Source organism: Pan troglodytes, chromosome 9, assembly GCF_028858775.2.
Source record: "Pan troglodytes isolate AG18354 chromosome 9, NHGRI_mPanTro3-v2.0_pri, whole genome shotgun sequence".
NCBI lineage: Eukaryota > Metazoa > Chordata > Mammalia > Primates > Hominidae > Pan > Pan troglodytes.
In genome coordinates, this window is record NC_072407.2 from 22,729,870 (window position 1) to 22,871,778 (window position 141,909).

General features: G+C 47.7%; 3 protein-coding genes and 1 long non-coding RNA gene across 9 annotated transcripts; 1 reads left to right on the forward strand and 3 right to left on the reverse strand.

Annotated features, from left to right (window-relative positions):
- The first annotated feature begins 8,378 nt into the window (after positions 1 to 8,378).
- On the forward strand, positions 8,379 to 15,502 carry TMEM86A (transmembrane protein 86A). Its single transcript, XM_521860.7, has 3 exons — positions 8,379 to 8,569; positions 10,692 to 10,956; positions 11,332 to 15,502. The coding sequence occupies exons 1-3, from the start codon at positions 8,549 to 8,551 to the stop codon at positions 11,766 to 11,768; spliced, it is 723 nt and encodes a 240-aa protein (XP_521860.3). The 5' UTR covers positions 8,379 to 8,548; the 3' UTR covers positions 11,769 to 15,502.
- On the reverse strand, positions 14,071 to 36,367 carry IGSF22 (immunoglobulin superfamily member 22). 4 transcript variants are annotated; one of them, XM_054662150.2, is made up of 23 exons: positions 35,815 to 36,367; positions 33,874 to 34,015; positions 31,655 to 31,786; positions 31,280 to 31,416; positions 29,930 to 30,029; positions 29,808 to 29,847; positions 29,460 to 29,637; positions 28,357 to 28,470; positions 27,673 to 27,835; positions 26,471 to 26,743; positions 25,174 to 25,458; positions 24,263 to 24,387; positions 24,040 to 24,181; positions 23,615 to 23,911; positions 21,837 to 22,139; positions 20,411 to 20,584; positions 20,083 to 20,211; positions 19,143 to 19,439; positions 17,963 to 18,051; positions 17,560 to 17,752; positions 16,670 to 16,969; positions 15,573 to 15,902; positions 14,071 to 14,298 (listed from the first exon to the last, which is right to left on the reverse strand). In XM_054662150.2, the coding sequence occupies exons 2-23, from the start codon at positions 33,980 to 33,982 to the stop codon at positions 14,228 to 14,230; spliced, it is 3,981 nt and encodes a 1,326-aa protein (XP_054518125.1). In that variant the 5' UTR covers positions 33,983 to 34,015; positions 35,815 to 36,367; the 3' UTR covers positions 14,071 to 14,227. The 4 variants fall into 4 exon arrangements, 3 of the variants coding, with proteins under 3 accessions (XP_054518125.1, XP_054518124.1, XP_054518126.1); XR_010147505.1 differs by lacking the exons at positions 33,874 to 34,015; positions 35,815 to 36,367 and having other exon boundaries at positions 17,406 to 17,752; positions 31,655 to 32,037; XM_054662149.2 differs by lacking the exons at positions 33,874 to 34,015; positions 35,815 to 36,367 and having other exon boundaries at positions 31,655 to 32,037.
- A 1,305-nt stretch (positions 36,368 to 37,672) lies between these two features.
- Positions 37,673 to 100,733, reverse strand: PTPN5 (protein tyrosine phosphatase non-receptor type 5). Of its 3 annotated transcripts, none has more exons than XM_003312950.6 (15): positions 100,464 to 100,733; positions 80,776 to 80,863; positions 75,273 to 75,349; positions 53,823 to 54,016; positions 53,139 to 53,246; positions 52,809 to 52,892; positions 52,003 to 52,244; positions 50,353 to 50,542; positions 47,611 to 47,695; positions 43,292 to 43,371; positions 42,971 to 43,108; positions 42,329 to 42,439; positions 39,400 to 39,560; positions 39,195 to 39,308; positions 37,673 to 38,768 (listed from the first exon to the last, which is right to left on the reverse strand). In XM_003312950.6, exons 2-15 carry the CDS (start codon positions 80,793 to 80,795, stop codon positions 38,675 to 38,677), a joined length of 1,698 nt encoding a protein of 565 aa, XP_003312998.1. In that variant the 5' UTR covers positions 80,796 to 80,863; positions 100,464 to 100,733; the 3' UTR covers positions 37,673 to 38,674. The 3 variants fall into 3 exon arrangements, with proteins under 3 accessions (XP_003312998.1, XP_003312997.1, XP_003312999.1); XM_003312949.6 differs by having other exon boundaries at positions 80,776 to 80,908; XM_003312951.7 differs by lacking the exon at positions 80,776 to 80,863.
- LOC134807334 (uncharacterized) lies at positions 54,238 to 56,864 on the reverse strand. The gene is made up of 3 exons (XR_010147506.1): positions 56,781 to 56,864; positions 56,550 to 56,601; positions 54,238 to 54,312 (listed from the first exon to the last, which is right to left on the reverse strand). It is a non-coding gene; the product is annotated as an uncharacterized LOC134807334 (long non-coding RNA).
- Positions 100,734 to 141,909: the final 41,176 nt, after the last annotated feature.

The following is a 141,909-nucleotide window of genomic DNA, read 5'->3' on the forward strand; positions in this document are numbered from 1 at the left end:
AGTTCTGGGATTACAGGCATGAGCCACTAGACCTGGCCAGTACACCTGTTATTAAATTCTCATCTCATCAGTTGTTTTTGAGTGTTTTCTGCAATTTAGACTGACCCTGCTTATTCCTGTGAACCAACCAGTGATCTCTGACTGCAGCTCAGAAGAAACAAGAGGGGTCTGGGTGCAGTGGCTCACGCCTGTAATCCCAGCACTTTGGGAGGCCGAGGCGGGCGGACCACGAGTTTAGGAGTTCGAGACTAGCCTGGCCAACATAGTGAAACCCTGTCTCTACGAAAAACACAAAAATTAGCCAGGTGTGGTGGCCCGCACCTGTAGTCCCAGCTACTCAGGAGGCTGAGGCAGGAGAATCACTTGAACCTGGGAGGCGGAGGTTGCAGTGAGCCGAGATTGTGCCATTGTACTCCAGCCTGGGTGACAGAGTGAGAGTCCATCTCAAAAAAAAAAAAAAAAGAAAGAAAGAAATAAGAGGGATGGGTAATGTCAATCTCTGGATCTAATTCTGGCACGAATCTAATTCTGATTAGAATTAGCTAGCAACTCCATATCAGCTTGGTTCCAACAGTTGCCCAGTTCATGGAAAGCCTTCTTATTTAGTTTACTTGGGATAGTTTTACTTATTTTGCTTTACTATTGTGGAATATATTGCTGTTGTACTCCTTGTGTAGGAATGCAGGATAAGCTTAGTCAACATTTTCTTAAATTGAATACGTATTAATCTTCCAGATTTCACCTTTTGTCAGAACTCAGAGTTATGAATGGCCCTCAGCATACCAATGCTTTCTGACTGAGCTCCTCTCTACCCTGGATACAAAAGATCCTAATAGTAAGGCAGGAATATCGTCACCCTTATTCAGCCTGAAGAAGCTGCAAAAGGTGGATTTTTGTCCCTCTACAACCCTTAGAATTAAGGGTCCCCTTGTAAAGGGGAGGGGAGAAATATGTCAGGTATTAGAACCAGAGTGACTCAGGCTGGGCACAGTGGCTCACGCTTGTAATCACAGCACTTTGGGAGGCTGAGGCAGGTGGATCACTTGAGGTCAGGAGTTTGAAACTAGCCTGGCCAACATGGTGAAACCCCATCTCTACTAAAAATACAAAAATTAGCTGGGCGTTGTGGTAGGTGCTTGTAATCCCAGCTACTCAGGAGGCTGAGGCAGGAGAATCACTTGAGCCCAGGAGGCAGAGGTTGTAGTGAGCCAAGATTGTGCCACTGCACTCCAGCCTGGGCGACAAGAGCGAGACTCTGTCTCAAAAAAATACAAAAACAAAAACAAAAAAAACGACACCAGAGTGACTCCATCTTGATTATGGACTGGGTAAAATAAGGCTGAGACCTACTGGGCTGCATTCCCAGGAGGTCAGACATTCTTAGTCACAGGATGGGATAGGATGTTGACAGGACTGGTATCACAAAATACAGGTCACAAAGATGCTGCTGATAAAACACGATGCAGTAAAGAAGAAAGCCAAAACCCACTGAAACCAAGAGGGCGACAAAAGTGATCTCTGGTTGTCCTCAATGCTCATTATATGCTAATTATAATACATTAGCATGCTAAAAGACATTCCCACCAGGGCCATGACAGTTTACAAATAAATGCCATAGCAATGTCAGGAAGTTACTCTATATGGTCTAAAAGGGGGAGGAACCCTTAGTTCTGGGAAGTGCCTGCCACTTTCCCAGAAAACCCATGAATAATTCCTCCCTTGTTTAACACGTAATCAATAAATAACTATGAGTATACTCAGTTGAGCGGCCCCTGTCACTGCTCTGCCTATGGGGTAGCCATTCTTTTATTCCTTTACTTTCTTTTTCTTTTTCTTTTTTTTTTTTGAGACGGAGTCTCGCTGTCACCCAAGCTGGAGTGCAGTGGCGGGATCTCTGCTCATTGCAACCTCTGCCCCCCTGGTTCAAGCGATTCTCCTGCCTCAGCCTCCCGAGTAGCTGGGACTACAGGCGTGTGCCATCACGGCCGGCTAATTTTTGTATTTTTAGAAGAGACGGGGTTTCACCATGTTAGCCAGAATGGTCTTGATCTCCTGACCTCGTGATCCGCCCGCCTTGGCCTCCCAAAGTGCTAGGATTACAGGTGTGAGCCACCGTGCCCGGGTTTTTTATTTTTATTTTTATTTTTATTTATTTATTTATTTATTTTTTTGAGATGAAGTCTCACTTTGTTGCCCTGGCTGGAGTGCAGTAGTCTGATCTTAGCTCACTGCAATCTCTGCCTCCAAGGTTCAAGTGATTCTCCTGCCTCAGCCTCCCAAGTAGCTGGGACTATAGGCATGCACCACCAAGCCCGGCTAATTTTTTGTATTTTTAGTAGAGACGTGGTTTCACCATGTTGGCCAGGCTAGTATCCAACTCCCGACCTCAAGGGATCTGCCTGCCTTGGCCTCCCAAAGTGCTGGGATTACAGGCATGTAATCCCATGCTTGGTCTATTCCTTTACTTTCTTAATAAACTTGCTTTCACTTTATTCTATGGACTCGCCCAGAATTCTTTCTTCCATGAGGTCCATGAACCCTTTTTGGGGGTCTGGATCAGGATCCCTTTCCAGTAACAAATACGCAAAGGAAAGGAAAGAAGAGTAAGTATCTTGTGGGTAAGGGGCTATGCTGGATATGGTAGATGCATCAGCAAACTTCCTTTCACGCCACCCCTGCTAGGTTTGCTATTTTATAGAAAAGGAAATTGAAACTCAGAGGGTTAAACAATTTGCCAAAGCCACACGGTAGATGAAGAGCCTTAAACCCATGTTTGCCTGGCCCCAAGCCCAGAGGCTAACCGGATAGCCCGGAATGTCCTTAGGGACACTGCTCCACATATTATCTCAGGACAGCATCAATATTTAACCCTCACCAAGGGTCTGGAAGAGAAGTTCTGCTAAAATCTTTGTCCTTTTCTTAAGTGCCTCTAGGAGTGGACTCTGTGTCACTGACCACGTTGGCTACTCCAGGGTTCGCCTCCCTGACCCAAGCGGGCTCCAGCATGACAGAGGCCTTCTAGAATGGATTCTAGGCTGCTGATAACTGTAAGCAGAAAGGGCAGGAGGGACCTGGAGGAATGCCTGGGCTGGCGTTGGGTATGTGGAGCCTCCCACAGACCGTGGGCCACGGGGCACACAGTCAGTAATGGTGATGGGTCATGGTCATTTATCTTCAAAGCTTCTGGCCCACCACAATGGGGAAGCAGAACCAGCACCTGCCACCTGTTCCAGAGGCAGGGAACGAAACCACAAAACCCACAGACCATCTGTGAACATACACTTCTCTGGGTGTGTCTGTCTCTTTCCCTGTGAGTATACTTGGAACTAGGTATATCTGGGTGTGCCAGATACATTCTCAACATATCTATTTATCTGTGTGTTTGTCTTCTTCCTTCTTTTCCTTTTTTCCACCATTCTCTTAAATGTTTGTCCCCAAAGTGCTTGTTCTAGTCCTCTTCTCTACTCCCTCAAGGCTCCTCTCTGGTTCATCACATCCATAGACTTTCAGTATGGTTGAGACTTCCAAATCTTCCCTGTGAGCCTGAGCCCTAGTTTTGTATCCAGTTCCACCCAAACATTCTCCACTAGGCTGAAACACATTCAGCTCACTCCTTACAACTCAACAACTGACGCCCTCACACTGTTATCAGAACATCTGACCTTGTCACACCCTCCTTAACATCTCTGATTTCTTCGACATATCTGCAGGTGGGGTGGGGGTGGAATCGGGTATGTGTGGTGACCCTGAGAGTTGGTTAAAAGTGCTCTGGAGGCCGGGTGCAGTGGCTCACACCTGTAATCCCAGCACTTTGGGAGGCCGAAGCGGGCGGATCATGAGATCAGGAGATCGAGACCATCCTGGCTAACATGGTGAAACCCCGTCTCTACTAAAAATACAAAAAGTTAGCTGGATGTGGTGGTGGGCGCCTGTAGTCCCAGCTACTCGGGAGGCTGAGGCAGCAGAATGGCGTGAACTGGAGAGGCGGGGCTTGCAGTGAGCCGAGATTGCGTCACTGCACTCTAGCTTGGGCGACAGAGTGAGACTCTGTCTCAAAAAAAAAAAAAAGAAAAAGAAAAAGAAAAAAAAAAGTGCTCTGGAGGCCTGAAACAGAAAAGAAATTAGCTGAGATCCAGCATCAGGTTGGGAATAAGATAATCAGTTTAGGGCTGGATTATGATTTCAAGCAGGACAAACTAAGTGAGGAAAAATATCCTGTGGCAAAACAACAGGGGTCAGAGATGAAGGAGGCCACTGGGTGAGAAGAAGCCCCATGGGGGAAGCGAGGCAAGCTCAGAATGATGATGGGTCATCATTTCTGTGCATTGCCCATGTCGCTGGTGGGTGACAGTGGGCACAATTAGAGATGCTAAGGAACGGAGGACAATTGGTTTAGTGTCATCTACTATGTCAAGTCTAAACTTCTTAGTAGACCCTTCATTTTTATTTTTATTTATCTATTTATTTTGAGACAGAGTTTTGCTCTTGTTGCCCAGGCTGGAGTGCAGTGGCACAATCTCGGTTCACTGCAACCTCTGCCTCTTGGGTTCAAGCGATTCTCCAAGTAGCTGGGATTGAAGGTGCCCACCACCACACCCAGCTAATTTTTTTTATTTTTAGTAGAGACGGGGTTTCATCATGTTGGCCAGGCTGGTCTCGAACTCCTGACCTCAGGTGATCTGCCCACCTTGGCCTCCGAAAGTGCTGGGATTACAGGCATGAGCCACCGCGCCTGGCTGAGTAGAATCTTCAAGATCTGAGTTGGCTCATGCTTCTTCAGTTTCACCTTCTCACTCCCCAGCTCGAATCAGTACTACAGATATTTCCCTGAATTCAGTGTGTCTCTTGTGCTCTTATGTACACACGCAATTCCCTCTGCCTAGAATGGCATATCCATTGGTGTCTGCTCAATAAAGACTAACTCGTTCTTCTAGATTTAACTCTAGCTCCTGCAATTGCTCCAGGTGCAATTTATAATTCTGATGTCTTTTTTAATGCCACCTGTGACACCTTCATACTTCATTAGGTCAGCTGCCACATTGAATAATTGTTTACTTGCCTGTCTGAAATGAACTGTGAGCTCCATAAGGATAGAGAATATATTTTACTCAATATTTTACACCCCAGAACCTAATACAGTGGTTAGCACATATTAGGTGCACTGTAAACATTTGTTGGATGAATGAGTGAGTGCATGGGCTCACAAGCACAGGGAAAATTACAAAGCTGTGTGAAAAGGGCCATGCCAATAGGTTGGAAAGGAAGAAATGCCCATTTTCAGGAAGCCTTATCCCACTTTCTGCCTCCTGCAATATGCAATTCAAAATAAAAACACTAGTAAACAGTAAACACTGGTAAATAGTAAATGAAAATTTACTTTTGAAACAACAAATCTCAACCATATGAATGAAGTCAGAATAAGCTCTTTCTCTTTGGGAAGAGGGTGGTGCCCTTGCTTTGTGGGTGCCTATATCAGGCAGGGAGCTGGCACACTCAATAATTTAACTGAAGAGAATTTAATGACTATTTGCAGAGATGAAACTAGCCATGGGTGAGGAGGCACCTAAAGACTAGCAATAGCACTGGGCACAGTAGCTCATGCCTGTAATCCCAGCATTTTGGGAGGCCGAGGCGGGTGGATCACCTGAGGTCAGGAGTTCGAGAGCAGCCTGACCAACATGGTGAAACCCCATCTCTACTAAAAATACAAAATTAGCCGGGCATGGTGGCATGTACCTGTAATCCCAGCTACCAGGGAAGCTGAGGCAGGAGAATCGCTTGAACCCAGGAGGCAGACGTTGCAGTGAGCATAGATCACACCACTGCATGGCAGCCTGGGGGACAGAGCAAGACCCTGTCTCAAAAAAAAAAAAAAAAAAAAAGACTAGCAACAGCAGGAAACTGTTGCCACCCCTGGCCTGAAGGTATGGGGAGGGAGCCTGGGGCTGTAGCCATGGAGAAGCAGGCCACAGCCAGAATCTCAGCCTGGTCCATAAGGCCTCATCCATGCTCTCATCTCCTGCCTCTGAATTTCATTGGCTGAACTCAGCCAGAAGCCAGGGCCCTGGTGATCCCTGCAGATACAGTCCATAGAGCTCAGGCTCCCAGGACAGGGTAGAGAAGAGCCAAGAATGAATCTAGGTGGTGGGAAGGCAAATGGAGAAAAACCGGCATTGAGGGGGGATGCCTCTGCTTTGTAGGCGACTTGTGTATATGATTAGTTTGCCTACTGGGTAATCAAGCACTGAGTGGAACGCTGTAGATGGGAGTTCTAAGTCTCATGTTTTGTATTGTTAGGTATTTGTATGTGCAAGCTTCTTAGAACTGGTGCCACTAATTAGTAGGTCTTGGGTGGGGCAAGGGCATCTATGTTTTTAAAAGCTTTCCAAGTAATTTTGATAGGTACCACTTGTTGAGAACCACGGATATAGTCCACCTTCTCATTTTTATAGAGAGGCAAACTAAGGTCTAGAGAAATGAAAAATGCCCTGACTTGGCAAATTTCTGTTTGAGAACTATCCCTCAGGTGATGTTAGAGGGTTTGGCTGGAAAACTGGAATATTTGCACCTTCTACTAGCCCATTTCCTCCATTTTATTCATGAGAAAACTGAAGCTCCAAAGATGGAATGATGTGCTCAATTATACACCACAGTAGTGAGTCACGGAGAAGGAAGCACTAGGACTAAGAATGGCATTTCTAACTCTCAAGCCAGTGTTCTCTCTAGGCAGCACATTTGGTAGAAATGTGTGTGTGTGTGTGTGTGTGTGAGTGACAAAGCCCTGGGGCAGCAGTTATAGTCCTTCATTCTGGTAAGGTGCTCTCCCCAAAGCCCCTAACTGGAAAGAAAGAGGAGTAGGCAGAGGTCATTGACCCTTAGAACTCTATGCTGGAGGGGACTGGAGGGGATGGGGGGAAGATTTGGGTGACCCCTGTCCCAAGCCTTGACTCTCACTCTTGTTGTACTGGACTCTGAATCTCTGGTTGCCAATTCTGTCACCAGAAGAGGACTATCACCCCTCTGAATGGGTGTTGGGACTTTAGGGAAAACTGGGTAGTATCCAGAAGGAAAAGGAAGAGACCCATTGTGGGAGGGGCTTACAGGAGACTTCAGCCTGTGGGTCTCTGCCCAAACAGCACAAGGCTCAGGACCAGCACAAGGGCCTGTGTCACCATGCCAGGATGTTTGAAACTCCTTTTTGGCTGCTAATTAGGGCTGGTCACCCCTTTCCCATCAATTCCCAAAGCCTGACACACAGCTACTGCCCTTCTACAGTAGCTTACAGACTACTCGCCCATCCTTTGAGATACAGCTGAAATCTCCATCTCTAGGATTGCTAGACTTAAATTTCCTAAAACCAGCAGCCCTTCCTCTTCCCCATCCTATACATGTCAGAGTTGGGTGGAATCTTAGAACTCACCCGCTCATCTTCTAAGTGAGGAAATCAAGACCAGAGAGGGGAAGTGATTCACCCAATCTAACAGCATGGAAGTGGCAAAACTGGGACTAGATTTCAGTCCATCTGGCCACCTACCTCTCCATGTAATTCCAATGATTCTGAACATGCACGGCTCTGAATGAGCTTGTGTTCCTTTAGTCTACGTAAAATCAACATTAAATCCACTTGGGACGTATTTTTGGCAAAGTTAGCTCACGCTTCTTTGGGTCTGCCTGTCTGTCATTCTTGGGGTGCTCTTGTATGTGTGGCAGTGGTCTCTGAGTTGTAAGAGGTGTGTGCCTACGGCCAATTATCTGTGTTTGTTTCTATATTAGGGTCATGGGTCTACGAGCTGCTATAGAGTCCCTGTATATGTCTCTTTTCTTACATGGAGAATATATGTCAATTTGTGGTTGTTGGTTTTGGATCTGTGTACTTGTTGAGTGCTTAAGGGTAATTATGATTCTGTATGTGTGATGTATATGCTACGATTATGGGTCCATGGCTGCTGCATACCTATATACGTGCCGCTTTTCAAGTCGAAGGTTTTGTGTTTGCTGATGATTTGGATGTATGTTTGTACACAGTGAAGGTTGTGGGTCCAATTGCAATCGTATCGGCGTGGACTGCATGTTTAAAGGCTTAAGGGAATCTGTCTTTGCCTTTTGCTCCCGGGTTATGAGAAAATGTATGTGGCTGTGCGTCCAGGACAGCAATGTGTTTGTCTCTCAGCCAAGCTCAGTCCCCACCCAGGCACCGGGGTCACGGTCACGTTCACGTTCCGTGGACGCCTTGGCACGGCCTCCCAAGGGGGCGGGGCCTGGGGGGGTCCCCGCCTTCTGACCCCTGGGAGATGCCTCCTTTCTCCGAGCAGCAGCCGGGGGCCTGGCCGGCGCCGCCAGCCGGGCCCCGCCCCCCCGGTTCCCGCCCGCTTATTGGCCCTGGCAGCGGTGACGTCACGGGGCTAGCTGACAGAACCCGGGCGCCGGGCGCTCGGGAGGTATTGTCCGTCCCTCCGGGCTTTGTAGAATCGTCGCCGGCTTACCTGGCCGTGGGCGCGTCCTGGCCGCTGCAGCCCGGAGCAGGGTGCCAGCCGCCGCCGCCGCCGCCATGGTGTCCCCGGTCACTGTGGTGAGTGAGCGAGCGAGCGAGCCAGTGCCCGGCGCGGCTGGAGCCCACCGGCCTGGCCACCGGACTTCGGCAGGCCGAGCTGCCGAAGGGGCCGAGGCGGGGCGGGGGTCCCGTGGCGGCCGGAGTCCCGCGGCGGGAGGCGGGCGCTGTCACCGCCCCCCGCTCCTCAGACTCGCGGCGCCCCTCCTCGCGCGCCCCCAGCCCGCCCGCGGAGGGAGGAAAACACTGGCCACGTGACTCGGAAGCGTGACTTTGTTGATCTCCATGTATTTGGCGCGGGTCGGCGGGGTCGCGGCCCGGGAGAGGGAGGGGACCGCTGCCGGCCGCAGAGTTCCGCGTAGGCGGACCACAGGGAGGCGTGGGGGCGGGGGATGCTGGGAGGATAACAGGGACCTCCTGGGAATGCCGTCCCAAGTTTGTTTCCTAACCTTCCTCATTTTGTAAACAAGTTGGCGGACGCCCCTGTGTCTAAGAAGCGCTGATAACGCGCTGGCGGAAAAGGGGGCATTCTCTATGACATCCCCTGCTTTTCAGAGTTTCTCAACTCGAACCTTTTGTTTCGTCTCCCCATCCTCCTTGTTCTACTACTGGGTTCCCTATAACTGTCAGGGTCTCTCCAGCTACTGCCAGTATCTCCTTCTAGAATATATGGGGCTGAGAGAGGCCATGGAGCGGAGGTTAATGCTCCCAGGGGCTGGCAGGTGGTTGCTGGGCATTGTGGGCCTGGGCATCCCCTCCAGCCGCCTCCTCTGACCATGCCCCTACCCTGACCAGCCTTAATTTCCATGGGAAGTGGAAGTCATCTCTTCTCACTGCTCTTACCTCTGGCAGAACAAGGAAAGGCTTGGACCCTGGAACCACCCATCTGCCTCTTCCCAATCCTCCTCATCACAGTCTGATCAGTCCTTAGGTACCTGGTCGTCTGGACTCTGAGTGTTTCCCAAGTCCTGTGCTGGGCAGCTCACCTAGCCAGAGACACAATCGCTTTGGGCAGAGTGTGGGTGTACAGGGAACTCCAGCTGCTCCATATCACCCTCAATGGATCTGTTAGCAGCCCAAGGAAAGGAGTTTCAAGGATCACAGATTCAGAACATCGCTGCAGCCCCCTCCCCCAGCTTGGACTCTGCCTGCAGTGGCCTTGGGTACAACCTTTCTTTAGCTGCCCTCTGCTAATCCGGCTGAGACCAAGTCAGCTGCTCTAACTTCCCCCTCTCAGTTCCCCATCTCCCAGCCTGTCTGCTGGCTCCAGATCAGAAGCTGGGAATAGAACCTCTCCCCCCTTTCCTGCCTCTTTCTGGTGTGGCTTGAGTTGCTCTTGTTCTCTGGGAAATGAGGCTGACTGACACACACCCTCCCTTCCCGCAATCCTTGAAATCTTTGGTGTTTGAAGGACAATTTTCTTGCTCCCAACTCATGGGTCCATTTATCTAGCCAGCATCCCTAGCCTAGCCCTCCTTGCCCTTGATGCCACCTTCAGGCTGGGGCAGGTGGAGTGGAGGCTGAGGAACAGACTGGTTGAGGAGGAGAGAGGCTGTGGTGGCTGAGGTGATTGGCATTGCCTGCTTTCCCACATTCCTGGCACACACCTGGTGTTGCCAGGGCCCTAAGGCTGCACCCTGGCCCCGTGCTGAGGATCACGAGTTGGCCAGTCAGGGTGTCTCTGTGGTTTCCCACTGACTTCACTCCATTCCAGAGTGAACAGCTGGGGGCTGTTGCTGGCAGAGAGGAGGGGCTAAAGGGGCCCTGAGGAGGGAGAAGGAGGGGGCAGGAAGGGAGAAGCACACTAGGCTGCAGAAGGGATGTTATTCCAAAGTCTGTTTGTTGCCCAGTGAGTGACTATTCCGGCCCAGCCCCAGGGCCCAGAGTGGAGGCAGATAGCAAGGACAGTGGAGCCCTTCCCCCTTCTAATATACTGAGCCTCAGGGCAGTAATGGGTTTGGCCACAACCTGCTGGCTGGTAGAGGCAGGCCAGGCTGGGTTTCTCTGTGTCAGTCTTCTCAGGTTGGGGGTGGAAGTGAGGTGGGGGTATGGATGGGAGTGTCTCTGGGGTGGATGCCTAGGCTGAGGGTGCTGGCTTTCAACCCCCAAGTTCTGAGTGCTGCCCTTGTCCTGTGTCCTCCAGGTGAAGAGTGAAGGACCCAAACTGGTGCCGTTCTTCAAGGCCACCTGCGTGTATTTTGTGCTCTGGCTGCCCTCATCTAGCCCATCGTGGGTCAGCACCCTCATCAAGTGCCTGCCCATCTTCTGCCTCTGGCTCTTCCTTCTGGCCCATGGCCTGGGATTCCTGCTGGCCCACCCCAGCGCCACCCGCATCTTTGTGGGGCTTGTCTTCTCTGCTGTAGGTGACGCCTTCCTCATCTGGCAGGACCAAGGATACTTCGTGCATGGTCAGTGGCCATAGTAGTTGCCTGGGAGGAGTCCTGAGGCTGGGGGATAGAGGGTCCTGGGCTGTGGGCAAAGATTTGGAAGAGGGAGTTCTTGAACCAGAGTGTGGGGAGCCTGAGGGTTTCTGAGGCCAGGGACTGTGAGGGTCCTTGTTAGGGGATGACCTCGCAGGGGAACTAGTGATCAGTTCCAGAGTCCTTCAGGGGACTGGGGTGGTGGTCTTTAACTTTAGATCTTCCTATCCCTGTTATCCCAAAGCAAAGCTGCTGGGTTATCCCAAACACTCCACTCCATCGCCACCTCCATCCCTGCCCCCACCCTGTTACTCATTCTTCATCAAGCTTGCCCTCAGCTGCCTTTGCCCCTCTTACCCCCAGGTCTGCTGATGTTTGCTGTGACCCACATGTTCTACGCCTCGGCCTTTGGCATGCGGCCACTGGCTCTTCGGACAGGTCTGGTGATGGCAGCGCTGTCGGGCCTGTGCTATGCCCTCCTCTACCCATGCCTCTCAGGTGCCTTCACCTACCTGGTGGGGGTCTATGTGGCCCTTATCGGCTTCATGGGCTGGCGAGCTATGGCAGGGCTGCGGCTGGCCGGGGCAGACTGGCGCTGGACAGAGCTGGCAGCTGGCAGTGGTGCACTCTTCTTTATCATCTCAGACCTGACCATCGCCCTCAACAAATTCTGTTTTCCTGTGCCCTACTCTCGGGCGCTTATCATGTCCACCTACTATGCGGCCCAGATGCTCGTCGCCTTGTCAGCTGTCGAAAGCCGGGAGCCTGTGGAACACTACAGACTGACCAAGGCCAACTGAGGTGCCAGGGTCTGGTCACCCCTCTCTCCTCCTGGGGCTGGGGCCCAGATCCTGGGAACCTGCAGGAGCTGGATCAGGATGGCTGCAGTGCCAGCCTGGGGCAGCAGGTACTGCCTGAGGAATTTGCAAGTTCGTGTGGGGAGTCTGGAAAAGGATCTCCCTAGCAGAACTCGTGGTTCAGGACAATGCTGAGAGCTAAAAGAGCCAGCCTAATATCAGACTGGAGCCAGAAGTAGACATCTCCCCACCTCTACCCTATCAGGACTTTCAAAACCCCCCTGGAAGGTGATGGTGCTCAGCTTCTTGACACCCCCCCACCCACTTCCCCTACCAGGTGGAAGAGTCTGACTCCATGTGTTATGCCTAGGACCAATGGCAGTGCTGGGTTCACCCACTCCTCCCCTTTTTCATCTGCACAAAGTTGAGGGAAACAGGAGAATCTGTGCTGAGAAGACTCAGACCCAGGAGCCCCTTTCACAGGCCCCTAGTTGGGAAGACTGGATGAGAGTGGAGCCTCCGTTTCTTTTCCCTCTTCTATCCTTGTTACTTGAACAATCTCAGTCTCTAAGTGGTGGGTGGGGATGTGAAGAGGTGTGGGTCCAGGTTAGACAGGAGAGAGAACTTCTTTGGTCTCGGAGTTTGGGGTCTCAAGAATTCAAGTAGCCCCATCTCTCTCTCAGGCAAGCCCAAAGCTCAGGTCCCATACGCTACCCTTAGATCCTATCCCCAGGGCTAGGGTGAACCATGCCAAAGGAAGGGGCCAGCTTCTCTGTGTGTGTGTGTAGCCTGTCTCCTAGTCTGCCTATGTCTTTCTCTGCTATATGTTTCTGTCCTGCTGTCTGTCAAAAGTCTCACAGAGAGAGGGCCTCAGGGAGCTGCTGAGGGGTGCTGAGCCTGGCTCAGGGAGCTGGGACCCCTCCCCTCCAACACACATACTCACAGTGCTTTCCTCCTTGTCCCTCCTACACTAGGAGCAAGAGGAGGGGGCTCCAATGACACTCCAGGGTTTTAAGACCCAAGGCACATTCAATGCAAGGGGAGCAAGGATGGGACAACTCCATCTTCTGCTGCCCATGTGAAAAATAATAAAAATCAAGAGCCATTGGCTGCCCTGCTTGTGGGCCTGTGTGGCACATGCCTATCTTGGAGAGGGCATGGGGGCATGGTGCCAGAGGCTCTGGCTGTCCTCACAGCCTAGTCACAGTCCTGGGCAGTGCATCTTGGTGCCAGGCTGGCTACCTGGCTCTGGTGACACTGTGCTGGTTGGAGTGTGTCTCGCTTCCCTGGTGTGGGTGAGGATGTGGTTTAGGAGGATGGGGGATGAGTGGTATTTGCCACTGTCCAAATTTGTCCTTGATGTACTCCCCTGTGCACAGGTGCCCAGCACCCTTGGTGACCTTTAGTTACCCAGTGTCATCTATTGCTGCCCACCTCCTCCCCTCCCCACTTGAGACCTGCTGCTTCCTTCAAAATGATCCAGATTCCCTTCAAGCATCTCCCTCATCTTGGACTCTGGGCTTAGTTGAACAGCTGGGAGCAATGGGATTAGATTGGCTGATTCATTCATTAGTTGTAAAGCCCTGGCAGAATAATACATCACTCTGCTCCAGGAGCATTTGTAACTTAACAGACAATGCCCTAACCCAGAAGTAGAAAGGGAAGCCTTGGGTGGTGGTGGATATGCCATCAGTAGAGGTGTTGCTCATTTGTGGGGATGTGATTTAGGAGACTCAAGTCTCATGGGTGGTTGGATGAATCAGTGATTTCCAAATTAGTTTTTACAGAAATTCCTGGTAAGGGGGTAGCGAAGGAATAATGAGAGAAGGCAGGCTCAAAGATCTCCTATGCTTATTTCAAGTCCAGTAGCTTCTTAGGTTGTGTTTTTTTTTTGTTTTGTTTTGTTTTGGAAGGATTCCACTGAAAAACGTAAGTTTGAAACTTAGTGAGCTGGATGATCAATCCCTTCTAGCTCTGAACCCTGGACACTAAAGAGGGAAGATCTTGATCCTTTCAAACTTCAGAACTCTGAACACAGACCTACCTAGTGTGAAGAAATGGGAGGGAGCAGGATGGAGAGAAGGATGAAGTCAGCAGGACTTGCCCCCAAGCTCTGAGGGGAGGGGGAAAGTGCCATGTAGATGTGGAGGAGGGGAAGGGAAGACCAGGCCCAGTCACAAGAAGGCTGGTCACTGCCTTGTGCGTGGGTTTGGACTAGGCTTTCAGGGGTCCAGGTCTGGGATTCCCTATCATGCAATCACATCCATCCCCTTGGTCCCTGCTGTATATCACCCTCAGGAACGGGAAAGGATGAGTTTAGTTTATTGCCCCATCCCTTCACTGAATGTTTACATTAACAAACACCAGAGAGCAAACTGGGCTTCCTACACTGGGCCATGCAGAGGACAGGCCAAGAAACTTCACATCATAACAGCCTCCTGATGCCTGGGCTTGGCTGGAGCTCACATAAGGTGCTTTGATTTCTTCTGCAGACTCTCAGTGATGGATGCCACAATTGACTTATCATCTTTGTCTGAAAGAGCAAAGGAAGTATTCGTTATATTAATGATGCTGGCGACCAGGGAAATTCCAAACTGCTGGACTTCCTATGCAGGAAACCAGGAGCTGGACCCTGGGACCCTTAATCTTGGGTTGGCAGAGTGTGAAGGGGCAAGAGCTGCCATTTATCTAGCACTTAATATTTGCCAGACATTGTGCCAGGCAGTTCTGTACTGTCTCATTTAAGCCTCATAGTCCTATAAAGAAGATGAGAAAACAGGCTCAATGAGGTAGCTTGCTAAGGTCACATGGCTGGTCAGTGGCAGAGCCAGGGCCCTGGGCCCATTTGCTGTGCTTACAACCAGATTTGAGTTATCAGGGATCTCTTTAGCTGTGGAATGAAAGCTGGATAGCACCCACAGTGCCTTCCCTGGCCTAGTTCTTTTACACAGCTCAGCAGCCTCTCTGGAGATATTGTCTCAGTGCCAGACACTTAGCTAAGCACTCGAGAGACAGAGCAACAGGACAAGGTCCTTTCCCCAAAGAAAGGTATCTATAACTGGATAAAAAAGGTCTGTAACCATGGAGACCACAGCAATGGAGTGTCATCGAAGGTTCAGGAGTAGCAGAAGGTGAGATGAGAGGTGGGGGAGGGGGAAACCTTCTTCGTTTGGGATTTTACCATGAGAGGAAAGCTGGGGAAATTTAAGCAACAGAAAGCAAGGCAGGCCAGCTTTGCATTTAGAGTTCACGCTGCTAGCTGTGTGGCTATGAAGACAGTAGACTGGGAAGGAATAAAATGCTTCCCCCTATGTGTGCACACATGAGTAGAAACATGGCACGCATGTACAAAAGGCAGGGTTCCCTTCGCTCCTCCCCTTGTTTGTGCCCCCCACCTGTCCTTATCCTAGACCAGTTTTAATTTTTATTGCACATCAGAATCACCCGCAAAATTTTGTAAACATATAGGTTATTTCCAGAACCGTGCCAGAGAGATCGTGATTGGTGAGTCTGGTTGAGTCCTGATCACTAGTATCTTTTTTCTGAAGGCAGGTCTAGGCTCACCAAGAGTTGCAAACCACATCTTATCTAGGGATTGAGAACTCTCATGTCTGCAGGGGCCAGGCATATAACAAATGACATCAAAAGGATGGGAGAGTGGTAAGAACTGTGGCCAATTAATGTTTGCACCACCTGTTGGCAGTCAGATTAAAAAACGGTGCCAGCCAAATAGTTGACCAATGGCCCACAAGACCAGCCTTTTGCGCCTCTCCCCCTCCTCGAGGCCGGACCCCGCGGCGCCCTCACCATAGACGGTGAGCGTGCAGCCGCTGCGGTCCTTGCCCAGCTCGTTCTCCACCAGCACGCTGTAATCGCCGCTGTCCTTGAGCGTGCAGGTGGGGATGACGAGGGTGCACACGCCGCTGGTGGAGTTGTACCAGAACTTGGAGTTGGCCGTGATGTTGACGTCGCCCTTGTAGAGGGTCACTGTGGGCCGCGGGTTCCCAAGGAAGGCGCAGGTCATGGTGCAGTCCTGGCCGCGGAGCACCGTGTGTGGCTTGAGGGGCGTCACGAAGCGCGGCGCGTGGCGCCAGTCCTTCTTCTCGTAGGGCTTGAGCTTGGCGCTCAGGTCCTGGACTGCGCGGGCGGGGCGGGGCAGGCCGTGAGCGCGCCCCAAGGCCCCCACCCACCACCCACGTCTTACAGTTCAGCTTACACGGAACCCCGAGGACCTAGGCCAGATTCCCAGCGCCACCAACTCTGGGGGCCCAATGTTACACTGGTTCTTAAGGGCTCCCCACCCGCCCCCAGGCCTCCCCCGACCCCCCAGCCCCGTCCCCAGCCACTCCAGGGTTCTGCCACCCAAACCACGCTTTCCCACACCCCTGGGGCCGAGATGTCATTCCAGCGCCAGCTTCCTGGAACCGGTTATTCCCAGTCTTTAACTCCGCCTCCAAGCTTCCCCTACGTCATATCAGCGACCACAGTCTCCCCTCTTATCCCTTTAGCTCCTCAGTTCGAGTTTCCCGACGCGGCCCCCACCCTTAACCCCTAGCCTCCAGGGATCCCAGACATCCTCCCGGCTCCCTAGAGCCCTCCCCTGTTCTCAGCCCCGTTAGACCCTCCCCTCAGAGCAGAACGCGTTTGCGCTCTATGTCCCTCCGCAGCCCCTCCACCGTCCTCTCTGCCCCCAAAGGTACCTCCCCACCTCCACTTTAGTCTCACCCCTAAGTACCCCGAAGAAAGCCAATATTTCCTTCTCTCCGCAGCATCCCAGATATTAACTGTTCTATCTCAATGGTTTTCAGATTTTATCTTGCCTCTTGGGTACCCTTTGGGACCCTTATGTCATCCCCACCATCAGGGCACCCAGACTTAACCCTAACTGCAAGTCCCAGACTCACTCTGGTCCTTATTGATGAGCCAGGTGTCCTTGGAGTCAAGTGGCTCACTGTCACCGATTTCATTCCGAGCCACCACTCTGAAGTAGTACTTCCTGCCTGGGAGCAGCCCCGTCACTGTGTACTTGTTGCTGAAGACACGCTCGGCTGCTGTGTACCAGGTGGCTGTGCTTGCATCCCGCTTCATGATGACATAGTGAGCCTCATTGTCCTCCTGCACATCTGGGCTGTGGTTCCAGGTCAGAGTCACTGTGTTGGGGACTTCCTCAAACAACCGTAGGTTTGTGGGGGGCCGAGGGAAATCTGGAAGAGTTGGAAGATCTGTCAGCGACCTTGGGGCACCTGAAGTATTGTGTCCCTACCCCAGCCATCTGCCAAGTCCGATGGAAGATAAGATGGGACAAGTCTCAGGCAGCTGGTGTCTTGGAGTCGGAAAACTATTTCTGAAGTCTGCTCTGCCATTTACTAGCCTCGTGACCTGGGGTAAGTTACTTATCTGAGACTTCTTTCCTCAATTGCAAAATAGAGCTGACAATGACTATTTCGTAGAAATAGTGGGTAAAGAGACTGGCATGTAGTTACTGTTCAGTAAAAATGAATCCATTCCTTCCTTGGGGGTTTAGAGCTTTATTTTAAAGCTCCCAGCTCTCTTTAAGCAGTCACCCCAATTTTTAATGGATTCATCTCCATTTGTCCCTCCTGCCCCTCCACCCATTTCTACTCTCTCTGCCGACCATACTCTGTATGATAAAGTCTTGCTCTGTGGTGTCAAAGAAATCTTCATGGCCCTAAGGCATGACTTTCCTGTGGTAGGAACTCAAGCGGCACTGGGGAGCTGTACTTTGGAGAGTGTACAGGGATGGGTCTTGGAGGCCTCTGCCTTCTCTCCATACCTGCCACGCGCACATGGATGTCATAGTGTGCTTCTCCAAACTCATTCTGAAGCAAGATTCGGTACACCCCTGAGTCAGAGCGCTTGGTGCTATTAATGAGGAACTGGGAGTGGTTTTTGCTCTTCGTAATTGTCTCTCGGCCCTTGGTGGGAACGCCATCTTTCTGCCAGATCACGTCAGGTGGTGGTGAGCCCTGAGTAGTGACAGGAGATGGCACAACTGGTCACGCAGATGATATTTGGGGGCAGGCCTTCCTCCATTGTCGAGGAGTTTCCTGTCAGGCTGTCGCACTAGGGGTCTGGTAAGGGGCAGAGTCAGAGTCAGAGTCAGAGACTGTGATGGCTACAATAGCCATCTTGGTTATGTGGACAGTGTATGGAGGTCAGGGTCAGGGACAACTCACAGAGAAGGCTGCATGGATGCAGAGGGCTGTCCCAGCGCGAACCACCATGTGACTCTTCAGCCGGGCACTGAGGTCAAACTTGGGTGCAGCTGAGATGGAGGAGACAGAGGTGGAGGCATGGATCTGTCTTTCAAGAAGACTCTGCTTTAAGCCTCCTCATCAAAGCCTTCCCAACCTCTCCTCTTTTATGCCCCCACTACAGGCCATACAGACATCTAGCTGCCCTGCAACACTGTGAAGCATTTATTTGTTTTCTCATCTGTCTCCTTCTACTAGTACGCAAGACCCTGGAAGGCAAGTCCTTGTGTCTTGTTTCTATATCCCTAACACCTCCTTTTGAAATTGCCATTGCAACAATTATAACAGCGAGAAAATTATGACAGTGAACAAGATCTGATCTAACCAACCCCCATCTTGCCTTTAACCTCCAAACTGCCCTTAATCATTCCTGGTTTCAGATCAAGCTAATGTTGGGAGAGACATTTAGTTTATAGCTTAGATGGTAACAGTCTTCCCCCAAACTAAATCACCTTTGCGAAGCTAATGAAAGGCCACCAGGTTAGGAGGATGTGAGAAGCCTGAATTCTGCTAAGGTGTAGACATAAAAGATTACCAGCCATTATTCCATAGATCACAAGATTTGCAACTCCCCAGCTGCTCCTGCAAATAACATCACTATTGTAGAGCCTAAGATTGGTGGTTGAGATGTCTTTTCAGGTTTTTGCATTTCTGATGACTGATGGTTCCACCTGGACCTGCTCTCCCTCCACCCCACAAGTCCTGTGGCCCCACTCAGAAGCAGGCTCCCTGGACTTTGAATTTTCGGGGAATTGATTTGGGTAATAACTCTGTCTCCCATACAGCATGGCTGGCCTTGTGTCCATTAAACTCTTTGTTGCAATGCTGTGGTCTCAGTGAACTGGTTTTGCGTGTACAATGCGCAAGAAAAACCCATTGGGTGGTTACACCTTGACACACAGTAGATGCTATTTGGCACACAATGATTGATTTAGTGGGGGTGCCCCTGAAGTTACCCCTAACTTTGTCCAGGCACAACAACTATGGATGACTTTTTCATGATCATAGCATCATCCAATTTTCCTGTGGGATGAGGCCCCAGAGGAGAAGGTTTGGAGGTACAATGTTGGGCATGAATCCCCAGCCCTCTCTGTGTCCTCACCTGGTGGTGGCATGGCACGGACCCCCTCGTCTAGCTCCACAGGCTCCCCAACCCCAGCCTCATTCACAGCCCGGATTCGGAAGAAGTATTTCTGCCTCTCGGTGAGTCCTCCCACTGTGTAGCAGGTGCCTGAGATGGGGATCTTTGTGCACTTGGACCACTCCTTTGTGTCTTCAGCCCTCATCTCAAGGATGTAGCCAGACGGCGGGTCTCCCTCTGCAGGCTCCCGCCAGGCCAGGGAAATGCTGGAGTTGGAGGAATCAGATACATGCAGGTCCTGGACCAGGCCTGGGGGTTCTGGGGTAGAACAGACATGTAGTCAGCCCCTCCAACTCATCTCCACTCAATGCCTTGCCCACTTCCCACACTCAATACTCCTGAACCCCATCCTTCACTACTTCTAGCTCCAGATCCCTCAGTTAACACCCTCAGTACCTAGCCTTATACACTCAACCTCCAAATTCAAATTCAGTTATCTTACTGTTTTAACACTTTCATCCTTAAACTCAATACCCCTTAAATTCAACATACCCTACATATTCAAAGCTTCTGTATTCAAAACCCCAGCCTTTAACCCAACCATCTCCACCACATCCACTTCCAGGCAGTACCTTCACCTTGCTTCCTAAATGCAACACCCTCCAACCATCTACCTCACACCCTTACTCAACCCTCAGCATGCCTCTCCTACCTCACCTAACTAGAAATACACGAAATTTAAAAAACGTTTTTGCACCCCAGCTCCTCACTGTCCCTGACTCTCAATCTTTATTTGCTGGCTTTCTCTTGTGTGTGAATCTTGTCCCTCTATGAGGCTGGCAGTTTCCAGAGTGTAGAGACTGTGATACCTCGTGTCATACTTTCCCAGGGAAGAAATTCTTTGTCTACTTTGAATGGGCTAATTCCATTATGTGTCAGGACCTGGCAGCCGCATACTCACTAACAGGATCCTTGGCCACTACTGAGCTGGATGGCACACTGGGCTGTCCAGGGCCTGCCTTATTTACAGCTATAACTCGGAATTCATATTCTGTGTCCTCCAGGAGACCATCCACAGTGCACTTGGTGCCTGAAATGGGAAGATGAGGGGTCGTGAGGCCAGAGGCATCCATGGGGTGAGAACAAGAGTGAGAGACATAGAAGAGGAGGTCATGGGATGTTGTTAAAACTTCCAGAAGAGTTGGAGGAGGGACTGTGTCAGTAGTTAATGGGTCCACTCAGCAAGACCTCCTTTGGTCACTCCTGGGCCTCTGTTCCAAGGACCTCACCCTGGATGGGGTCCTTGTTGACTGGCACCCACAGGTTGCTGCCTTTCTTCCTTCGTTCTACAATGTAGCCGAGCACTGGGGCTCCCCCATCCTGGGTAGGGGCATTCCACGTGATGGTCACGGCTTCTTTAGTCACATCAGTCACTTGAGGCTGGGAGGCAAAACCAGGAGGCTCTGTGGGGGACAGAGAGAGTGCAAAGGTTAGGAGGGGGAGCATGTAGATAGTTGCCCACCTCATGCTGACTTCTGCCTCGCCTGCTTAAATAAACTCAAACCAGTGCTTCTTTTTTCTTTTTCCTTTTTTAGAGACAAGGTCTCACTCTGTTGCCCAGGATGATCTTGAATTCTTGGGCTCAAGTGATCCTCCTGTCTCGGCCTTCCGAAGTGCTGAGATTACAGGCATGAGCCACAGTGCCTGGCACAAATGATTCTTAACTTTGCTTGCACATTAACATCAAGTGGGAAGTAAAAACAAAAATGAAAACAAAACAAAAAAAACCACTGACAACAACTAGTGTCTGGGTCCTGCCTACCCATATTCTATGCCTGGTGTGAATGGCAAGTATTATTAGCATTATTAAAGAAACCAAGTGATTCTAATGTGTAGCCGACATTGAGAATCAGTGACTTAAACTTTCCCACAGTGTGACCCCCAATCCCATCATTCTCAATCTACTGTCCTGACATGGAGATTTGGAGATCAGTTGGGAGAGGTATAGCAAGTAATTCATTTGCAGTAATAATAATATTATTATTTTTGAGATGAAGTCTCACTCTATTGCCCAGGCTGGAGTGCAGTGGCATGATCTCGGCTCATTGCAACCTCTGCCTCCCAGGTTCAAGCAATTCTCTTGCCTCAACCTCCCGAGTAGCCAGGATGACAGGAGCCCGCCACCACACCCAGCTAATTTTTGTATTTTTAGTAGAGATAGGGTTTCACCATGTTGGCCAGGCTAGTCTTGAACTCCTGACCTCAGGTGATCCTCCCACCTCGGCCTCCCAAAGTGCTAGGATTACAGGTGTGCGCCACTGTGCCCAGCCTGCAATTATAATTAAAATGCCAATGTTGTCAAGGATTTTCTGTGGGGAAAAAAGAGTGGTTTCAAGGTTATCCCTAAAGCAACATCATGCTCACTTGGATTCTGGGATGACTTCTGGGATGGAGAAAGAAGTGGAGTCAGTTCCCCAAAGTTGTGCACGTCCTGGGTATACCCATGGGAGTGTGTTGTGCATGTGATATGACTGGACAACGTTGACAATTCCTGCCCAAAATGATGTTCTGTTTTTACTCTGGAATCGGTCTGTCTCATGAGACAGCTAGAGAGATGTTCCTGTGGAATTCCCCACAGATCAGTGTTCCTTCCTGGCTTAAGGTCCCCATGCTGACCCCTGGGTTCCCCACTGAGCACCAGGCTATCTCACCGACCTATGGGATTTCCTGCAAACACTTCTTCCGTCTCCAGTGGGTCACTCACACCTTCTGAATTGACTGCCAGGATACGGAACTGGTAGGCTTTTCCCTCTTCCACCTTGTTGGTGGAGAAGTTGGTGACTTTGCCGTCCACCTCGCCTATCTTAATCCAGGACTTCTTGCCAACTGCCCTCCGTTCCACTATGAACTGTGTCACAGGTCGTCCACCATTGTCCTTTGGAGCCTTCCACTTCATGTGCACACAACTACCTGAGAGCTCCAGGAACTCCACCCGGCCCTGTGGAGGCTTCGGACGGTCTGGGGACAGAGAACAGCTTCAGAATGGGGCTTTGGAACAAAGGATCAGAAGGGCCTCCTCCCACTCACCAAAGGTCTGCCCAGACTAGGGTATAGCTGGATTTTGAGCTTTTTGGATCCTTTGCCCCTCCCTGTGTCCACCATCCCTCCTTCTAAGACTTGCCCAAAGAGTTTGATCCTTGCCCCCGTGAGTTTCCCATCTGCCTAGCAATGGCTAGACTAGAGACCTTAGGGGCCCCTGCCCTTAGCTGATCTCCCTGTCCCCTTCCAAACAAGTTCTCCCCCTCTTCTGAGCTTTGAGAACACCAGTACTTGCTGGTACCACTGTTTACCTTACGTTATAATTACAGTCTGTCTACCAGTTTCACCCCTTTTGGATTGAGGAACTGCTGGGGATACTTCATCTCTGTGTACACAGCAGTGAGAACACAGAGAAGGTGCTCAGTCTTGCTGCTGAATTGAATTGAAACTCAAACTTTCCCATCCCAGAGCTTGATGGAAATGCAGGTAGAGGAGGTGGTGATGGCGTGTATGTGGCGTGTTGAATATAAGTACATTCAGGCCAGCTCCTCTTCTCTTTTCTTATATCCTCATGTTCAGACAAATCCCAAATCCCATTCCCAATCCCCATTCCATCTTTCCCACCTTATTTTATCTCCAGCTCTATCTGACCTCCCACCTCACCCTGTTTCACTTTCAAACTCACTAACTACTCTTTCCAAACAACCTCACCTCCATCCCTAAATCCCACCTCTTTTTTGTTGTTGTTTCTTTCTTTCTTTTTTTTTTTTTGGTGACAGAGTCTTGCTCTGTTGCCCAGGCTGGAGTGCAGTGGCCTGATCCTGGCTCACTGCAACCTCTGCCTCCCAGGTTCAAGCAATTCTTGTGCCTTAGCCTCCCGAGTAGCTGGAATTACAGGTATGTGCCACTACGCTCGGCTAATTTTTGTATTTTTAGTAGAGACCGGGTTTCGCCATGTTGGCCAGGCTGGTTTCGAACTCCTGACCTTAAGTGATCCACCCGCCTTGGACCCCCAAAGTGCTGGGATTATAGGTGTGAGCTATAGGTGAGCTATAGCCACCGTGTCTGGCAAATTCCACCTCTCTTTCACCTCATTTCCGTCTTACCTCCTATCAAGTTTTCCTCTTCAAGTCAATAACAATACTTAAGTAACATCTGAAAGTATATTATGTCCTGTGTTCTTAGCTGTGCACTTTAAATTAACTAGAAATGGGTACTAGAAAAAAAAATCACCCTGTTCCAGGTAAGAAGCTGAGACTTAGGGAGGTTCACTCGGCCAAGAGCTGGCTGGGAAGTTAGGAAGCGGGCTTCTGGCTGCAAAGCCAGCCTTCTAGGCCCATTCCCAGCCCAAACTTCAACTCTAACTCTGGCCTCCTCCTCAGCCTGCCTTCTGCCCTGAGTCTGGGCAGCAGGTGCCCTCAGCTCAGCCCAGCCCGGACTGGCCCTGCCCTTACCCAGCACACTAAGGTGCAGAGTGGCCGTGGCTGAGCCGTGGTCATTCTTGAGCTTGAGCAGGATGAGGCCGCTGTCTTCACGCACACAGTTGGAGATGGTGAGCAGTGCCTGGTCTTCCCCGCGCTCCATGGACACGCGTTCCTCCTCCGTCACTTCCATGCCATCCTTGTACCATGTCACTTTGGGCAGTGGTTTTCCCCGGAAGGGGACCTTGATGTGGGCCGTGTGGCCTACCTTCACGGTGATGGGGTGCGCAGCCAGTGCCTCCAGTACTGACGGGTCGATGGTAGGAGGATCTGTGGGGTGGGGCGGCAGGGAAGGCTTGAGCATTGGCATGGAGGAGCCCATGGGGCGGGGGACAAGCCATGAGCTTGTAGGTGGGCCAGGCATGGTTGAGCTTTGCCTACCTTGGACAGATCCATACCTGCGATGAATACAGAGGCTTCACTTTCCGCGCCCTTGGCCCGGAATGTGTACTTGCCCTCGTGCTCAGGGCCCATACTGGGAAAGATGAGCTTGTGCACTGCACCCTGCTTCACAATCTGCACGCCTGGCAAGTCCGTGATCTGGGGGTCAGGGGTGGGCGTGAGTGTGAGCATAGGCCAGGTCTACCTCCTTCACCCCCTTCCCTGGCCTCTGCTTCAGACCTCCTTGCCATCCTTCAGCCACACACCCTCCACCTTCTCGTCATTCAGCACTACACACAACTCAGCTGGGCTCCCAGTGGCCGCGTGCACGTCGGACATCCCGCTCTTCACTGTGGCCAGACGCTCTGGGGAGAAAGGTGGGCAAGGGACTGGCTCAGGATGTTGGGGTGGGAGGGACTTCTGGGAAAAGGGCTGGTGGCGATGGTCATGGAACTGGTCAGGGGTGCTGCGTCAATCAAAATAATTTATGATGAGCAGGCGGCTTGCCAATGTGGTCAATAGGTGATTGGGGGGTGGTCAGTGGGGGGAACTGGAGCAACACATGGGAGGGGGATGGGGAAAGGTCAGTGGCTTGGGAAATGGTGACCAGGAGAACTGGGAGATGGCTAGTGGGGAATTGATTAGTGGAGCGTGGTCAGCAGGGACTTAGGATGCTGGGTTGGAGAGGGAAATAGATGGTGAAGATGCAGGTGGTTACTGGAGTTGGGATGTTTAGTTGTGGTTACGCTAGACTGTGGGATACATAGGGTCATTGGGGGTTGAGGGTAGCCAGGGTCTGTGGAAAGTGGTTTATGGTTAGGTAGTAGGAGATGGTCGGGATCAAGACGTCTGGGATATCAGGGTTGCTGGGGATGGTTAGAGTCTGAAAGTGAAGGATGAAGTCAGGAAATTTGGGATAGAGTCTGGAAGATGGGGGGTGATCAGTGTCTAGGAGGTATAAATGTTTAGGGCATGAGAGGTCAGAGATGGTCAGAATTTAGGAGGTGAGGGTGATCAGAGTGGGGAGACACAAGTTGGTCATGGTCTACGGGAGGGTTGGAGTTAGTGGGAGGGGGGCAATTGATGTCCGCTGTAAGGGAATGCCAGGGTCAGGGGGATTGGTCAGTGGGGATTGATAGGGTGGGTGTTACCCTCCACAGTGACGATGGCAGTACTGTAGTATTCAGTAGGGTCTCCATCCTGCATGGCCACCACAGTGTACTCGCCACCATCACTGAGCTGTGCATCCTCAATGATCAGCTCTGCTCGCTTGCCCTCATGGTTCATGCTGTACTTAGTGCCATGCATCAGCAGCTGCCCATCCTTCTTCCAGCGCAGTGTGACATCCTTGGATGTCAGCTCACACTCCAGGCATGCGCGACTCCTCTCTTTCACACGTACATTTTTGAGGTTGCTCACAAACTTGATGGGGATGCCTGTGGACAGACAGACACTTGGGCCTGCTCCCAAACCACGACATCTTTTTTCTGCAGCTATAGAGCCAAAAGCCCTGTCCCTCTTTCTGTCCCCAGAAAACACAAGAACTTGTGATGCTGAATGTGTTTGTGTGCAATATGTGACTCACAGAAATACCTGACAGGGAGAGTCTCAGCTCTGGCCCTGACTTGCTAGTTGACTGTATACAACTCATTTACCTCTCTGAGTCTCAGTTTCCTCGTATGTAAAATGGGGTGAGAACTTTTACAGTGCTCAATATCTCTAATGCCCCCTTGGAGCTCCAACCATACCTGCATTGTCTTTCTAACGTCTGGACATTTATACATGCCATTACCTCTGCTGGGGATGTTCTCTACTCTCCCTCATTCTTTGAAAGCGGTATTACCTCTGCTGGGGATGTTCTCTACTCTCCCTCATTCTTTGAAAGCGGAACTCCTTTTAGTTCTTGGTAAAGCTCGGACATCATTTCATTATATCATTTCTGATGTTGCCAGGTGATGCCTTTTCTTTGGTCTTCTACAGCCCTTGTGTCTCCCTCCATCACAGCAATGATGATTCCATGTGATATAGATTCCAGGTGCGGTTCAGATGTGTGACATGCTCATTGGTGTACCTACATTATGTGCGAACTCCCAAAGTAGTTGTGATAGCAGAATGTAAGTAGTCAAGAGTGACACAGATGTGCTGTAATATATGACATTAGAGACATAGACTAATACTTTCTTGGTCCACGATCTCACAGCTGATAATAAGACCCCAGTATGTCTTGACTCTTGGAATAATAACTGCTATTCTAATTTCATTTTCATACCTGCCTCCCCTACTAGACTACGGGTTAACAGAGAGGAGATCCCCCTGTCTTTCCAGTACCTATCACAGGGCTTTGCAAAGAGGAGATGGATGGATAGATGGATATATAAATGATGACTACCTGCATGGAGGTTGCTGTGCCATAAAGCCCACCCCTTAGGCTCTTGCCCAACCACTCACGGTCAATAGTGAGCTGGGCCTTTTGCACCAGGTTCCCCGCCTCAGCAGAGAACTCGCCGCTGTCACTGAGTCTGGCATCCTTAATCTTAAGCGTGTGCGTCAGACCATCTTCGGACACCGTGATTTCATACTTGTCATCCCTCTTCAACTCCTTCCCATTGAACTTCCACACAAAGTTGGGCTCTTTCTTGGAGAGGCGGATCTCAAACACAGCTGTCTGGCGCTCTGTCACCTTCACAGGCTTCATCTCTCCGAGGAACTTCAGTGGCTCATCTGCAGCAAACAGTAGGAGTGGTAGTCATTGGGCTGGTCCCTTCTGAGGGGTGGAATGGTGAAGAGGGCACTCACATGTCACTGGCCTCCTGTAGCCCATGGCTGGGGGAAAGCACCCTGCCTTTGGTTTTGTTTTCGAGCCCTTCTCTCCTGGAGTCCCCTCCTATGATGTTCATGTGGTCTTCTCCCCAGTAATGGTAACAGCAATTTTAAAAGCACTTATGTGGTTTTAGATATGTTCCAGGCACCATCCTAGCCATACTAATTCATCCAATTATCACATAGGTAGATTCTATTATTCCCCATTTTGTAGATGGGGAAACTGAATCAAAGAGAAGTTAAATAACTTGACCTAAATCACATAGCTCATAAGTGGCAGAAAGTGGGATTTGAACTCTAGTAGTTTAGCTCCAGAGTCTGTGTTCTTTTTTTTAACTTATTTTTTGAGACAGGGTCTTGCTTCATCACCCAGGCTAAAGTGCAGTGCAGGATCATGGCTCACTGCAGCCTCAGCGTGCCGGGTAGCTAGGACTACAGGTGTGTGCCACCATACCTGGCCAATTATTTATTTATTTTTGTAGAGATGGGGTTTCACTATATTGCCCAGGTTGGTCTTGAACTTTTGGTGTCAAACGGTTCTCCTGCCTCAGCCTCCCAAAGTGCTGGGATTACAGGTATGAGCCACCACGCCTGGCCTAGAGTCTATGTTCTTAATCACTATGCTACACAGCCCCAAGGCACTTATTATCTCATAGTCCTCTCCCTTACATCTGATGCTTCCTCCCTCCATTGACTCCCATCCCCACACAATCCTTTCTTGCATAGTCCCATAGTCCTCTCTTCAATATCCCCATGGATCCCAACCCTGGCCATTCCTCTCTTCCAACCCGACATGTCCTCCTTGTGCCCTTGCATGCCCCCACTCATACCCAGCACTGTGAGCTCTGCACTCATCCGCTTATCGCCCACGGACAGGCTGTAGATGCCAGCATCGTTCATGTTCACGTTGCTAATAACCAGCATGTACTTGGTGCCCATCTGCTTCACGTCGTACTTGCCCAGGGAGTACTGGATCCTCAGTGGCTCAGTACCCTGCCTCATGGAACAGGTAGGAAAGCTGATGAAGGGCTTTAGGAGGAAGCTTCCAGAGGTCTCCATTCCCCAGCGCCAGCCTAAGCTGGAAGGTGCATGTCCAACCCTCTAAAGACAGAGGTCCCTATGATCTCTATAGCCTCATCATCTGGTTTGGTGGGATCCAAGATCCCTGCCTCCCCACAGGCCTCCTCACAGGCCCGAGCTGTTAATATGCATGAGTTCATTAGATGCTTTCCCTTAGAGGCACAGATCTTCAGTGACCTTCAAGACTGTCTAATCTAGCCTTTCAATTTAAAGATGGGTAGACTGAGGCATAGAGAGAGGAATGTGACTGTCTTACGTCACACAACAAAGGGGTGAAACAGTTAAGAGTAGAGCCCAATTCCAGCCTCTTTCAACCATACCAGGAGGCGTCCTCTTGATGGGATGGAAGAGAGGCTATGGCTTATATATAGTGAGAGAAGCGGGTAGAGAGGAAGAGATATTGCCAAGGTGGACCCTGGCTAGGCATCCCCCACCTTGATCCATATCATCTTGACATTGGGGTCTTTCAGTTCCATTATGCAGTCAAAGACCACTGTGGTGTCAACCTTGGTCTCTTTGTCTTCCAGGGGCTTCAGAATCCGGATGGCCTGAGAGATTATGATAATAAAATGACAAGTGTCAGTGGTACCCAAAGCCTGCCCAGACTGTGTCCTCAATCCTGGAGAAACTCTTAAGCATGTGGGGAGAAATGACTAGGCTCATTAGATAACAACGTGCAGTGCTCCAGTGATCAATTGAAAGATTTAGGAGGAGAGGAACATTACGGGGGATGAGTAAAAAACCATCATTCATGGAATAGTCACTATGTACCTGGGCCCATTATATAGATTCCCTAATTCCAGTGTAGAGGCTTAATGAGTTGGTTGAGTGAACCAATGAATGACAGCAACAACACAAAAACAAATGAAAGAAGGAAGTATAATTTTCATTTTGTAGATGAGGAAGCTGAAGCTCAGAGAGATGCCCAAGTTCACACAGCTAATAAGGCAGTACAACTGGGATTTGTTTGTTTGTTTGTTTGTTTTGAGACGGAGTCTTGCTCTGTCACCCAGGCTGGAGTGCAGTGGCGTGATCTTGGCTCACCGCAACCTCCACCTCCTGGGTTCAAGCAATTCTCCTGTTTCAGCCTCCCAGGTAGCTGGGATTACAGGTGTGTGCCACCACACCCAGCGTTTTTTTGTTTGTTTGTTTTGTTTTTTGTATTTTTAGTAGAGACAGGGTTTCATCATGTTGGCCAGGCTGGTCTCAAACTCCTGACCTCAGGTGATCCACCCACCTTGGCCTCCCAGAGTGCTGGGATTACAGGCGTGAGCCACTGCACCCAGCCTAGAACTGGGATTTGAATCTAGGTCTATCTGACTCCAAAGTCCATGCAAGTATGTTTGGGAGTGGTGAAGACAGAAGTAGAAGGAAGGTGACCTGTGCTCCCTTGCTGCTTTCACAGTAGAGAGTATGCCTCTGAGTATGTGTGTGCAGAATTGGGGAGACCTTCTTGCTGAGAAATACACAGGCACTAGCACTTTGGGTGAAGCCCTGCCCCTAGCCTGCAGGCCCCTGCTCCCTGCAGGGTACTTACCTCCACCTCTACTTTCTTCTTCATCTCTTTGAGCTTCCTGAGCAGCCCCCGAAAGTCGGTGAAACCATACTCCATGCAGACCTTCTCAAAGTCTTTCTTGGGCACTTTGGACAAAATCTCCAGCATCTCTTTCTCATTTGCCACCTTCTTCTGCTTCTTCTTGGGAGCAGGGGGTGCCCTAGGAGAAGGAGGAAGGGACTAAGCTTGTACACAATGCCTCTCCAACCTTGAGAAACCCCTCCCTACTCCATGGATTCTTGGAACTCAGGGCCTTGTTGAGAGGCCTTTGAGAGGCTTTGGCCTGGATGAGGAGACAATATCTTGGGCAGAAGGACCTGCCAGCCTCACCTCTTCTTCAGCATCTTTTTGAAGTCCATTTTCTCTTGACCTGAGGATAGACAGAGGGACAGGTTCAGACAGGGGGAGTCTGGTCCCTAAGAAGAAAGGCCAAGAGGAAGAGGCCAACTCACCTTCTGTTACCAGCAGAGATACGGTATAGATGGCATCTGCATGGTCATTGCTTGCAATACACTTATAGTTGTCAGAGTCATCCGAAGTCAGTGGCTCCAGCTGGATCAAAGTCCGGCCATTAGTGGGGGAAGGAAAAGGAACCACAGGGAGACTTTCTGTGAGATAAGGTAGGAGGCCTTTTTTTTTTTTAGGGGACAATAGGAACTGACTGTTGGGTATATGTGTGGAGGATTGAGCAGCCTGTATGATTTGGAGGTACCAGCTAGCAGTCAGTGTGAGTATGCATGTTTGTAGCCTGATTCCATAGCAATAAAACTGTCTGCTTCTCCATCAGACTTTTCCCCTTGGCTGTGAGCTCCCAGAAGGCAGGGCTTCCCCTGCCTTGTAACTCTATCTGCAGTTTCTGGCATCATCTGGCTGAGACTTCATTTAATACAATTTACTCCTCTGTACCAGGCACTGGGCTGAGCCCCAGAAGGAACAGTGGTGAGTAAGGCTGACTTGATGCCCGTCTGCATGGTGCTTGCAGAAGCCTGCTAGGCTCTCAGAAGCCAAGGCTCTCAGAAAGTGTCTGCTGAATGAATGAGCTTGTGTAAGAGGTGGCCATCAGGGGGACCTGGGGCAGCTCGTGTGTGCTGTGGGGGGCTTAGGGTCCAGTGATGATGGGTCTTTGGGAGCAGACTACTTCTGTCTGTGGGGAAAAAAGGAGGCTCTTTGCCTTTCACAACGGGAAATCGGGTCAGGACCCGAGTGATTATAGGATCATAAGTAATTATAGGCCTAGATCTCCCAGTGATCCATCCCTCCCTTTCCTCGAAGGGCCTGGAGCCAGGGGTTGCAGCTGGGTAGGCCCAGCTCTCAGAAAGTGATCCAGAAGCTGGTTAGACCTAAGGATGGTCGGTCCTTGGGGAGGGTTCAGCTGAAGAGCCCGGAGCCCCTGACCCTCACCCCTACTCTACGGCGAGTCCCTCCGGCACCTCCCCACCCACAATGGTCCCGCCCTCCGTGGCTACGCCCACCGTCTTGGTCCCGCGTTCCTTTTGGCTCACTCGCCTTGTGGACACGCCCCTTCGCTTCCATTGCGTCCCGCCCCGCCACGTTCTGGCTCTGCCCCTGCTCTGCTCTGCCCCGGGGGTACTTTGGGTCCTCTGCTCATTCCGGCAATATCCCGGTTCCTGACTCGGCCTCTCTTATCCTGCCGCGCCTCTCGGGCAATGACAGCTGCTTTTCCCACTGCCCAGTTCTCGGGCCGCCGTTAAGGCTCTCATCGGTGAGAAGACTGGCGGCCCGCCCTGGGGGTCCCTGCCTCTGGCCTTCTCGGTAACTGGACTCGGGCTTGGCCCCCGCACCTTCAGCACGTGTTCCTTGTTAATGCTGTCGTAGAATATCTTGGCGGACTCCTTGATGGGGATGCCGCTCTCCCTCTTCCAGGAGATGTGGGGTTTGGGGTTCCCCTGCACCCGGGCTCGGAACACGGCTTTGTCCCCTGCGATGAGCACAGGACGCGTTTTCGCCTCTTAGCCACCAGGCTAGAGCCTCTGCCACCCTCTGCCGGCTCTCTGCCTCCTCCCAGACACCTGGGCCTGGCCCCGGGCAGGGGAGGAACCCTCGGCCAGGCTCTGCCAGGGTTTAGCATTGGAGGTCGTTGGGGTAGGACGGAGGGTGGGGGCACTCGATTAGAAAGCGAAGCATTGGGGCCCGGTGAGCCACAGGCAGCAACACACCCTCGGGCGCGGTGACCGGTTGAGGCTTCTCCACGAACTCAGGGACGCTGTCGCCCGCAGGGATGTTTGAGCTCCGGGTCACTAAGCTGAAGAACTCCACTATGCTCGAGGACTTCCTCCTCACGACCTCCTCTGTGGGGGCAGGCGAGAGGTCAGAATGGGCTCCAGGTAGAAGCCCAGCTCGCGATGGGAGGACAGAGCTTTCTTGAGAGGACGCTGGAGCATGGGAACAAAGGGCATTTAGGGAAGTGGGAGCAGGACCAGCTACATGGGGAGAAAGCAGGGTGAGTCGATGGGCCATTGTGTTATGGCAAGTTTCAACCACTAGGGGAGGCGAACTCCTTTCCCACGCCTCAGTGGTCCATTACCTTTATGGGGCCACAGCCCTGAGTCCTAATTTTTTTTTTTTTTAAAGGAGGCTTCTCTTTTGGAATTTTCTTGGTCTCTTAGGCTTCTCTCCTGGAAGTCCTGGTCCCCCAGTAGCATTAAGAGGGGCTAGGCCTGCTTCTGCCTGGGAGGTCTGTAGCTTGGCTGAGCTCTGCTCTAGATTTTCTCCCTGCCATTCTGTGGGTTCAGCATTCATTGCCTTGGGAGTAGTGATTCTTGAGTGAGGGACAGGACACAACACAGTCCCACTCCAGTGGAGCTATATATGGGAATATCCTTATCTGAAAGCACATCTTCAATGTGGAAATATAATTTTATATTTGGAAAACAAAAAAAACTTTTTGCAGTATAAAACTACAGACAATCTTCTTGGCTGGTGAGTTATCAATTCACAACAATTGCTCTGAATCATGGAACACCTTCCTTGAGTCAGGAACTGTGCTAGGCACATATCAGAGATGATTTTATTCCATCTTCACAGCATCCCACTGAAGTAGGTGCCTTTATTATCCCACTAATCTGACAGAGGGGGAAAAGTGTGTTAAGAAGCTCTCATGGCCTGCTTTTAAATACTAACAAGAGGTCTCAAACAGGCAGAGTGCAGTGGACACCTGGCCTGCAGATGTCTTTTATGTGACCTCCACAATGTTTAAACAAAAAAGTAGCCCTATATCTGAAATAGAAAGATTTCACATAAAAATTCAGATTTCTGGATTCTCAACACTGAACCTGTATTCCCATATGGCAACAGTCAGTGGGAGGTGAATAGTGGCTGCCCCTTTAGATGGGATATACAGTCTCTAGTTTACCCCAGTCTTTTCCCCACATTTATGTTCCCTGCCTGGGCCCTGTTGGTCAGTGGTCTACAGCTTTGGCTGCACATATATAATCCATGGAGAACTTTATAAGAAATACCTGATTGAATGGTCTGGGGTGAGACTCAGGTACTGCCATATTTTTGCCCTCCTCACACCCCCTGCACTAAGGTGACTCTGATGTGCGGCCACAGCAGAGAATCACTGCTGTAAATCACTTGAGTTTGGAACTTCTGGTCTAGACCATAGGCCTTGAGTCCCAGCTGTTCCACTTGCTCTGCCTCACTGGCCAGGAGGTGTTGGTTGGTATAGAGTGTTTATCTGGCCTTGACCTCTGTGCACGGAGGACTTTGAGGGACTCTATCCCTTTGAGGCTTTGAGGGAGGGGCAATGACTGTGAGAAGGGGTATCCAATGTCTTGGCCCCCGGCCATCTTTTAATCTCTTTCCACTAGAGATGTGACTAAAACACTCTGTTCAGCTCTGAGACCATTTCTCAGCTTTCCCTTGGATCTGCCCTCTTCCAAGTCTGGCCCCAGAGGGCTAAAAGCCTGGAAGGTAAGGTCACCTTCTTGTTTATATGTTCACCTTCTTTCTCCACTGGTAGCCCCAAGTCTCCTATTTCTTAAGTGGAGCAGGGTCAGCATTACTGATATGTAGATAAGGTGGCTACCTTCCTAATTTCCCCTATGCCTGAAATTCTACCTTTGGAGATAGAATCTGTTCACCTATGGCTCTGATCTCCTTCAGCAATTAAGAGTTTATCAATCATTCACACACATACACATGATTGATCTTTTCTAAGCTGTTTTCCTGGAGATCTGATCTGTGTTGAACATCCAGCTGGCGGAAGCTTTAACAAAGCCAAGATTAGAAGCACACGTTGGGTGGGGGTTGCTGTTGGTATTGTGGGCTCCAGAGGGGCCCATTAGTGGCAAAACTGGGGCCACCCAAGGGATGGGTGTGGAGGAAGAATAGCTGCCCTTCCCGATCCCTTCCCTGCCCCCATTCCACTTGCCTCCCACGATCTTGGTTGTCTGGGAGAAGGTCTGCACGTGGGTGGTGGAGCTGGAGAACTCCATGGACACGTGCTCCTGCAGCATCTGCCGGCTGTGAATGGTTGTCATGGTGACAGCAGGCGTGGGCACTCACCTGTGAGACTGGGGAAGAGGATGAGGCCATGAAGGACAAGACAGGGAGTAGGAGGGAGATTCAGAGATGTTATGTGTGTGTTCAGACATAAGAGGAGATGGAAGCACACAGGAGAGGGCCAGGAGAGCAGTCGAGCTCTCTTTTCTTCATTTCCTAGCTTCCTTTTCCTGGTTAGTTACCAGACCCAACAGGCCTGTCCTCTCACTGAGTAACTCCAAACTATTCCAAGGTCTCAGAGGGAGAGGTTATAGGGCTTAGACTTACCCAGCCAACCAAGTAAGGCCTGGAGGGAGTTGAGGATACCTATTGATAGCTACATGGCACTAAGGAGGCAGTGCTGGATGTTTCATCAGGATGGAATGCAGTCAGACCTAAGAAAGAACTTCCTGACTAAGCCATACTGGAGTGGGCTTTAGAAGGAAGCTGTGTCTCTTATTCCTGGGCCCTGGGGACCCCGGCACTGGTGGAATGCTAAAACAGATGACAAAACATCACTACAATTCTGCTTGTGTTTGCGACATGGTAAAGGCAAAGGTTTAGTTTTTCTTACATTTTTCTTTGAACTGGTAATTCAATCACATAAAGAATAAAACAATATAAAAATCCATATGGACAGGCTCCCTCCCACTCCTGCGTCTATCTTACAACCTTCCCCATTGCAACAGGTAGCCAGTCTCTAGGCTCCTTCTAGACCTCCATCATGCAAATAGGAAAACTCATATGTTCTTACCATCTTCCTTTTTTTTTTTTAATTAAAAAAGCACATAAGGTAGCCCATTATACACACTATTCTGACCCTTTCTTTTTTCATTTAATGTGTCTTGGAGATTTTTTCCATACCAGATGATAGCGTTTCCTCATTCCTGTTCAGAGCACCATGTTTTCTCAATGTTTTATTTAACCAGCATTGCGGGTTTTTTTGTGTGATCTCGGCTCATTGCAACCTCCTCCTCTCGAATTCAAGCGATTCTCCTGCCTCAGCCTCCCCAGCAGCTGGGTTTACAGGCACGTGCCACCATGCCCAGCTAATTTTTGTGTTTTCAGTAGAGACAGGGTTTCATCTTGTTGGCCAGGCTGGTCTCAAACTCCTAGCCTCAATTGATCCGCCTGCCTTGGCCTCCCAAAGTGCTGGGATTATAGGTGAGCCACTGCATGTGGCCAGCATTGCAGTTTTTTTGTTTTTGTTTTTTTTGAGACAGAGTCTTGCTCTGTTGCCCAGGCTGGAGTGCAGTGGCACGATCTTGGCCCACGACAACCTCTGCCTCCCAGGTTCAAGCAATTCTCCTGCCTCAGGCTCCCGAGTAGCTGGGACTACAGGCACCCGCCACCACACCCGGCTAATTTTTTGTATTTTTAGTACAGATGGGGTTTCACTATGTTGGCCAGGCTAGTCTCCAATACCTGACCTCGTGATCCGCCCACCTCAGCCTCCCAAAGTGCTAGGATTACAGGCGTGAGCCACCGCGCCTGGCCCAGCATTGCAGTTTTTAAAGTCCTATTTCGTATATGAGGAAACTGATGTCTGAAGGAAATGACCTGTCCAAGGTCACTCAGACTAGACTCCTAGCTTTTGACTCCAGTCCAGTGGCGTCCCAGAGGGCTCCAAAGCCTTCTTTAACCCAGGTAGTTAGGGGTTAAACTCTATTCCCTCTCTCCACCCCCTAATATATCTCTGCCTGGGCTGCTTCTACCTTTGGGTTCTGAGACTACTCCCCTGTTCCTATTCCTGCCCTCTACCCTATAGTCCCCTCTGGGCTCAGAAGGTGGTCAGCTTTGTCCCCTTCCTGAGGGAGGAGGGGAGCCTTACCTTCAGCACTGACCAGTCCCTCCCAACACTCGAATGCTGTGTCCACGGCTTTGGAGGCTCAGCTAGTGCCTGGACTGTAGGGTGGCCCGTCTCCTTCTTCCTTTGCCCCAACAGCGAGGCTACCAGTGTCATCTGTTCCTTAAATGTCTGGCCCCCTGGGGGCGATTCCTTAGTCAGGCTCTGCAGCTGTCTCAGCTTGATGGCACACTGCTTGGTTGTGGGGGGAGGGGGAGGGCGGTGGAGAAGGGAGGCGGGAAGCAAAGCTGGATCCAGGCTGGGGGAAACACTGAAGGCCAGGCGGGAAGGAGGCTGAGGGTGGCAGTCCAGGGGTACTTTTTCTGTTCCCTTGTGGGACAGGTTTTGGCTCTCACTGCTGCTGGGTGGGACCTCTCTGAGCTGAGGGGCTCAGGGTAGTGTGTGTGCACGGGCACACACTCAGGTACATGTGCATGCATAGTCCAGCAGGGCTCAGGGAGCAAAGCAACAGGTCTGTATTTTCCAGGGACTGGGACACGGTGAACTGGGGAGGGCCTCTGGGATCTGCTGCGTTGCTACACAAATCCAGGGGTTCCCATTCATGTTGCACTCCTATGTGTGGTTCATACACAGCCTGAGTATCTTTACAAGGCCACCCTGGGGAAGAACAGGGAAATGTTAGCTCTCCTTCCTCTTCCCACTTCAACAGCCCAATCTCCCTAATCTGGGTAGAAGAGTAGGAGGGCCCATCCTCCGGGGGTTGTGGGGAGGTCTCTGCTTGAGGGTGACTGGAGAGTATGGCCACCTCTTCTCAAGGACTTCCATCTGGGCTGCTTCAGCCACCTGTTGTTTTCTTTTCTTTTCTTTTTTTTGAGATGGAGTCTCTGTCACCCAGACTGGATGCAGTGGCACGATCTTGGCTCACTGCAACCTCTGCCTCCCAGGTTCAAGCGATTCTCCTGCCTCAGCCTCCTGAGTATCTGGGATTACAGGCGTGCACCGCTAAGCCCGGCTAATTTTTGTATTTTTAGTAGAGATGGGGTTTCACCATGTTGGTCAGGCTGGTCTCGAACTCCTGACCTCATGATCTGCCACCCCTCGGCCTCCCAATGTGCTGGGATTACAGGCGTGAGCCACCGTGTCCAGCCCACCCTGTTGTTTTCTCATCATCTGTAGCACACCCCGCATGCCTGGACCCTGGATCCCACCCAAGGTTCTGGCATCTTGTAAGGACTTCTTGGTCAGCACCCTTGCCCTGGACCCCTCCTTCTGCCCTGGGGTGACCCCCACCTGCCAGCAGTGGCATCATGGCTACTTTTGCTCCATCCCAGGGGGGCAGGGGACAAGAATAGAGCAGGAGTGTCCAGGATGGCTCAGGATCTCAGCCCACATGCAGATTCCCTGGGCCCCTTGGGAGGAGCTACTCTGAGCCCAGGCCTTACAAGGGAAATTACTGGGCTGCAGCTGCTGTTGGGATCTGTGGAGCTAACATGGGATAAGGGTTTGGCCAACAGGGAGGGGCCGGGGTGTGACCTGAATGTCTCCTTGCCCTAGCCTTGGCTTCTCTGGCACATCTGTTGGAAATGGTGACCTGCCAGCCACTGTGCCTTCCTTGGAAGCCTTCCACACCTGTCCTTGAGGCTCCCCATGGCCCAGAGCATGTGTCAGGGCCAGGGCTGAGGCTGTGTGAGAATCCTGCAGAATGTTCCCAGTTTGGCTTTACAAATTTGGACTCGCTCCATACTCCCAGTCTCCACAAGGGGCTCCAGTGAGCAGAAGGGCCAAGCTCACTGTGCTCATGCTGGGGAGGGGCACAAAGACCCAAGTACAGGAAGGAAGGCAGTGGAGGGGAGAGGCGAATCACACAGACCCAGGAGGTTAGTTTTGCTCAAAATGCTCCGTTTATTGCTCTATTCAATGACCACGAGCGAATTATAAAAAGACACCAAATGTCTCTGTCTGCCGTGGGATAAATATTTAAAGTCAGCAATAAAAACACGTGGCTCCAAGATAATACATGTTGCCAAAGAGTCATGCATGCCCTCCTGATGGGCTCTCAACACACGCATGGACATGGGAACACACGCAGAGCAACACGCAGTGAGACTTCTGGGAAGGCTTTCCCACAGTGACACAGAAAAATGTCTCACACAGATCTGGGCTGAGTCCCCACCCAAACCTTGAGCTCCCCTCCCCTCCCCAACAGGGCCTAGATCCTCTGGGTTCTCCATGCCCCATCTGCCCCCTACCTTGCCAGTGCCTCACAGGCTGGGCACCCTCCTGAGAGCATCTGACACCCAGAGGCCACCCTGGCTGTGATGCCCACTCCAACCTAGAGAACTCTCCCTCAGCTGAAAGCTCTCTGGTGACCTTCTGGAGCTCCCCATGCCTAACTCCTGGTCATCTGCCTTTTGGGAGAAGTGCGGGTGAGGCCGAGGCAGGCAAGTCCGGTTGCTTAGGGGCTGGAGCTCATTACCCCTTCCTGGCCGAGGAGACACAGTGTCCGGTACAGAGAGCAGAGATGGATGGACAGACAGAACACATTGCAGCAAGACACAAAGTGTAGCACGGAAACATTCTGGATCAGGTATTGATGGAACCATCGTTAAAAACTGGGGCCCGGGGTCTGCGTGGTGTGGGTCAGGCCCTGGGGCCCCAGGCCTGGCCTGGCATGTCCCTTCCCGACCCTGCCCCCCACTCCCCAATATGTACAGTAGGAAGAGCAATGCTGGAGGGTAGGGGTCAGGCCAGGCTGACAGAGGACAGAGGGAGCTGACTGAAGGGGAGGAAGCGGGGAGCAGGCCCAGGACCCGAGGCAGGGCCCTGGGTGAGGGCCGAGACTCAGGCTGGGCAGTGCCCAGAGAACCTTGTAGGAGAAGCGCAGTCATTCTGGGGACTGGTGGGACAGCTGCTTTTCGTAGAGGCTCATGACGTGGTGCACAAACTGGTACTGCTCGCATGTCTGGATCATGCCGCCCCTGCCCGGCAGAGATGCACAGTGGGGGCAGGGTCGTGGAGGGATGGGCTGTGGGAGGGTGCCTCAAAAGCCATGGAGTAGCAATCACTTGCCAGGCCTTGTCCCTGCGCATCTTGGAGAGACCAACCCTTGCCAACCATTACCCTCTGCCCCTTCCTATCAGGGACACAGATGACATGTCCTACCACTTTCAGCCTCTGTCCTTTTATCCACCAGCTCTGCTTTTCTTCCCTCTTCATCTGGCCCCCCACTGTCTGGATCCTGCCCCTCTACCCAGCTGTCCTCGCTACTCCTTGTCTGCCCATCAGTCCATGCCAGTGTTTTCCATCTGCCCCTCACCCCCCGCCCATGCATATGTGGGTCTCTCCCTCTACCCCCTCGGGGCTCTAGCTCCCTTGTGTGTCCCCACTCCCGCCCGTGGGCTGACCTGTCCTGACGGAGCTGGCACGTGGTCTTCAGGATGTCCACCACACCCTCCTGCCGCAGCTGCTGGCAGCAGATGCTGGTGGCAATGAAGCAGCCGGTCCTCCCAATCCCTGCACTGAGGGCCGAGGGGACCGGTGGGGTGAGGGGCAGGGCAGCCCAGCGGGTGGGGGGCTGCCCCGCTCCAGTGGCTGGCTGGGAGGACCCACCTGCAGTGGACGATGATGGGGGCACAGTGGGGCCCCTCCTGCTGGGCTGCCTCCTCCACCTCCCGCACCAGGTGCAGGAGTGGGGGGGCCCGGTCTGGGGTCTTCTGGTCGGGCCAGGATGTGAACCAGTAATGCTTCAGGCCTCGCTCCTCAGTCCCACTCTGTCGAGGAGACAGAGGCCCACCCCAGGTATGTGTGAACTCTTTCAGCTCACAAACCAGCCCAGAGATAGAGATGGGATGGAAGGAGGAAGAACACAGGAAGCACACAGAGTGGGACCCCTCCACCCTTCCATCTAGGCCACACTGCCCAGTGGCACCAGACACAGACCCAAAGCCAGATTGGTTTTGGGGGTTGGTCAGCAGCGTTGGCATGGATCTTGCCTTTGGTCCTGCCCCAACAACTTCAGGATCATCCAAGAGGGGCCAAGAGCCCCTTCTCCAATTTATTACTATCTCCAGGGTTCCTTATCTTAACAAATGGTCCCCCAGTCATCCCTTTGTCACCTAACCCAGCCCCGGGACTCTTCTTCGCCTCTTGCTGTGCCTCGCCTGCGCCTGCGTGACTCGCCTCTATCTTAGTGCTGCAATTAGTGCTGCAAGTTTTACCACCTCTTCACACTCCCCGCTTCACTGCCACCTTGACTTTTATCACTGCTCGAGTGTGGGAGATTTCTGCCTCATCCCCAACTGTCTCAGATCCACAGAGTCAAAATAGTCTGTGTACAACACACATCTGGACATGCTGCTCTCCTGCTGAAAACCTGTGGCTTTGGACTGAATGTGTGTGTCCCCTTAAGTTCACATGTTGAAACCAAATCCCAACATGGTGGTATTTGAAGGGAGGGCCTTTGCGAGGTGATGAAGTCATGAGAACGGAGCCCTCACGAATGGGATCAGTGGTCTTACAAAAGGAGCTTTCACTCCTTCTGCCACGTGAGGACATGACCCTGGAAGTGGGTCCTCACCAGGGTCACGGTGCCTTGATCTTGGACTTCCCAGTCTCCAGAACTGTGAAAAATAAACCTGTTGCTTACAAGCTACCTGGTCTATGGTATTTTGTTATAGCAGCCTGAGCAGACCACAACATCCTTCAATGTCTCTCACTGCTCTCAGAATAAGACCCACTCTCCTCAGTCCTTCACCTGGCTAGGAAGACAACTGCTACAGGGCCTGCCCTTCCAGACACACCTCCTGCCCCTGCGTACTTGTATTCAATGCTCCCACACTCCAAAAGGTTTGTAGGTAAAATCTCAGCAGCACACGCAAACACATGTGCACACACACATGCACACAAGTGTTCCATCTTCCATGTCCTTACTTTTATTTTTTTCTCACTGGGAATGTTCTCTCCTAACTTGTTTGCCCCTGGTCAACTCTTACTTATCCTTCAAGACCCCATTCAGCACCACCACGTACAGGAAGCCCTCCCTGAGCACGTTAGATGGCAGAGTGTCCTTCTTTTATACATATATATATATATATACACACACCCCTATATATATATTTATATTTTATATATATTTTATATATTATATATTTATATTATATATTTTATATATAGGTATAATAGGATATGTATATCATATATACATACATGATATACATATCCTATATTCATCCAATATAACATCATATGATATACATATCCTATATTCTATATACCTATCTCTAGCTCAGTACTTACCATCTTATACAATGCTTCTCAAGGAAAGAGTCCAAGCTTTGGGAAGCTCTGTGTTCACAGTATCCAACCCAGAACCAAGCTCAGGCCAGGTGCTTGTAATGTCTTATGGACAAAAGTAAATTCCCTCAAACTCCAAGATGCCCTGGTTCTTCCCTCATCATCTCCATGGCATTGAGAAGGTGAGCAGCCCTGCCTCATCTCAGCCTGTCTTTCTGGGGAATTTCTACTCAGGAAGCCATTTTCTCAAGTCCTGAGTTACCTGGCTGTGCCAGTGACCACTACTTCTGCTCTTCACTTCCTGGCCCTTCATGCCCTCCAACAAGACCTGGATCTTAGAGCTGCTTGTGGGGGCACTGCTCTTGGGGGCTGAGATGCTCTCGACACCCTACCTAGCCCCTGTTCAGTGGGAGAGGGAACAGCTCAGAGGGCCAAGTCTCCGGTCTTGTGCTCAGTAACCCCTGTGGCTGTCAGCATCAATGAACTTCCTTGGCTGCTCCTGGATAGGGCATCAGCTTCCTGATGCCTGGTTCACCTCTTCCAGCCTTTGGGGTTATTACAGCCTTCCCTAAACATGGGTCTTATTTCTCACAAACAGAATCCACTAATCCCGATTTCAAAGGAACAGTCTCCTCTATTATGCTGATCCTGGAGGAAGCACAACTTCAGGGTGGGAGGATACCTTCTCCCACTCTTCTGGGCTGTTTTGTATTGCTCATATTTTGTGTGTCTTCCTTTTTCTTGCTGTTTTCTGTAACCACAGCCCCCTGTACAACCCCAACGCAGCAAAGAGTGCCTGCCCTCTTGTGGACAGATTGGGCACTACAGGCCAGAAGCCCAGGATCCCAGGTGAAGAGATCTCAAAGGAGGATCCTCTAGGGAGGATCTCAAAGTCATGATGAACCCTCAATTATAAGCACAGTGCTGGAGGCTGCTGAAGTCCCCTCATCCAGACAGTCCTGGCCTTGGGTACATTTGAAGCATAGCTAGAATGCATTATGAATGACAGAGTAGAGAGACAGAGAGAGCCCAACAGCATGAAATGTAACTGAGGACTGGGAAATGATTCTACCTCTGGCCCCCAAGTCCATTCACCTCTCACTCATCCGTAATTATCAGAAAATCTGGGAGTGACACTGGCTTTTATGTCAGTTACAGTGGACTTGGGGGACCTGTTCTCTGTGGAGTCCCCAGTTAAGCCCCTACATTCATCCTCAGCTTCACCCAGCCCTGCCCCAGGCCTCACCTTGAGGGAGATGAGTCGCAGCCGGTAATCCTCCGTGTGAATGACTTTCTGCACAGTGATCTCAACACCGTCGTACGCCACCTGCTCCTCCGGCCAATACTCGGTGCATTTCTGCAGGGGCCCAGATCAGGGTGCCATACAATCCTGTTCCCTTCCCACAACTCTCTACACTCTCTTCAGGGCCAGCGGAGAGATACACAAGGGCAACAGGGTTGCTGCTACAGAGTGTTGGGTTCAAATCTCAGCTGCAAACTCTATAAGCTACTTCCGTTTCCTGAGTCTCAGTTTCTTCCTCTGGAAAACAGAAGTGCTACCCATCTGAAGGACTTTTATGGAGATTCGGTTAAATGGGCCCTTATGGGTACAGGAGTAGCCAACATCTGTCCTGGCAGGCTGGGAGGCAGCAGAGTGTGTGTTTAAGGTCACGGGCACTGGAAGTGGAGAGGCCACCTCCAGGCATGCCTCTATCTGTGAAGCCCGGGGCAAATGACTTAACCTTACCGAGCCTCACATCTCCTCATCTTGGCAGCGGAGTGAACACCGCCGACCTCTTGAGATTGTCATAAAGATTAATTTGAGAACAAGATACTTAGTGTAGGGCGCAATGTAGCAGACACTTAGAATGGGGACGGGGGTCCCTACCTCGTTCATCTCCTCGATGTTGGTGATCATGACAATGATGGGCGTGTGCTCCTGCCACACCATGCGCCAGAAGTCGGCGACCGTGCTGACGATGGGTCCCTGGGTGGCGATGTACACCTTCTCCTCCCCACCATAGCCCTGCGGCCAGCCAAGTCCAGGCTGTCAGGGTCAGAGGCAGTGCTCCCAGGACCCCATCCCCACACTCAGGCTCTTCACAGGAGCTGGCAGGAGCCAGACTGGTGTAGGCACAAGGCTGGAGGATGGATCCCATCGACTCAGGCCTCCCCTTGAGCAAGAGGCCGTCAGGGTGGGAATACGTACCCGGATGTAGTTGGCATTGATGTAGGAACTCAGAGGGTCGTCAGGGTCTGGTGAGGTCAGACACACTCTGCTGTGAGGGTCTGGGGTGGTGGGAGACAAGTAAGGCTGGAAACTGGGCCCTCTGGTGCAGGGCCCACTTGCTCTGGCCTATTCCAGCATACCCACATTTCTTCTGCGACATTAGCAGTTCTTCCTTCCCTTGCCCAGCAGCAAAACATTGACCCATTCATGGTTCATTTTGTAGGTGAGGACTCAGGATGAGGAGGAGGGTGGAGAGAGAGGGGGGTCCCCGGGTCTCTACCTCTGTCTCTATCCTTAGCCTGTGCCTCTTAAGTTGCCCTATACTCACTGCATCTTAGCTTCTGGAGAGGAGACAGCTAAGTCAAGAATGGAATTACCTAGGGAAATTCCTGTACAGATCTTGTTCAGCAAGAGACAGCTAGCTTGAGTACACACTGTCATTGACTTGCTGTGTAGGCTTGTAAAACACATGGCCTTTCTAAGCCTCAGTTTTCCTATCTGTCAAATGGAGGCAAAGATGCCTACTTGCTTGGGCTGTTGGGAAGATGAATGAGAAAAGAGATGTGAAAGTTCTGTATAAACTGTAAAGTGCTTTATAAATATAAAGGGCTGTTAAGATTCGGGAGTAGAAAGTTAAGGGAGGCTATTAACATGAAAACAATAGTCTCCTCTATCTGGATTAAGACTGTAGGGTCTTAGCCTCATGTCCACATATGCAAAAAGGTTTTTTTTCCTTTCAATTTATTCACATGTCAAATCCCATAGTAAAAGGGTCTCTGTCACTCAGCTGGAGTGCAGTGGCACGATTATGGCTCGCTGCCGCCTCAAACTCCTGGGCCCAAGTGATCCTCCTGCTTCAACCTCCTGAGTAAGCAGGACTACAGCCATGCGCCACTGCACCTGGCTAAATTTATTTTTTTATTTTTATTTATTTATTTTGGTAGAGATGAGGTCTTGCTATGTTGACTAGGCCGGTCTCCAATTCCTGGCTCAAGTGATCCTCCTACCTCGGCCTCTCAATGTGCTGGGGTTATAGGCATGAGCCACTGTGCCCAGCCCCCACTCTGCTCTTCTTCCTGGAGTAGATTTTGTTTTGTTCCAGCTACAGCCTCCCTGCATTGACTATTCTGTCAGCCTGCAGAGGCCAAGACTGAGGTTGTATGGGGTAAGGGGGAAGCTGGCTGGGGCCCCAGATTCCTGGGTTCTGGTTTAGTTTTGTCATCAGTCCACTTGTCCAGGACTCAGTTTCTTTCCTATAATAGGGAGGACTGGACTCAAGGCACTCCCAGTGTGCACACTAGGAGGCTCTCACAGGCAGTATAGGGGAGTCATTAAGAGTCTACACCGCTGAGCCAGAGAGGCTAGGTTCAAATCCTGATTCTGACTTACTAGCAGTGTCAACATGGACAATTTACTTTATCTCCCCGTGCCTTATCTGTAAACTGGGGATGGTCATTCCACAATGACCTTGCTTATCTTGTAAAGGAGTTAACTTTAACAACTAGAGTCCTTATGCCAGTAACTAGGACCAACACAAAGTATCAGTTGCTGTTATTCCTGACATTATTACAAGTTCCACAAGTTAAAGGATAAAAAGAAGGATCCTAAACCCAGTAGGAGAAATTGGGGAGGTAAAGGGCACAAGCTTCGCTTCTTTAGCCCAACCCCAATGTCTAAGGTTTTGGCAGGTGATTTGGGGCAGTTCTTGTGAAGAGGGGGTGTAGAGGGTGGCAGGGATGGAGAGGAGAGAGGGTAAACGGGAGGGGGGCTTTTGGGGGACCTGCAGCAGAGAGGGGCAAGAAGCTCTGTATGGGCCATCTCCCTTCTCCTTGTCTGCAGGCAATGCTGTTGTCAGATTCACGTGCACAGTGCAGGGTAGGGAGTGGTGAGTGGTGAGGCTGGAGAGGAACCAGGCGACAAAGGGTCTTATAAACCAGGCTTAGAAAGCTGGATTTAGGCCGGGTGTGGTGGCTCAAGCCTGTAAGCCCAGCACTTTGGGAGGCTGAGGTGGGTGGATCACTTGAGGTCAGGAGTTGGAGACCAGCCTGGCCAAACACAGTCAAACCCTGTTTCTACTAAAAATACAAAAATTAGCCAGAAATTGCTTGAACCCAGGAGGCAGAGGTTGCAGTGAGCCGAGACTGTGCCACTGCACTCCAGCCTGGGCAGCAGAGTGAGACTCTGTCTCCAAAAAAAAAAAAAAGCTGGACTTAAACCTGAGTATTACAAGGGTGACAACAATGATGGCATTTAAGGAAGAGAATGACACAATTAGATTTGTTTTGCCTCATTTTGGTGACAATGGTAGAAGATGGAGAGGAGAGTATGGAAGCCAGAAGACCAGTTAGAGGTTTACTGCAATGATCCAAGTAAGAAGTGTCAAGGATCACAGGGCTGTCCAGCCTGGCACGGCTCCAGGGGGCACTTATGTCAATGTAGTCTATGTAAATTGTGTCCCCTGGAATTGGACAACATGAAAGCCCTAACCTCAAAAACATCATTTGGCAGTGAGGCTGGAGAAGAGGATGTAGATTTGAGAGATATTATTCATTCATTCATTCAAATAGGTGCAGACCCTGGCATGGTGGCTCATGCCTATAATCCCAGCACTTTGGGAGGCTGAAGCAGGCGAGGACAGCTTGAGGCCAGAAGTTTGAGACCAGCCTGGTCAACAGAGCAAGACCTCCATCTCTACAAAAATTAAAACAGTCCAAATAGGTGCAGAATGTCTACCATGTGCCAGGCAGCACTGCTTTGATGCTTGGGACACGGCGGAGAAGGGGACAGAAATTGCTCCCAGCATCTTGTTCTCAATGCTGCCTGTGGGTTACTGTTCACTCTGACTGTAACTGTGCATGGACCTCTCTCCCTCACTAGGCTGGAAGCTCCTTGTGCACAGAGTCTGTGTCCTATTTATGTCTAAATCCTCAGCCCCTGGGGCAGGAGCCGAGGAAATGTGTGCCCAGTGAATGAGAGAACAAACCTCAGCGCGTCCTGGATCTCAGAGGCAGCCTCTGCTCAGCCTCACCTGCCCTCTGCACCCCCCAACCCAGTCTCTGAGGGCACAGGCTCCATTCTTGCTGGACACAGACAAGATTCTTTATTGGGCTCGGGGGCCTGGAGGCTCAGGGCATGGTTGGAGGCAGCTCAAGCCTCTTGGAATGCAGCGGGGACTGCATCTGCATGGAATCCTAGTCTGCTCCCACCTTCCCCCAGTGGCCATTCTGAGCAGCCAGCAAAGTCCAAGGTTCTAGGATACTCGAGTCCCTCCCTCCAGGTAGGGCTGGGATCGGGGAGGGCAAGACGAGGGAAGAGGTGAGCATCCCTGAATAATGCATCCTGGCCTTAAATGGCTCTTTGTTTAACCGGAACTACCTAGAGACTGTGTAACCATAGCAACTACAAGTCGATATTTTAAAAGTTAAAAATAAGTCATGACATCTTACATGTTGTTGGAGATGCTGATGGCAAAACTGCTTTTTAAAAGCCTCGCTACTCCACAAACTGAATGGAGTAGGTTTACGGGGATTCACTTTCAACAAGTCAACGCCCAAGCTAGCCCTGGGGCCTGGGGTCAGAACTTGGCGAGGGTGGCAGGCTCATCGAGGCTTGATAAAAGTTATCTGAAAATGATACCCCAGGGCTGAAAGAGGAGCATCAGGTCACCCGGTCTAACTGCCCCCAAAGGAGGAAAACCCCTTTCAGACCTTCTAGGGGACTGCTCGTGCCGCCTCACTTGAATATACTGAGTAATGGGGAGCTCACTCCCTGACAGAGACAACTCATTTGCCTGTGGGAGTGGATGTCCCTGTTAGAGGGCTTACAATTCGACCACACTCCACACAGTGTAGACAGAGAGCCTGACTCTGGGATCACAGAGGCCCAGGTCTGAAATTCAGCTCTGCACTTCCTAGCTGTGGGACTGCAGGTGAGCCACTTAACCTCTCTAAGCCTTAACTTCCTTTCCTTAAAATCTGCCCACTCTGAAAAGAGTTTCGGTTACCACAGTGTGGCTAGGAACTGCTGTCATTACCACCCTTTCTCTTTGGGTTTCTAGAGGGCCCAGCACAACATGTGGCCAGGCAGGGCAAAGGACCAAGAGTGCTGTGCGAGGAAATGTACTCGCCTCTGGCCTCACCAGGGCAGCGCTTCCCTTCAGCCAGCAACCCCCAGCCCTCTGTCCCACCTCCTCCAGTCCTGTCACCCCTGGAGGCCCAGCTGAGGGTCCTCCTCAGGGTGAGGGGATCCCCAGGTGAAGCTGAGCCTGCCCCCATCCCTCTGGGGCAGTGAGTACTCACTGGGAAGTATGGTTTTGTACCGGTTCTTCCGCACCAGCCCAGGGATGTCATACTCTTTCGGATCCACAAAGTTCATGGGGATTTCCTGTGGAAGGAGGACACGGGGTGTGAGCAGCTATGGGCCCTCACGGATGTTTGAATCCAGGGGCTGCTGTGCCCCCAACTCCTAGCCCAGGGGCTGGCTTGAGTGCACGCATTCATTCAACAAACATTTACTATTAAGAGAGTTAGTGCTCACGACGCATTCAGAACAGTGCCTGGCACATGCTGAGTGTGTAAAAAATATGATAATGACTATTGTTTATGGAGAGCCAGCCTGCCATATATAGACAGTCAATAAACAGCTGATGAATGAAGAAAAAGACAAAAAGTGACCTGGCCAATGGCTGCCTTCTTCCACGCTCCCTGGGCAGCATTCCTCCCTGGGCAGCATTCCTCCCTGGGCATCCCTATCTCGGGACCTGGGTTCGTGCTGCTTGCTCTGTGGTAACACACACCCCATCCTCATCTCATGTCCCGCCTCCTCTGAGAAGCCTTCCCTGATTCTCCAGAAGGAGAGAAGCCTCTTTCTGAGATCCCAGGAGTATCTGCATCTCCCAACCACTGTCTGTGTCCAGAGCTCTGAGTCTGAACTTCTCTCCTGGCATGTGAGGGCTTCTTGAATCTGGCCTCTCTTTACTTCCAGTTAGGCCTGTTTCTCCCCTGTTGTTAATCTGCTGTTCTCAGTCCTGCCTCTGAGTCTGAGCTTGTGACGTTCTGCCTCCTGAGGGCACTGGTCTCCCCTACCCCCATCTCTCCAAGTTGTTCCCACCCTTTAAAGTTCACCTCTGCCCGGGCGCGGTGGCTCACGCCTGTAATCTCAGCACTTTGGGAGGCCGAGGCAGGCGGATCACAAAGTCAGGAGTTTGAGACCACCCTGGCCAACATGTTGAAACCCCATCTCTAATAAGAATACAAAAATTAGCTGGACCTGGTGGCGGGCCCCTGCAATCCCAGCCACTAGGGAGGCTGAGGCAGGAGAATCGCTTGGAACTGGAAGGCGGAGGCTGCAGTGAGACAAGATCGCACCACTGCACTCCAGCCTGGGCAACAAGAGTGAAACCCTGTCTCAAAAAAAAAAAAAAAAAAAAAAAGTTCACCTATGAGTCTGTCTCCTCCTGACATCTTCCGGGATGACTCTCCATGCCTCTTGCCTCTGCATTTCCTTCCAGTCTGTCCACCAGCTTAGCCCCTGACTGCACCTAACTTCACACTGTTCATTGTTTTTGGACACACTAAGTATGGGCTTTGTAAAATGAGGATCATCACACTTTCCAGGATTGTGAAAATCAAAATAAAAATACAACACGTGCAAAACTGCCCCCAGAGTGGGTGCTCAGGCCACGCTCCTTCCTCAACAAAGACCCACTGGACAGGAAATGAGGTAGAGGATGTGATTCTTTCTTGAAGGGGAGATGATGGCAGTGGGAGCTCAGAGAAGGAGCTGAGGCTGGGGTGGTTGAGGAAGGCTTTCTAGAGGCATCTGGAGTGAGTGATGATGTGAGCAAAGGCACGGCAGGAGAAAGGCACGGGCGAGACTGGCCCAGTTTGAAGTGGACAGTCCCTGCAGGGGTGGGGCATGGGGCATAAGGCTGGAAAAGGAGGCTGGGGCCACACGAGGTAAGGGGTGCTGATGGTGTATGCAGGTGGTACCAAGTTCTGGAGAACTTGGAGCAGCAGATCAGATGATGATGGAGGTCTTCTCACGGGGGAGAGCTACCCGGTCCAGACAGGCCCAGGGCGGAGGCCAAAGGAAGGGAGCTATGAGGGAGGAGGCACCTGCTTCTGTACCCCTCTGGCTTCTACCAGGAGGAACTCACCCCAGATACTCTTGGCCTCTTGCCTTTTCCTGCTCACAGAAGTGAGGAGTTACCTGTTTGGTGAATTTGGTTGAGGAATGGAGCTTTGGAGCCTCAGCCCCTTCCTTCCTCCTCCTCTCAGGGCCCTCCTGCCAGGAAAGAATTATAGGGGTGCCCCCATACGGCAAGGTCCGAGATGTGCCGGCACCCCTGTGGAGGGTGGAAAGTGCATGTAATTCTGGGTCTCAGTATCGGGAGGCTCACTCTTGCTGTACCCTGCTAAGCCGCATTTCCAACCTGTATTTTATTGACAACAAAGGTGATATTGTAATCTCCTATGCCTTAGCTCTTAACTGGCTGAGCACTCAGGCAGGTAAACAGGGGTGCCATTTATTGAGCCCCTCAAAGTCCAATAGGAGGCAGCTGGAGGCTGCTGCAGAAGCCAGGGTGGAGGTGATTAGGACCTAAGCTAGGGCCCCAGGGGTGGTAACGAGGGGAGGCCACTAGAGAGATTTCAAAGGCAGAAGAACAATGCTCGGCAGGAGGAAAGTGGGAAAACAGAAGAGTTAGAAGTGAAGGTTCTCTGTGGCTTTCAGAGCACAGCACTGGGCAATAAAGACTTAGCACTGTCACTGTACCTCCATCACCTGGCTGGGTGCTCTGCACATGTTATAAGTCTCTTTAATCTTTGCAACAATTCTATTATTTTCATCCCCATTTTCCAGATGAGGAAACTGAAGCTCAGAGGGAAAGCAGCTTGCCCAAGATGGTGGGAGAGCTGATAATAAAGTGATACTAATCTACTGCAGATGCTGAGTTCCAGGCACCACGCTCCACCACCTGGGCAGGTGGATGATTGACATGGGTCTGCACACAGTGGGGCGACCGGCTCAAGGGAACTCACAAAGAATTCCGCCTGCAGCAGGAAAGGGTCCAGGGCCTTTTCATGAAGCTCTTCTGCTTGGAGGACACGGGAGGCGCTGAGCAGGTACTCGCGGGCGGACTCCTCACGTGGGGACATGAGATAGCCAAAGCCCTCCTCGTTGCAGCCCGGAGTGCACATGTCCAGGGTCAGGGAGACATTGGAACCCCTCCTGGAAGGACCAGGAAAGGGAGTGTGAGCCTCAGGGGCAGAGGGACGGGCATGAGCTGGGGTCTCCAGGGGTGGGGAAATGAGGGAGGGAGAGATCAGCTGGAAACAGGGTGGGGTTGAGGAAGAGGAGTGGGAGTGTGACAAGACCCCCTGACAAAGAAGCGTGAATCTCAGCCCTGAGGCATTGGCCTGACTCCCTATCTCCTGCCTCCTGCAGTGGAGATGTTAACTTAGTGGGGATTTGGGGCTCCAGTTCTAAAAGTTCCATCCAAAGCTACCCCAACATGGCCTTACCCTGGACTCTCCTCCATCACCGTTGGAGGAAGTTCTACCCTGTGGTCCCCAGGAAGCTCAGAGAGGGGACACCTGCCTGAAGCACAGAAGCAGGGCTTGGGCCCGAGAGGATGGCTCCAGACCCTCCCCACTGCAGTCCCGGGCCCAACAGCCCTGGGATGAGGCTGCTGGTGAGTCAAGGACATATTGTCCAGGAGAGGCCAGGACCCCCGCTGTCAGGAAGGAGGGAGTCCCAGGAGCAGCACGGTGGCCGCAAGGATGTCTACAATGGGCAAACTCTACTATACTCAGAGTCTCAGACACAGGACAGGATGGGGCTTCATTACATAGAAAGAGAAACTGAGTCCCCATGAAGGGCCAAGAGTCGTCCAGGCTCTCCCAGTAAGGGGGTGGCAGAGCTGAAACAAAAAGCTAGGTTTCCTGACTCCACACCCAGTGTTCTTTCGGTGACATCACATGGGTAACTCAAATTTGGTGTGATCTGGCTCCACCTAGACTCTGAAACGAGGGTGTCTACACTTCTCAAAGTGTGCTCTGTGGAACACTATGAGCTACCCTATAAAAACAGGTTCTAATTGGGTACCCAGGTACATAAAGATGGCAACAACAGAAACTGGGGACTACTAGAGGAGGGAGGGAGGCGGGCAAGGGTTGAAAAACTAACTGCTGGGCACTACGCTCAGTACCTGGGTGATGGGATCATTTGTACCCCAAACCTCGGCGTTATGCAATATGCTCAGGTAACAACACTGCACATGCACCCCCTCAATCCAAAATAAAAGTAAAACAAAAAAATAGAGTTCCGTGGTCAAGTGACTGGGAAATGCCACATACTGCCCCCTTGCTGATTTACAATGAACATAAGCATGTTAAAGGCCCTGACAAGTCCTGCAGCAAAGAAAACCACCCAAACTTACTTGAGCATGGGAGAGTGTGCGTGAACATGTGTACACCTATGTGTGCGTGTGCAGTAACAGTATTTCTCAGCATTCATCTTGGGGCACTTTGATCTCTATGAATGACCTGGATAGCACATGTCTACACTGGCTAAGCTATGAGGCCAGCTCTGCCCTGGGCACCGGGAGTCAGAGTCAGGCATCCACTCTTCTGATCAGGAGCTAAGAGCTCAAGGGCCCATGGAGCCCACCCCTCCTCCACCCCTCCCACCTCTCCTGCAGACCCATGGACTTGACGGTGAGCGAGGTGGGGTCAGCCTCAGGCTTGATGTCCATCACACAATCAAACACAGGAGTCTCGGGCACCGGGTCGAGGTCCAGGAAGTCATCCTCGATCTTCTCCTCCATCCACTCTGAGTAGGTGAAGGAGGGCTGGCGGCTCACTGACTGGCGTCTGTCCTCAGGGGGCAGTGGGGTGGGTGGCTCTAGGGGTGTCCTCAGGAGGTGCCACACCTGGTTGGGGTGTACCGCGTCACGGATCTGGGACCATGCTGGCTGCCCCCCGTGTTCCCGGAGTGCCCATGGGATTGACGCCCCCCCACTCCCTCAATGTGTCTAGAGCAGCCCTGCTCTCCTGGGAGTTGTCCACAAGGCGCTGCCCCTGGCCTCGACGGGAGGCTCCATGCCCACTCTCCTTCCCTGCCCTCGATGGGAGGCTCCATGCCCACTCTCCTTCCCTGCCCTCGATGGGAGGCTCCATGCCTACTCTCCTTTCCTGCCCCTCCCTCTCCCAGCTCTCTGTTTCTTGTGGCTTCAGGCCTTCTCAGTGGGGCTTGGGAGTTCCTACACCAGTCTTCTCCCTGTCTCATCCCCTTTCCTTAGCCCAGATCACTGCAAACCAATTTTCGGAAAGAAGGAGGCTCTTGCCCCAGGCTGGCACACTTGTGCAAAGAGATAGGTATCCCTCCTTGCCCCACCCAGAATGTCCAGCCTGTAAGTCAGATGGGAGCTGGTAGAAATCCAGGCCTCAAGGTCAGAGGAGGACAGCCTTGAGGTTGGGGTCAGGAGGCACCTTACCAGGGTGGTAACGAGGACCAGGCCCACGGACAGAAAGACCAGCAGCAGACTGGGGACTCCCCACGTCCCAGAGTCAAGCCAGGCCTGGGGAACATCAGATAAACAGGTCAGGGTGGTGGTGGGGGCAGAGTTCTCAGCTCTTGCAATGATGACAAAACCAAGATTCTGAAAATCACGTCCCAGGTCTGGGGTGGGGAGCAGGCAGAAGAACTTCAGGGGCTTGGAAGTATCTTCTGAACTCAGAGAAGCCCAATCTGGAGGTTGGGGAGGGTGGGACTAGAGGCCCCCAACAGATCCCTGCTACCCTAGGACTCCCCAAAGCTTACTCACCGTGGGTTCCAGCTGTTTCAGGAGCGTCAGCAAAGAGGAGACGAGGTTTGTGGTGTTCTGTGACCAGATGTGGCCATAACCGCTGAACCAGAGCACCCCACAGGCAAGCTGGGGCACAGGGGAGCAGGCTGAGTATGGAGCCGGCCCCCTTCCCCCGTGTTCCCCCAGCAGAGCTCACCTGCAGCCTCAACCTGGCCCTGCATGGAGGCTCCTGAACCTCTAAGGTCCAGACCGGGCAGCTGAGAGCAGGGCCCCGGTACTGCGTGCCTGGGGAGGCCTCAGGACTCTCCTTGGAGAAAAGCTGACTGAAGGGAACCAAGAGAAAGCCCTTTCCAGAGAGGACCTCACAAATATGTACATCAAAAGGGTAGTCTCCCAGAAAGGCCTCCACAGACAGGAGTTCTCAGGAGAACCCTGTACGGCTGGGAGCTCAGGGGTCGGGGAGGCCCTGTGTTCTGGATTCTTAGGTTAGGGAGGCAGGGTGTGAGGTCTCAGATGCTGGTGCGGTAGCTCAGAATTCCAGCCTTCCCCTTATCCCAGCCTTGAGGGCTTGGAGCTCCTGAGGAACACCAGGGAGGCCCCTTATCCTCCTGCCTTCCAGGTGGCCATCCTGGGGAGGAAGTGGGAGGCTGGCCCTCCACCCACCCTCTCTCCAGACCCTTGTGAGGCCTGTGCCATCCTTACCAGGAACTGTGAGGCAGCGAACAGGCACAGGCTGCTCCTGACAGTGAGGGAGTGGCTCCCAGCGCCTCGAGGTGGTGGCTTCTGAGCTGGATCTGAGGGCGGCGAGGGAGGAGGGGGTGGCGGCATCTCTCTCTGTGAGTCCTGGAGCCCTTCAGCCTCGTCCAGTGCCTCCATCACTATCGGCTGGGGGAGACCTGTGGAAGATGGGCCATGCGGGCCGATGACTCCGGCCCTGTCCACAGGCAGGGCTCTGCCACCCCTTTTGGGGTGGCTGTGGCTGCCTCTCAATCTGGGATCAGTCAGCGTGGCTCCACTTCCAGCAGTCACCCTCGATTAGCAAAGCAATATTCACCTACCTTCGTCAGAAAGAGCTAAGTGTGGGTGGACAAATTATTTCTCTTTTATTTCTCCAGTAACAGAGTTAAAATGGCAGGAGGTTTTCCAGGGAGTTAATATAGTTGTATTTACGCAGCTTCATTCTTTTCCATTTCTTAAGGAAACAAAAAACAACCACCTCAAACTCAATTAAAAAAGAAGCAGCAGCAGAAAAAAAAAAAAAAAAAAAGACATGGCATAACCAGGCCATGACCCTGAGCAACCCACCCACGCCTGCCCTGTGGATTTTTGTCTCATGTGGGCCATGCCCTAACTGGGGCTGGAGGCTAGACTCTTGACAAGACCACATCCATGTGCCCCCACCCCATCTCAAGACTCCCTGCACAATGAGAGGGGCTGGGGGCAGTTAGGGCGAAGTGCCGGAAAATCTTGGTGTAGCAGAATTGATACCAGATGTCTGGGGCCGGTTCTGGGTCTGTCCCTAGTGACTCCGGAGAGTCACTCCCTCTCTGGATCTTAAGTTTCCCCACCTGGAAGATGGGGTTTGGGTTCAACCCTAGTTTTTCTAACTGTGCTTTACAGAGCCCTAGTGTTTTCTCAGGTGCACAGGGGCTGAGGCCCTATGTCTGCCCCTCAAGGGCAGAAGCTCTGCCTGTCCCTGTACCATATACTGGATTTCTGCTAAGATTATTTCAAGGCAGAGTTCTGCTACTAAAGAGTCTGAACACCAATGGCTTAGATCTGAGCCCCTGGCTATAGCATGGGGATTCTAGCTGCAGCCACCTCAGTGAGTCCCAGATATTGGAGGTCTGCACCCAAACTCACAGGATTTAGTTTACTGTCAAGAAAAGAGGGACCAAAACATCGATGTATACAGTGTGACGGCTGGGAAGGGGCTGTCTACATATCATGCTGTATATGGGACAGTGGACTTGGGTGACAACAGAACCATGTGGGCCCAGCATAGCCGTTTGTCCATGAGCTGCTCGCTCACTTGACAAACATTTACTGAGCATCTCCCATGGCCTGGATCAAGACTGTGGTGCAGAGAACCCCATCCTGGAGCTGTGTTTGTAGCACAGGCTCCTGCTTCCCAGCCGGGCCCATTTCAGCTTCACTCCTTGCAGTTCCTCAGGTAAGCCCGCCCCCTATGCTTTGACATGCTATTCTCTCTGCCTGGAACATCCCTCCAACACTCTGCTCCCCTCCCCTGCCTCCCACACACTTTGCCGAGGTAACACCTATTCATCTTGTAGACCTCAATCAGATGTCCCCTGAAGTAGGTCCTGCTCTATCACATACGAGCACCCCATGCCTCTCCTTCATATCATCATCATCATCAGCACCAGCAGCAATGTGCCTGGAATGTGCAGGGGCCCTTCTCTGTGTGCCTTACATGGGTTAATTTTTTAATTCTTCACAGCACCCCTATGGAGTTGCTACTACTATTATCCCCATTTTACAGAAAAGGAAGATGAGGTGCAGAGAGGTTAACAGAGCTGCCCAAGGTTGCTTAGCTGGTAAGGGTGGAGGTGGCTTCAATCCAGGGCAGTCAGATAGGCTTCAGGCTACATTACACTTGCCATGGGTTGTAAAATAATTTTTGAATATCGTCTCCTCTACCCACCAAGAAGTTCAATGAAGGCAGAGTGGTATCAGCTCTGTTCATCCTCATGTCTACAGCATGTAGCCTAAGTCCTGGTGTGTAAGGCTACAATAAATGTTTACTAAATGAGTGAATGCTGATGGGCAAAGGACACTCTTTTACTCAGTTTTTTTTGCCTGATAAATGGAGATAATAATACATACTTTGAAAAGCTGTTATAAATATAAATATATATATACATATATATATATATATATATTTTTTTTTTTTTTTTGAGATGGAGTCTTGTTCTGTCACCCAGGCTGGAGTGCAGTGGTGCGATCTTGGCTCACTGCAACCTCCGCCTCCTGGGTTCAAACAATTCTCCTGCCTCAGCCTCCTGAGTAGCTGGTATTGCAGGTGTGTGCCACCATGCCCGGCTAATTTTTGTATTTTTAGTAGAGACAGGGTTTCACCATGTTGGCCAGGCTGGTCTTGAACACCTGACCTCAAGTGATCTACCCACCTTGGCCTCCCAAAGTGCTGGGATTACAGGCGTGAGCCACTGCGCCTGGCAGCTGTTATAAATATTTTAGATACTACAGACGAAACACCTAGCATAGTGTTCAGCATTTAGTAAGTACCCAATAAATGGCAGATTATAATGCTAACACATAATTCTTGCCTTCGAAAGGCTCCAGTCTCGTGGCTAAAACAGACCAGTAAAGACATGTTTACAATACAGTGCATTAAGCAATACATCTAAGTGCCAATGGAGTCTAAGAGGGTCACGAGAGGGTATCTACCTTTGTCCATGGAGGTTATAGTTCTTGACCACCTGAGCAGTCAGTTCAGATCCTGGGAGCAAGGTGAAAAAGGAAAAGCTGCTGCTAAAAGAAGGATCACGTGTCAAGGCAAGAGTTGCTACTATTGATAAGCAGGGGGTTGATTTCTCAAGGGGCAAGGTCTCTGCCCACACACAGTTGACAGGTGATGCCAAATATGGAACGGTGGGAAGGGACAGACCCAGGGGTTACCTGGCTTCTGTGCCTTGGTTCTGCAGAGCACATACTTGGACCTTGGGCAATCCCTTCTTCTCCCTGGGTCTCAGTTTCCTTATCTGTAAAAAGAAGGGCTTGAACTAGAATTCAGCGCTTCTTAGATGTTTCTGCAAACCTCAGAGGAGAGGGAACATGGGACTATGGGGAATAACATGATCTTGGACTTGGCTGCATTTTTTTTTTTTTTGAGACAGAGTCTTGCTCTGTCACCCAGGCTGGAGTGCAGTGGCGTGATCTCGGCTAACTGCAACTTCCACCTCCTGGGTTCAAGCGATTCTCCTGCATCAATCTCCTGTGTTGCTGGGACTACAGGCACAAGCCACTGCGCCTGGCTAATTTTTGTATTTTTAGTAGAGATGGGGTTTCACCATGTTGGCCAGGCTGGTCTTGAACTCCTGACCTCAGGTGATCTGCCTGCCTTGGCCTCCCAAAGTGCTGGAATTACAGGCGTGAGCCACCGCGCCTGGCCTGTATTAAGATACATGGGTATTCTGCATTCTACACTACGATATATTTGTACTCGTTTTGATATGAAAATAATGTGTTTTATTTCCCTCTCCTAAAGCTCTGAATCACAAATTTTGCTTCAGGAAGATGTGTGACATTTATCCTATGGCTTTGCCCTCAGGGATACATGCACCCCAGTCTGAGAAGCATGAAATTTGCCTGCAATAAAACATTATGCAGCCATTATAAATGACTCTGCTGATGAATATTTGATAACATGGGAAAAAATTTTGATGGTATGGACTAAGAAAGGCAAGGTTACAAAACAGTATAATCTCACTGACCTTAAAAATTAAGAAAGTATAAATATGTCTATAAAAAGACAGCAAATACCTGATGTGAGATTAGAGGTTAACATGCAATAGAGATCATAGAGCACAGAGCAGTGAACTCTTGGCACATAGTAAGTGCTTAATAAATGTTGTACACAGTAAATGGGAAGACTAAAGCCAGGTAGTAACACCAGTTCTTTGGGGTGGGGTGAGATTAGAGGTGATTTCATTTACATATCCTAAATTTCCTCCAATAGATAAATATATATGTATGTGTATACATACACAGACACATGCACACATGTATTTCTAGTAAGAAAAATATTTTTTTCAAAAAGATCAAAGTTCTGAGTTGATATCAAGAAGCCTAGTCAGGATTCTCAGGTTTCAGGCCTCGACTCCCACCTGTCACATCTAAATGCATACACTGGGATGTAAGAGATTGACAGAGTATGCGAGGCTCTGTGAGACCCACCCAGCAGCAGAACAGCCACTCCAGAGGCAGGTCCCTCGGATAATGTGTGATCATTACTTTTGCATATGAAAGATAGGTTAACTGTCTTGCACATTGTGGAGGTGGTAGGAAAAACTGCAGGCTCATAGGGCCCTAGATGTGTAGCTCAGAGAGGGGGAGGCTTACAATTTTTTTAAGACTACTGGTCACCTGGCAGCCCTGGGGACCAGATGCATCCAACTGATGGGTATTTACTGGGCAACTGGTAGATGTACATCTTTCAGAGCAGGATTTATTTAGATATTTTTCTGGGTAGAAATCTGACTTTTTTTTAATCCAGCAAGATATGTTTCAAACACACTCTATATTCTGCACATAATTTTTGGGGAGATGCATGGACCTCAGGTTAAGAACCCCTGATCTCGGGGGTGGGCAGTGGATGTCTGTGATGGAAATTGGTGTTAGTTTCAAAGATGGAGAACTGGGCTAGGAGCCTGCCACTCTGGTCTTAGTCTCTGCTGATTTGTGCCTGAGTCCAACACACATTTATTAAGCGCCGATTATACGTCAAGCACTGGGAATACAAAGATTCAATGTCATGCAATTCAGAAAAGTATTTACTGGGGGCCTACTTTGTCAAGCACTGGGCTAGGCTCTGGGGATACAGCAGTGAAGGAAACAGCCTCCACTTGCACGGACCACTGTGGTCCTAGGCCCGTTTGTTCTTTTGGGCTCTGTCCTGCTCCTAGAAATGACGTCAGCTCTTATCCTTTCCCTGCCCTCTCCTTTACTCACTATCTTGTTCTGGGAATAATACCACCTCACTGGGCTGGCTCTCTGCAGTTCCCAAAGTGCCTCTGCACACGCAATTGCATTTGCTTCTTTCGACAGCCCTATGAGGTAGACGCGATCATCGTCAGCCCTGTTTTGTCAGTGAGAGGCGGCTGCTTGTGTCAAGGGCTGGCTTTTCAATAGTTCACAGCGAGGTAGCTGCTTTGCCACGCATGAAACCCTGACTCAGAGGCAGCTTGCTGACAAGTGATTTAACATTGGGCTCCTCATGGACTCACCTCTTGCACAGGATGATGGGATTTTCCAGGCAAGAAAAATCAAGGCTTAGAGAGGTTAAGTGTCTTGGCCAAGTAAGTGCAGACCTGAGATTCAAACCCAGGGCTTTCCAGCATCAAGTGATGTTTCCATTTTGCCATGCCGCTTCTCAGTAAAGGGTCACTGCAGCAAGGCAGGGAGGTCCTATGTCTGGGGTCGGGGGAGGGTGGGGGGCAGAACCTTGAACCTTAATCAGCTGCATGGGGGCCACGGTGCAGATTTTGTGCCTGGTCCCCAGCTGATGAAGCCTCAAAGTATACATGTAATATGGAGGGAAGGAAGCAAGCCCTGGAAGGCAAAGCTCAGTATCCCAGGCCAAAGCTGTAGGATCCTGGGTAAGGCATGCAGGCAAATGGCCTTCAGATTTCACCTGGGGTACAGGGAAACGCTATGATCCCTCTCCTGTCACCCAGCTCCCAAATCCCACCATTGAACTCTGCAGCTACTCTGTGCCCTGGAGCTGGTGCCGCCTGAGCTCCAGAACTGTGGCTGCTCCTGTCAGTGACTCATTCTTTGAGCTCCCAGGCTGCCAGCCCACCGGAACTGGAGTGGAAGGCTGGCTCAGTCTGTTCCTGTTTACATGAGAAAGCAAGCTCTGTCCCAGTTAGCTTTTCTTCCCTTCCCAATGTGGCCAGCGGTCGCAGGGAGCCCTACCCAAAAGAACATGACACTCAGACCTGCCTGGACTTCATGAATTACCGGCTGTCAGAGCCTGATGGGCCCTGGGGGATATCTGGTTCAGCCCATTAATTTCTCAGATGGAGAAACAGGCCCAGAGAGCGGAAGTGGCTTGCCCCAGGTCCACAGCCAGCCAAGGGCAGAGCCTGAACGTTGAAGACTTACTGTGTGCTGGGTGCGGTTCCAAGTGCTTTACATGTATTAACACATTTAATCCTCACAACAATCCCAGAAGGTAGGCGCTGCTCTTACCTCCATTTTACACATGAGGAAACTGAGGCACAGAGACGTTAAGTCTTGGCTGAGGTCTGCTAATAAATGGGTAGAAGCTAAGACTAGAACCCAGGCAGACTGCTTCCAGAGCCCATGCTATTAGCCACACACGAGATGAGACTAACTCCCTGCTCCTAGGACGAGGCATTCTGCCTGCCACACCATGTCATTGTTAACAAGTCTCCAGCAGTCCCACCCCTCAACCATCCGGGTGATGATGCTGGCTGGGCTCCATGGCCTGTCAACTGTGTCCAAAATGCCACCAGTAGACACTGACTTCTTGTTCATACGATTGTTGCTCCTATCTCATTGTGGGGATGGAGGGCGATATAGGAGCGGTAGGGGTGATCTTGGGCAATTTCCCAACAGCTCTCTCCTGTGAAGACATGAATCCACAGGGAGGATTTGCCCTCCCTTATCCTGCTATCCTGCCAGCTTGGAGCCAGGTACATTGTCAGTCTTATGCTGTTCAATAGTCACAACCGTGCTGCAGGTTGACATGATTGCCCATGTCTTACATGGGGAGCCACTGAGGCACAGAGAGGTTAAGTGACTGGCCTGGGATCACAGAGCCAGGCAGTGACAAAACTGGACTTGAACCCAGGTTGGTGGGTCTCCACAGTCTATGATTTTTCTCTAACTCCACAGAAAAGTCTGGAAACCCACAAGGGGGATGGGTGGAGCAGGTTTGCCTACCTGGCCTATTTTGAAGTTTTGCTTGGGTAGGTCCAGAATCAAAGGAGGTACTGCTAGAGGAACTGAGAAGGGCGGAGTGGTGGAAGAGTCTAGAAGGAATACGCCCAATCAGCTACTGCTGCCACTGCAATATCACACCCTCAGCACTCCCGTGGGCTCTGAGAGGAACAGCCTGGCCTTGCTGGGCACTGCTGTGATCTCTGTACTCACTGGGAGAGGCTGGAGGTGGCTCCCTATTTTCTGCTACCTTTTGTGGGTGTATAGCAGGCAAAGTAGGTGTTAGAGGATATATGGTGCTGAAGAGCAGAGTCCCTGAAACACGGCAAACACTAACCAAGCACTTGCTCTATGCCTGGCTCTTCACTAAGATTATCTCCTGCCTTAAAGATGTTCTATGTTTCAACCTCAACACTGACCAATAGGACTCCTAGTGAGAGAAGCCCTGGAGGAAAAAATTTCCAGCTTCTCCCAGCAAAGGCAAAAGCAAACAGGTGGTGGATTTGGAGTTCTGGGAATTTGTACTGGCTCTCTGCAACCCCTCCACCCTGTTAGTCCTGCTCATCAGTGAGCAACACGACCAAGAGATCCACAGGAGGAGGTAGGAAGATGATAAGGGTTTGGGCCAGCAGCAAGTCCATCTCGGATGGTAAGCTGGCTGAAGGCAGGGCCCAAGTCTTGTTAATCTCCACATTCTCCAGGCAGGCAGGATGGGTGTGGGAAAAGGAATCAAATTTTGACATAAGAAGATTCTGGACTAAAACATGGGTGCTCACCACTTATCAGCTACATGACTTAGGCCAGTTTAACTTCTCTGTAACTTAACTCCTGTGGTGGTCTTAAAATACGTCTGTAATTCTTCACCATTTCTCCCATCAATAGGTGGCATCTATGTCCCCTCTCTGGCTGATTGCCCTGATGGAGTGAAGGTGGCAGAAGTGATGTTATACGACTGTAAGGCTAGGTTATAAGAGTCCATGTAGTCACTGGGCATGGTGGCTCACCTGTAATCCCAGGACTTTGGGAGGCCGAGGCAGGTGGATCACATGAGGACAGGAGTTCGAGACCAGCCTGGCCAATATGGTAAAACCCCGTCTCTACTAAAAACACAAAAATTAGTCAGGCGTGGTGGTGTGCGTCTGTAGTCCCAGCTACTCAGGAGGCTGAGGCAAGAGAATTGCTTGAACCTGGGAGGCAGAGTTTGTAGTGAGCCAGAGAGCGCGCCACTGCACTCCAGCCTGGGTGACAAGCGCGAAACTCCATCTTAAAAGAGCAAATAAACTTGCCTCATAGGACTTAGAGGATGCTGTGAATTAAAACATGCAAAATGCTTAGCCTGCTGCCTGGCACATGGTGAGTACTCAATAAATGGGAGCCAGAATCTAGAGATGATGGGGAAAGGGGAGAGTGAGGGAGAGGCAGCAGTAAGGATTTCCCTTTCATCTGCCAGATGAGCCCCCCAGGAGGACAATGGGTGCCCCACCTGGACATGGGCAGGGGCTTTGAGGCTGCTGGCTGGCAACTGGGGTCGGTGGATGGAGTGGGCATGGACTGGGGGTGGAGGAGTTTTGTCTCTGCCAGATAATTAAGTCCAGAATGCTAACAAGCTTTCAAAACAAAACACAACTCAAGCACTCTTTGGATGGGATATAATAAAATGGTTCTATCTGAAATTGCAAACAGCTTTGTTGCTGCAAACAAAGGCTCAGTTCTTTGTGCCTCTTTGGCGTGGAGGCCCAGAAGTACGAGGGTGAAAAGGGTCAATGAAACTCTGAGGGTGTTGCTTCCCCCAGCAGCTGCCCATGCTGAGAACTAAAAGAGCTGACAGCAGAGGCCCTGCGGCAGGGAGGTACCAGAGGTCCCCACTGCCTGAGACTTAAGCACAAATGCTTGGGGAGGAAGGGACAGACTTGAGAGAGCATCTTGCTCCATCCTCTCATTTCGAAGATGAGAAAACTGACGAGATCCAGAGAATAAGAGGCAAAACCAGGACTGCCATGCTCATCTTTAAGCCTCTAGTTCAGCTCTCTCATTAAGCTAGCATATGAAGTTCAACAGGGATTGCCTGTGGCTATCTGGAAAGTCTAAGGCTTGAGGCCCCATGGCAGTGGAAGGCTGGGTTCTGGCTTGGGGTTCTTTGAAACATCCTGTTAAATGCCCTCAGAGGTCTAGGAAAATCCAAGTGACAGGAAGTGAACTCTTCAGCCCAAGGTACCCCCAGGACAGCAGGGCAAATCCCAAGCCTCCAGAGGCTGCCAACCATCAGATGGTCTTTGCAGCCTGGGAGGCTCACACCACGTTCTCAAGGTGTCAGGGGGCCTGGACTCTCTGGCTGTGTGATCTGCGGCATCCATCTCACTACCTCAGGGGGCCTTCCAAGTGTCCCGTAAATTCAAAGAGTGGGACTAGGGGTCTTTTAGGGTCCTTCTATCTCTAAAGATCCACTGTTACTTAAAAATAAATCTGAACCTCTGCTTTAGTTTAATTCAATGGCTTCCCTTTGTTCTTAGGATAAAAACCAAAATCTTTGCCCTTGCCATGGCTAACAACAAAGGACCACCATGCTCTGGCCCCTGCTTACCTCCCCAGACTCTACCCACACCTTCTCCTAGTTTTCTCTGCTCTGGCTTCTTCCAGTCTCTGTTGGAACCAGTATGGGAAGCAGAAAAGTCTGGAAACTGGTGGTTCTGCCCTAGGATGTTAATGTCAAGGAAATCCTCACACAGTCCCCAAGGGAGCATGTAAGCCAGTGTTCTCTCCTGTGCTACGTGTGGTGGGGGTAGGGGAGTAGAGACATCTGCAAGCCCATGGCTGGGGAGCTGGTGGGCCAAGTGTTCAGGGACATCTTGGGGAGTGCTGTGCAGCCCTTAGGAGCAAAGGATCAGAGTACCATGGCACCGTGGGGGAACTCAGAAACACAGTGTTGAGTAAAAAGAACAAGATTTAACACAGTACAATATGCACAATTAAAAATATAGACACAAAAAACATCACCCATTCTGCAAGGGCGCATGGCAACAAAAAACACACATTAAACACATTACCTGTTGAGAGAGGGGGCACAGCAGTGGGACATAAAAGGAAGTAAATAGGTGAATAAAACTAAAGAGAGAGCCAGTATGGCCCACTGGAGATAACAGGACCATGCACTGAGGAGTATGATGGACGATGCTCTAGAAATTCTCGAAAACCACCTTTTCCTCTCCAAGTAAACCCAAAACAAAACCACCGAGTTGGAAGTTGAGCCAAGGTCCAATGGGGGAAACAATGAACGGAAATTGAGGGCCCTTCACCCTGTTTGCATCCTGGAACTGGGAGAGCTGGAGAGAGAGAAACCCTGGCTGTTTGGGAATCAACAACTCCGAAGGGAGAAAGACTCATGGACTGAGCTGCAGCACAGCCGACTGTCAAGGAGACCCCTGAATCTCCTTTCCTCCGAGCTGGTTCACCAACATGACCTCTGAGTCATTTTCTTGGCTTTCTACAGGCAGAGGGGAATTCCATGCCTTGGTGGCTGTCTCCAAGAATAACCAGCCCCATTAAGATCCCTAGGGTTGGGTCAGCCCCATGTTTCCACCTGCCAAGTTGAACCAATCAACCCAAAGGGTGGTGACTCAACTTAGAGGGCCCACTCTCTCACCAGCTATCACTCTTGCTTGGCAAGGATTAATTAGTATTTTGGAGTGGCCAATCACTTTTTCTTAATGATTTTAGAAAATATGAAGACCTCCCCCTACAATAAAAGCATAAAGCAAAACCAAGTCATCCATACTCTTGCCTCACTGAGAAAGGCGTTGTTTTCCTTTTGATGTATTTTTCTCTCATTGTAGGTGCACTTTTACCTCGTGCATCGTTTTGTACGTAGGCATATCCTGAGACTATGCCTCTTTGGATTACAAGGATTCAACTTTTAAGCAATATGGCAGACAGCCTCCAAGGTGGCCCTCAGTGAACCCTGCCTCCTGGTCTTCCCATCCTTGTGCAGTCCCTCCTACGTGGTACCAGGGTTAGTCTTCATGACCAATAGCACACAGCAGAAGTGAAGGCATGTCACTCTAGGATTAGGTCCTAAGAGACTGTGACTTCCATCTTGGACATGCTCTTGCTCCCTCGTGTGCTCTCTCTTGGATCACTCACTCTGTGGGGAACCAGCTGCCCTGCAGTGTGGCCACTGAGGCAGCTCGTGGAGTGGCTTGTGTGGCGAGGTACTGAGACCTCTGGCCCAGAGGCTGCAAGGAACTGGAGCCTGCCAATCACCTGTGAGTGAGCTTAGAAGTCGATTCTTCAGCCACAGTCGAGTTTGGGGATTATTGCAGCCCTGGTCAACAACTTGAGATGTTGTGAGAGATCAGGCCACATTGACTTAGGCCATGCGGCTAAGTCATTCCTGGCTTCCTGACTTAGAAACTGTGGGGGATAAGGAATGTTGTTTTAAATTACAAAGTTTTGGGGGTAATTTGTTATGTAGCAAAATATAACTAATGCAAGCGGTTTTATCCCTTCCTCAGGTAATATGGATTTTCATAGCAGGCTGTATTCCCAATGAGGAGAGACAGGCCTAAGAGGATGCGGGTTGCCCTGCTGCTGGATACCAGGACCTACTGGGAGGCTACTCAAGACTGGCAGAGGGTGGCACTGGGCTGGGTAGAGGACTAATGCACAATTCTAGATGGTCTTGCTTGTGATTGATAAGCGGTTTGCCTCAAGCTAGGTGATGTTCAACAGGGATATGGGAAAAAAGATGATCTTTTTCGGGCCTGACGCGGTGGCTCACTCCCGTAATCCCAGCACTTTGGGAGGCCGAGGCGGGCAGATCACAAGGTCAAGAGTTCGAGACCAGCCTGGCCAACATGGTGAAACCCTGTCTCTACTAAAAATACAAAAACTAGCCAGGCATGGTAGCATGTGCCTGTAATCCCAGTTACTTGGGAGGCTGAGGCAGGAGAACTGCTTGAACCCGGGAGGTGGAGGTTGCAGTGAGCCGAGATCGTGCCACTGCACTCCAGCCTGGGCGACAGAGTGAGACTCTAAAAAAAAAAAAGATGATCTTTTTCAATATCTAATAGTCATGTCAGGCACAGCCCAAACAGGGCTGAGATGGGGTAGGCTAGTGACTGGTCCTCAGAAGAAGGATGCTGTATGCAAAACCTTGTCTTGTTTAGGAAAATGGTGTGCAATGGGAAATTCTGGGCAGGCTTCTCATCTGTATTTTAAAAGGCAACATTACCCCAGCTGACATCTGGCTTATGTCTGGTTCAGACAGCCTAGTTCCCTCTTTGCTGATAACTCTTCTTGGTCCCTTACATCCTTCACTTTTTTTTTTTTTTTTTTTTTAAGACAGATTCTCACTCCGTCACCCAGGCTGGAGTGCAGTGGCATGATCTCTGCTCACTGCAACCTCTGCTTCCCGGGTTCAAGTGATTCTTGTGCCTTAGCCTCCTGAGTAGCTGGGATTACAGGCACAAGCCATCATGCCTGGCTAGTTTTTGTATTTTTAGAGACAGGTTTTACCATGTTGGCCAGGCTGGTCTTGAACTCCTGACCTCATGTGACCCACCCGTCTCAGCCTCCCAAAATGCTGGGATTATAGGCTGAGCCACTGCACCCAGCCCATCCTTCAGGTTTTAACCACTTGGAATTAAAAAGAAACAGCACCAAGGTCCTAATAAACATCCCCACCTGTCCCACACATCATTTTCATACGTGTGTGTGTGAAATTCCAAAGTTTAGAGATGTAAAGTGATTCATGCAAGATCCAAGCTCAAAAAGGGCGGAGTCCAAATTCATTCACATCCAGGGCTTCTGAATCCGACAATAAGAAACCATAAAAAAATGAGCTGTGTATAAGACTGTATGGTTTACAAATCCCCATTCACATCCATTGTCTCACTGAATTCTTATAACTACCATGAAAAAAATTGCTTTTCTCATTTCACAGTGGAAATGCCTCATGGGAGGGATGGAGCAGTACAGGGCTTGTCCAAGCCCATCAGTGAAAGGCAATGCCCAATACAAGGGCAGACACACTCAGCACTGTCTTTACACCCAAGAAAATGTCCCTCGTCCTGATCTCACACTTTGAAGGGCCCTGCTCCAATCCTCCATCAGGTATGCTCCTCCTCACAGGTAAGGAGTCCAGGGAACCAAAGGGACATTCTCCCTGTAAGGCCACATATTCAAAACCCCAGATTCCCTGGTCAAATGCTCCTCAGCCTGTTTCCTGGACCTGGTGGCCCTCTTTTTTGACTGCTTCATGAGAGTACACTGTGCTGTGTGTATTCCTAGAACTGGCTAAGGTGACTGTTTGCAGAAGGTGTGTTTGGAGCTCAGATGTGTGGACTGGGGTACCCATCTACCCAAGTGCTCATGAGTGTCCTTGTGGTGCTGGACAGAGCAGGGGTGGACTGGAGACTGGCTTTCCCTAGACCCCATATTTTGGTGCAGAACTCAGAATTCTCTATTTGAACCTGGCTTTTAAACTCCCTACAAATGAATATTCGTCAGGGTGGAAGGACAACATATTTCTTTTCAAAGCTTATCAACTTGCTTTCGAACAGTTAGCTATCTAGACATAACATATACAGCCTTACAAATGTTAGGGGTGGGACTGCACACAGCTGTGCTCTTTGAAGTGGCAGGGAGGAGAGCCAAAGAAAAGGGAAGAGCAAAAGAGCCGAAGATTTAAACAACAAAGGGTCAGTAGCTCAAATAGTGGAAGGCTGGGGAAAAGAATGAGACATGGGATGAAGGCCAAGGGGAGGAAGCTTTAGGAGAGGATGAAGCTAGTGTTAGGAGGAATGTGAAAGCTTATAAAGAGGATGTGCTGGTGGATGAAGGACGGCCACAGATTCTCTGCACTCCTCCTATCGAGGTGGCATTTACTTCCCATCCCTTGGATCTAGGCTGACCCTGTGACTGGCTTTGACCAACAAAATGTAGTGGAGTGACACCGTGTAACTTCTGGAGCTGGGCCCTAAGAGATCTGAAGCTTCTTTTTTGCCCCTCTTGGAGTGCTCCTTCTTGGTAATCACATAAGAAGTCCAACTACCATGAGACCATCATGCTGTGAGGAAGCCCAAGGTAGGAGCACTGAGGTGCCAGACGTGTAATAAAAGCTTTCTTGGACATTCTATCCCAGCACAGAATGAGGTGTGTACAGCTGAATGAGTGACCTCAGCTGATGCCACATGGTATGGAAGAACCACCCAGCTAAACCCTGCATGACCCTCCAAGTCATGAGCAAATAAAATGGTTGTTGTTTGAAGCCACCAAGTGTTGAGATTGTCAGGCAGCAACAGACAACCAAAACAGATGCTGAGATCTGAAATGAAGAAATGAGCTTCAATGGAAGGATGAGTTTTTTTTTTTTTTTTTTTTTTCAGATATAAAGAATTCCTGAGAGCTGGGGTGATTTGTCCCTGAGCCAGACCAAAGAGAAAGGTAATGGCATCTGTCACTGCATATGTTAGGAGTACGATGGATGCCCATTTGTCTAAAAGGGCATTGGCATCAACCTTTGAAGATGCAGGAGACTGGACCAGATGCATTCCTTCTTTCAGTTGCAAAGACTCTCTTTAAGTGTCATCACACATCCAGGCAACTCCCTAGAATATGAGAACTGTTTCTATCCTGGTGAAGGAAAACGGAGGATCATTCTCCCCACCAACCCTGGCCCCTTAACCATGCAAGCAGAAAACACTCCTGCCTGTGGCTGTGCTGGTTCAGTGAGGTCTCAGACCTGTGGTGGGGAGTCAAGAAAGGAACACCAGATACACTACCCCACGCCGCTGCTGTAGAACTGGCCTGGACCTGACGCCCGAGCCCCGGGCACAGGAACACAAAGAAAAAAAAACACAAAGGAAAAAAAGGTTTTTTTTCTGTTCACATTCCATATCCTGGAACAACCATCACCGTCACTATTAGCTATCATTTATAGAGCACTGTGTAATAAGCACTTTACGTCCATGAACTCATTTAATCCTCACAAAATCTCTGTGAAGATGTCATCATATTACTACCCTTATTCTAGAGTGAGGAATTTGGAACTCACAGCAGTTACATAATTTACCTCAGGTCATGCTGTTGGGATTTGAACCCAGCTGCCTGGCCATAGCACCCCAAGGCCTAGCTAGATGGGCTCCATCCTGGTGTCTGAGAATAGTTAGCCTCTACTATTGCTGACCAGTGGGCACCTGGGATGGTACTTCTTTTCTCAACACAATGGCATCGTTACAGAATACTGCCCAGTTAGTGTTCTTAGCACATCCAAATGGTGTTTCGTTTATACTTTAATTATCCATTCTGAAGACTCAAGTAAAAAACTCATTGTACCATCAATGACAATAAATATCTCTAAATGCATTTGAAGTCTTGAATGAAAACAGAACCATCAATTCAACAAAGAAATAAAAATCAACAGAACCTCTACCACTGAGTGTTGACAGCTACTGGTGACATCTCAGCAGTACTACTACAACCAGGTCCATCTTCTGGAGGTTTGTCCATTTGGGCTTCTGCACCTGCACACAGACCAGCTTAAACCAGTACTAAGCACCACTCTGGGGAGCTTTGTGAAAACAGGGGCTAGCGGATCAGGGATGAGGCCCATTATGAGGTAAACCTGCTCCTTAAAATGCTTGACACAGCAGGTTCCTGAAGACATGAATCGAGACCCTATTCATGTTCTAGGTCATTTCTTAGAGGAAGCCTTCCCTGACCCACCAAGATAGGGTTGCAAAATGGCTGTACCCTTCCATGGCACCCTAAACTCTTTAGGAGCAGGGACCATGTCTGTCTTGCCTGTCACTGTATCACCAGTGCCTGGCAAGCATGGAGCATGGAGTAGGTGCTCAATAAAATGGAGTGGATAAAAGAATCAGGCTGCCTTTTCAACTGCCCTTGTTGGCTGCTGGTCCAAGACCTCATCTGTGGCATGGTAGGAAGGCTATGAAAGCTATGACTTGTTCCTTCCTGCTGGTCAGAGATAGGTGCTGCAGGACTAGGGTGACAAAGCTTTCCTTGATTCAGGCCTCCAGCTGCTTTACTTTAAAAAGTGGCACTCGGGATGGGCAGTGGCATCTTGCTGAGACCTAGACCTTGTCCTTGGCCCGAAGGAAGGGTCCACTTAATACCCACAATGATACAGAGCAGAGTGCCTAGGACTGGGTTGGGGACGGGTTGCAAGACATCAGGATCTAAGGTGGAGAGTAGGTCTCAGAATCACCAGCCCAAGAGGCCAGTTGTTCCTACCAAAAGTGCAATGGCCTACTCAGGCCTTCAGCTTACTCATGACCTTGCATAAAGCCAGCTAATCATGACACACTGAAATCTCAGGTTGGTAGGGATTGTCATGGCTCCAGCCAGCTGCCCGCAGGAAGGCTCCAGGAGTACTTTGTTCCCAAGGGCAGCGTTGTCCTTAGACCTGGGCCCTGTGCCCCGTCTCTTCTGTCCATGGCACTCCCCATGAGCAGAGAAGTCCATAGGGCTCAGGAGATATACTCAACTAGAGTCTGTTAGCAGCTGGTGTCCATGTTCCCCTTTCCAGGATACACTCTAACTACTAGGACTTCAGGATTTCCTGCCCAAATGGCTTGAAGCCTGCATGGGTCTCTTGCTCAGGTACATCCCTGTGAGGGTAGACACTGTCTCCTGCTTACACATCTTCAGATTTGAGGGGTGGCCAAGGAGTAGCTATTAGGGTGGAGTGTGGACCAAGCTTGAACATACAGACTGGCCTGCCCACATGCATGCATGCAAGCGATGGCCCTTGCAGTGCAGGACTGAGCAGGGGTGGTATACTGCGAGGGTCTTTATTGGCAGTCTGACCTTGGTCCCTGCAGGCCTGCCCATGAGTCTGCATGATGATGCTGTTGAGAGCAACACCTGGTGATGTTGCTCTATTCCATGTGCTGGCCCCCACTGGCACCTACTGTTGCTTTATCTACCTCCTCCTTCTACCTTGTACCTCCGCAGCAGCTGCTGGGAGCTAGGACTATGCTGGGCTAGGCCTGTACTGGTGCTGGTTGGGGGAAGGAGTGGAGTCCCCAGCATTAGCAGTGCCGCCTGGTGTCTTGCAAATGTGAACACCTACACATAGAAGAAGAGAGATTGTGCGTTTGAATGTACCAAAGTGTTTGGGTGACTGTGAGCAAATGAAGTGAGCAAGAAAGGAAGAGTGAAAGAGAAGAGGAGGGTGACCACATGAAAAAGGGTGTGTGCATGAGGGAGAAGAAAAACACACGTGTGCACATGTGCACAGGGGTGGGGAAGGCAGTGGGGTAGACACTCAGTGCCCCCACAGTACCGGGGAGCTGGGCATGACTGAGAGCCTGAGAAGAGGACAGAGAATGGAGAGGGAGAAAAGGAGTCTGCCTAGTCATTTTCGAGAGTGTGCGTGAAGAAGGGGTACAGTAGCGGGAGAAAGAGAAAGACACCTAAGGAGGGAACGAGAGAGCAAGCACATCTCCAGGAAGCATGCAGAGTGGAAGCCCCGGGATGGAGGGATGGAGCTGAGAGAGGTGAGTGTGCAAGAGGAAGGCATGCAGGTGTGTGAGCCTGGAGGTGTGCGTCCGCCCCTGCAGGGCTGTGTGAGACAGAGGCAGGCCACGTGCCCGGGTGACTGTGCGTGGGAACATGCATGTGCATCGGGGAGCATGTGGCTGTGACACGTGAGCACAAACACGAGTGTGCGACAGCACATGTGGGGGGTGTCCCAGGGGCTGTGAGGCAGCATGCCTGGCCCTGGGGCATTGTTGGGGGGGGGCTGCCAGGGGGTGTTGGTGATGCTGAGGACGTTTCCACCGAGAAAGCTCTGATGGGACTGTATGACCTGCCCTGTGTTGGCTCAGATCTGGGTGATCGTGGTGGCTCGGAGTGTTGGCCATGTTGCCCCCATCCGAAGGTGGGTGTGGGAACGAATGAGCCACCAGGCATGGCTGGCCCTCACTCTGCCTCGCCTCTGGGTAAGACAGAGAGTGGAAAGAGTACTTGAGGGCTGGATTTTTATACCATCATTATGCAATTGCCTGCAGTGCTCATGGGCTCCTTCTAAAGGCCTAACACTCCAACTCTCTTGGCCTACAAACCCCCATTTCCTTTTATGTCCAAGTTGCAGTACAGGTCAGTGTCCTTGACAAACATTTGTGGAAGTCTACTCTACACCAGGCTCTGGTGTAGAGTAGATTTCCACAAATTCAATGTGAATTTACCCTATTCACAATGCCAAACCATTCCCCAGTTCTTTCCCATCCCCCTCTTCAGGGCTTTAATTGTCTTCATAGCACTTACTACTATTAACCATACTATGTGGCATGACTTACTTATTTTATTTGTTGTCTGTTTTTCCTTAATAGCAAATGTCTGTACAGCATTTGCTATATGCCAGGCGCTGTTCTAAGCTTTCTGTTAATTCACTGAATCCTCTAACAACTCTGCACAGCAGTGAATATTGTTCTTGCTATATTGTGAATGGGAGGTCCAGAAAGATTCAGTAGCTTGTCCATGATCATCTACTGGTAAGTGGTGGGGCCAAGCTGAGGTCCAGAGTCCCTGTTCTTGACTAGCACATAATACTGTCCTGGGAGGGTGGGAACTGTTTTCAGTTTGGATTTCTGTTCAATCTCTAGTGCTTACCACAGTGCCCAGCACATGTAGGTGCTCAATCGGTAGTGACAGAATGAAGAAATGAGTGAATACATGCTGGACATGGAGGATGCAGAGATGAAATAGAGAGGTCCTTGTCTTCAGAGAGCTCATGACCCCATGGAGGAGGCAAATAATTACTGCAATCCCCTATCAGGATAGCATCGTGGGAGTCTAGAGGGTCACACAACTTGCTCGGCCTCTGCAAGCAGGACTTCCCAGAGGAAGGACACAGATAGGGACAGGCACAGTGACGTTGTCTACCTCCTCCAAACTCCTATCTGGAACAAACACACCTAAACTCTTTCTGCCTCAGTCCACAGGGTGCCAGAAGATGACACTGGCTCCATGGGGACAACAGAGGCAGAACAAGGTAGCGGTGACGACACGGGCTACTGAGAGAGACTGCCTGGAGTGAATCCTCCCTCTACCAGCTAAGTGACCTTGGACAGACTGCCTAAGCTCCCTGGGCCTTGGTCCTCTCATCTGTAAGAAGGGGTAGCAAATGACACTGATTTCCTAGGATATTACACGACCAAAACTCTTCTATTCTACACTGGTTGCTGGCTTTTGGGGAGAAATGGGAGAGAACATTGGGATTTAACCTATTATGCTTATTACTGCAGCCTCTCTGCTGTGGCTTCATCCCATTTTGCAGAAGCAGCTCAGAGCTGAAATTGTCCATGAACTTTCCTTAGGGAAGGGACTATGTCTGTTTTATTTACCGCTATATATCTAGCACCTAGTACCTGAGACCTAGTAGGTGCTCAATAAGTACTTGAGTGAATGACTGAGTGGTTACATTTATTTATTTCCCCAGGACCCTTGTGAGGATAAATATTCATATTGCTATTGTTTCTATTCACAGATGAGGGACTGGAGCTCCAGCAAGGTTAAGTGACTTGTGCATAAACACACAGCCTGAAGCAGAACAGGCGGACTCAAACGCCAAATCCCATGCTCTTTCTTCCTCCACACCGTGCTACTCTCTGGACTCCTATTCATCCTGTCCTATTTTCTGCAGATTTCTTCTAGTCAGTGGGGCCATCCCTGATTGTAGAGTCATCTCCGAATTCTATGACTCATATCTGAATCACAGAACTGTTTAATAGTTGAAGGGGACTTCTGATGTCATCTGGACCTCCCACCCATTGTGGAAATTTCCTCTCCATTGTCTATCTATCTAGTACTTGAATGCCTCCTGTGACGGAACACTCATTTCTTCCTCTGGAATTATCGAGTTCTATGACTGGACCACTTTTAGAGTCAGAGAGTTCTGCGTCTATGGGCCAAAGGCCTGTTTTTAATTTCAATGCCTTGGGCTTACGTCATCCTAAGATACACAGAATAGATCTGCTGCCCCTTCCGCAAGACAGCCATTCAGATATTCAGGAAGTTCTCACATCTTTTCAGAGAATTCTCTTCTAGACAGATGGTCCCATCTTAGACCATCTCAACAGGCTGTCCCAAGTGTTTTGAGCAATGGCACCCCCTACTGGTTAAGGTATGAACTGCACCAAAGGGCTTCCTCAGGAGCTGGGCCACTGAGTGTGGTGTGAATAAAATACCACTTTTTTTGAAGAGTCATCGCTTTAGACTCATACCTGGTTGTTTCCAATGTCTATCTTAAAGAGTATCACGTGAAGACTCCATTCTAAGGTTCCTTGCCAATCATGAGGTATCTGACAAGCTACAGGTTTGGAATTTCAACGTTAGAGTTCAAAAGACTTGTCTTTTTTTGTTTGTTTTGTTTTGTTTTGTTTTTTTGGAGACGGAGTCTTACTCTGTCGCCCAGGCTGGAGTGCAGTGGCGTGATCTCGGCTCACTGCAAGCTCTGCCTTCTGGGTTCACGCCATCCTCCTGCCTCAGCCTCCCAAGTAGCTGGGACTACAGGCGCCCGCCACCACGCCTGGCTAATTTTTTGTATTTTTAGTAGAGACGGAGTTTCACCATGTTAGCCAGGATGGTCTCGATCTCCTGACCTCGTGATCTGCCCGCCTTGGCCTCCCAAAGTGCTGGGATTACAGGCATGAGCCACCGCGCCTGGCCCAAAAGACTTGTCTTCTAACAAAATGTTCAGAAGGAGAGATATGAAAATATATGCTATGTTACAGGATTATGGCGATTTTTCTTTTTTTATTTGTATTTATTTTCTAATATTTTGACAGTTAACCTTTTGTTATAAGAAGGAAAAGAACAATAAAAACTTATAAAAAAATGTAAAACTCTCCCCCCACCCCTTCTTTTTCTTCCTTCTGAGGCTGTTTATCATGGCGTGGGTCATGGGGCTACAACTGGGACAAGCTGCCACCCTGTGGGCAAGAGTGCCTTGGTAATATCTCCATGGTGGCTGCAATGGCTTGGCTCCCTGCAACTGTGGTCAACTGGACTCAAGCAGCACAGTTTCACCCTCAAGCCGGGCTTCTCAACAGGGAGGTCAGGTAGCTCTCCACATCCCCCACCCCATCCTTGGCTCATGCTGCCTTCAGGTTTTGTTTCCTACCTTTACCTCTTGAAGTCAGCCCAGCACTGAACGGTCAGTGGTCATTCCCTAGGAGCCCTGTACTCCTCAGCTCTTCGTCCTTCTTTTCACTTCCTAGCACACCCTCAATTGCCTGCTCTTCCCTCCATGTGAGCCTAGAGCAGCTCCAAGTGATAACAGGTCAGAAGGCATCAGGGATCAGAAAAACAAGTCCCCATATAAACGAAGAGCTATGGAGAAGCTGCATGGATATTCTTGTGCAAGTTCACAGCTAGCTAGGCTTTACTCCAGCCCCAGCTTCAGCCGGAGCATTCTCTCTCCATTCTGAGGTCTGGGAGGAGCTGGGTGCTGAGAAGACTCACCCGGTAGCCTCTCACTGCAGCACATGTCCAGGGCCCCTCCCTCGGAGTCATCAGCAGCGTGGTTCTCTCTCTCACTCCTGCAGCAGGATGGAAAAGGTAAGAAGATGCTGTTGAGCCAGGATCAAGACAAAAACCCTGAGCAAAGATAAGAAGGCTCCCTCTCCTGTATTCTGTATCCCTTTGAATAACCCCACCCCATCAAAGGGACCTGAGGAAAATACCAGCCTATTGAGGGGTCAAGCTGCAGAGGCAGGAGCAGAATTTTGCAGGTGTCTTCCTTGTGGAATCAGTGGCAGCAGTATCATCACAACCATCATCATCATCATCACCATCATCATCATCACCATCATCATCATCTCTACCACAGTAGGAGGATTTACTATATGCAAGCACTTTGCAAACTTTATCACATTAAATCCTCACCATGACCTCATGAATGAGGGAGCATTAAACAGGCTCAGAGAGGTTAAGTAACTTGCCCAAGGTCACACAGCTCAAGAGAATAGAGATGAGTTTGAAATTATGACCTAGGACTCCAGGCTCATGCTCTCGCTGTTGTGCCATTCTGTCTCCTAGTTCCAGTGGTTTTGAACCATGGGTGGACAACAAGAGGGCTCTGAGTAACCCACAATCCTGTGTCCAGCTCTCCAAGATATGCAAGTCCCCTCTGCCCCAGGCAGTGAAAAGTGGTATGCAGAACTCTTCTCCAGAATAGCTAGAAAAAGTAGTTACATACATGTTTTGTATAGTCTAAATGTTTCCTTCCTGAAATCAGAGAACCCTCTTTCCAGCCTATTAGGGCACCTTATAGGAGAGTATGGGGGTCTAGTTTTTCTCCTTTACCTGGTAAGCTGGAAAAATGTTGCTGGAGATCAGCTAGACCCCATGAAGCATCTTGAGAGTAGACATATCTTGAGGGCAACCACTTGACTCACAGGGGGTCCCCTACCCTGGGAATGGCCTGAAATGCAGCGTGGGCTCCAGTGGCCTTGTCTGCCTTTTATGTCTCCGACCCTTGGCAGTAGCTGATGACTGATCCAAGGCTGGACACACAAACCAGGCTGGGTCAATCAGATCCTCTCCCTTGCACACTGAAAATCCACTCAGGCTGGCCTCCAAAACATTCTCCACATGGCTCCAGTGCTTATGGCTAGAAAATCTGTGCAGTTTACAAACTGCACAACTGGATGTGGAAGTCCCCTCTGCCCCAGGCAACGGAAAGTGGCATGGTGAACGCTTCTCCAGAAGAGAGGAGCTAGAATCAATTCCTCAAAACTCAACGTTTATCACATAACCTTTCTTGAAAAAATATTTTCATGGCATCCTTATTGTACTTAGAACAAAGAAAAATCCTTTGGCATTAGTTCATAGATGTTGGGTGGTCTGGTCCCTGTGGATCCCTCCAGCCTTACCCCAAGTCCCTCTCCCTCTTGACCTCTGCACTCCAGCCACACTGGGAAGGCTCTTTCCTCACAGCACCTTCCACATGCTTTTCTCTCACATGGTATGCACTTGACACAGTTAGAAATGTCACTGTAATATATGGCATTATTCAACATCTGTCTCCATCATTAGACTGTGGCTTTCATGAAGGCAGGGTCCGCTATTTCTGTTTTATTTACCATTGTATCTTCAAAGCCTCGCACACTGCCTGGTTCGTAGTAGGATGTTCAATAAATAAACACTTATGGAATAAGTAAATGTTGACCTGACGTTCTTGAGAAAACATTAGGAACCTCAAACACAGCCATCATCTGAGCTGCTTTGTGGACGGGTCTTTGCTAAGTAGCTGGGAGCTCTCCTCCACAGCTGTTGTCCACAGAAGTCAGAGAATCACAGATCTGGAAGGCCTCTCATTTTCCAGAGGAGAAACCGAGGCAGAGGATGGGGTCTGACTTGCCCCACATTTTATATTGAGTTGTTGGTGGCCACAGGGATTGTGTTTGAGAGCACCCACCCCCAACCTTCCAATCCTAAACTTGTTCTTTCCTTACCCTAACGAGCACCCAGCTGGATGGCAGCCCATGAGGGCTGACCCCTGGCTGGGTACAGAAAGGCACAGTATCCAGATACCTCTGGAAGGGGACCCATGTGTGACTCACACCTGCTTTCACACCTTAAGCCTCTCAGGCCCCAAGCTGTGTTCAGAATAGCTCAGTGCTTCATGTGTGCAGTGGACTCTATAAATAAGCTTCCTAGAAAATGACTAATTTCATAACCAGAAAAGCAGAACGAGTAGCACCTCTTGACTGCAAAGGAAAATGGAGCAAGAGCCTCTGCTGCTCTTCCCTGTAGTCGAAGGACTCCAGGCAACCCCAGCCACAGCCTGCGTGTCTAGACTGTCCAGAGGAGGGTTTAATTAGCTTTCCAAAGAAAATACATGGCCCATTCAGGCTGGACGGGGAACCCAGTCTCTGGGTGCTGCCTTCCTCCCTCCCCACCAAGAGCAGAAATAGCTGCTTTTATTGGATTGCTAAGGCTCCTGCTCTCTCCTTCCCCACTTCTATCAGCCAGGCAACAGGAACAGAACACTGGCCTGTGACAACAGCAGCCACTTGCTGGGCTGCCCCCACCACTGCTTCCCTTATAATCAGAGACCACCAGGGATGAAGGGACTTGGAAATCACCCAGCCTGCCCCCACTTCACTGATGGAGGATGTCCCGGAGTGAAAGTAGCTTCCCACAGCCATCGTCGCATTCAACAGGCGTGTGCTGAGCACCTCCTGTGAGCCAGGCCTGGAGCTGCCCTAGGAGTACAGTGATGAATAATCCAGGCCCCTCCTTGCAGGCTCCCAGTCTTCTCAGGGAGACAGACATGCAGACACGACTGTACCCTGATGCCTGCTTTAATTGATGTATGCATGTGACCACCCTGGGGAAGGCTCTGCTCATTTGTGGGAGGGGCAAGGGGAAGAGGAAGTCTTCTCCAAGGGGGAGACAGGAGCTGGTTTTAATTTTTTTAAAATTAATTAATTAATTAATTTTTGAGACGGAGTCTCACTCTGTTGCCCAGGCTGGAGTGCAGTGGCACTATCTCAGCTCACTGCAACCTCCACCTCCCCGGTTCAAGTGATTCTCCTGCCTCGGCCTCCCAGTAGCTGGGATTACAGGCGCCTGCCACTATGCCCAGCTAATTTTTGTATTTTTAGTAGAGACGAGGTTTCATCGTATTAGTCAGGCTGGTCTCAAACTCCTGACTTCAGGTGATCCTGCTTGCCTCGGCCTCCCAAAGTACTGGGATTACAGGCATGAGCCACTGCGCCTGGCCAGGGACTGGTTTTTAAAATATGTTTTTAGGTGAATGAGGGGTTGGGAAAAGGATTTCTTGGGTAGAGCAAATAGAAAGAGCAAGGCATGGAGGCCCAAGATGTGTGGAACATCTGGTGCCATCAGAAGTAGGCTGGTCAGTGGGATGGAGCAGCAGATGGGGGCTAGGCCTCAGCAGAGGCACGTGGGCAAGAAGCAGCCTAGAAGACAGGAATCCTGCCTCCTGGGGTGGCGGGGGAAGCCCTCTTCCACTTGATCATGTGGCTTCCCTGTGGCTTCCCTGCACTGAGAGTGATGCTGGCTCTCTCACACCTGGTCTGGCTGGGTAGGTCTGTAACGGGAAGTGGGGGAGCAGCAGCTTACGTTTAAGGAATGGACTTTAGACCCAGCTGGTAGCGTCCGATCTGGTCTGAAACTACTCTTTTTACTGTGCTAAAATTCCCATAGCATAAAATTCAACATTTTGACCATTTTAAAGGGTACAATTCAGTGGCATTTAATACATTCCTAATGTTGTGCAACCATCATAATGATCTGCTTCCAGAATATTTTTGTCACCCCAGAAGGAAATCCTGTACTCATTAAGGAGTCACTCCCTGTCCTCCTCCCCACAGCCCCTGGCAACGGCTTATTTGCTTTCTGTCTCTATGGGTTTGCCTATTCTGGATATTTCACATAAATGGAATCATAAAATATGTAGCCTTTTGTGCTTTTGTGTTTGGCTTCTTGCACTTAGCAAGTCCATAGCATACATCAGTACTTCATTCCTTTTCATGGATTCCTTTTCATGGCTGAATAATATTCTACTGTAGGACAGACGATGTTTTATTTATCTATTCATCAGTTGAACATTTGGGTTGTTTCCACCTTTTAGCTATTTGTGAGTAGTGCTCCTGTGAACCAAACTGCTCTGTTTCCACTCTCCTCCCATCACGCTTGTGGTTTTGGGCAATCCTTTCTGCGCTCTGGGTCTGAGGCCTCACTTATGAAAATATGGTGGTCAGACTCTAAGCCTGTTGTAACTTGAAGGTCATCACCTTCCTCTGCTCGTTCGTATGTGTGAAGGTAATGCGTTGTGCAGCTACGCCACCAGTGCTGGATGCTGGAGATCCGGCCTAGACCACCCACCCCATTTTCTAGAAGTTCACGGCCAGTGCAGAAGATACAGAACAGCTGCTGCCGTGGGCTGGGTGAAGTGTTCTAACAAAGGCACTGCCCCTCTGCCTGGGGGGTAGAGTGGGGGATGGGGGGTGCTATTAGGAGACATCCTGGAGTCTCCTAACATGAAGTCCCAGCTTTGCCCAGGACTTATGCAGAGAAAGAGCTGGCTGGTTTGCTGAGCCAATCAGGGAGCCTGAGCCTGCTTCCAAGGTCGGTGAGGAGCAAGGGGGAACTGGGATGCTGAAGCCAGGATTCCTGGGTGTGAGGCTGAGCCAAGCCCAGGCAGACATGCCCTCTATCCTGGGCTTTGTGCTCCTGGTACCCCGTAAATACCCCTCACTGTCAACGTGGAGCTCCTACCACCCTCTTAAAGCTCCAACCCCACCTGACATCTCTATTCGCTGAATCAAACCTGTCCATTCCTCCCTTCGAGCCTTGTTTGTGCTGTTCCCTCAGCCTGGAAGATCCTTTTCCCCTTCTGTCAAATCCTACTCATTCTCCAAGGTGCGACTCAGGCGGTGCGTCTTCCACGGAGCACTCCCTGATCTCTCAGGAAGAACTGTGTCCTCCCACTTCTGGGCTCCCCCACACACCTGGTTCATATGTCCCTTTGTCTCTTACTTTGTTCTGCTGCTATAGTTAGCTGTGTATGCACCTGCCTCTCCCACCAACTTCCGACTTTGAAGCATCTTCACCCCCTCAACCACCTCTGCATCCCAGGTGTTTAGCACAGGGCCTGAGCCTGTTGATGTACACCTTAAAGGCCAAATGCAGGGTAGTGGCAGGGTCTCAGGGTTGGTAGCTTTAGGGGCTCTAGGAAGGCAGACTCCAGCTAGGAGCCTCCCAATTAAAGAAGATGGCCAAACCATAGCCAGGAAGCGGCCCATAATGCCATCCAGATTTTCATCAGCATGTTCAGCAGGCAGGGGCAGAGGGCATGCTGGTTTCATGGAAAAGGAATGATGAGGCTGAACACCTCATGAGAATGAGTCATGTGCCCCAGAGCATCCAGATGGAGAAGGCTTGGCCTCCTCAGTGGGCGGGTTGCAGGGGGACGGCGTAAACGCTCACTCACCTGGCTCCCTCATAATTCATTCCCAAGGTGTCTGGATGGGGAAGGGTGCCATCTTCCAGGGCAGGAAGCTTTCTCAGCAAAAAGCAAGCTGGTGATATAAATGAAGGAGAGAGGGCAGCTTCAGATCATCCAGCTGGGAAAACGGGGCAAAGAGAGATTAAGTGACTAGTCTCAGGTCACACGGTGTGCCAACAATTTGTTTTCAGGTAGTTAAAATCCTGATTTCCTTCTGGGAGTCACCTTTCTCCTCCCCTGGTGCCCTGCTTGCCTCTTGCTACACAGACAGCCCAGAATCAGAACTCAGTATTTATATCATACCCCAAAGCCTTCTAATAAATATCTTTTCTGCCTAAGTTACTCAGAGTCCTCTTCTGTTGCTGGCAACCACAGAACCCAGACTGATGCGTGCAGCAAACTCGTGGAATGAATAGGCTCTGAGCCCAGGACTCCCAATGCTTAGTTCACTGCTATTTCCGTCCTGCCAAGCTGCCTACCCTCCTTGCCCAGCTGTCCACTGTCCAGCCATCTGTCCTCACGTCTGAGCAGACTGCAAACTTGAGTGTTCTGGATCCCAAACACAGGGTCTGAGTGTTCTCTGCTTGGGATGTGCCCAGACAAATGACTTCCCTTCCATCCCTGCTCTTCTCTGAGTGGGAGAAGTGGGTGCGGGCATGGCAGGGACCCCAGGGAAGGGAAGATGAAAAGTGCAGGGTAGGCCCAGCCTGCTGAGGGGCTCGGGCAACAGTTGTCCATTTTTCATTTGAGTCTGATTCAGGGATTGGACCATTCATTTGTTCAACCCGTTTACTAAACACCTGCTATATTCAGGCTACGTGTGGGACCCTGGGAATACAATGAACGACAAGCATCTCATGGGGGATGTAGGTAAGAAGAAAAGGCAATGGTGACACAGGTGACCTGTGTGCGGGGAGACGAGCAGGGTGCCCTGGGAGTGCCAGCCAGACCCCTAAGGAGGCAGAGGACTCAGGAGACGTTTGGTACCCAGGAAGGGCCATCTCTGGTGAGATGTGAAAGAGGAGTGGGGGTGAGAGGCCGTGGGATGAGACAGGAGGGGGTGGGGTGCTCCCGGTAGAAGGAGGGCATGTGGACGGGCCTGGAATTGACACAAAGAAGGACACATTCAAGGACTAGAAAGAAATGTAGTTTACAAGGGGAGTGTGGAAAGGGGGTGTGGTGTGGGATGGGACAATCCACTGAACCGCTCACTGGAATTTTTTCCTTTTCCCTCCCCTTCTTTCCAGAGAGGTAAGACAGATCTATACTCCCTTGGGAGAGGCGGCTTGGCTGCAGGACCAAAGGCCAAGTTCCTGGAGGAGCTATCCTTCCAGTCTTTGTTTTGTAAAAGCTGGAGCACCTGGGGGCGGGTGTCTCTTGGTCAGGGAGGTGGGGGTGTGAGGAAGGGGAGGGGGTCTCCGGGCCTGGGAAGGTGACAGAGCCCATCAGTTCCATGACTGGTGCCTGGTGTGTGGGTGGGTGGCACTGAGTGCATAGAGAAGGCTGGATCTCAGCCTCCAGGGCTTCCGCTGCACCCCACACGGCGTCCTCCCGACAGAAGGCACAGAGTCTGCAGACCCAGAGGGGCTCTTCAGTGGGGCTGGGGTATCTCAGCTATAATCAGTGTGGTTTCCTTGAAACATCCCTGGCATGGGGGTCACAGCAGTGGGTCAGAGTCACTCCAGTGATGGCTGGGATTGAATTTCCTACCAGATAGGGATGCTGGGGAGCTCTGAGTCTGGGCTAATTTCATTTAAGGAGCATAATGAGACATTTCTTCCATACCTGATATTAAGGATTAAAAAAATCAACCAGTTCTAAGAATAGATTCTTGGCTTGGGAGGCAGGAGACCAGCTAAAATGTGGGTGTGTCAATCAGGTAAGAGATGGGGCATCCTAGCCTGGGACTGCAGCTGGGGACTGCCCCCTTGCTGGGCCACCTGCTCCAGTCACTCTGATTTCAGACCGTAACTGCCTCCTCATCACCCCCGTGACCATGAAGGACATCCTTCCCTTCACCCCTTTGCTTAGGCTGTCTCTCTTGCCTGGAAGGCCATCACCTCTTTGCACCTCTCCTTAAAATCAAACTCAGACTTTAAGCTCCAGCTTAATCTTGAATTGCTCTAGGAAGCCTTCCCTGGGGATAGGTCTTCACTCTGCTCTAGTCAAACTGTGTGGCTCTAGGAAAGTGTCTTTATCACTCTGAGCCTTAAATTTTTCTCATATGTCTAACACGGACGACAATACCTTCCACACAGGATGGCGGTGAAGATCACCAGTGAATGAGAAAGGTGAATGTTGACTATCATGGTGACTGGTGAACAGCAGGTGCTCAGGATCTGTGCAAACAACCAACAAAGGCACAGCAGAGAAATGAGGGTGGTGGTGGTGGGGAAGCAGGTGTAGACAATGTATAAACTCCCAGGAAAGGGCAAAGGGCTCTGACCAATGCCAACTTGTCTGGGGCAGCCTTTGAACAAGAGAGGCATCCCAGGACCATGTGCCCTCCCTCGCTGACAACAGAAAGGCGTTGCTGGGCCTGCAGGGGTCTGTGGTCTGGTCCAAAGGTCCAGTATGAACTGAATTTACCAGCTTCCCCCTGTACTCTGAGGAGGAGGGGGCTGGAGGGGGGTTGAGGAGCCCTCGTCCTGCCAAATTCCTAGATTGGGTAGGATGGGAGCAGGAAAAACACACATAGATTCTTTGCTGGCTTTGGCCAACCTGCTGGGACCAAAGTAGCAGGGGCTAGCTGCATAGGCAGCATTGAGAGAGACCAGGGGCTCATGATTGAAGCCAACACATTCTGTCCTAAATACATCTTTGGGGTGGAGGGTCAGAAATTCACAGTGATTCAGCTCAGACTCTGTGGACCCTCCCAGCCTCTTCTCAGGGCCACTTTGGCTTTCTTTTAAAATCTACACTTTTAAAATTTCATGGTCAGGTTGGTGAGGATGGAAGGGAACAGGAGGAGGTGATCTGAGAGAGAAAGGAAGCAGGAAAAAGGGCAGAAGCAATCTTAGGGCCACCTGTTCAGTAACATCTTAGCTCCCGACCAAAGAGGATAACAATGACAGTATCTTCACAACAGAAAGGGCAGCTGTCACTACTGCACCTGGACCACACAGGCCAGGAACTGCTCCAGGGCCTTGCATGTGTTAGCAAATTCAGTCCTCACAGCGGCCCCTGGAGGAACGTACTAACGTTCCCTGCATTTTCTAAAGGAGGAAATGGAAATTCAGAGAAGTAAAGTGACCTGCCTAAGGCCACACAGCTAGTTATCACAGAACTTCCCCCATTGCCCACATTCCTAACCTCTCTTTCACTTTTTAGCTTTTGGTAAGAAAAAATATTCTGCAAATACAATAGGAAGAGACCGCATATCATGGCAGTTGCTTTCTATATGTTCTTTTAAAAAATCCTCACCATAAATCTATGTGAGTAGCATGTGATGATCACCATTTTTACAGATGAGAAAACTAAGGCTCAGGGGGTGAAGTGACCCAAGCGAACGAGTGAAGGAGCAAGAGGGAGATCCCTGTGCCTGTGTCCCTGGCTCACTGCTGTTCTCCCCAGAAGAACGACTGGAAGTCCTGCGCGGGACCACGACCTCGGGTTTCTCCACTTGAAGCAACAGCCCAGGAAGCAGGCCTTGGGAGGCTAGCTTGCATGGGGAGTTTGGGAGGCTGGCTTGGGTGGGGAGCCTGTGATGGTGGCAGCTGTGTTCCATCAGTGCCATGACGAATACACTCACTGGCCCAGGGCCCAGAAGCCATGGGCTCTAGTCCCAGGCTACTGTGTGACCTTGGGCTAGTCATTTCCCTTATCTGAATCTCAGTAGCTCCAAATGAAAACCAAAGGGCCTGAATGAGATGACCTCTAAGGGCCTTTCCTTAGAGGTCAGGCTTCAATTCCAGGCCTGTCAGGTTTAACGAGGCAGAGGGTGGAACGGCAGTGAACCAGCAGAGGGCGCTCACAGCATCAGGGAAACAGGCCTTGGTCCATGGAGCCCAACCTGCAAGCATGTCCGGCCTGAGCCAATTATTTAGAGAGTCCAGGTTCAGCTGTGATTTGATGCTGTGGATGGTCCTACCTGATTATAAATGGTGTGGCGGTCAGGGACCCAAAAGATAGAAAGGCAGGATTTTGGAGTTCAAAGGCTATCCGGTCTGATCCTCTGTTCTCCAAGACTCTGAAAACATTGCATTCTGCTTCCTCTCCCTGCACCTGCCCCCAGGTATGCAGTTTAATTTACCGGGAGAAAACAGGCAATCACAAATGCAAAGGTGTGATCACACTTCTTGTGGGCGTCTTCTGGTATTTCCGTTCAGTTACATGCTTGCTCCTACCTATAATGCTTTAGGATGCACTTTTTCCTCCACTGGAAAGCCCCCTTTTCCCTTCTCTGCTTGGAAAATTCTTATTTGCCTTTTAAGACTCTGTTCAAATGTCACCTCCTCAATAGAACCCTCCCCAACTCCCTTAGGAAGAACTGGGTACTCCGTCTTCTGTTCTTACCCCTCCATACGGTCATTATCTGTTGATGCCAGTCTCCCAGCCTCACACAGAGCTCCCTGGACATAAACCTGTGGTCTGTGATTACCGCAGCTTCCTTTTATTGCAGGCTTATTGTGTGCTGGATGTCGTGCCAAGCACTGCACATGTATGACATCATTCACCTCTCACTAGAACCATATGAGGTAAAAAGTCATCCTCCACCTACACGTGGAGATTGGGACTTAGAGACACTAAGTCACCTGCTCAAGGTCATATAGTTGGTATGTTGCAGAACCAGGCTTCAAACTCAGTTTATCTCAACCCCAGGCTTTATTTAAATCACTACGTTTACAGTATCTGATATGGACTTTTCTGCTTCCCATGTCCAATACTGTATCTGGCACCAGGCAAATGTTAAAAAAAATGAAAAGTGGGGTAATGTTTGAGCATTTACAAATGGCTCATTAAAAACACCATAAAGGGCCAGGCACGGTGGCTCATGCCTGTAATCCCAGAACTTTGGGAGGCCGAGGTGGGCAGATCACCTGATGTAAGAAGTTTGAGACCAGCCTGACTAACATGGTGAAACCGTCTCTACTAAAAATACAAAATTAGCCGGGCGTGGTGGCGGGCACCTGTAATCCCAGCTACTTGGGAGGCTGAGGCAGGAGAATCACTTGAACCAGAGAGGCAGAAGTTGCAGTGAGCCAAGATTGTGCCACAGCACTCCAGCCTGGGCGACAGAATGAGACTCCATCTCAAAACAAACAAACAAACAACATCATAAAAGTAGTAAACACATAGGCTTTGGCTCTGGACTCCCCAAGTATGAATCAAGGCTCCCCCACTGGCTGCCTGATCTTGGGCAAGACTTTGACTTCTCAGTGCCTCAGTTTCTTCATCTGTGAAGCAAGGATAAATGTGTCTACACTTCAGAGGGTTATAATGGAGATTAAATGAATGTTGATCTTCACACAAAGTTTTTACATGAGATGCATGGAAAATGTGTAGATCAGGGCCAGGAAGCTCCTAAAAATGTTAATTGTCATCATCTTGTGTTTCAGGCTTTGCCTGTTTCCCAGTTAATATAACTTTTCTCCTCCCACGGATAAGGTCCATGAAGGCTCTGGGATGAATCTTGCGGAGTGCTGGTAAACCGGTTCTTAACTTTCTCTTTACTGGACCTGAACTGCTGTATCACTGGGAGCAAGATGAAGTAAACGAGAATATTATGCAGGAATTAAAAAAAGAATAATGTAGGCCAGGCATGGTGGCTCACACCTGTAATTCCAGCATTTTAGGAGGCCGAGGCAAGAGGATCGCTTGGGGCCATGAGCTCGAGACCAGCCTGGGCAACACAGTGAGATCCCATCTCACCAAAAAATAATATGTGAGCGGGGCATGGTGGTACACACCTGTAGTCCCAGCTACTCAGCACGCTGAGGCAGGAGGATCGCTTGAGCCCAAGACTTCAAGGTTGCAGTGAGCTATGATCGCACCACTGCATTTCAGCCCAGCTGACAGGGCAAGACCCTGTCAGAAAAAGGAAGGAAGGAAGGAAGGAAGGAAGGAAGGAAGGAAGGAAGGAAGGAAGGAAGGAAGGAAGGAAAGAAGGAAAGAAGGAAGGAAGGGCAGGCCCTGATTTGTGCCCTCTGCCAATTTTCATGGTGTAAATGCTCCCACCATGGCTAATTTGAAGCTATGATTGTGAAGAGTCATGCTGCCAGTCTTAGCAGAGGTCCAGAGTTTTGCTCAATCTGTGCCTCAGTTTCTTCATCTTTAAAATAGAGCAGCAGTAGGACCTAACTCAAAATACTGTTGTGAGGAGTAAACCTGAAGCTCTTAGATGAGCACATGGCACGTTGTATGCTCTGTGTTAGCCAATATTACTGTTAAGAGTTTCAACTCAGTCTCACTGTTGCTTATCTGGCTTGGACACTGACCCAACCCCAGCAACTGGCCTTCTGCTCTGATGGGCAGAGTCTCTGCCTTCTAGGATTAGGCCTTGTCCACTCTTGCAGCTCTCCCTTCTCCCTCTGTGACACAGTTTGGATATTGGTCCCCACCCAAATCTCATGTTGAATTGTAATCCCCAGTGTCGGAGGTGGGGCCTGGTGGGTCACGGAGGCGGATCCTGCATGGTTTGTGCCATCCTGACGAGAGTTCTCACAAGATCTGGTCTTTTAAAAGCATGTGGCACCTCCCTCAACTCACTCTCTTGTTCCTGCTTTCGCTGTGTGATGTGCCTGTACCCTCTTTGCCTTCTATCTGATTGTCAGCTTCCTGAGGCCTTCCTAGAAGCCAAGCAGACACCAGTGCCCTGCTTCCTGTACAGGCTGGCCATGTGCCAATTAAACCTCTTTTCTTTATAAATTACTCAGTCTCTTGCATTGCTATAATGAAATTGCTGTATTTCTTTATAGCAATGCAAGGACAGTCTGCTACACCCCGGAACTAGAATTCTGGCCTAGCCTGTGTTGGTTACACACCCACCCTGATCACACATTATTTCATGCCTCTGGTTTCATCCCTAGACTTCCCTCATGCTGCCCTGGGCCTGGGCTGCCCGTGCAGCTGTCCCTTGCTCCGGATGGTCCATGATGATCCCTTCTGGCATCTGCTCTGCTCCTCATTGCTTACAAGGCTCCTTCTCATGGGGCTGGAATGTACTTACAGAGGGGAAAGCTGAAGTTCAGAGCTCAGTTTGCTCCCACCTGCAACTAGAGGGGCCCCTAGCTCCTGCCACACCCTGCTGTGAGCTCCAGCTTCTCATCAGGGCCCCCACCCCCAGCCCGATTTAACCCTTCTGTGCTCAGGCCTGGCTCACGTCATGGCAACCTGGGAAGATCTCGGCATCTTCAGGTTTGGTGGAAGAGTCTAACTGAGTCAGAAGCAGGGCCTGGAGGGGAAGACACAGCGAGGCTGGGTTTGGAAACATTAGCTGGATTTGAGGCTCTTTTGCAAGGAAAAAAAAAAATAGAGTGTAAACTAGGAAAAAATCCCAGGTGGGACCAAGAGTCAAGGTTGAAAGGAGCCTGACCTCTTGAATTCAAATTTAATAAATAGCAGCTGCAGACCTACCATATGCCACATGCTTCTCAGTACCTTATTTCATTAGCTCTTTGAGACAACCCCATGAAAACATCATTATCTCACTCTGCAGGAGCTGTAGGCACTTAAGAGAGGTTAGGGACTGACATGAGAGCAGGTACGTGGTCTCCCTGGTCCTGGGCCAAGGATGGCTGATTCTCTCCTCTCCCTGTGCCAGGGGACAGCTGGAAACCTGGGCCCAGGGCAGGCTGTCAACAGAGGTCCTCAGTCACGGGCTGAATTCCTCAAAGCATGACAGACTGACCATTCTGAGATCACATATTGTAAGGCAACCCTGGTCCTCCGGGAAAAGGACGAATTCAGAGGCAGAGAGACCTGGCTAAAATGCTGTGCTCTGCCACTTTCTCCACAAGGGGCCTTGGGTCGGTGTCCTAACCTCTCTGAGTCTCAATTTCCTCCCACTTAACATGGCAGCGATGAGAGCTGCAGGGTTGTGATGAAGCCTGGGAAGCGAGGGCTGTACATAGGGAGAGCTTGGCAGTCCTGGGCAGGCCTCCTTCTCCATATTCCTGCTGACCTGGCTCGAAGCTTCACTTCCTGTCTCCCTCCAAGTCAACCTCACACAGGAGACACTCCTGCTCTTTGTACCAGGCAGTGCCATCAGCTACAAAGGTCTGCTTCCTATTTCCTCAGGCTCTGTCAGGTGTTCTGGAGCTAATGAGAACAATGCAGGTGACAGCAGCTGGAGGATGAGAGGGGTCTTCCCAGCAGAACCTCCTCTGCCCTCTGGAGAGCTCCAGGCTGTTTCCAGGTCCCCAAGTCACACCCAGAGCCCTAGGAAAGGGCGGGTAAAAGAACTGGAAACTCCACTTCACAGGATTTCCCAAATCCTCCTCTGCCATGACATCCGCCTGCCCCAGCCATGCTCCCTCCTGCTTTTCTGCCTTAGTCTCTCAGCTCCTAGAGCGGCCCCTAGCTCCTGCCACACCCTGCTGTGGGCTCCAGCTTCTCATCAGGGCCCCTGCCCCCAGCCTATTTAACCCTTCTGCACTCAGGCCTGGCCAGGAAAGGCCTTCCTGCTCCTCCTCTTTGTGCTGTGGTTTCCTGCCCTTCCAAGGCCCACCTCAGCCCAGGTCTCCTCCAGGAAACCTCCTTAGTGAGTCTAGGGTGTGTTGACCTCTCCTCTGGCTCAATCCTTCCCCCAGCATTTTTTGTGACTTGGAAACTGGTAATGAGCCACACCCTGTCCCGGGCTGCTCCCTGGCTCTCTTGTCCATAACTTTGGCTTCTGTAAACTTCCCAGGCTGACAAGTGGCAAGGGATAAAACCCCCTCTTTATCCCCCACGACAGAAAGCCCAGTGCAGAGGAGAAAAAAACATGGAAGGCCGGTCCAGCTCTTTCCTTTACACTCAGATTTGGAAGGAAGATGGGAAGGAAAGACCAAGTGGGAGAAAAAGAAGAAAGACATGAGTGGAAAGGAGTGAAGGAAGAGGGAAGGGCTGCTGCATGACACTCAGTACCAGGGTCATGAGAGGACAGATCAGGCCCACGATCCAGGTGGCCTTGAATCATGCTTTAGGGCTCTCACACTCTGATTATGCAACTCCTAGGCTTGACACAGAGACCTCTTTGAAAACCTTTGGAACTCACCTCCTCCAGGCAGCCTTCCGAGATTGACTCTGATCTTTGCCGCACCGCCCCCCCCCCCCACCCCGCCCCGGCCCCCTTGACTCCCTGAGCTGCGCTACTTTGCACTCATCCATGCCACTTCCCATGATGCTAGGTCCTCTGGGGAAGGGATGGAGGTCTCTGCCTCACTGGCAGGAAGTCAGTTTACATTTATCATCTGTAGCCAGAGATCAGACTGTCTTTTTTTGACCACTTTTTTTTTTTTTTTTTTTTTTTTTTTGAGATGGAGTCTTCCTCTGTCACCCAGGCTGGAGTGCAGTGGCGCGATCTAGGCTCACTGCAGCCTCCGCCTCCCGGGTTTAATCAATTCTCCTGCCTCAGCCTCCCAAGTAGTTGGGACTACAGGAGCCTGCCACCACACCTGGCTAGTTTTTGTATTTTTAGTAGAGATGGGGTTTCACCATATTGGCTAGGGTGGTGTCAAACTCCTGACCTCAAGTGATCCACCCGCCTCGGCCTGGTGCTGGGACTACAGGCATGAGCCACCATGCCCAGCTCCAACTTTATTAGCTCCAGGGGGTGGTTCAGAATACATTTTGTATTTTAAACCCAGTTTGTCTCTAAGATAATCTTACTATAATCTTATATCAATTTCTTTAATATCAGGCTCTGTACTGAGCCTTGGGGGACACACAGATAACTAAGAGCCAGTCCCTGCCCTCCACCCAGCATTCGGCCTAATGAGTTGAGTGAGAAATGCATTAAAGGCCCACTGAGGCTGTCTTACGGGAGCACTCAGGAGGGCACAAAAACAGAGTCTGGGAAGCTGCACAGAAGAGACCCGAAGGACAAGCAGGAGTTCACCAGATACAGGGAGGACATTCCAGGCAGGGAACACTGCAGGGCAAAGGCCCGGAGAGGTGAAAGCACAAGGTATGCCAGGCAGACGAGGCACCTCAGTGTAGCCACAGAGTAGACGTAAGAGGGACTCTTGTCACACAGCAGAGGGCTTCATGAATCAGCCTAAGACACACTAACTTTGACTCACAGGCCATTTTTTCTCAGGGGGACAGAGGCAGGTATTGCCATGCTAGTTGGCATTTAGAAATCTGTGTGTATATTGGGGGTTAGTGGGGAAAACGTGACCACATGGATGGATCTCAAAAACTATGTCTTTTTTCTTTTTGGAGATGGAGTCTCGTTCTGTCACCCAGGCTTGAGTGCAGTGGCATGATCTTGGCTCACTGCAACCTCCACCTCCCAGGTTCCAGGGATTCTCCTGCCTCAGCCTCCCGAGTAGCTGGGACTACAGGTGTGCGCCACCATGCCCAGCTAATTTTTGTATTTTTAGTAGAGACGGGATTTCACCATGTTGGCTAGGCTGGTCTCGAACTCCTGACCTCAGATGATCCACCCATCTTGGCCTCCCAAAGTGCTGGGGTTACAGGTATGAGCCACTGCGTCTGGCTTCTTAAAAACTATTTCATGACACAAAAGAGCACGTACTATATGATTCCACTTATATGACGATTAGGAACAGACAAAATCCATCTACAATGATAGAAATTGGAATAATCGTTATCTCTGAACTTTTGGGGGTGATGGAAATCTTCTGAGTCTTGCTCTTGGTGATGGTTACATGAGCTCATGCAGTTGTCAAAATGCACTGAACAGAACACTTAAGATCTATACATTGGACTGCTTGTAAAGTAAACCTGAAGAACATGTGTGAGCATTTTTGGTTGTTATAATGACTGAAGGGTGCTACAGGCAAATATATAGGAGATGGGGCCAGGGATGCTTTTACATCAAAGAACTCTCCCACCCAAAGGCCAGTAGGTCGCTGTTGAGAAAATACGGCTGCAAGCCATGGGGAGCCACAGAAGGATGGAAACACCAGAGACTTGGCCACATCTGTATTTTGGTAAGACAGGGCTCTGTGGTGGTGGGAGTATCTTGGGACAGTGATGTGGCACAGAAGGTGGACATATGATCTTCACTGCCACTCCTAGGCCTCGTATTTGCCTATCTCTTAGCCCACTGGCCTGACGCTGCCCCGAAGGGGCCCCAGGAGGTCCCTCTGAGGTACCTCAGATGCTGACCAGCTAGGGAAGTAGCAGAGGCAGCAGATGGCAGTGGGAAATGGCAATGCCTCACCCCCAGCCTCCCGGCCTCATGATAAGCAGCAAGGATGATAAAAGTGATCATCTTCCTCTGAAGTGGAGTCTCAGTGAGGGGGTCTCCCTGAGTGTCTAGAGTCCCTGGAAGCAGGGCTGAACGCTACTGCTGCTACTATAGAAAAGCACTGTTTTACATCATGGGCTGAAGAAGAACACAGCTGACTTGCATGAAAATACTCACCTGACCCCTGCCTTCGGAAAGCCTTCTCTGACCTCTGTCCTGGGCAGGTGTCTCTCCTGTGTTCCCACAGCCCTACAGAGCACAGTTACTGCCTAAGTTTAAATTCTGGCTCTGACTCTTACTGTGCGTACCTGAAATAGGGTTACTCAAGCTCTCTGTTTCCTCACCTGCAAATTGAGGATAACAGAAACCGTCTTCACTGAACTGTCACCAAGATTGAGATAATGTAGTAAGCACTCAGTAAGAGTGAGTGCTTATGATGAGCCTAGAATGCATCAGTACAGACCACTGTTGCCAGGTGACTCCTCTGGCACCTCCACTAGACATTAAGCTCCTTGCGGGCAGGGTCCTTGTGGTCGTGTTGATTGCTGAGGGCCTTGTGTCCACCACAGTGCCTGGTACAGTAAATACTTGCATGCTTGAATCAATTCCGCCCACTAAGATCTCTCCTGAGAGCTTTCTTTTTCCACCCACAATGCCTCTAAATCACAACAATTCTTCAGAAACGGAGTCAGACTCATTTGTATTCTGTTCCCTCTTCTCTCTTCTCTGTTACCTCCATGGCCATGCAGAACCCAAACAACATTTAGTTTTTAAATTAACAGCTTCTTCCTGGACACTCTATTCCTAAGACTTCACTCAGTGGTCTTCATACTGGGCACACAAAAATCCTTTTTAAAAAATGCACCCTGCACCTCTCAGAAAGTTAAACACAGAATGATCATACGATCCAGCAATTCCACTGTGAGGTATATACCCCAAAGAATTGAACGCAGGGGCTCAAACAGATCCTGGCACACCAATGTTCACAGCCGTATTATTCACAATAGCCAAAAGGTGGAAACAGATGAATGGCTAAACAATGTGGTATATCCATACAATGGAATATATTCAGCTTTGAAAATAAATGAGATTCTGATATATGATACCACAGAGACGACCCTGGAAAACATTAGGCTAAGTGAAAGAAGCCAGACAAAAAAAGACAAACATGATGCCACTTACACGAAGTACCTAGAATAGGTGAATTTATGGAGACAGAAAGTAGAATGGAGGTCACCAGGGGCTGGGGGAGATGGGAATGAGGAATTAGTATTTAATGAGTACAGCGATTCAGTCTGGGAACATAAAAAGATTCTGGAGATGGACAGTGGTGATGGTTGTATAACACTGTAAATATACTTAACGCCACAAAATTATACAGTTAAAATTGGTTAAAATGGTAAATTTCGTGTTATGTGTATTTTACCACAATTTAATAAAAGCCTCCCACACCAAACAAACAAAACACTGGAAGGACAGACTTCCCTCTGAAATCTGACAGAGCTGCATGTCCCTCTGCCACCCCTAGGGCTCTGTGACCTTGACCCCCTGGCCCATGATCTATCTTCCTCTCCATCCTCTCCTTGGTTCCAACTCTTGGGTTCCCTGTTCTTTTTCTTTTTTTTTTTTTGAGACAGGGTCTCGCTCTGTCACCCAGGCTGGAGTGCAGCGGTGCTATCTTGGCTCACTGCAACCTCTGCCTCCTGGGTTCAAGCAATTCTCATGCCTCAGCCTCCTGAGTAGGAGGGGCTGCAGGTGTGCGCCACCATGCCTGGCTAATTTTTATATTTTTACTAGGGACAGAGTTTCACCGTGTGGGCCAGGCTGGTCTCAAACTCCTGACCTCAAATGATCCCCTGCCTCAGCCTCCCAAAGTGCTGGGATTATAGGCATGAGCCACTGCACCAAGTTCCCTGTTCTTTTTCTACTCCAGACACCAGGGCCACGACATGTTCTTTTCCTTGCACCCCTCTTTAACCACCTTGATCCCATCATATCTCTTGAGGGTGCTTCAGATGGATGCTTTGAGACTCTGAGATGGAAAAGCTGTGTGCCTGGAGATGCTCATGATTGACTATGTGCAACAATAAAGACATAGTTAAATAAAGCAGGGGTCAGCCAACCAAGTATAAACAGAGAAGTCATGACAAAATGTTAAGTGAAAAATGCAGGCTATAAACCTATATGTGGACTAATTTCAACTATTACAAAATACAGATTTACAGAAAACATAGAATAGGGCATATAAAATGATGGTTCATCTTACGTTTGTTCTCTAGCATGGAGTATGGTTATTCTCACAACTGTAATTTATAGTTTATGCCAGACAACACCTTTAGGCAGATGATGAAATACACACATTGTTAGTTTTGCAAGAATCTTCAGAATTGATTCCAGATGCCCATATGCTGCCACCATTGAGGCCCACAAATCCCTCCCGAAAGGCTTGCAGAGGAATGGGAGGTGAGGGGGTGTTTCATGTCGACTCTTCAGAAAGACACTTCAGGACTTGGTGTGTCTCTCTAATGACTCCAACCAACTACCTCACCACAAAAAAGGAGGGCAATTTAGGGTCTTTATTTTGCTACTGGACTAACTAGGAAATTTGGCTGTGAACAGTTTATCCCTTACATTAGCCCAAAGTTAGGAATTCCCATGATGCTTGTTCCCTTACAAATGTGCAAACAGTGCATCTCCCGCATCTGGTGTGAGGGGATCCCCTCCCCATCCAACATGCTACACCCCAGGTATAGAAACTTGAGTCACGCTTGCTTCAACGGGGACAAAGGAAGGAGGGTGGCTTCTGTTCCATGTGCTGCAGCACAGTGGGAAAAGCTTTTCTCAGTCTAAGAGTTTGCAAATTTCTGAGTTTTGCCAGACACCGGCGGCCACGATGCTCGTTCCACATCTCACCAGATGCAGAAAAGATGGAGATGATGTTAAAGAACGGGGGGAATCTATTTTTTTTTTTTTTCTTTGAGACGGAGTCTCGCTCTTTCGCCCAGGCTGGACTGCAGTGGCTCTATCTCGGCTCACTGCAAGCTCCGCCTCCTGGGCTCATGCCATTCTCCTGTCTCAGCCTCCCGAGTAGCTGGGACTACAGGCGCCTGCCACGGTGCCTGGCTAATTTTTTGTATTTTTAGTAGACACGGGATTTCACCATGTTAGCCAGGATAGTCTCGATCTCCTGACCTCATGATCCGCCCACCTCGGCCTCTCAAAGTGCTGGGATTACAGGCGTGAGCCACCGCACCCAGCCTAGAATGGGGGGAATCTTATTTTCCACAATCCCCTAAGATAAGGAAGAGCCTTTTGGTGATAACACTGCTTAAAAGAGAAAAGAGTTTCTAGTTTTTTGTTTTTTTTTTTTTTCCCCTCGAGATGACCTGAGTTTCTACCTTCTACATATGACAGGTGACAGACCTGTGGCTGCAGATGGAATCTGGACCGGGGGTCCAGAGATCCTGTGATTCTAAGACTGAGCCTGCATGTCACCTAGCCCCTCACATGGTCCAGCCAGTTTTCCCATCTCCACCTGTAGATCCATTTCAACAATTGATTAGGTGCCTGAAGCATTTATATGTCAATAAATAATTTCTCCCTCCCCACTGCCTTCTCTTTTTGGGAATCTGTCAGTTTACTGGAGATGATAGCATCTTGTCCTGCAAATATGGGTCTTTCTGTTAGAGATGAGTTTCCTTAAAACCTCTATGAAGGAAATGGTTGAGAGTGCAAGAGAAAATTTGAAATGAAGCCAGAAGGATGTATATTTGTGCTGGGAGGAGGATGAAGAAAGACCAAAAATGTTATTTTCATTGTTTTACAGTCATTTCAGGTACGTTTTACTATTTCGTCTTAGTCAACAGCAGTGTTTATAATATCAAGCCATATTGAATAAAATATGCAGACTTCACTTAAATTTTCATACTTGAGTGACAACACAGCATTCAAGTTATCTGAGCTTTATTATTTTGATCATAGTACAGCTTACTATACCCTTACTATGGTATAATATCTTTATTTATTGGTTCATATAAGTCTAAGATATGCAGTCTCACACATAAATGGTCATTTCCAACATTCATTCATTCATTCATTCATTCACTCATTCAACAATGATTTACTGTGAAGGGCCAGGCTTGGTTTGCTAGGCACAAAGAATATAAGGTGAATAGGATATGTGTTCTCTTAGATTCATTAACATCATGCAGCTTCTCATTCTTCAGGTCTATAGGCCCTTACATGATTGGCTCTGCGCACTCTCTCACCTTTTTCCTTATCACTTTCCCCCTTTGTCTGTCTCTTACAGCTACACTTCAGGTTCCTTGAAGACACCAAGCTATTGTTACCCCAGGGCCTCTGCACCTGTGGTCTCCTCTTTTTAGAATGCTGTTCCCCAGGTCTCCTCTTCATTCAGGTCTTTGTTCAAATATCACCTCCTCAAAGACAATTCTATTTAAAGGCAGGTCTCTTTCTCCATTCTTCCTCCCAGTCATCCCTCTTCCTACTTTATTTTTCTCCAAAGCACTGCTCACCACCTGAACAATTTTATCTTTGCTTATATTTTATTTTCTGTCTCCCCTGGTAGAGCTTGGGGAGGAAGTTCGTCTTTTTAGCAACGTATCCCTAGGGGCTAGAACAACCTGGCATGTAACAGATGTTTATATGTATTCAGAGAATAAATGAATGAATGAACTGGTTCTTGATAGTTTAGGGTGCTTGATGAACCAGCTTTTCAGGAAGGCTCATTATGGTCCCTGGTAGATTCCTAGCCCCTACTCCTAAGCCTCCCACTTCTCCTCCTATTGGGCTGTGTCTGTGAATGACATCCTTGGCCATTCAGTCTCAAAGCCTTGCCATCACTTATTCTTCCCTCCTGCTAGTGCCTACATCCAATCAGTTACCAATTTTAGTGACACTGTGGCCTCTTGCATCAACTCCTTTTTCTAACCATTCTTACAACCACCCCCAGTCCATACTCTCTTTATCTCTCACCTAAACCATTGTCATCATTTCCTACCTGGGCTTCCGGCCAGCAGGCTCTCCACATCCAATCTGTTCTCCAAGGGGTAGCCAGAGTGAGTTTCATCATGTTACGGTTTGATTATGTTTCTCCCCCACTCAAAAACTAAAGACTCCCAACTCCTTAGCTTGGCAGTCAATGTCCCCCTAATAACCTCCATCCCCTTACCCAACCTTCCTTCTCAAGTCCCTTCTTTTATTCTTTTTGCTCCAGTTGGAATGAACTGCTTTCCAGTTTCTGTATATATCCTAGAAGTCCCCATTGCCTGTCCATCCTCTGCTCATGCTATTTCCACTCCTTGAAATAGTTTTCTTCCTTTCTTCTAATGTACAAATCATTCACCCAGTTTAAATGCTACTTGGCTTCTCCAAGAAGCCGTTACTGACCTGTGAGGAGAATAAAAGTCCTCTTTCAACTGTTTTTAAGGGGTTATCCACCTCTCTTTTAGGGCAAGTCTAGGGAAAGGACAGGCAATACGACACAGAACAAAGAGTTCAGAATCTGGAGTCAGATCATCTGAGCTGGAGGCCTAGCTCTCTGGATCTGAGACTTTTGAGGTATGCACCCTTAGATAAGTGAAAATCCAAGCCTTAATTTCCCTATCTGTAAAATGAGGATGATAACACTATTGTTGTCGCAGATGTGTTATGAGGAGTAAGTGACAGAGTATAGGAAGAGCTTTTGACACTACATACAAATTAATTATGAAATTCTATCATGCTGACGTACAAAACGTTGAATAAACAAAAGTGTTGATCCTTCCAGGGAGTTTTCACGGATGTTTTATGCTGGCTGAGCCTGAAGTCCAGGAATAGGTCAGGGGGAAAGGAATTTTTTGAGGGAGGAGGACTTTGAGGCCTTAAGAATCCCATGTCCTTGGATGATCTGAAGAAAGGAAGAAGTATAGGGTATATCCACAAAGCTGGGGTCCTAGTGGAATTACTAGCTACCAATTCCTGAGCATTTTCTATGTGTTAGGGACTGTACTAAGTACTCTACATACATCATTCTTGAGTCAGAAATTATTCCTTCATAAAGCAAAAGAAGCCCATAGCAGTTACATAAATACGTGCTCCCACCCCACCGCCAAATAGTTCATAACATCATCAATCCAATGATGTTATTTTTTTTGGATGGAGAAATTGAGACCCAAAAGGGTTATATACTGACACTGTACAGCCAGTGAGGAAGAGACTGGGCCTGGAATCCAGATCCCTTCACTCTCAAGGCAGAAATCCCTACATGTCAAAAACCCAGGGGCCACCATTCATTATGAAGTCTGTGTAAACTTCACAGCCAATGCCATCTACATGGACTACATTGTCAGTGGCAGCCCCTGAAGTTCTGCCACTTGGCCACCCTGGCTCAGCTCCATGATGAGCTGCTCACCCCCCTCAAAAAGGAAGTTCTCGATGGAACTGGAGACTACGATTCTAAGTGAAGTAACTCAGGAATGGAAAACCAAACATTGTATGTTCTCACTCATAAGTGAGAGCTAAGCTATGAGGATGCAAAGGCATAAGAATGACACAATGGACTTTGGGGACTTGGGGGAAAGGTGGGAGGTGGATGAGGGATAAAAGACTACACATTGGGTTCAGTGTATACTCTGGGTGATGGGTGCACCAAATTCTCACAAATCACCGTTAAAGAACTTACTCAAGAAACCAAATACCACCTGTTCCCCAAAAATCTATGGAAATAAAATAAAAAAAGGAAGTTCTTGAGACCAGAACCTCAGGTCCCTGGAGACTGAACACTGCCCTCCTTGCCAACTATTCCATCCAGTCTCCTCCAAGGTGACTGACTCCATCCCTTCACCATCCGTCTATGCTTGTACTCCTTCAACACATCTCTCGGGGCACCCTCTCTGCACCAGGCATCAGGCTCAGCTCTGGGGACACCTGGCTGCCCTTGAGGGAGCCGTGTGCTGAGAAACCACCCGAACCTGGTGTGATTGTAACTCAAGCTTCCCCAGCAGCTTTGTCAGCAGCACCAAGAGGCTGCCCTTAACAAGCCCCAAGGAGAAACAGGTGGGGACCTCGGCAAAGGGATGACTACAGGGGCCTGGTTGGAGTAGAAGATCTGGCCCTCAAGGGGGAGGGAAGGGTGACTGGGAGGGCATGCAGTCAGGACACAGTGGAGAAGAGGACGAATCCTGGGATGCCACATCACCTGGTCCAACTGAGGACACTCAGGCTCAGTGTGTCCTGGGTGGATCAGGACTAACGCCTGGGAATCTGATCTCAGGTCCTGGGCTTCTTCATTCTCCCAAACGAATCCCATACCCGGAGTGTTTGAGTGTTATGAGAGCTCTCCTTTGAGGTTGAAGGAAGCAAATTAAAGCCCCCTCTCCCCCTTTTTTGGTACCATAGGTAGGGAAGGTAGAAAATGAATGGCACCTGCCCCTCCAAGTGGGGCAGGGCTGGAATTACACACTTTCGTGGTACACTCAGGTGAATTTTGGGGTTCTGGGGCTTCAATGTGGGTGGGATCTAGTTGTGTAGGAGGGGAGCATGAGTATGAAAACCAGGAACCCTAGATTCTAATGAAAGCTTTACCACTAACTCTCTGGTGACCTTGGTCCGCCACCTTACTGGGCCTCAGTTTCCCCATCTGTAAAATGAGAAGGTTGAATAAGTTCCCAGGATTCGTCTGGCCCTGATCTTCTAAGCCCTGTGATCCTTGATAAGGTAAGCCTCCCAAGGCTCTGACCCCGGCAATCTCCGGTTTTGCAGGAGCCTGGGCCTCATCCAGAAACAAGCAGCATGCTGGGGGAGGGGAGCGCGCTAAGCTTTTATTCTAGGGGAGGGTGGGACGAGGGAGGCTAAAGCTAAAGGGTCGGTGGAGGCGAAGCGATGGGAAGGCTGGGAGCCGCGCTTTAGAGGCCAGAAGGCTAGCGGCGATTTCCAATCTCCCTCAGGGGCTTCAGGCTCTGGAGAGGCGATGCAGCCCAGAGCCGCGCACCAGCCTCCGCCGGCCGCAGAGGCTCAGACCCCAAACCACTATCCCGATTCCTCCCCGGAACCGCGCACGGGCTTCGTGGGGAGTGGCTGCCGCTCCCTCCCGGCTACCAAGCGCCAAGCCCCAAGCCCCCTCCTCTGCGTGGGGGACCCCTCCCCCAGCATGCGGGCGCCCAGAGCCCCACGGGGGCGTGGCGGGGGCGGGCGCCGGCTCCTCGGCCGGGAGGGCTGGAGAAGGTGTCAGTTGCGGGGCCGCCCGAAGGAGGGACCCGCGCCCTCCACCTTCCGGCTCCGCACACAAAGGCGCAGACCGAGGCGCCGCACTTACCGGCCAGAGCGGGCTCCGGGCGCCGGCGAGCAGGCAAGCAGGCTGGCGGGAGGATGCGCGCGCGAGTGTGCGTGTGTCTGCGTGTGTCCCTGCTTGTGTCTGTGCCAGTGTGTGTGCGACGGGGGCCGCGCCGAGCTCTGTGCGTCTGCGTGTGCGGGGGCGTCCGTCCTTCGGTCCGTCCTTCGGTCCGTCCGCCTGGCGCTCCGTCCCGCGCTCCGTGCGCGCTCCCTCGCCCGACCGCCTCACCAAATGCGCTTCAGCTGCAGAGTCGCTGGCGCAGCCGCCGGGTGGGTTTGACACCCCCCAGCCCCGGCTCCGCCCCGCCCCCGGGCGGGCTTGCGCCGCTCGCCGGGAATTGCGCAGGGCTGGCGGGGCGGGGGACCGGGAGAGCGGCCTGCTCCCGGGGCACGAAGGGGGCCGGATCAGAGACCCTTAACCCCTGACCTCATCTCAGGTGCCTCCCTCTCCCGAGCAACTCTGCGCGGAGTCTCCGCAGTCGTCGCCCCCATGCCAAGGTTGCTTGGACAGGGAGGGCGGAGGAGTGGGAGCAGCGCATCCATTTCATTCATGATTTTTTCTCCTCTTGGGAGCCCCGGGTCGGGCCGCGCGGCTACGGCAACCGCCAGAGGGACCCCGGCAGGGCCGTGCGCGCTGAACCTGGGACGGGACAGACAGGCAGACAGAAGGAGTAGGGGCCAGCGAGACAAAGGGGGTAGAGTTGGGGGAGGGAGTCGGCTCATTGGGGGCATGCCGTGGCGCTCCCCGCATGTTGCCAACACCTGTGCAAGTGGAGCGGCCCCATACTAGGGCGCATGCAATACCGGCTGCCGAGGACCCGTTCTAGGACGCTGAGGAGGCGTCCTTTTCCCAGTTCTCCCTGTTCAGCCTCTGGGGAGCTAGAGCGAGTGGACAGCCCCTCCCTCCACTGAGTCTTGCCCTCCTGACGTGCGGCGCGGGGCACGCACCTGTTTTGGTTTTCTCGTGGGCACCAGGGGCCCGGACGAGCAGGGAGCTGCCCATGTGCCCCACAATCCTGCCACAATCTTCCGTATTCTCCAGGCTGCTAGTGCGCTGGCCAGAGGTTTCCGGCATTCCATCCCCATGGGGGCTTGAGGCTGTGGGCTGCACACAGGGCAGGGATCCTAAACTCCATTTTTTACACGGGGAATCAGAGGCGAGCCACCACATAGCTACCACCCTGGTTCCAGCCACCATCTCCCGCCCCCCCCCCCCCCCCCGCCGGGATTTCCATTATAGCCTCTTTACTGGTCTCCCAGCTTCCACCCTTGGCCCCCTACAGCTGATTCTCTACACAGCAGACAGGGCGATCCTTTAAAATTTAAGTCAGAGCACGTCGTTCCTTTACTGGAAATCCCACACTAGCACTCCATTTCATCCAAGGGAAAGTTAAAGGCCCCTCATGACCTGCAAAGGCCTTCAGGAGCTGGCTCCTTTTTAGCTCTTTAACCTCTCTTTCTACCACCCTCCCCCTTCTCCCACGCTCCAGTCACATTGGCCTTTTTAATGCATCATCGGTGTGGCAGCCCTGTGGCCTCAGGACCTTTGCACTGCTGGTCTGTCTGCCTGGAAACTCTTCCCTCTGATAGTCACACGGCTACTCCTTTACCTCTTCAAAGTGTCACTCCCCCCACCCCCCCGCCCCCGAGACGGAGTCTTGCTCTGGCGCCCAGGCTGGAGTGCAGTGGCTCCATCTCAGCTCACTGCAACCCCTGCCTCTTGGGTTCAAGCGATTCTCCTGTCTCAGCCTTCCGAGTAGCTGGGACTACAGGCGCCCGCCACCATGCCCAGCTAATTTTTGTATTTTTAGTTGAGACGGGGTTTCGCCATGTTGGCCGGGCTGGTCTCGAACTCCTGACCTCATGATCCGCCCGTCTTGGCCTCCCAAAGTGCTGGGATTACAGGCGTGAGCCACCCTGCCCGGGCTCAACGTGTCGCTTCTAAGATAATTGCTGTAACTATCCTGTTTAAAGTTGCTGGCCCTCCCTCCTCATTTTCTCCATGCAGCTATGACTTTTATTTCTGTTCCCTGCCCCTGAGGCTCACTGGCTCCATTGCCAGCTCCCATCTCAATCCCCTCCCATCCCAATCCTTCAGCCTCACCTCACTAATCTGTTTTTTAAACAAACCCTGTGTTTTCCTGTCTCTAGGCCTTTGTTCACGTTGTCCCTGTTCAGTCTGGAATGCCATCCCTCCCATGTCTTGACTAATTTTTAAGGTCCAGCTTAAATACCACCTCCTTCTCCCCACATTTCCAGGGACACTCAGCCCTCATTACTTTCTGTCTGCTGTGATAGTGGTTCCTTATCTTTTTCCCCAGGTGCATTATGAACTCCTGGAAAGTAGGGCGGGGTGTCTTCCCTTTCCCCAGTTCCCAGCACAGAAGGGCCCATCAGCACATGTTTGTGGATCAAAGGCACTGATTGGGAGGCCCTAGGCTGGGCCTCAGTTGGTCTTTTTTTTTCCCCCCCCTAGGAAAAGACCTAGAGACCTAGACCCAATTAGGTCCCTGTGTTGCCCTCAAGGAGTTTCCTGTGGGGTGGGGGAGGATTATATATTGGGTAAAAAGGCCATACTGCTTGGGTTGTGTGGAAGTGTGAGCAGACATTTCAGCCTGTACGCCAGGACCTGCTCCCTACCCCCCGAGAGCATCATCACCATGGTTCAGCATGAGGCTGATTTCTCCAGGCTGCATCAGTTGAACAATAGCAGCTACTATACATGGGCACTTTAGTATGTGCCAGGTAGTGTTTTGTGTTTTCTCAAGGCACTGCTCTATTGAATCTTCATGACATCTGTGGGAGGTAGGCCTTTTGACATCCCCAATTTCAGCAGAGGAAGCAGAAGGAATAAGTGAGTTACTTAAGGTCACTTAAGAGGTGTGTGTTTCAAATTCAGATCTAGCCAGTTCCATAGCACGTGGTCACAGAAGCAGGGATGCCTTAACATGAAAGCCCTTTGGGCTGATGGAAGGAAGGGGAGAAAGTAGGGCTTAGAGAGCTTCAGTGGCATCAGCCTGGCCCAGATTCTTGATGTCCCCAGCTCTGGGGTCACAGAGTCATGGTACTCCAGGTGCGCTGGGGCCTCACAGGTTCCTGTCAGTGCTGCCTCTGATGTCCTGTGGTGGAGGCTAATGGCTGCCCTTGTAAAGGCAACTTCGGAAAGCTAGAGGTGCCTCGCAAACATTCCTAGCTGTGCGCTCTGGGTTCAAAGCCCAGCCCCAGCTGTCACATGTGGATAATAATGCCCATCTTAAAGGGCTATGGGAAGGAAGAAGTATGACAATACCTCTAGAAAGTAGTAAGGCAACAACAACAACAAAGATCTTTCTCCTTTTGTTTCTTGTATTGAGTTTCTGTCAGATAGGGATATACCTAAACTAGTCTCCTCACCCTGTTTCCACCCTATACACCCTCTTATTGAAGAGTGTTACCCCAGGGTGCGGTTCAGGAAGGAAATCTAGCATTTACTGAGGGCTTTAAAAATAAGCTATCCACGTTGCTTCCCTGCATTCTCTCGTTTGATCTGCCAAAACACCTTAGGAGGGACTGCTATTACCAAGGAGGAATACGAGGCACAGAAAGGTTCCAGGGGCTTTCCCAAGGCCACAGAGCTCACTAAACGAGAATCTAGCTTATGTCTGACTCTGTTCACTTAACCAGCACCCTGCCAACACACGGAAAGTGACCGCTTTGATTTCCTTTCTCTTCTCTGATGAGGAAGAGTCCTGTGAGGCCCATGGCAATGAAATAGTTGTGAGGTTGTGACGACTTAGGAGTCCTCTTGAGCTGTTTTGTGTAACTCATTTACCCTTTCATGATGGAGGGAAGAAGAGGGATTTAAGAAAGAGGAGATGGGGAGAAAAAGATGGTCTGAGAAACCAGAGAATGTTTTACTGGTGGGTCTTGGTGGACTGTTAGAGATTAGAGTCCATCTTTCTTGCTTTTGGCCCACTTGCATTTCACTGTCTTGGTAATGAAATGCTTTGCTTCAGTGAAAATGTCCCCCTATCCAGATTTTTATTTATGTATTTATTTACTTACTTATAACTTACCCCAATCCACAAAGGATTTGAAGTAGCTTACCAAAGGAGCAGGATCCATAAAACAATGTTAAAATATCAATGAGGTTAAAGAATCAGGACCAAAGAAAATGTAAATAAACGTTGAGTGACATGACCAAAGCTCAATAATCGCAGCTGTTTTTTATTGAGTTTATTCTTGTGTGCAAAGGAATTTGCGTACATTATTTCATTTAATCCTTAAAAGAGCCATGTGAGGTAAGTACTATTATTATCTTCATTTTGAAGCATAGGGAGGCATTTCTCTCAGGCTGGGAGAAATGAAATATGATGCCCTAAGTCATGTAGCTGGTAAGTGGTAGAGGCAGTATTTGAATCCAGGTTGACAGTGGAACCGATACCCTTAACCACTGCCCTATCCTGCCTCTCGAGGACAAAAGATTACAAATGTACAGACCACAGGGGCCTCTAGAGTACTGTGCTTGAACCTCAAATTTGGTTCTGATCATCTTGGGATGCCAAAAAGAAACAATCTGTCACATAGAACTAATGCCTTTATATCCTTCAAGTTTTTGCTCCAGTGTCATTTTCTCAGTGAGGCCTCCCCTGACCTCTCTACCTAATACGTCAGAGCCTGCCTTCTCCTGCTCCCTTCAGGAGTCCCAATCTCTCCTTTTCTTTTATAATGACACATTTTACCTTCTAATGTACTGGATAATTTCTTTATAAACTATGTTATAATATCTATCTCATATTTTATATATTTCTTATGACATATTCTATATTAATAAATTTATTTACGAGCTATAGATTAGGTAGTTTATCTATTTTGTATGTTCACCCTTTAATATCTGTTAAATATCTGTTTTTTTCCCACTGGAATACAAGGCCCACAGGGCATCTTCATCTGTTAGGCTCATTGATATATCTTAAGTGTCCAGGACAATGCCTGGTACATAGTAGGTACTCAATAAATTTTTGTTGAATGCTGAAATAATTATCTCAGAGGGGAAGAAACAGACTAGTATATCTGAAGTAGCAAAGTATGTCACTTTTTTTTGTGCAAGCTTATACTACTTTCTTTCCATTCCCTCCTTTCTTTTCTTATTTTTTTTTTTTTTTTTTTTTTTTGTTTTTTGAGACAGAGTCTCACCCTGTCACCCAGGCTGGAGTGCAATGGTGTGATCTCAGCTTACTGCAACCTCCGCCTCCTGGGCTCAAACAATTCTCCTGCCCCAGCCTCCTGAGTAGCTGGGATTACAGGTGCACGCCACCACACCCAGCTAATTTTTTTGTATTTTTAGTAGAGATGGGGTGTCACCATGCTGGCCAGGCTGGTCTTGAACTCCTGACTTTGTGATCTGCCTGCCTTGGCCTCCCAAAGTGCTGGGATTACAGGCATGAGCCACTGCACCTGGCCCTTTTCTCCTTTTTCCCTATTCACTTCCATAAAAAATGTGAGGTAGTTCTAGCACTTAGCTCTAAGAGCAAGTCTTCAGGAGGTTTTCCTGATGTTAGACCTTTAGGATTTATGCAGCCAGGGACCTTAGTCTCATCATTAGAGTAAATGAGCAAATGGGAATTCATGAACCTAATTGTGGTGGAATCTCTCAGTAAAAGCTGGATATTATCCCCTTACCTAAATCAGCAAAGGTAATCCTTTTAGGGGTATAGGAATAGTGCCCAAGTGCCGTACCTCAAGGATTTGGGATTTCGAGCAGATGCTATTATGATGGAGATGGGAAAATAAAGAACAGAGCTTTTTTTGTGAAATGATTGATTTAAAGAGAGACGACATCCTGGTGCTCCTAAGAGCTCATCTCCAGGGTTTATTTCCTGGCTGCAAGCCTGAAGAGTAAAAAGCCAAGGACATCAGCGAGGTTTCTCAGAGAACCTTAGCTGAGACCATTTGCTGGTGTTTGTGTGTGTGTGTGTGTGTGTTGGTTGCGGTGTGGTGTGATCTTCCTGTAGGGGCTGGCCACAGAGCTGGGACAAACCACTGGGGGCTACAGATACCAGTCTGTCAGTTCAAGGTGAAGGGCAAGGTCACCTGGCTGCTGATCCCAGGAAGAAACATCAGAAACACTTGGTCAGGAGGAGTGAGCATCACAGCTTTGTTTCCCCCATGGTCATGGTTCTGAACCCTTGCAGAGCAAATTATTTAACAAATATTTTATTGAGGGCCTACTCTGAGCCAGCTACTGCTTCAAAAACTGGATATGTAGTAGAGAAAAAGACAATCAGCTTCCCTGCTATCATGGAACTCGCATTCTGGTGGGGACACGCTGACAATAAGCCAGGTTAAAATAACAGATAAAAGGATAATTTCAGACAATCAAAAGCACAATGAAGAAAAAGAAAAGAAGGTGAGTGATGGAGAGTGAAGGTGGAGAGCTGCCATTTTCAACTGGGTGTTTGGAGAAGGTTTTTTGGAGGAGATACCATTTGAACAGAGACTTGAGTTGCAAGAAGGAATGAGCCACTCAGAGTAGGGCAAGGATTTCCTGGGCAGAACATTCCCTTCTAGGCACAGCAGGAGAACAGAGTGAAAGATGGGGTAGGAGAGGAGCCCGGAGCATCCCAGCTGTATCTCAGAATCATCTCAGTGAACTATTAAGAAGTATGGATTCTGGGCCATGTGCGGTGGCTCAGGCCTGTAATCCCAGCACTTTGGGAGGCCAAAGCAGGTGGATCACTTGAGGTCAGGAGTTCGAGACCAGCCTGGCTAACATGGTAAAACCCCATCTCTACTAAAAATACAAAAAAATTAGCCGGGCGTGGTGGCAGGTGCCTGTAATCCCAGCTACTCGGGAGGCTGAGGCACGAGAATCGCTTGAGCCCAGGAGGTGGAGGTTGCAGTGAGCCGAGATTGTGCCACTGCACTCCAGCCTGGGCGACAGAGCAAGACTCAGTCTCAAAAAAGAAAAAAAAAGTGTGGATTCTGAAGCTCCTACCCCTGGAAAATTTAATTCAGTGGGATTGAGGTGAGGCTCAATGTTAAATGAAAATAAGTTCTCCAGATGATTCTGTTGACTGGCGATTGGCCAGGGTTGGAAACAACTAGCCTGGCCAAGGACCCCAACTTTTGGAGGAGGATACTGAGGCACAGGGGGAGGAAATCTCTTGTCTGGGGTCGCACAGTGAGTTAATGGCTGAAAAGTCTCCTGAATCTGGACCAGACATGGTCGGGGTCTCTGGCAACAGGCCACAGAAATGATCATTGGCTGATTTAGGTGAAGGGGAGTTTACTGGAAGGCTGTAAGGAGGCTCATGAATGGAAATGGAGGCTGAAGAACCAGGCTTGGAAAGGTGGATGTCGGGAAGCTCCAGAAGTTTGCAGGGTTAGGAACATCTCCACAGTCACATCCAGACGTCACCACAAGGATGTATGAGTAACTAACTTTTCTTCTTCCTTCCTACCACTCAGAATTTTGGCTGAGTTCCAATTATGGCCTCACCCCACTGGCTAGAGGAGGGCACATCGTAGTTGATGTCATATCAAAACTTCATCCAAGTCTTCATCCAAAAGGAAATCAGGAGGCTGTTACCAAAAAAGCAGCCCCAAAGGAGCAAATGTGCACTACACCTGGCACCTCAGAGGGTTGAAAGGATCAGTCATCACTGTCATCATCATTACAAATAAACACACACTTATTTGTTTAGTAACTACTTACTATATGCCAGGTACTGTTCAAAGCATGTACATATATTGACTCATTTAATTCTTCCTTTATGACAATGAGGCAGATACTGAGGTAGGTACTGAGTCAAGAAACTGAAGCACAGAGAGGGTATGTAGCAACTAATGTTTAATTCTGCTTCTACAGGTTCTAAAGCTCATAACACCTCTTGTCTAAGTTGCTCCTTACAACGGCCTGTAAGGATACGCATTATACTTTAAGAGGTATAATGAGCTTTATCTACCTGTAAATATTACAGGTAGAGAAAGTAAGCATGCACATTCCAGGGTCACATACCTAGTAAATGGTAGAGTGCTTAGAATCGTAGATTCACTCACTTATTCATTCATTCATTTGTCAAATGGCATGTGGCTTTCAGGGGCCAGATACTGTGCTAGGTTTTGGGAACTCGCTGGTGAATAAGCTATATTTCTTCTCTCCAGAAGTTCACCAACTCCAGGGGGGTGGCAAGAGAAAAGGCTAGAGTGTGAGCAAAGGCCAGAAAAAACCAAGGGTTCATACTAAGGAGTCTGGATTTCATCTTGAGGGCAACCACAGAAAGATAGTAAGCTGGAAACTTGTGTTTTGTAAAGGCAGCTCTTTGCCCAGACCAATGTCCAGAAAAGAGAGTTTTCCTAGGTTTTCTGTGAGTATTTTAATAGTTTCAGGTCTTACATTTAAGTCTTTAATTCTTTTTTTTAAGAGACAGGGTCTCACTCTGTCACTCAGGCTGGAGTGCAATGGCAATCATAGCTCACTGCAGTCTCAGACTCCTGAGCTCAAGCAATCCTCCTGTCTCAGCCTCCCAAATATCTAGGATGCAGGTGTGCACCACCATACCCAGCTCATTTTGATTTGATTTGATTTTTTGTAGAGATGGGGTCTTGCTATGTTGTTCAGGCTGGTCTTGAACTCCTGGCCTCAAGCGATCCTGTTGCCTTAGCCTCCCAAAGCACTGGGATTACAGGTTTTAATCCATTTTGAGTTAATGTTTAAATATGGTGAGAGATAGGGGTCCACTTTAATTATTTTGCAGCCAAATGGATAGAACTGGATGGGGGCCATTATCTTAAGTGAAACAATTCAGAAACAGAAAGACAAATACCACATGTTCTCATTTATAAGTGGGAGCTAAATAATGTGTACTCATGGATGTAGAGTGTGGAGTGATAGACATTGGAGACTTGGAAGGGTGAAGGGGGTGGGAGAAGGTGGAGGATGTGAAATTACTTAATGAGCAGAATGTACATTATTTGAGCGATGGATACTCTAGAAGCCCAGACTTCACTGCCACTATGCCATAGAGCCATGTAACAAAATTGCCCTTGCACCCCTTACATTTATACAAATAAAAAAAGGAGACCTCCACATGAAGATAAATTTTTATCACAATTTTTAAAAGGCAACTTTGACTGCAACGTGAAGAATGGACTGGAGGGGGCTAAGAATGAAGAGAGGGAGACAGTCAGGTGCTGATGTAGTGATTCCAGTGAAGACATGGTTGCCTGGATTAGGAGGATGGTGCTGCAGATGAAAGGAAGTGAACAGAGTAGAGAGGAAAGAAATGGAATTGACAGGATTTACTGATTGGGTGAGGGTAGAAGGGGAGGGAGAAGTTAAGGACGAAAGCGAGATTTTTGAGTTTGGCAACTGGGTGAGGGGTAGTGCCATCCACCGTGAGGAAGGCTAGCAGAGGAGCCATTTGGGAAGAGGATAAGATAAGCTCAGTTTTGGAAATGTGGAGTTTGAAGTTCCAGTGGGATAGGGACATGGAGAGATATGGGAGTTTGCTGGACCTTTGTCTCCAGATCCCATTATTTTCCCACAATGCCTGGCTAATTTAGAGTCTCCATCTGCAGAGGCTGTCAGAAACCCAGAGACTGTCAGATCAAACCGTTGAGATTGCCTGCTTCATCTCTCTCACAGTTCAGGTGAGAAAACAGACGCCTGAGAGAAGTGGCTTCTGGAGGTCACAAGCCAAGTGGGTGACTGAGCTGAAACCCAAGCCCGGGTCTTCCCAGAGGGCTTCTCCCCTGTCACCCCACAGTACCCTGAGCCAGAGGGTGCAGACTACAAACCTGAGGCTGAATCCAGACTCTAGTAGGGCCCTGTTTGGCCTGCAATGAATTCAGATTGGTGGCCACCATAGAAAAAATTGGAGCATTTCAAATATAAATCCATATTTTAAAAAACAACAGAAAGTCTGGGAACTTCAGGCTCACGTCTCTACATGACAGTGACCACATGGAGCTGGATAGCAGTTGCTCCTCTGAGGCAGAGCAAGTCCAGGTTGCCACAGTGCCCATTCTTGCCACCATCACTGAGGGCATGTGCTATTTGCCATTTATCAAATGTTTGCTCTGTTGTTTTTCTTAAAGGGGAAAGTCACACATTTCCTGTAATATATCTAAAGTATCTCTTATCTGACCCCAGCTTGCTTAATTTCCTTGGCCCCTGCAAGCATTTGAGTTATGATCTTGCCCCTTCTGCTCTGAACCATGCATTCTTCATTTGCAAAGTGAGTAATTTTAATGTGATGATTCCAAGGCCCTCTCTAGTTCTGGCTTCCAGGGCTCTCCAAGTCTGCACTTCAGAAATGAGTTGTGCTATTGACAATGCTTAATTGTTCTGTAGATGGTTTTTGAGGGATTGCTCACCCTTGACTCTTTTGTCCTTGATTTATAATTTATCTCAGTCCTTGGAAAAAATGTCTTTTGTTTTGGGAGTTTATCCTTCATCTTTGAACAAAATGAATACTTCAAACAATGCAGCATAGCTGCAGTTGCTAGGAAGACAGAGCAGCAACAGAAGCTGCCTGGATACAAGGCCATCAGAAAACTCTCATTTTTTCCCTCCCTCCCTCCCTCGCTTCCTTCCTTCCTTCTTCCCCTCTTCCCACCCTCTTTCCCCTCTTTTCAGTGAAGATATCACACTAAGTAAATAACCGCTTCTACAAAGACCAGTCTTAGTCATCAATAGAGTTTAGGTTGTCCTGAATCCAAAGGGTTATTTCTACAGACAACTTCCAACAAGCCAAACAATTAAATAGTCAGTGAAATAATCTCCTGGGTTTTATCCCAGGCTTTGCGACTAGATAGTCATTTGACTTTGGGCAAGTAATTATTAAGTTTTCTCTGGGCCTCAGTTTCCCCACGTGTAAAATAGAAGAGTGGAGGAATGGCTGACGCCCTTGCAGCTTCTTCTAGCCCGGACAGTTTACAAGGAGACTGCCAGAGATTTAGACAGCGAGGTGGCGCCTACAGGTAACTTCTCTATGACTCTAAATCCAGGTGAGCGAGGCCCTGGGACCCCTTCACCTAGAAGCCATAATACTCAGCTCCACGTCTGTGGCCTCTGGCTCTCTGCTGGCTCCCTAGTAAGTGGTAAAGGAGTGCTTTCTCTCCACCTTTCTCACTAGATGGGATGTTCTCCAAGAATCAACTTTGCTCTGTAATATTTCTTTTGATGTCATAACTTTGTTGTAGGAAGGGCCAGTGACAGGACCTAAATGTCTCTGATTGTTTATTCTTCAAGTCCTGCATCTCAGATTCTGCAGGTCCCCGGCAGCAGGAATGTGATGATGTAAGCAACAAGTGCGCCCTCTGGTGCCATATATAAAACTTGCGAAAAGGATCTGCCATTACGTAACTGAATTTAATAAATCCCATTTCTGTCTAACCCACAAGTTAGGATAAAAATGGACCTAAATATACTGTAAGGTAAAATACTGCCTACAAATTGGAAGCCTATTGTTTCTGAATCTTGCATTTTCCCTTTCAGAGATGACTTTTGCTCATTTGGCATGCCACCCTTGCCCCTCAGTTCTTGACTTGGTAGCTGGGGTAGAGGATATATCGAGTACAACACTGCCCTCCTCTAGTCATACCTGCCTCTCAGTGAAACAATGGAATGGATTATTTTAGGAGCAATCAGCTCTCAATTGCTAGACTTGTAGAAGCAGATTCTGCATGAGTCCTTTTTGAGAATGCTATAAAATGGAGGGGTAAGGTTATTCAAACAAGCAAATATTTGTTGAGTACTTACTATGTTCCAGAAACTTTCCAGAGTGACAGGTATACAGTTGTGAACAAAACAAACTCCTTGTTTTAGGAGCATACCTTTTATTGGGAGAAACGGCCTCCAATATTCTTTTCTAACCAGAGATTCTAAGATTCATCAATTCACCTTAATGGTACTGTGGTTTGGCAAGAATATGTAATGATGATTTTGGCCAGAGACTCAGGGCCCTAAGGGGATTTGTACATCACAGTGAAAGCAGCTGAGGTTTCTGGACATCACCTTGACAGACAGGAGCCACACCACTAGGGGCTGTTCTGGGTCCTGAAAGTGGACTCCAAGGGAATCTGGTTCAATGTTTTTATTCTTGGAGTACAAATGGTCCTGGGTGTGGCCTATGGGAAAGAGGGAAGGAGACAGAAGAACATGTACAAGCATCAGAAGTGGCATATATACACAATCACCAGAGCTGGAAGGCATTTTAGAGATGATCTTTTCTAACATACCTATTTTAGTGATGGAGCAACTGAGACCCAGAGAGAAGTGCCTTGCCCGAAATCATAATCAATGGTCATTAGCAAATAGGAATTAAAAATTGAATTTGTATTTATTGATAAGGAGACCAAGCATAGTACAAATAAATGTAAATATTGTGATTCTAACTTCGATTAAAAATAACGTGTGGTTGTCTTTTGGAGGTGAGATTGTAAGGGTTTTAAATTTTCTTTGGTATATATTGATGTATTTTGAAAAACATTCTACAATGAGAATGGATAATTGTAAAATAAAAATAATTTTATTCAAAAGAATTTTTTTTGATTTGAGACAGAGTCTCACTCTGTTCCCCTAGCTGGAGTGCAGTGGCACAATCTTGGATCACTGCAGCCTACACCTCCTGGGTTCAAGCAATTCTCATATCTCAGCCTCCCAAGTAGCTGGGACAACAGGCATGCACTGCACCACCATGCCTGGCTAATTTTTGTATTTTTAGCAGAGAAGGGGTTTCACCATGTTGGCCAGGCTGGTCTCGAACTCCTGGCCTCAAATGATCTGCCTGCCTTGGCCTCCCAAAGTGCTGGGATTATAGACATGAGCCACCACCCTCAGCCACGAATTTGTATTTTCAATGACTCAAAGAAAATAAACCAGAAACCAACAGCAGTGGGGGCGTGTGTGTGTGTATGTATGTATGTATACACGTGCGTGCACATACATGCACACACACATAGATAAAATTGATTTTTTGATTTTCATGAATCTTCCACATTTTATTTAATAACTGTTGACATTGCTAATCTCCCCAGTATGCAGTCTTCTTATTCTGGACGTAGAGCAGAATTACCCTTCCTTGATCTTGCAGTTATTGTAGGATAATATGACTAATTCTGGTCAATGGGCAGTGACCCATGTGATCAATGGAGATGATCCGGGTTGCCTCAGAGTTGCAGCATTTAATTTCCAGTGTGAAATTTTTTTCACAATGAACTTTAAACCTCCTGTCAAGATGGAGGTGCCTCAGAATGGAAGCTGCCTGCACTGCTGAGTGGTGAATGTGGAGGACAGCTGCCCTGGGGAGTTGTCCAGACATGCTGTAGACTTTGTATGAACAGGAGTTTAACCTCTACTGTGTTAAATCACTGAGATTTTGGTATCATTTGTTGCAACAGTATAACCTAGTCTACTCCAACTGTTGTAAGAGTGTAACCTAGTCTATTCCGACTAATACAGTAACATGTTTACCTTAGTAATAAAAAGAATTGTTACCATTTTATAAAATGTAATCAATTAAACAAGTACCGTATTCAAAAATTTTCATGTCAGAATTTCAGAAAGTCACATTAAATTACATTTGTAATAAATGATCATGCTATGCCTGGTTTAAAATCAAGATCACTTTTTCAATTAAGAGATATTGATTTGTGATGAATTGTTAACTGAACCATCGACTTGTAATATTGGCAGGGACATCAAAATTTCGTTTTGCTTATCCCACCCACAAGTTCATATACGGGTATATCTAAACCATCCAATACAACTGAGTTGTCTAAACCAATGGGTTCCAAAACTTCCATCATCAGAAATATTATAACTTAAATAAAAAAGGAGACTCCTAAGTCAGACCTCTGGAATTTTGGTTAAGGAGATCTAGGACAGGACCTGGGAAATGGCATTTTAAAAACTGTACCATGTGATTTCAGTCACAGGGAGGATTGGGAATCCCTGGTTCAGAACATAACTTTCAAATGATCGTTACTTCAATTTAAGCTTCACTTAAACTTTGTGCCCGTGTGGAAATTGAGATCACTTTTGTAATTTCAGGCCACGTTCTCCAGAAGCAGAATCTGAGGTGGGGATTCATGTGCATGTGATTTATTAAGGAGTGCTCTCAGGGGAAGCCTGTAAGGGAATGGGGAAAGGAGGACAGGGAAGGGGAAGAATCAGGAACACATTCTATGACTTAATGATTTGAAAATGAAACAAACATTTTATTAAATACAGAAATGATGGTATGGTGGAAAAAACATGGGCTTCAGAATTAGATAGACCTGACATTAAAAAATTTAAATTATTAATACTATGTTAGATTGACAAACCATAATTGTATACATTTATGATGTAAAATGTGAAGTTTTAATATAGGTATACAATGTGGCATTAATAAATTAAGCTAATTAACATATCAATCACCTTTCTTGCCTATCATTTTTTAAGGTGAGACATTTGAAATGTACTTATTATGAAATATATAATACATTGTTATTGATTATAGTCAGCCTTCTGTGCAATAGATCTCAAAATCCTTTCCTCTTATCTAATCTGGGTCTTGGTACTCTTTCATCAGCAACTGTTCATTTCCTCCCTCCCCTCTCCCTCAGCCTCTGGTAACCATTATTCTACTGTCTACTTCTATGAGTTCACATATTTACATTTCACTTATAAGGAAATCGTGAGGTATTTGTCTTTCTGTGCCTGGCTTTTTCACTTACCACAATGTCTTCCAGATTAATCCATGTTGTTGCAAATGACAATATTTCCCCCATTTTAAAGGCTGAATAGTAGTCCATTGAATATGTACACCATATTTCTCTTTATCTGTTGATGGAAACTTAGATCGTTTTCCTATCTTAGCCATTGTGAATAATGCTACAATGAATGTGAGAGTGGAGATACCCATTCAACATACTGATTTCAGTTTCTTTTTTTGAGACGGAGTCCTGCTCTGTCACCCAGCTTGGAGTGCAGTGGAGCAATCTCAGCTCACTGCAACCTCTGACTCCTGGGTTCAAGTGATTCTTTTCCCTCAGCCTCCCGAGTAGCTGGGCTTACAGGCACCCACCACCACACCAGGCTAATTTTTTTATATTTTTAGTAGAGACAGGGTTTCACCGTATTGGCCAGGCTGGTCTCGAGCTCCTGACCTCAGGTGATCTGGCCACCTCAGCCTCCCAAAGTGTAATTTCAGCTTCTTATTAATATATACCCAGAAAGGAGATTACCGAGTCCTATGGTATTTCTATTTGTAATACTTGGAGAAAACTCCATACTGTTTTTCATAACAGCTGTACTAATTTACATTCCCACCAACAGTATATAAGAGTTCCATTTTTCTCTGAATCCTCTCTAACACTTGATATCTTATCTCTTTGATAAAAGCCATTCTAACAGGTATGGGGGATAGTTCACTGTGGCTTTAATTTGCATTTGCCTAATGATTAGTGATACTGACCTTTTTTCATGTACCTATTGGTCACTCACATGTCTTTTTTTTTTGAGAAATATCTGTTCAGGACCTTTGCCCATTTAAAAATTGGGTTATTTATTTTTTTTCTTGCTCTTGAATTGAGTTCCTTACATATTTTATAAATTAACCCGTTATCAGATGTATGGTTTGCAAATATTTCTCCCATTCTATGGGTTGTCTCTTCCTTTTGTTAATTGTTTCCTTTGCTATGCAGAAGTTTTTTACTTTGATGCCATCTCATTTGCCTATTTTTCTTTTTGTTTCTTGTGCTCTTGGGATCCTATCCAAGAAATCCTTGCCCAGAAAATTGTCATGAAGCTTTCCCCCTATGTTTTCTTCTAGTAGCTTTTCAGTTTCAGCTTTATAGTTAAGTTTTTTGCCCATTTTGAGTTGATTTTTGTGTATGGTGTAAGATAAAGGTCTAATTTCTTTCTTCTGTGTGTGGATGTGCAGTTTTTCTAATACCATTTATTGAAGAGATGTTCTTTCCCCATTGTGTATTCTTGGCATGCTTGTTAAAAATCAGTTGACTGTAAATGCAAGGGTTATTTCTGGGTTTTCTAGCCTGTCCTACTGGTCAGTGTGTCTGTTTGTATGCCAGTACCATGCTGTTTTGATTTCATTGCTTTACATGTTTTGAAATCAGAGAGTGTGATGCCTCCAGCCTTGTTCTTTTTTTTTAATTAATTAATTAATTTTTTTTGAGATGGAGTCTCACTCTGTCTCCCAGGCCGGAGCGCAGTGGCGCGATCTTGGCTCACTGCAAACTTTGCCTCCCCGCAACCTTTGCTTCCCAGGTTCAAGTGATTCTCCTGCCTCAGCCTCCCTAGTAGCTGGGACTACAGGCATGCACCACCACACCTGGCTAATTTTTGTCTTTTTAGTAGAGACAGGGTTTCACCATGTTGGCCAGGCTGGTCTTGAACTCCTGACCTCGTGATCTGCCTGCCTTGGCCTCCCAAAGTGCTGGGGATTACAGGCATGAGCCACTGCACCTGGCCCAGCCTTGTTCTTTTTGCTCAAGATTGTTTTGGCTATTTGGGGTCTTTTGTGGTTCCATACAAACTTAAGGATTTTTTTCCATTTTGTAAAAAATGACACTGGGGCTGGGCGCAGTGGCTCACGCCTGTAATCCCAGCACTTTGGGAGGCCGACGCGGGCAGATCACGAGGTCAGGAGTTGGAGACCAGCCTGGCCAATATGGTGAAACCCTGTCTCTACCAAAAAATACAAAAATTAGTCAGGCGTTGTGGTGCATGCCTGTAATCCCAGCTACTTGGGAGGCTGAGGCAGGAAAATCACTGGAACCCAGGAGGTGGAGGTTGTAGTGAGCTGAGATTGTGCCACTGCACTCCAGCCTGGGCAACAGAGCGAGATTCCATCTCAAAAAAAAAAAAAGACATTGGATTTTTGATAGGGATTGCATTGAACCCTTAGATCACCTTGGATACTGTGGACATATTCACAATCTTAATTTTTCACACCCATTAACATGAGATATCTTTTCATTTATTTGTGTAGTCTTCAATTTTTTATTTTTTAGAAACAAGAGTCTCACTATGTTGCCTACACTGTACTTGAACTCCTGGCCTCAAGTGATCCTCCTGCCTCAGCATCCCAAGTAGCTGAGATTACAGGTGCTTACCACTGCACCTGACTTTCAATTTATCTCATCAGTGTTTTATAGTTTTCGTATACAGGTATTTTACCTCCTTGGTTAAATTTATACCTAAGCATTTAAATTATTTTGTTATTGTAAATGGGATTGTTTTCTTAATTTCCTTTTCAGATAGTTTGTTATTAGTACATAGAAACACTAATGATCTTTGTTTGGTTCTTTTGTATTCTGCAACTTTACTGAATTTATCAGTTCTAACAGTTTTTTGGTGGAGGCTTTAGATTTTCTATATATAAGATCATGTTGTCAGCAAATAGAGACAATTCTACTCTTTCCTTTCCTGTTAGGATGTCTTTTTTTTTTTTTTCTCTTGCCTGATTTCACTGGCTGGGACTTCCAGTACTGTGTTGAAAAGAAGTGGTGAAAGTGGGCATCCTTGTCTTGTCCCAGATCTTAGAGGAAAAGCTGTCAACTTTTTAGCATTGAGAATGATGTTAGCAATGGGTTTGTCATATATAACCTTTATTGTGTTGAGGTACAGTCCCTCTGTAGCTAACCTGTTGACAGTTTTATCCTGACAGGCTGGTTTCTTTTCCTTCCTTCCTTCCTTCCTTCCTTCCTTCCTGCCTTCCTGCCTTCCCGCCTTCCCGCCTTCCCGCCTTCCCGCCTTCCCGCCTTCCCGCCTTCCCGCCTTCCTTCCTCTTCCTTCCTGCCTTCCTGCCTTTCTGCCTTCCTTCCTCTTCCTTCCTCTTTCTTTCTTCTGATGGGGTCCCAGTTTGTTGCCCAGGCTGGTATCAAACCCCTAGCCTCAAGCAATCCTCCTGCCTCAGCCTCTAAAAGTGGTGGAATTACAGGTGTAAGCCACCATGCCCAGCTTGTGATATTTTTAATGCCTGCAAATCTTTGCCTCTAGCAATACTGTGCTCTCTTATCTATCTCTGTAGATTCTTCTCAGTCAGGAGCCACTGGCTGATTCTCCAACCTTGCTGCCCATTGTGGTAACTATGTTCTTCTGATTATTAATGCTGCTGTTTGGCCCCTTCAACTCCAGAATCCTATTATTTCCATCACACCAAAGATCCCAGCATCTCCTACTGTCACTCCAGCCTTCAGAGGACAGCTACCACTCAGCTCCTCAGCCATACTGACACCCTCATTGTTCATTCCTTATCATCTTGGTAATGGTTCATTTCCCTGGGCTGTTCTGAGGAGCAGAGCCTGAAGTGTGTATTGTGCAAGTGATAATTAATGGACTGTTCTCAGGAGAAACCTGTAAGAGGGTGAGGGAAGCAGAATAGGGAAGAGGCAGAGCTAAGCATGGAAATGGTTTCAGGTAAAGTCAAGTCTCATTTTGATCTTGAGTATAAACTGGGATGTGGAATCTGTCTCATCTTGAGGCAAGAAAGAAGGTCTTTGTAACTTTCCCCTAGGTCAGGCATCTCACAAAGGGTGAGGTGGCTCCACTTGCCTAAAGACAATTCTCTGGGGAAAGTTGCAGGTATGAGCTATTAGCAGTAGCACCTGCACCAGGTGATAAATGGAAAGATGGTACCAAATTAATAAAATAAATCAGTGGCTCTGGATGTGTCACCAACAGTGTCTGCTATATCTGGATAAGCTTCAACCCTCATTAACTCTGTACTTATCTTGCATCTGTACTCTCACAGCTGAACGTGGCTGGAGGAGGAATTTTGCTGAATAATATCACTATATAAATGATAAACGGACCCAAGTAAATCCTTAATGCTGCCCAGCAATTATGTACACTTCTCTAGTCCACTCACGTCTTGTTGTCCTAGGTGACTACTCCATGGCTATCCTTTTCCTTAAACCTGTGACACCTTCTCCATTATTCTCACTGTCAGTTGATGACCATGACTGATGACTATTTCAACAGCAACAATCAGAAGAGAAATTCCTCAAAACTCCACTTCTATTACTTACCAGCATCATTAACCATGTACTCTGCCTTCCCTTCTGTTACTAAGGTCAACTGCCAACTCCATGCAGTAGGAGAGTGGGCAGCTGGAGGATGGATCCCTACTCAGACAGCATTGCTGGGGCATTGGTGAGAGCAGGAGAAGAAATATTTTGACCACTCTTTCCTGCTTTCTGATCTGCTGGTGCCTCCCATTGCAGAACCAAGAAAGTCCATGTGTGTAGTTTGTGGAAGACAGCCTCCTGGGACACAGAGAAAAGCGCAAGATAATTGGTGGCGGTGGAGGCAAAAGGACAACCACCAGCACAAATGTGTTCTGTAGTGATGGTTTCCAAATTCACATCTTCAGGAGAACCTCTTAATTCCAGACTCACATATCTAGTTGCCTGTTGTATTAGTTGTTCTACTGCTGCATAACAAATTACCATGCATTTAGAGGCTTAAAACAACAAATATTTATTGTTCCTCCATTTCCATGGGTCAGAGGTCAGAGTATGGCTTCACTGGGTGCTCTGCTCAGGCTCCCACGAGGCTGCAATCGAGCACTTGGGTTGGGGCTGTGGGTCTCATCTGAGGCTCAGGGTTCTCTTTTAAGCTCACTGGCTGTTGACAGAATCCAGTGCTCTCCATAACATAGCACTTTGCTTTGTCAAGGCCAACAGGTGAACATCTCTGGGGTTTCCTTTCTGACAGTTAGACTGTCTTTGAAGGTCTCACCTGATTAGGTCATTCTCACCCAAGACAGGCTCCCTTTATCTCCTACTATTAGACCATTCTTGCATTGATATAAAGGAATACCTGAGACTGGGTAATTTATAAAGAAAAGAGGTTTAATTGGCTCTTGGTTCTGCAGGCTGTATAAGCATAGCACCGGCATCTGCTCAGCTTCTGGTGAGAGCCTCAGGGAGCTTTTACTTATGGTGGTAGGTGAAGTGGGAGCATGTGTGTCACATTGCAATAATGGGAGAAAGAGAGAGGGGGAGAGGTGCCACGCACTTTTAAACAACCAGATCTCATGAGAACTCACTCACTGTCACAAAAACAGCACCAAGACATTCATGAGGAATTTACCCCCCATGATCCAACCACCTCCAACCAGGCCATACCTCCTCCAACACTGGGGATTATATTTTAACATGAGATTTGGAGAGGTCAAATATCCAAACCATATCACTCCCTTTAGTTGTAACTTAATTACAACAGAGAAATTCCTTAACCTTTGCCCTATAACATCACATAATCAAGGGAGTGATATCCCATAACCTTTGTCATATTCTACTAGTTAAAAGTAACTTAAAGGTTCCATCCACATATGAGGGGAGGGGATTATACAAGGGAGTGCATCATGAGGAGTCATTTTAGGATTTTGCCTGCTGTACCTGTCACCTGTTACCTACATTTATTTACGTGCTCAAACTAACTGAAATCTTGATCTCCACTTGTAAATCACCTCCTCCAACAGACTTCTCCATCTCATTCAATGGCAACATCATCCTTCTGCTTGCTTGGTCCTCACATCCCAAATACATCTTGTCTCCTCTCTTTCCCTCATCCCCTTTATCCAATCTTTAGCCCTACTTTCAACATCTAAGAAGAGTCTGATCACTTCTACCGCTACTACCATGGTAACTGGTTTCTCTCTCTCTTTTCCACTTCATTGCAGCTACTCCCTATTGGCCTCTTCTTCCATTCTCTTATATTTTCATAACACAGTAGACTGTGTCTCTGTTGAAGTGTCACTTCTCTGCTTCTAGCACTCTGGTGGCCTTCATCTCACTCAGAGTAAAGACAAATTCCTTATGTGATTGGGTCCTGTTACCTCATAGCACTCCTTTCACACTTTTTGTCCTAATTCAGTCCACTGTAGTCACAATGGCCACCCTGCTGCTCCTAGCATGCAGTAGGCATTTGCTGTGCCCACAGGATTCAATTCCTTCCTTCACTGAATGGAAATCTTTGCTCAATATTTGCTGTTATTGGTTAGACTTCCCTGAATATCTTAGTTATATTCACAACTCTCCAACTCCCTACTCACTTTTATCTTTTTAAAAAATTAATTTAGGGCCGGGCGCAGTGGCTCACGCCTGTAATCCCAGCACTTTGGGAGGCCGAGGTGGGCAGATCACAAGGTCAGGAGATCAAGACCATCCTGACTAACACGGAGAAACCCCGTCTCTACTAAAAATACAAAAAATTAGCTTGGCGTGGTGGTGGGCGCCTGTAGTCCCAGCTACTCAGGAGGCTGAGGCAGGAGAATGGCGTGAACCCAGGAGGCAGAGCTTGCAGTGAGCCGAGATCGCGCCACTGCACTCCAGCCTGGGAGACAGAGTGAGACTCCGTTTCAAAAAAAAAATTAATTAATTTATAATTGACAATAATTGTGTATATTCATGGGGGTATGATGTGGTGTTTTGATCTATGTATATGTTATAGAAAGATTCAAACAAGCTAATTAACATCTCCATCATCTCACCAGTTTGTCATTTTTTGTAGTGAGAATGCTAAAAAATCTATTTTAGTAATTTTGAAATACACCATACAATTATCATTAACTGTGGTCACTGTGCAGTACAATAAATCACAAAAGCTTATGCCTCCAGTCCAACGAAGCTTTGTACCCTTTGATCAATATCTTCCTTTTCCCCATGCTATCCCGTCCAACCAACAGCCTCTGCTAATCACCTTTCTACTCTGTTTCTCTGAGATTAACTTTTTTAGATTCCACATATAAGTGAGATCAGTGTGCCTGGTTTATTTTACTTAATATAATGTTCTCCAGTTCCATCCGTGTTGTTGAAAATGACAGAATCTCCTTATTTTTAATGGCTATATAGTATTTCATTGTGTATATACACCACATTTTCTTTATACATTCATCTGTTGAGGAACTCTTAGGTTATTACATATCTCGGTTATTGTGAATAATGCTGCAATAAATATGGTTGTGTAGATATTCTTTGACATACTGATTTCAGTTCCTTTGGATATATACCTAGAAGAGGGATTGCCAGATCATAAGGTAATTCTATTTTTAGTTATTTGAGGAACCTCCATGCTATTTTGCCAAATGGTTATACTAATTTACATTCCCACCAACAGTGTACAAAGATTCTCTTTTCTCCATAACTTCGCCAACGCTTGTTTTCATTTGTCTTTTTAGTAATAGCTATTCTAACAGGTGTGAGGTGTATCTCATTGTGTTTTTATTTTGCATTTCCCTGATGATTAGTGATGTTGAGCATTTTTTCATATACCTGTTGGCCATTTGTAACTCTTCTTTTAAGAAATATCTGTTCAGGTAATTTGTCCCTTTTAAAAATCAGATTATTTGTTTTCTTGATGATTTGAGTTGTTTGAGCTCCTTGTATATTTTGGATATTAGCCTCTTATCAGATGTATGGTTTGCAAACATTTTATCCCAATCTGTGGCTTGTCTCTTCAGTTTGTTGATTGTTTACTTTGCTGTGCAGAAAATTTTTAGTTTGATGCTATCTCATTTCTCTATTTTTGCTTTTGTTGACTGTGCTTTCAGGAGGCTATCCAAGAAATCATGATCCAGTCATGAAGCATTTCTCTTATGTTATCTTCTAGTAGCTTTACAGTTTCAGGTCCTATGCAAGATAAAGGCCCAATTTAATTCTTCTGCATGTGGGTATTCAGTTTTCCCAGAAAAACTTATTGAAGAGACCATTATTTTCTTATTGTGTGTTCTTGGCCCCTTTGTAAAAAACTATTTGACTGTAGATATGTGAATTTATTTTTGAGCTTCTTATTTGGCTCCATTGTTCTATGTGTCTGTTTTTATGCCAGAACCACGCTGCTTTAATTACAATATCTTTACAATATATTTTGAAATCAGAGAGTGTGAAGCCGCCAGCTTTATTCTTTTTGCTCAAGATTGCTTTGGCTATTTTGGGTCTTTTCAGGTTCCATATGAATGTTAGGATTATTTTTTCTATTTCTTGTGAAAAATGACGCTGGAATTTTGAAAGGAATTGCATTGAATCTGTAGGTCACTTTGGGTAGTATGGGCATTTAAACAACATTAATTCTTCCAAATCCATGAACATGCCATATTTTTTCATTTATTTGTGTCTTCTTCAATTTATTTCATCAATGTTTTATGGTTTTTAGTGTATAGTTGTTTCACCTCAGTTAAATTTACTCCTAAGTATTTTTTGGGGTGCTATTGCAAATGGGATTGTTTTATTAATTCATTTTTCAGACAGTTTATTGTTAGTACAGAAACACTACTGATTTTTATAATGTGTAGCTTTACTGAATTTATCAGTTCCAATGGATTTTTGGTGGAGTATTTCAGTTTATAATTTTACTTCTTTTTTTCTTATATGGATGCCTTTTATTTCTTTTTATTGTCTAATTGCTCTGTTTAGGACTTCCAGTACTATGTTGAATAGAAATGGTAAGAGTGGGCATCCTTGGCTTATTCCTGATTTTAGAGGGAAACTTTCAACTTCTCACCATTGAGGCTGATGTTAACTGTGGACTTGTATATAGCCTTTATTGTGTTGAGGTACATTCCTTGTGTATCTATTTCTTTGAGAGTTTTAAAAAACATGAATGAATATTGAATTTTGTCAAACACTTTTTCTGCATTTATTGAGAAGATCGTGTGGTTTTTGTCCTTTATTTTGTTAATATGGCATATCACATTTATGAATTTACATATGTTGAACCATCCTTGTATCCCTGGGATAAATACAACTTGACCATGGTGAATGAACTTTTTAATGTGCTGTTGAATTTGATCTCCTAGTATTTCTCTTCAGCAAATATATTTATTTTTTATTTTTTAAAATGACACATAATTGTACATATTTATGTGATATATAGTGGTGTTTCTTTTTTCGTTTCTTTTTTTGTTTGTTTTGAGATGGAGTCTCAGTCTGTCACCAGGCTGGAGTGCAGTGGTACTATCTCAGCTCACTGCAACTTCCACCTCCTGGGTTCAGGTGATTCCCCTGCCTCAGCCTCCCGAGTAGCTGGGACTACAAGTGCGCACCACCACGCCCAGCTAATTTTTGTATTTTTTAGTAGAGATGAGGTTTCACCATGTTGGCCAGGATGGTCTCAATCTCCTGACCTCGTGATCCACTCGTCTTGGTGTTTATGTTGGCGTTTCAATATATACAATGTACAGTGATCAGATCAGGGTAATTAGCATATCTATTATCTCAAATATATACCATTTCTTTGTATTCATATATTATTTCTTTGTAAGTGGGAGTTAAACATTGAGTACACATGGACACAAAGAAGGGAACAACAAACACCAGGGCCTACTTGAGGGTGGAGAGTTGGAGTAAGGTGAGGATTGAAAAACATTCAATATCCTCCTTTTAGCTACTTGAAATTATATGTTATTGTTAACTATAGGCATCCTACAGTGCTATAGAACACGATAACTTATTCTATCTAGCTGTAATTTTGTATCCTTTAACAAATATTTCCCTATCCCCCATTCTCCCTACCCTTCCCAGCCTCTAGTATCTTCTATTCTACTTTTTATTTCTATGATAAATTTTTTTCAGTTTTTGCATGAGTGAGAGCATGCAGTGTTTAACTTTCTGTGCCTGGCTTATTTTACACAACATAATGTCATCCAGTTTCATCTATGTTGCTGCAAATTACAGGATTTGGCTCTTTGTTATGGCTGGATAGTATTGCATTATGTATATATGCCATATTTTCTTTTTTTTTAGATTCAGGGTACATGTGGAAGTTTGTTACATAGGTAAGTTATGTGTCATGGGAGTTTGGTGTACAAATTATTTTGTCACCCAAGTAATAAACCTAGAACTCGATAGGTAATTTTTCAGTCCTCACCCTCCTGCACACTACACCCTCAAATAGGCCCTGGTGTCTGTTGTTCCTTCTTTGTGTCCATGAGTACTCGATGTTTAGCTTCCACTTACAAGTGAGAACATGTGTTATTTGGTTTTCTGTTCCTGCATTAGTTGGCTTAGGATAATGGCCTCCAGCTCCATCCATCTTGCTGCAAAGGACGTGATCTTTTTTTTTTTTTTTTTTTTTTGAGACAGAGTCTCGCTCTGTCGCCTGGGCTGGAGTGCAGTGGCGCAATCTCAGCGCTCACTGCAAGCTCTGCCTCCCAGGTTCACGGCCATTCTCCTGCCTCAGCCTCCCGAGTAGCCGGGACTACAGGTGCCCACCACCACGCCTGGCTAATTTTTTTTGTATTTTTAGGAGAGACAGGGTTTCACCGTGTTAGCCAGGATGGTCTTGATCTCCTGACCTCGTGATCTGCCTGCCTTGGCCTCCCAAAGTGCTGGGATTACAGGCATGAGCCACTGCACCTGGCCCGCAAAGGACATGATCTCATTCTTTTTTTTTTGGTATGGCCCTGTAGTATTCCATGGTGTATATGTAGCACATTTTATCTAGTCTACTGTTGATGGGCATTTAGGTTTATTCCATGTCTTTACTATTGTGAATAGTGCTGCAATGAACACACACATGGTTGTTGGGGTGATCAGACCCAATACCAGGTTGTGGGGGTGACAAAGTCCGGTGGAGTCAAAGGATTGAGAAAAAGACTGAGAGAGAAAAGTGGGACACCAGGGGGCCATCGCTAGTGTACGGAGGCTGCAAAGGGCCTGAGCTCTGGAAGCCGATGCTATTTATTGATAATCCAATAGAGAAACAGGTGATGAGAATGGGGAGGTCAAAAGAGCAGGTGCATGATCTACAGCTGTGATGGTTTAGTATTTATAAGGAACATGTTCTGCTGCTTGAGATAATGGGAATAGGAGCCTAGGAGGGCTAGAAGCAAGGAGCCAGCAAGTCTAGACACATTCCAGAGGATATTATGCAAGCCCTGCCTTGGTTTGCCTCCCAACACTCAGCTTTTTCCCAACATGCCCCCCTTCTCTTTTTTGTAAAAGAGAAGGTACATTACTAGCATGAGAGGTGACCTCTTTTAATTGAGCAAGGCAATTGCAGGCTGTGCAGCCCTTAATTGCAGGTTGGTGATCCAGCTTCACTTTTCTTAGCCCTTATTTAAACTGGAGTCTCTCTGGTTTGCATGCTTCCCACATGTCTCCCCTTTCCCTTTTATAAGAGGACCCTTAATCCTAGGGGTTGCAGAAGAGTGAAGGTCCGTCTTCTGTAACTTCTTCATGCTGAATAGGGGCGATGATACTGCTGCCTAACTATTAGCATCTCTTGTATTCAGGGTAGAGAGGAGCTGAGTCAGAAGGCATTGGTCCATTAAGCATGATAACTCTGGTTGGTCTTCGTTCCATCTTCGCATTCAGATTCAACTGGATCATGGCTCTTACAAGGGGAACCCGGTCCATGGTTGGGATCCATGGGTCCCTCCAGTCTCCTGTTCCATGGTTGTACACATCTTGAGGGCATCCACATGGTTAGTTCATCTCCTGCAAAACACGAGCCTACCCTCACCCCCATGTTAGTAAATCTACTGAAACAGAAGCAAAAACATTTGTGGCTGTAGCCGGAAGGCCACTGATAATGAGAAACAGGCCCCTTCTAACAGAAGGCACAGAGAAAGCAAATTGAGGCTTTTCAAACCTTTGATTCACACAGTACAGGTGGGTCCACTAGATGCTGTGGCTCATGATAGATCTTCAGATGTTTGGTAGGCACCCACACAGGCACCTGATTGTCACCTGGAGAGACACAAGCAAATCCTCTTCCCCATAAAATTACCTTTAGGCAGGGATCAGAGGACGTAGATTCAGAGGTAAGGAGAATTTTGGGGCCTAATGGCTTCCTGGTGTTTGATAGGTGTTCTCTCGGAAGTTAGGAATTCCCTTTCTCTCCATATTGCTGCGTGGGCATGGAGGACTAGGTAAGCATACTTAGAGTCTGTATATATATTTACCCTTTTTCCTTCTAATTCTGTGTATAACGGCTCCTGCTTTTGCTAGGATGTCTCTCCCTAACAAAGGAGTGGGGCTTTCAGGCATAATTAGAAAAGCATGTGAAAAGGGTAAAGTTCCCCAGTCACAACGTAGTGGCTGGGAGAAGTATCTAGTGACTGCCTGTCCTAGGACCCCTCAGATAGTGACAAATCTGGAGGACAGATGTCCGGGACAGGAGAGTAAGACTGAGAAGGCTGCGCCGGTGTCCAGGAGACAGTTAACCTCCTGGCCCTCAATGGTCAAGCATACCTGGGGAGGGTGATGGCATGGGCTGGTGCTTGCCCCAGGCACCCTCAGTCCTGCTGCTGGATTGTCTGGTTAGAGGCTTCTGATTCAGAGGACCTTCGTCCCCTGGGGCAATAGGCCTTCCAGTGATTCACTTGACATAAGGGGCATGGACGAGGCGGTGGCTTATTTCTATTCTGATCTTTCCATGTCAGATCAAAGAATTGTCCTAACTCTTGTAAAACATCAATATAGCCATCAGGGTTATCTGAGAATTTACCTAGGTCTATTTTAATTTGTTTCAAGTCTGAAAGGGAAAAAGGTACATACACTCTGACTGGGCCAAATTCTCCAGAATACATCTTAGGGGCATTTTTGCTTTGGGGGGAACATTTCCCATCTGAAAAAAAGAACACAGGGATGCCAGCACCCCTAGTCATTTTCCAATGAGCGTTAGTCCTAGAGCGTCCTTTATGGTCCTAATACTTATTCTTTTCCAGGGTGCGTAACCACCCATGGACCTCTGCTTATTGGATTGGTTATGCTCACCAATGTAGCAGTCCTGCACCTGTTTTCCCACCTTTCTTGACTGCAAAGGGCTCCGGGCTGCTGGATTCTAGTGGTCCTTTACCAGCATGCCCAACATGCCTTTGTGCTTAGAGGTGAGTTCCAGAGCTGGGCTGGGTTCCTAGTTCATAATAACCCAACTGCCCCATCAAGATGCATTCCCATAAATAGTTCTTATGCAAATTCATTTCAGAGAGGGTGTAGGTAACCTTTTGAGTCAGGATTGAGATAGAGTTTGATTCTGTGAGTACTTTAAGGCTTGGCTGAGTGCAAACAGCTCTCACATTTGAGCAGACCAATTATTAAGCAACTTTTCTAACTCTGCTTCTACAAGTCTCCCTATCAATTACTGAATACCCATTTGTGTGTGTGTGTGTGTGTGTGTGTGTGTGTGTGTTTTCCCCTCAATCACCCGGGAGGAAAAATCTATCATCCTGTCCTGAAGGGAGTTCCTCCTAGGTCTGGTTAGACCTTTGTATGGTAATTAAGTTTTAAATCCCTCATTAGGAAACCTGCTGGGTTAAGGGAATTTTCAGTGGTTAATATTAAATCACTTTTTTTTTTTTTTTTTAACAGAATAGCCCCATACTTTAAGATTGAGTTTGTAAGCTACCTTTTTGCTTTTTTAACTTAGGATTGCTCTGAACTGGTGGTGTGTGCTCCCAGTGAGGTTTCTTCTAAAGGTTATTTTTCTACTTTCTTCTGTTAGCAAAGCAGTTGCTGCTACAGATTGAATGCATTTGGGCCATCTACGGGTTACTGGGTTAAGGATTTTTGATAGGAAGGCTACTGGTTGTCACTGATCTCACTACTTTCGGGCTATGCCCTTGTTTACACTGACAACAAGGTAGTACTGGAGTGTTATAGGGGCACAGAGAAGACCTTCAAAGATCAATTATAGGTTTTAAATTTACCCTGGCTTTTAAAGGAATAGGGTACACTTTTTTCTTTACTTGTGTTTCTCTCTCCTTTGTAGATGGATTTTGGAAACACAGCGGAAGGATATTTGCTGTCCTCCCTGCTGGATTATAGTTACGGGAAATTGCCATGCTTCAAGGTCTCCTTCAGCTCTAGCCTTTTGAATAGAATTTTGTATAGCACCACCAGGTTTTAATGTTGCAACTACAGGAGCAGTAAGTTTTGTAGCTAATTCATTTTCTTGCCCATTAAGGGGAGAAAGAGGAGGTGGCCTTTCACTTAATTCAGCAGGTGGAGCTGACGGGCTAGTAAAACATACTTTTTCAGTTTCCCTTTAATTTCCTGTTTCCTGTTCCTCACATTCAGAATCTGAAGTTTTTTACACTGGTCCTCCTCTTCCTTATCTGAATCTGCATCATCTGTTTGAAATGTCTCAAGAGCTGCTTTTATTAGTGCCCACACTGAGCAAACCGAAACTGGAATCTTTGCTCCATCTTTATACGCTTTTAAAAAATTTCTGTCAATTCTCTCCCATTTATCCAACTCCATAGTCCCTTGTTCTGGGAACTATGGACAAAACTGCTTTACTGCACCAAAGAGTGAGTGATGATAAATTCTGAGTACTAACTTTCACTCCCCTTCTTCGTAATAAAAGCCTTAAGAAATTTAAATAAGCAGAATGTCTGCTTTCACTTTGTCCCTCTGTTACCCTGGTTCTCCCGAGTGCTCAGCTTTCCCGCTGAGCTTCTTTTAGACGTCCTTGGGTGTCCTTTTTGACGATGCATTCTCCACTTTCACACGCTCCAGCATTCCTTTACCAGGGTCTTTGTCGCTCCACATTGGGCAGCCAGGAATGTTGGGGTGATCAGACCCAAAACCAAGTTGTGGGGGTGACAAAGTCCAGCGGAGTCAAAGGATTGAGAAAAAGACAGTTTGAGAGAAATGTGAAACACCAGGGGGCCATCGCTAGTGTAAGGAGGCTGCGAAGGGCCTGAGTTCTGGGAGCCCACGCTATTTATTGGTAATCCAACAGAGAAACAGGTGGTGAGAATGTGGAGGTCAAAAGGGCAGGCGCATGATCTACAGCAATGATGGTTTAGCATTTATAAGGAACATGTTCTGCTACTTGAGATAATGGGAATAGGAGCCTAGGAGGGCTAGAAGCAAGGAGCCAGCAAGTCTAGACACATTCCAGAGGACATTATGCAAGCCCTGCCTTGGTTTCCCTCCCAACACTCAGCTTTTTCCCAACATATGTTTGCATGTGTCTTTACGGTAGAATGACTTACATTCCTTTGGGTATATAGTCAATAATGAGTTGGTTGGGTTGAATTCGTCCCCAGGCTGGAGTGCAGTGGCGCAATCTCGGCTCACTGCAAGCTCCGCCTCCCGGGTTCACGTCATTCTCCTGCCTCAGCCTCCCGGGTAGCTGGGACTACAGGCGCCTGCCACCACGCCCGGCTAATTTTTTGAATTTTTAGTAGAGACGGGGTTTCAGTGTGTTAGCCAGGATGGTCTCGATCTCCTGACCTCGTGATCCGCCCGCCTCGGCCTCCCAAACTGCTGAGATTACAGGCATGAGCCACCGCGCCTGGCTGGTTTTAAGTTTTTTGAGAAATCATCACACTGTTTTCCTCAGTGGCTAAACTAATTTACATTCTCACCAGCAGTGTATGAGCAGTCCCTTTTCTTTACAACCTTGCCAGCATGTGTTATTTTTTCACTTTTTAATAATAGCCATTTTGACTGGTATGAGATGATATCCCATTTTTTTTTTTTTTTTTTTTTTCTGAGACAGAGTTTCACTCTTGTTGCCCAGGCTGAGTACAATGGCACCATCTTGGCTCACTGCAACTACTGCCTCCTGGGTTCGAGTGATTTTCCTGCCTCAGCCTCTCAAGTAGCTGGGATTACAGGTGAGTGCCACCATGCCTCGCTAGTTTTTGTATTTTTAGTAGAGATGGAGTTTCACCATGTGAAATGCCAGGCTGGTCCTGGACTCCTGACCTCATGGGATCTGCCTGCTTTGGCCTCCCAAAATGCTGGGATTACTGGCATGAGCCATCATGCCTGGGCCCCATTGTGGTTTTGATTTACTTTTTTCTGATGATTAGTGGTGCTGCATTTTTTTTTTTTCACATGCTTATTGGCCACGTGTATATCGTCTTTTGAAAAGTGTCTGTTCATTTCCTTTGCTCACTTTTTAATTTTTTTGTTTGATTTTTGCTTGTTATTTATATATTCTGGATATTAGACCTTTGTCAGATGCACAGTTTGCAAATATTTTCTCCCATTCTGTAGGTTGCCTGTTTACTCTGTTGGTAGTTTCTTTTGCTGTGCAGAAGCTCTTTAATTAGGCCCAATTTATCAATTTTTGTTTTTCTTGCAATTCTTTTGGCATCTTTGTCATGAAATCTTTGAAAGGGCCTATGTCTAGAATGGTATTTGCTAAGTTATCTTCCAGGGTTTTTATAGTTTTTGGTTTTACATTTAAGTCTTAAATCCATCTTGAGTTTATTTTTGTTTATGATATAAGGAAGGGGTCCAGTTTCAATCTTCTGCATATGGCTAGCCAGTTGTCCTAGAACGAGCTATTGAATAGGGAGTCCTTTCCCCATTGCTTATCTTTGCTGACTTTGTTGAAGATCAGGTTGTTGTAGGCATGCAGCATTATTTCTGGGCTGTCTATTCCATTCCATGGGTCTATGTGTCTGTTTCTGTACCAGTACCATGCTATTTTGGCTAATGTAGCCTTGTAGTGTAGTTTGAAGTCAGGTAAAGTTATGCCTCCAGATTTAGTCTTTCTGCTTAGGATTGCTTTGGCTATTCAGGCTCTTTTTTGGTTTCATATGAATTTTAGAGTAGTTTTTCCTAATTCTATGGAATGTCATTGGTAGCTTGATAGGAATAACATTGAATCTATAAATTGCTTTGGCTAGTATGGCCATTTTAACAATATTGATTCTTCCTATCCATGAGCATGGACTTTTTCCTTTTGCTTGTATCATCTCTGAATTCTTTCAGCAATGTTTTGTAATTCTCCTTGTAGAGATCTTTTACCTTCCTGGTTAGCTGTATTCCTAGGTATTTTATTTTTCTGTGTGGCTCTTGTGAATGGGATTGTGCTCGTGACTTGGCTCTCAGCTTGGATGTTGTTGGTGTATGGAAATGCTACTGACTTTTGTACATTGATTTTTGTATCCTGAAACTTTGCTGAAGTTGTTTATCAAATCTAGGAGCTTTGGGGCAGAAACTATGGGGTTTTCTAGGTATAGAATCACATAATCTGTAAATAGAGATAGTTTGACTTTCTCTCTTCCTATTGGATGTCTTTTATTTCTTTCTCTTGCCTGATTGCTCTGGCTAAGACTTCCAGTACTATGTTGAATAGGAGTGATAAGAATGGGCATCCTTGCCTTGTTCCAATTCACAAGGAAAATGCTTTCAGCTTTTGCCTATTCATGATGATGTTGGCTGTGAGTTTGTCATAGATGGCTCTTATTATTTTGAGGTATGTTCCTTCAATGCCCAGTTTGTGGATGATTTTTATTTTTGTTTATTTTTATATTTCTATTTTTATTTTTTATTTCCATAGGTTTTTGGGGAACAGGTGGTGTTGGTTACATGGATAAGTTCTTTAATGGTGATCTCTGAGATTTTGGTGCACCCATCACCTGAGCAGCATACATTGTACCCAATGTAGTCATTTATCCCTCCCCCCTACCCATTCCTGTGAGTTTCCAAAGTCCATTTTATCATTCTTATGCCTTCCCATCCTCATAGCTTAGTACCCACTTATGAGTGAAAACATACGCTGTTTAGTTTTCCATTCCTGAGTTACTTCACTTAGAATAATGGTCTCAAATTCCATCTAGGTTGCTGTGAATGCTATCATTTTGATCCTTTTTATGGCTGAATAGTATTCCGTGGTATATATTTACCACAATTTCTTTATTTACTCATTGATTGATGGACATTTGGGCTGGTTCCATATTTTTGCAATTGTGAATTGTGCTGCTATAAACATGCGTGTGCATATATCTTTTTCATATAATGACTTCTTTTCCCACCCAAGAGTGGGATTGCTGGATCAAATGGTAGATCTACTTTTAGTTCTTTAAGGAATCTCCACACTGTTTTCCATAGTGGTTGGACTAATGTACATTCCCACCAGCTGTGTAAAAGTGTTCTTTTTTTCACTGCATCCCCACCGACATCTAATATTTTTTGATTTTTTTGATTATTCATTCATTCAATGCCATTCTTGTGGGAGTAAGGTGGTATTGCATTGTGGTTTTGGTTTGCATTTCCCTGATCATTAGTGATGTTGAGCATTTTTTCATATGTTTTTTGGCCATTTGCATATCTTCTTTTGAGAATTGTCTATTCATGTCCTTAGCCCACTTTTTGATAGGGTTTTTTCTTGCTAATTTATTTGAGTTTCTTGTAGATTTTGGATATTAGTTGTTTGTCAGATGTGTAGGTTGTGAAGATTTTCCCCCACCCTGTGGGTTGTCTGTTTACTCTTCTGATCGTTTGTTTTGCTGTGCAGAAGCCTTTTAGTTTAATGAAGTCACATCTATTTTTCTTTGTTTTGTTACATTTATTTTTGGATTTTTGCTCTTTGCCTAAGCCAATGTCTAGAAGGGCTTTTTTTTTTTTCTGGTGTTATCTTCTCAAATTTTTAGGGTTTCAGGTATTAAAGTCTTTGGTTCATTTTGAGTTGATTTTTGTATAAAATGAGAGATGAGGTTCCAGTTTCATTTTTCTACATGTGGCTTGCCAATTATCCTAGGACCGTTTGTTGAATAGGGTGTCCTTTCCCACTTTATGTTTTTGTTTGCATTGTCAAAGATCAGTTGGCTGTAAGTATTTGGGTTTATTTCTGGGTTCTCTATTCTGTTCTATTGGTCTATCTGCCTATTTTTATATCAGTATCATGCGGTTTTGGTGATTATGGCCTTATAGTATAGTTTGAAGTCAGGTAATGTGATGCCTCCAGATTCATTCATTTTGCTTAGTCTTGCTTTGGCCATGTGAGCTCTTTTTTTGGTTCCATATGGATTTTAGAATTGTTTTTTCTAATTCTGTGAAGAATGATGATGGTATTTTGATGGGAATTGCATTGAATTTATAGATTTCTTTTGGCAGTATGGTCATTTTCACAGTATTGGTTCTACCCATCCATGAGCATGGGATGCGTTTCCATTTGTTTGTGTCATATATGATTTCTTTCAGCAGTGTTTTGTAGTTTTTCTTGTAGAGGTCTTTCGCCTCCTTGGTTAGGTATATTCCTAAGTATTTTATTTATTTGCAGCTGTTGTAGAAGGGGTTGAGTTCCTGATTTGATTCTCCTCTTGGTTGCTGTTGGTGTATAGCAGAACTACTCATTTGTGTACATTAATTTTGTATCCTGAAACTTTACTGAATTCTTTTATCAGTTCTAGGAACTTTTTGGATGAGTCTTTAGGGCTTTCTAGGTATACAATCATATTATCAGCAAACAGTGGCAGTTTGACTTCCTCTTTACTGATTTGGATGCCTTATATTTCTTTCTCTTGTCTGATTGCTCGGGCTAGGAATTCCAGTACTATGTTGAATATAAGTGGTGAGAGTGGGCATTCTTGTCTTGTTCCAGTTCTCAGGGAGAATACTTTCTATTTTTCCCTGTTCAATATTATGTTGGCTGAGGCTTTGTCATAGATAGCTTTTATTACCTTAAGGTATGTCCCTTGTATACCAATTTTGCTGAGGGTTTTAATCATAAAGCGATACTAGATTTTGTCAAACCTTTTTCTGTACCTACTGAGATGATTATGTGGTTTTTGTTTTTAATTCTGTTTATGTGATGTATCATATTTATTGACTTGCATATATTAACTCATTCCTGTATCCCTGATATGAAACCCATTTGATCACAGTGGATTATCTTTTTGATATGCTATTGGATTCAGTTAGCTAGTATTTTTTTAGGCATTCCTCAAGGATATTGGTCTGTAGTTTTCTTTTTTGTTATGACCTTTATTGATTCTGGTATTAGGGTGATACCGGCTTCATAGAATGATTTAGGGAGGATTCCTTCTTTCTCTCTCTCATGGAATAGTGCCAATGGTTGGTACCAATCCTTCTTTGAATGTCTGTCTGATAGAATTCAGCTGTGAATACATCTGGTCCTGGACTCATTTCAATCTTGCTGCTTGTTATTGCCCTGTTCAGAATTTCTCATTCTTCCTGGTTTAATCTAGGAGGGATGTATATTTCTAGAAATTTAGCCATCTCCTCTAGGTTTTCTAGTTTATGTGTGTAAAGGTGTTCATAGTAGCCTTGGATAATCTTTTGTATTTCTGTGGTACTGGTTGTAATATCTCCCATTTTGTTTCCAATTAAGCTTATTTGTATCTTCTTTCTTCTTTTCTCGGTTAATCTCGCTAATTGTTTATCAATTTTATTTATCTTTTCAAATAACCAGCTTTTTGTTTCATTTATCTTTTATTTTTTTTTGTTTCAATTTCATTTAGCTCTGCTCTGATCTTTGTTATGTCTTTTCTTCTGCTGGATTTGGGTTTGGTTTGTTCTTGTTTCTCTAGTTCCTTGAGGCATGACCTTAGATTGTGTATTCATGCTCTTTCAGACTTTTTGATGTATGCATTTAAGGCTATGAACTTTCCTCTTGTCACCACCTATGCTGTATCCCAGAGGTTGGGATAGGTTGTTTCACTATTATCGTTCAGTTCAAAGAATTTTTAAATTTCCATCTTGATTTCATTGTTGACCCAATGATCATTTAGGAGCAGGTTATTTAATTTCCATGTATTTGCATGATTTTGAGGGTTCCTTTTGAAATTGATTTCCAATTTTATTCCACTGTAGTCTCAGAGAGTACTTGATATAATTTCAATTCTCTTAAATTTATTGAGACTTGTTTTGTGGCCTATCATATGGTCTATCTTGGGGAAAGTTCCATATACTGACGAATAGAATGTATATTCTGCAGTTGTTGGGTAGAATGTTCTGTAAATATCTAAGTCCATTTGTTCGAGGTGATAGTTTAAATCCATTGTTTCTTTTTTGACTTTCTGTCTTGGTGACCTATCTAGTGCTGTCAGTGGGGTATTGAAATTCCCCACTAATATTGTGTTGCTGTCTATCTCATTTTTTAGGTCTATAAAACAATTTTTAGTAATTGTTTCATAAATTTGGGAGTTCCAGTACTAGGTGCATATATATTTAGGATTGTGATATTTTCCCATTGGACAAGTCCTTTTATCATTATATAATGTCCCTCTTTGTCTTTTTTTAACTGCTGTTGCTTTGAAGTTCTTTTAGTCGAATATAAGAATAGCTCCTTCTGCTTGCTTTTGGTGTCCATTTGCATGGAATTTTTTTTCCATCCCTTTACTTTAAGTTTATATGAGTTCTTATGTGTAAGATGAGTCTCTTGAAGGCAGCAGATATTTGGTTGGTGAATTCTTATCCATCCTGCCATTCTGTTTTTTTTTCTTCCTGACAGAGTCTCGCTCTGTTGCCAGGCTGGAGTGCAGTGGCATGATCTTGGCTCAGTGCAACCTCCACCTCCCGGGTTCAAGTGAGTCTCCTGCCTCAGTCTCCCGAGTAGCTGGGATTACAGGCGTGCGCCACCATGTCCAGCTAATTTTTGTATTTTTAGTAGAGATGGGGTTTCACCATGTTGGCCAGGATGGTCTTGATCTCTTGACCTCGTGATCCACCTGCCTTTGCCTCCCAAAGTGCTGGGATTACAGGTGTGAGCCATCACACCCAGCCCATTCTGTATTTTTTAAGTGGAGCATTTAGGCCATTTACATTCAGTGTTAGTAATGAGATGTGAGGTACTATTCTATTCATCATGCTATTTGTTGCCTGAATACTATTTATTTATTTATTGTGTTTTTGTTTTAAAGATCTTGTGAGATTTGTGCTTTAAGGAGGTTCTATTTTGGTGTATTTCAAGGATTCATTTCAAGATTTAGAGCTCCTTTTAGCAGTTCTTGTAGTAGTGGCTTGGTAGTGGCAAATTCTCTCAGCATTTGTTTGTCTAAAAAAGACAAACAAATTTATGAAGCTTAGTTTGGCTGGATACAAAATCCTTGGCTGATAATTGCTTTGTATAAGGAGGCTGAAGATATGGTCCCAATCCCTTCTAGCTTGTAGGGTCTCTGCTGAGAAATCTGCTGTTAATCTGATAGGTTTTCCTTTATTGTTTACTGGGTGCTTTTGCCTCACAGCTCTTAAGATTCTTTCCTTCATCATGACTTTAGATAACCTGATGGCTCTGTGCCTAGGTGATTATATTTTTGCAATAAATTTTCTGGGTGTTCTTTGAGCTTCTTGTATTTGGATGTCTAGATCTGTATAGCAAGGCAAGGGAAGTTTTCCTCCACTATTCCCTCAAATATGTTTTCCAAACTTTTAGATTTCTCTTCTTCCTCAGTAACACCAATTATTCTTAGGTTTGGTTGTTTAACATAATCCCAAACTTCTTGGAGGCTTCATTCATTTTTTTAATTCTTTTTCCTTTGTCTTTGTTGGATTGGGTTAATTAAAAATTTTGTCTTTGAGCTCTGAAGATCTTTCTTCTGCTTGTACAATTCTATTGCCAAGATTTTCCAGTGCATTTTGCATTTCTCTAAGTGTGTCCTTTATTTCCAGAAGTTGTGATTATTTTTTATTTATGTTATCTATTTCACTGAAGATTTTTCCCTTCATATCTTGTATTTTTTTTATTTCATTAAGTTGGACTTAACCTTCCTCTGGTGCCCCCTTGATTAGCTTAATAATCAACCTTCTGAATACTTTTTCTGGCAATTCAGGGATTTCTTCTTGGTTTGGATCCATTGCTGCTGAGCTAGTATGATCTTTTGGGGGCATTAAAGAACCTTGTTTTGTCATATTACCAGAATCATTTTTCTGTTCCTTCTCATTTAGGTAGACTACCACGAAGGGAAGCTCTGGGGCTCAAGGGCTGATGTTGCTGGTGTTCAGATTCTTTTGTCCCATGGGGTGCTCCTTTGATGTAGTGCTCTCCCCTTTTTCCTAGGGATGTGGCTTCCTGAGAGCTGAACTGTAGTGATTGTTATTCCTTTTCTGGATCTATCCACCCAGAGGAGATACTCAGCTCTGGGCTGGTACCAGGGGGTGTCTGCACAGAGTCCTGTGATGTGAACTGTCTTCAGGTCTCTCAGCCATGGATAGCAGCATGGTTTTTGGGCTGTCTCCTGGGGTCTGCAGGAACAATTTTCTTCCTTCAAAGGGTCTGTGTGGATTCTTTTGGCTTTCCTGGTATGTTGTTGAGGATTTTAACATGAAGAGATGTTGAATTTCAGTGAGAATCTTTTCTGCATCTATTGAGATAATCATGTGTGTTTTTTTTTTAGTTCTGCTTATGCGCTGAATCATATTTATTAATTTGTGTATGTTGAACCCACCTGGCATCCCAGGAATAAAGCCTACTTGATTATGGTGGATTAGCTCTTTGGTTTGCTAGTATTTTGTTAAGGACTTTTGCATCTATATTCATGAAGGATAGTGGCCTAAAATTTTTCTTTTTTTGTTGTGTCCCTGCCAGGTTTTGGTATCAGAATGATGTTAGCCTCATAGGTTGAGTTTGGGAGGAGTCCCTCTTGCTCAATTTATTGGAATAGATTCAGAAGGATTGGGACTAGCTCATTTAAAGCTCATTATTGGTGTGTTCAGGGATTCAATTTCTTCCTGATTCAATCTTGGGAGGTTGTGTTTCCAGGAATTTATTCATTTCCTCTAGATTTCCTAGTTTGTTTGCATGAAGGTGTTCATAATAGTGTCTGAGGATCTTTCGTATTTCTGTGGAATTGGTCATAATGTCATCTTTCTTGTTATTGATTATGCTTATTTGGATGTTCTCTCTTTTTTCTTTATTAATCTAGCTAGCAGTCTATTGATCTTGTTTATCGTTTGAAAGAACCAAGTTTTGCTTTTATTAATTTTTTTGTATACATTTTTGGGTCTCAAAATGTTCTGCTCTGATTTTAGTTATTTGATTTCTTCTACTAGCTTTGGTGTTAATTTGTTCTTGTTTTTCCAGTTCCTCTAGGTGTGATGTTAGAGCATTAATTTGAGATCTTTCTAACTTTTTGAGGTAGGTGCTAAGTGCAGTCAACTTTCTTCTTACCACTGCTCTTGCTGCATCCTAGAGATTTTGATATGTGGTGTCTTGTTTTCATTTATTTCAAAGAATTTTTTGGTTTCTGCCTTAGTTTTCCTGTTTACTAAAAAGTCATTCAGGAGCAAGTTGTTTAATTTCATGTAATTCTGTGATTTTGAGAGAGCTTCTTGGTGTTGATTTCTGTTTTTATTCCACTGTGGTCTGAGAGTATGATTTAAAAAATTTGTTTGCACATAAATCAGAACCTCAATGCGATACACCTTACTCCTGCAAAAATGGCCATAATCAAAAAATTTAAAAAAAAATGTTGGCAGGGATGCGGTGAAAAAGGAACACTTTTACACTGATGGTGGGAATGCACACTAGTACAACCACTATGGAAAACAGTGTAGAGATTCCTTAAAGAACTAAAGTCATTATATGAAAAAGGTACTTGCACATGCATGTTTATAGCAGCACAATTTGCAATTGCAAAAGTATAGAACCAGCCCAAATGCCAATTAATCAATGAGTGGATAAAGAAAATGTTTTACAAATAAATAAATATATATATATACACACACACACAAACACACATAAGTGTATATATACACGTATGGAATACACACACACACACACACACTCAGGAATGGAAAACGAAACGTTGTATGTTTTCACTCATAAGTGGGAGCTTAGCTATGAGGATCAAAAGGCATAAGAATGATGCAACGGACTTTAGGGACTTCGGGAAAAGTGGGAGGGGGTGAGGGACAAAAGACTACACATTGGGTATTGGGTACACTTCTCAGGTGATGGGTGCACCAAAATTTCATAAATCACCATTAAAGAACTTATTCATGTAACCAAACACCATCTGTTCCCCCTAAATCTATTGAAATAATAAAAAAAGTATTACATGTGATTGATCATGAAGTATGTTCATTGTGCAAAAGAGAAAAATGTATATTTTGTGTTTGATGGGTAGTGTATTCTGCAGGTGTCTATTAGGTTAAATTGGTTAAGTGTTGAGTTAAGGTCCCAGATATCTTTGTTAGTTTTCTGCCTCAATACCTGCCTAATGCTGTCAGGGAGATGTTGAAGTTTCTCAGTATTATTGTGTGGCTGTCCAAATCTGTTTGCAGGTCTAGAAGTACTTATTTTGTAAAGCTGGGTGCTTCAGTTTTGGGTATGTATATATTTAGGATAGTTAAGTGTTCTTGTTGAATTGAACCCTTTATCATTGTGTATCCGTTCCCCCACTTTTTTACTGTTGTTGGATTAAAGTCTGTTTTATTGATATAAGAATAGTGACTCCTGTTTTTTGTTTTCCATTTTTGTGATAGATCTTTCTCCAACTTGTTACTTTGAATCTGTGGATGTTGTTTTATGTGAGATGGGTTTCTTGAAGACAACAGACAGATGGGTCTTTTTTTTTTTTTTTGTCCAACTTGCCACTCTGTTCCTTTTAAGTTGGGGCATTTAGATTATTTACGTTCAAGGTTAATATTTATACATAAGATATTGATCTTATTAAGTTGTTAGCTGGTTGCTTTGCAGTTTTTATTGTATAGTTGCTTTATGGGGTCTATGGGTTACGTACTTAAGTGTGCTTTTGTGGTAGCAGTATTGTTATTTTGTTTCTGTGTTTAGAACTCCCTTAAGAATCTCTCATTAGGCTGGTCTAGTGATAAGGAATTCTCTAGTGCTTGTTTGTCTAGAAAAGTTTTTATTTCTCCTTTGCTTATGAAGCTTAGTTTTGCAGGATATGAAATTCTTGGTTGGAATTTCTTTTCTTTAAGAATGCTGAAAATGGGCCCCCAATCTCTCCTGGGTTGTAATATTTCTGCTGGGAAGTACACAGTTAATCTTATGGGACTCCCTTTGTACATGAGCTGATCTTTTCCTTTAGCTGCTTTCAAGAGTTTTTCTTTAGCACTAACCTTGTATCATCTGGTGACTATATGCCTTGGTGATACTTGTTTTGCACAGTATCTCACAGTTGTTCCTTGGATTTCTTGTATCTGGATGTCTACCTCTCTAGCAAGATTAGGAAAATTTTCTTGAATTATTCCCTTAAATATATTTTCCAGGTCATTTATTTTTTTTCTCCTTATCCTTCAGGAATGCCAATAATTTCTATATAATCCCATTTTTTTCCTCAAAGGTTTTGTTAATTATTTAAAAATCTTTTATTTATTTTTTTTTTACTTTTGTCTGACTGGATTAGTTAGAAAGACAAGGCTTCAAGCTCTAAAATTCTTTTTCTTTTTTAAATTCTATTTTCAGGTTCCAGGTGTACATATTCAGGTTTATTACTTTGGTGTATTTTGTGATGCTGAGGTTTGGGGTACCAATGATCCTGTCACCCAGGTACCAAAACCTTGATGTTATCTCTTCTGTTCGGTTCAGTCTATTTATAAAGATTTTGATTGTACTTTGAAAATCCTTATGTGAGATTTTCAATTCTGGAAGCTCTGATTGGTTTCTTTTTATGATGTTTATCTCTTCCTTCATTTCTTGGATCAATTTAGAAGTTTCATTGTGATCTTCCACCTTATCTTGGATCTCATTGAGCTTCCTTGCAATCCATGCTTTGAATTATTTATCTGTCATTTCTGGGTCACTCTTTTGGTTGGGC

Coding starts and splice junctions, on each gene's coding strand:
- IGSF22 (XM_054662149.2), bottom strand. CDS start 31,955: ATGGCCCATCGACTCACCCTGCTTTCTCCCCATGTAGCTGGTCCTGCT. Junction 23,912..24,039: donor AGCCTCTGTATTCATCGCAG/GTATGGATCTGT, acceptor CCCACCCCACAG/ATCCTCCTACCATCGACCCG. Junction 16,970..17,559: donor CATCCATGTGCGCGTGGCAG/GTATGGAGAGAA, acceptor CAACTCTTCCAG/ATTTCCCTCGGCCCCCCACA.
- PTPN5 (XM_003312950.6), bottom strand. CDS start 80,795: ATGAATTATGAGGGAGCCAG. Junction 50,543..52,002: donor TCCATGGGTCTGCAGGAGAG/GTGGGAGGGGTG, acceptor TGGTCCTTCCAG/GAGGGGTTCCAATGTCTCCC. Junction 43,372..47,610: donor GTACAAAACCATACTTCCCA/GTGAGTACTCAC, acceptor CCACCACCCCAG/ACCCTCACAGCAGAGTGTGT.
- TMEM86A (XM_521860.7), top strand. CDS start 8,549: ATGGTGTCCCCGGTCACTGTG. Junction 8,570..10,691: donor TGGTGTCCCCGGTCACTGTG/GTGAGTGAGCGA, acceptor TGTGTCCTCCAG/GTGAAGAGTGAAGGACCCAA. Junction 10,957..11,331: donor CCAAGGATACTTCGTGCATG/GTCAGTGGCCAT, acceptor TCTTACCCCCAG/GTCTGCTGATGTTTGCTGTG.